Source organism: Gossypium raimondii, chromosome 6, assembly GCF_025698545.1.
Source record: "Gossypium raimondii isolate GPD5lz chromosome 6, ASM2569854v1, whole genome shotgun sequence".
NCBI lineage: Eukaryota > Viridiplantae > Streptophyta > Magnoliopsida > Malvales > Malvaceae > Gossypium > Gossypium raimondii.
In genome coordinates this window covers 5,489,644-5,632,989 of record NC_068570.1, presented here as the reverse complement: position 1 = coordinate 5,632,989, position 143,346 = coordinate 5,489,644, and the positions used below count along the sequence as shown (strand labels likewise).

The 143,346-nt window shown below is 33.1% G+C and overlaps 11 protein-coding genes, 1 long non-coding RNA gene and 1 other non-coding gene across 19 annotated transcripts in view; 5 read left to right on the top strand and 8 right to left on the bottom strand.

The window, feature by feature from the left end:
• Window positions 1-1,709, top strand: part of LOC105774192 (uncharacterized protein At4g08330, chloroplastic) — a 2,254-nt gene extending 545 nt beyond the window's left edge. The window contains exon 2 of the mRNA XM_012596586.2: window positions 1,047-1,709. Coding sequence (XP_012452040.1) covers window positions 1,047-1,443 — 397 coding nt within the window. The 3' untranslated portion in view covers window positions 1,444-1,709. The remainder of the gene's footprint in view (window positions 1-1,046) is intronic.
• A 757-nt stretch (window positions 1,710-2,466) lies between these two features.
• Window positions 2,467-7,617, bottom strand: LOC105773311 (long chain acyl-CoA synthetase 9, chloroplastic). Its single transcript, XM_012595084.2, has 12 exons — window positions 7,405-7,617; window positions 6,164-6,656; window positions 5,983-6,063; window positions 5,332-5,586; window positions 5,042-5,173; window positions 4,742-4,915; window positions 4,420-4,649; window positions 3,903-4,020; window positions 3,543-3,674; window positions 3,305-3,439; window positions 3,024-3,230; window positions 2,467-2,833 (listed from the first exon to the last, which is right to left on the bottom strand). Exons 2-12 carry the CDS (start codon window positions 6,608-6,610, stop codon window positions 2,669-2,671), a joined length of 2,076 nt encoding a protein of 691 aa, XP_012450538.1. The 5' UTR covers window positions 6,611-6,656; window positions 7,405-7,617; the 3' UTR covers window positions 2,467-2,668.
• A 16,381-nt stretch (window positions 7,618-23,998) lies between these two features.
• On the bottom strand, window positions 23,999-31,417 carry LOC105773601 (uncharacterized). Of its 2 annotated transcripts, none has more exons than XM_012595621.2 (10): window positions 31,113-31,411; window positions 29,884-30,140; window positions 28,993-29,026; window positions 28,714-28,850; window positions 27,363-27,429; window positions 26,524-26,623; window positions 25,637-25,800; window positions 24,985-25,031; window positions 24,865-24,915; window positions 23,999-24,594 (listed from the first exon to the last, which is right to left on the bottom strand). In XM_012595621.2, exons 1-10 carry the CDS (start codon window positions 31,183-31,185, stop codon window positions 24,211-24,213), a joined length of 1,314 nt encoding a protein of 437 aa, XP_012451075.1. In that variant the 5' UTR covers window positions 31,186-31,411; the 3' UTR covers window positions 23,999-24,210. The 2 variants fall into 2 exon arrangements, with proteins under 2 accessions (XP_012451075.1, XP_012451078.1); XM_012595624.2 differs by having other exon boundaries at window positions 24,316-24,611; window positions 31,113-31,417.
• A 691-nt stretch (window positions 31,418-32,108) lies between these two features.
• Window positions 32,109-34,028, top strand: LOC105773153 (uncharacterized). Of its 3 annotated transcripts, none has more exons than XR_001126989.2 (3): window positions 32,109-32,445; window positions 32,596-32,713; window positions 33,778-34,028. XR_001126989.2 is itself a non-coding variant. In XM_012594849.2 (2 exons), exons 1-2 carry the CDS (start codon window positions 32,148-32,150, stop codon window positions 32,643-32,645), a joined length of 348 nt encoding a protein of 115 aa, XP_012450303.1. In that variant the 5' UTR covers window positions 32,109-32,147; the 3' UTR covers window positions 32,646-33,442. The 3 variants fall into 3 exon arrangements, 1 of the variants encoding a protein (XP_012450303.1); XR_001126990.2 differs by lacking the exon at window positions 33,778-34,028 and adding an exon at window positions 32,788-33,442; XM_012594849.2 differs by lacking the exon at window positions 33,778-34,028 and having other exon boundaries at window positions 32,596-33,442.
• Window positions 34,029-38,686: 4,658 nt separating this feature from the next.
• Window positions 38,687-40,312, bottom strand: LOC105773152 (uncharacterized). Its single transcript, XM_012594846.2, has 3 exons — window positions 39,679-40,312; window positions 39,119-39,240; window positions 38,687-39,021 (listed from the first exon to the last, which is right to left on the bottom strand). Exons 1-3 carry the CDS (start codon window positions 40,081-40,083, stop codon window positions 38,871-38,873), a joined length of 678 nt encoding a protein of 225 aa, XP_012450300.1. The 5' UTR covers window positions 40,084-40,312; the 3' UTR covers window positions 38,687-38,870.
• A 9,091-nt stretch (window positions 40,313-49,403) lies between these two features.
• Window positions 49,404-59,116, bottom strand: LOC105773572 (hypothetical protein). The gene is made up of 16 exons (XM_012595574.2): window positions 58,705-59,116; window positions 58,489-58,614; window positions 57,436-57,603; window positions 57,005-57,298; window positions 56,616-56,668; window positions 56,066-56,156; window positions 55,744-55,959; window positions 55,199-55,258; window positions 53,910-53,989; window positions 53,461-53,783; window positions 53,271-53,362; window positions 53,057-53,186; window positions 50,935-52,094; window positions 50,540-50,847; window positions 50,018-50,185; window positions 49,404-49,904 (listed from the first exon to the last, which is right to left on the bottom strand). Exons 1-16 carry the CDS (start codon window positions 58,972-58,974, stop codon window positions 49,793-49,795), a joined length of 3,651 nt encoding a protein of 1,216 aa, XP_012451028.1. The 5' UTR covers window positions 58,975-59,116; the 3' UTR covers window positions 49,404-49,792.
• Window positions 59,117-67,078: 7,962 nt separating this feature from the next.
• Window positions 67,079-69,771, top strand: LOC105773758 (lysM domain-containing GPI-anchored protein 1). The gene is made up of 5 exons (XM_012595859.2): window positions 67,079-68,251; window positions 68,486-68,603; window positions 68,709-68,870; window positions 68,978-69,009; window positions 69,313-69,771. Exons 1-5 carry the CDS (start codon window positions 67,582-67,584, stop codon window positions 69,591-69,593), a joined length of 1,263 nt encoding a protein of 420 aa, XP_012451313.1. The 5' UTR covers window positions 67,079-67,581; the 3' UTR covers window positions 69,594-69,771.
• Window positions 69,772-82,483: 12,712 nt separating this feature from the next.
• LOC105773861 (uncharacterized) lies at window positions 82,484-88,160 on the top strand. 3 transcript variants are annotated; one of them, XM_012596025.2, is made up of 9 exons: window positions 82,484-82,786; window positions 82,998-83,103; window positions 85,035-85,324; window positions 85,476-85,581; window positions 85,681-86,094; window positions 86,202-86,263; window positions 86,365-86,489; window positions 87,066-87,305; window positions 87,793-88,160. In XM_012596025.2, exons 1-9 carry the CDS (start codon window positions 82,659-82,661, stop codon window positions 87,813-87,815), a joined length of 1,494 nt encoding a protein of 497 aa, XP_012451479.1. In that variant the 5' UTR covers window positions 82,484-82,658; the 3' UTR covers window positions 87,816-88,160. The 3 variants fall into 3 exon arrangements, with proteins under 3 accessions (XP_012451479.1, XP_012451477.1, XP_012451480.1); XM_012596023.2 differs by having other exon boundaries at window positions 82,488-82,786; window positions 86,202-86,278; XM_012596026.2 differs by lacking the exon at window positions 82,484-82,786 and adding an exon at window positions 84,715-84,891 and having other exon boundaries at window positions 82,815-83,103; window positions 86,202-86,278.
• A 498-nt stretch (window positions 88,161-88,658) lies between these two features.
• Window positions 88,659-91,281, bottom strand: LOC105771567 (WAT1-related protein At1g21890). Its single transcript, XM_052632763.1, has 7 exons — window positions 90,977-91,281; window positions 90,825-90,887; window positions 90,510-90,626; window positions 89,630-89,867; window positions 89,383-89,541; window positions 89,145-89,296; window positions 88,659-89,050 (listed from the first exon to the last, which is right to left on the bottom strand). Exons 1-7 carry the CDS (start codon window positions 91,171-91,173, stop codon window positions 88,843-88,845), a joined length of 1,134 nt encoding a protein of 377 aa, XP_052488723.1. The 5' UTR covers window positions 91,174-91,281; the 3' UTR covers window positions 88,659-88,842.
• A 9,947-nt stretch (window positions 91,282-101,228) lies between these two features.
• On the top strand, window positions 101,229-101,498 carry LOC128041861 (uncharacterized). The gene is made up of 2 exons (XR_008196792.1): window positions 101,229-101,321; window positions 101,396-101,498. It is a non-coding gene; the product is annotated as an uncharacterized LOC128041861 (long non-coding RNA).
• A 9,930-nt stretch (window positions 101,499-111,428) lies between these two features.
• On the bottom strand, window positions 111,429-116,433 carry LOC105773070 (gamma-glutamylcyclotransferase 2-3). 2 transcript variants are annotated; one of them, XM_012594695.2, is made up of 8 exons: window positions 116,156-116,425; window positions 115,967-116,043; window positions 115,287-115,340; window positions 113,734-113,790; window positions 113,603-113,643; window positions 113,445-113,516; window positions 112,011-112,090; window positions 111,429-111,886 (listed from the first exon to the last, which is right to left on the bottom strand). In XM_012594695.2, exons 1-8 carry the CDS (start codon window positions 116,391-116,393, stop codon window positions 111,807-111,809), a joined length of 699 nt encoding a protein of 232 aa, XP_012450149.1. In that variant the 5' UTR covers window positions 116,394-116,425; the 3' UTR covers window positions 111,429-111,806. The 2 variants fall into 2 exon arrangements, with proteins under 2 accessions (XP_012450149.1, XP_012450151.1); XM_012594697.2 differs by lacking the exons at window positions 111,429-111,886; window positions 112,011-112,090 and adding an exon at window positions 112,097-112,671 and having other exon boundaries at window positions 116,156-116,433.
• A 2,941-nt stretch (window positions 116,434-119,374) lies between these two features.
• On the bottom strand, window positions 119,375-119,456 carry TRNAS-AGA (transfer RNA serine (anticodon AGA)). Its single transcript has one exon. It is a non-coding gene; the product is annotated as a tRNA-Ser (tRNA).
• Window positions 119,457-135,867: 16,411 nt separating this feature from the next.
• Window positions 135,868-138,246, bottom strand: LOC105773069 (WAT1-related protein At4g08300). Its single transcript, XM_012594694.2, has 7 exons — window positions 138,003-138,246; window positions 137,842-137,904; window positions 137,428-137,544; window positions 137,078-137,315; window positions 136,838-136,996; window positions 136,489-136,640; window positions 135,868-136,300 (listed from the first exon to the last, which is right to left on the bottom strand). The coding sequence occupies exons 1-7, from the start codon at window positions 138,203-138,205 to the stop codon at window positions 136,078-136,080; spliced, it is 1,155 nt and encodes a 384-aa protein (XP_012450148.1). The 5' UTR covers window positions 138,206-138,246; the 3' UTR covers window positions 135,868-136,077.
• Window positions 138,247-143,346: the final 5,100 nt, after the last annotated feature.

Here is a 143,346-nt window from a genome sequence, read left to right as displayed (position 1 = left end):
TGTGTCTAATTGTGTTAAATAGTGTAAAGTTTCTGTTTTTAACTGTGTCTATTGATTGTAAAGCTGGGGACAGATTTAGATTAATTAAGAGTTAAATTAAAAGCTTGAATGGAGTACAAGACTGAATTTTCAGTGAGATTTTGATTAGAAGAAAATCTTCAATATTGTGACCACTTTGGGTAGCAAATGGTGAAATTGAAATCTCCCAGGATCATATCCAAAAACTACCTTGTTTTACGATGAAAATGATTTTTTATCATAATGAAATTGGCTTAGTCAGTGGTATTTCCTTGCAAAACCAGTTGATTTGACTAGTATCTTGGTGAATGCTAATCTATCTGTATTAGCAGCCTACTTGATCAATTTTAAAAATTATGGATTCGGGTGGTCGGATTAGACAAGCTTCTCTATATTTTGCCTTTCTTGGGAGAGTAGTCTGGTTGTTATTGGCTGATAGTATTTATTGTAGGACTTATATGCATGTTAGCATGTTAGGGAAAATATTATGTATGTTATTCTGTATATACAGTAACTTAACTCCTTCACACACTGACATTCTGGCATTCATCTAAAGTTGCAATTTTTATGGTTTGCTGGGTTGGGATTTGATTTCTATACCTTTGGTAGTACTAAGTACTTGACCTTCTGTAATTCATCTGCTCAGTCGGATCTAGATTACTAAAGGAAGGCGATGAACTCGGAGGAACCTTTTAGGGCTGAAATAGTTTCACTTTCCCATTACTTTCTCATTTGAGTATTTCAGAATGAGATTTGAGATTTAAAAGTTCTAGGACTACCATTTATATGGTAGTGAAGAACTGTTAATTTTGAATTTCTTTTTGAAACTGAAATGACTAATTCGATACTACCAATAGTACAAGGGATGATCCCTTCTGCAGTAAACCTACTGCTGTCCTAATGTGTTGAAACAAACTATGGAATATATATGGTATAGGATGATTCATGCTCGCAATGCCTCATAAGTTTCAAACACTCTTCATCCTAGCGTACTCCAATAAAATGATAGAAACAATTCTTTCTTGCAGCTGTGGTTCTTGTGGGTATGAGCTAAACCTAAGTTCCTCTAGTAGAAACACCGCAACAATCGGCTCTAAATATGGAAAATTGATTAAGCGAGGGATGATATCATTCTTCAATATAGACGAGACAAGATTTACGCAGGTCGATGAATTCCAATGCAGACCCTACTTTTCGAAGCACTCGTGGGGTTTATTCCGCCATAGAACCAAACTACTTTGTCGCAAGTGTGGGAACCACATTGGCGATGCTTATGATGATAAATCTTCTGGCTACCCTCATGTCTTAGATGGTTCTGATTCATCCTCCGGCACTGAACCTTCTAACCATAGAAAATATGATGTTAGAATCCGTGCCCTACAGCCTTCGACTGCTGAAGGACTCGGCTCTCCACTTTTTGCGTGATTTCCTGCAGTGCATCATTGATGGTCTTCGGTTTGAATTATCAACTACTGACTGAGCGTTTTCGTATGGGATTATTGCTGTCTATTAGTTGGTTTGAGTCTTCCATTTTATGCTGTCTTTGCTGTGTTTCTGTTAAGTGTATATATGAAAGGTAAGTAATGTGGAGCTTTAAAATGAGGTTGAGCACAGTAATGTCATTACCCAAATTTAAATGTAATATCTGTTTGAGTTGAATTAAATCGAGTATTTTTCTTTTGGCCTTTGAACTGATCATCTGCTTATTGTTGTTCCTTATCTAATTATTTTAAGTTTTCTTATTTTTTATATTTTATATAAAATCAATAAAAATTCAATCATGATAAAATTTAAACCCATGAAATAATAAATTTTAAACTTTTAAATTTACCATTGCTGAGTAAATTAATGCTAAAGTGGTAATTTTTTCATTTTACCGATTTACGTCCCCAATCCAAAAATAAAGCATTGAAGGAAAAAGATCTCAGGGGCATATTTATAATCCAAGAATAAAAGGTTTTTAATGATAATTTTTACACTACACATTTTTTATATACATTATAATTTACTTATTTGTTTTGATATATTTCTTAAAATTTTTAATTTGGTGCCGAAATAATTTTTGTTAAAAGGGTATTTTTTAAATAGAATAATTTTAAGAACTTATTTTTGAAGTACTTACTAGAGCATTTATTAAATAAATTAAAATTTGTAATTAACATCTTTCTCACTACATCCTACCCTACTTAAATAAAAACTAATCAAAGGATTAAGGTTAGTTAGAATTTAAGAATTAAGGAGTAAGATTATAGCAGAATTTTAGGGTTAGGATTTAGGTTTAGAATAGGGTTCCAACACTTACTGGCTGTGCAAACTCGTACAAAAAATTATTTGCTCAGCATTGAACCCAGATAACCTTCACTAGAAAATACCAACAATTTCCTATATCAATTTAATGCGAGCAGAAGGCTAAAAAATCAAGGTTATAATAGGTGAAAAGGGTATGAATTAAAATTAAACTGGGAGAGCACTGAATTGCAATGATAAAAATTAAAATAAAGAACAACCAGTGCTTGTTTCTATAGAATAGAAAACCTGAACTGCAAGTACAAAGGTACAAAAGAAGGAATGTATAATCAGATGATCGTCAAGCAGTCTTCATTCATCAGCAAAGTCCCATGTAAAAACAAGCAAAATCCTCTTGAAACTATTATGTATATAACTTAGCCAGGTCTTCAGAGAAAGCTTTCCTGATGGCCTCTCTCTTGATCTTTAGAGCTGCAGTGACAAGCCCGGATTCTGGAGTCCATGGAGTTGAAAGCAATTTGATTTTAGCCGGAATCTCAAACTTCTCCAGTCGTGCCTTCTTGCCGATCTGCAAATAAAAGCAGTATTCAAAATGAAAGATTGGGGTGGGATAATCGGTGAAAAAATGTACATCCAGGCACCCTCCTAAAAGCTTATGTCTTTTCTTTTTAAAATTTATTCGGTAAATTCAAAGATCCTCCTACAACTAAGATAAGTTTTAAATCAATGGAATGTTATTCTAGAGAGTAGAGATATACCTGAACGAGAGACGAGAGTACTTCCTTGATAGTTTCTTCTTTCTCACACAACTCCGCAAAATCAGTAAAAGCAACTCCTTGCTTAGAAGCCCAATCTTCCACTGCATGCTGGGAAGCCACGACAAGAGCCACACAGTAACTATGGAACGGATCAGCATGCAACATAATATTGTCGACATAGGGACTGATGCTGAGAGCAGCCTCAACCTGTAGAAGATAAAATTAGCTACCATGGAACATCCAAAGAACATCCTTGTTTGATTAGAAACATTGATTCATACCTTTCCCAAAGAAACATATTCCCCATGCTGAAGCTTGACAATGTCCTTTTTACGGTCAATTATCTCGAGGCAACCATCAGCGTGAAACTGTCCTACATCACCAGTATAGAACCACCTCATTCCTCTCTCATCAACCTTCTCCGCATCAAAAAGATCAAAATAATCAGTTTACTAAGAGATAATCTTAAGAACAAAGAGAAAGAAAAGGAATGCGGATTTTGAGAGTTCTAATGCCTACCTTGTACACTTCTTTTGTTTTCTCTTCATTTTTGAAGTATCCAAGTGTTACACTGGGACCACCGACAACTATTTCTCCACGAGGCATTGGTGAATCACTAATTAAATACCCACCTTCAGGCCAATCTACTAACTGAAAGAAACAAAACATAATGCAATATGATGAAAGTCAGAAATGAATCCACCAACTAGAATCGACAACCCCGCAACATAGATCATATAGTGAGAGAATAACAAGGAGAAAATGAAGCTTTGACCAGACATTCTAAATAGAGTTCCTTAGAACATTGAAGTAAAGAATGTGAGCAGGTCAAAAGTCATACTGTGCAAACTAGTGAAATTAATCACAACTATCTCTTACCTTGACAAAGGAGCAAGGAAGTGGAGAACCAACACGACCAATGGATGTATCATCGACCTCAGAAAAGGTGGCACCGGCACAAGTCTCAGTTAAACCATACCCTTGGCCAATTGGAGCACTGAAAAATGAAATCCGATGAGAGTATGCTACTTAAAATATTAAATGGAAACCACTTAGTAGAATGTTTTCAATGTAAAAAAATGCTTAGTAGTTAAATTTATTGCATTCAGAGATTTTATATCATTTGATAAAATTACACCGGTCTTTTTCTTTCTAACTCTTTATTACATGTAAAATCACTATAAGTCATATAGTATATTCTATAAACCAGTATATAAAATATAGGGATTCATTAAACAACACCTTGATTATATTCAGAACAACAATTGTTATAGTACAGAAATGTGCTTGTGTGTTGACTGCAAGCTTATGTGCCAGGGAATGGAAGAGCAGCACCATAGGATCCATATATTTACTTTATATAATGATCAACTCAAATTGCAATAAACATACTAACCCAAGGCAGATGTTGATAAATCTCTGAGTATCTGCAGATAGAGGAGCACCACCAGATAACAAAAATCGAATGCGACCACCGAGAACTGCTCGGACCTTTTTAAAGACAAGAAAGTCCCATAGGAACTTTTCCAGGCCCCAGGCACCAAACCAACTACCATTGATTGCAGATAATCTACGGGAATAAGCCAAGTCAAACAATTTCTTTGCTAGTCCACCCTTTGCATCTACCTAAAGTTCACAAACCAAGAAAGAAATGAGTTTACTCACAGTATATATGCATATAAAGTAGTTGCATGTTTGTAGCATTGAAAGTTTCTAACCTTCTTTCGCACTCCATCACGAACACGATCAAGAATTGCTGGGACGGCTGCCATCACAGTTGGACTTAAAACAGTGGCATCCCCCTTTGTTCCCCTTTTTATCTTGTTGGATGTATCGGTGAGAGTCAAAGGGGTTCCATATCCTATGATACCTCCAACAGCAGGAATTAAATTCTACAATAGCAAAAAGAAAGTTAAAAATGTTTATCACTCTGCAGGTATACAAATTTGGAATATAATCAAAGATCAAAACCAAGTTGCTGTTAATCTTTATAATCCAATCCAAGACAACATACATACCTCAGCCGCTAATTCAAGAATATGAGCAAGCGGCAGATAAGCAAGATAAACATCCTTGCTCCCTAGTCCGGGAACGATTGTCATAACTGCAGAAACCGTAGCTAGTACATTGCCATGTGTCATCATCACACCCTGTACAAATTTGATGTATTTCAATAGGGTTAACAATATGGATGCCTAATCTTAACCATTTTGCAAGACTCAAAAGATAACATCATGCTTACCACCTATTTGCTAACATAAATCAATAAGAGAACAAAAGAACTGGAACAAAAATAGACGCTTCTAACCTTAGGCAATCCGGTACTTCCACTAGTATACATTATAACTGCAACATCAGCTGAAAGAGGTAAATCGGCATCCAAGGGACTTGCACGGCCGACACTTTTGACATCAGCAAAAGAAGAGATTGTCCATCTACTAGTTGCACTGGATGCAAATTCATCGTCCATACAGATCACACGTGTGACAGTGTCTAGTTGCCCGCTAATGTTGACAAGTTTTTTTAGTTCTTTGTTACCACAAATCACAGTCGTAACTTCAGTCTGTAAGAGCAAAGATTGTATACTTAAATAAATATGAGTAATGAATGTGGAAACCATAAAAACCTTTAATAGAATTAACCCTGTGAATCTTCACTTTTTCCACTTGGTTGCACATTATAAGATGCAGGGAATACTATTATGATTCGGTAACCTCATTAACCTTGGGAAAGTGCATTACCAACTTAGCAACTTAACCATATATATAGAAATGTATATGTAACCTTTAATAAGCTTCCTGATATGATATTTTTCACTTCAATAAAAAGAAAATTAGCAAATCGTTGAAAAGTTATTAACTACCAACAGACCCTTTGCACTAGAACTGGTAGCAATGGAAGAAAGAAAATCTATAAAAATGCAAATATGTTCGCAGAGAGAGAAAGAGAGAGATGGAACCTCATTTAATGAGTGACATAAGGCCTCCTCTCCTAAAGATGCATATATGGTCACCACAGTCACATTGAGCCTAAAGCAGGACTGAAAGAAGTATCCATATTAGTTGTATTCTCTAATCTGTGGAAAGGAAAGCATGTTACACCTCAGTTACAACTTAAAATTAACAAGCTTTGTATAAGACCTGCAATGCAATGAACCATTCTTCTCTGGTATCAGCAAAGATTGCCACACGCTCTTCCCTTTTGTGACCAAGTTGAACCAATCCAGAAGCAAAATCGCACACAGTTTCAAATGTTTTCCCATAAGTCAACCATTCATAATCTCCCAAATGAACCTTCTCAAAGGATCTTCCATCTTCAGTTACTTCAACCTCCCTCAAAATCATTTTCCTAGTTCCAAGCAATGGTTTATCTGCGTGTTGCTTACATGCCTGCTCAAAAAGTTCTGCAAGAGTAGATATACCTTCCCATGATGTTTCAACAGGGGAAGGGAATCGACTGTTTCGGATTGTATACCCTGGTTCCCCACCAACATCGACTGGCACCCCTCGCTTCTTCACCTTCTTTGAACTCCGAAGGAGAAGGGTAAAAACAATAGGAACAAGCGCACCAACGATATAACCAGTCATATTTATAGGATTTTGTGCCCCCAGAGGAATATATCTTTCAGTTCTCCTGAAAACAGAATCACATCCAATCACTATCACTAACCAAAAATGTATGAGAAAACTTTGGCCAGCTGCCAGCCAAACCATGCATGACAAAGTGCACATGCAGCTGCATAGGTAGATACAGAGACATCACTTTCTTCTAACAAGATGGATTCGACAAAGAAACCGGTTAACAGGTAACCCAGGCATTGACACGGAACAAAATCCATGTTCCTATTAATTTTTATTAACTTCATAGAACAGCATTTTTTAACCAATTAAACAGAATCCTAATTTTGATATATCCACAACCAATATATACAAGTATTATACTTCAAAGGAAGTTTCCTGGGTGCTTTTAGATGTTACCACAGTGTCTTTAAAATCTTTTATTTTTCCTGATTTTAAGAAACCAATCATCAAAGAAAGAGAAAAATGAGGGGTAAACAAGTGTTACCAAAAATTCCACCCTCAAAACATCAAAATTCAAATGGTGTGTGACTAAGTCAAAAGCAAATTTTCAATTAAATGAATTTCCCTCAAAAGGAAGTTTCTTGGGTTAAGGAAACCCAACCATAAAAAAAACCACAAAAACGGTAAAAAAAAATATAATAAAAAAATCCACCCTGAAAATATCAAGTCAAGAGCAAATCAACAATGAAATAAAGGAAAGCTAAAACTTTGAAGCCGTCATATTTAGATCAAAACAAAGGGTAATATCAAAAAAACAAAAACAAAAACAAAAGGTGAAACAAGCAAAAACCCAAAAATACCTTCAAATCTCCAAGCTGAAATACGTAAGAAAGCAAAGGGATGCAGTTCAAGCAATCAGCATTACCCCAAAAGCAGCAGAAAAATGGGGAGGGGGTATTGAAGTAAAACAGAAGGTGGGGGGTGTGATTTGTTTAGAGTAAAGAGATCAAATATAGAACGTTGGAGGGACAGGGTAGCAGATTAACGGCGGAAAGATCGAGACTGAATCAAGTTGGTGTTGCAGAAGTAGTTTATGACTCTGAAAAAGGGTATACTTCCTTGGCGTTTATATTAAGTTTTTTTTTTAAATTTTTTTATTCGTGGGTTAATTACATAAAATGTCCCTAGGTATCGACTATCAAATTATAAAAAAAAAAATATTATTAGAAATTTCAAAGTATGAATATATATTATTAATTATATAATTGTTGTTTAGTTAATTGATATTTGGAGTTGAAATGATTTAGAGACGTACTGTAGAATTAACCTGGTTGTATGGGGTTTGTGGCGTAAAAGGGCAGAACAGATTCGGTCAGGGGAAATGACAGAGAGAGGACTAAACAGATGGCAATTGAGGTTCAGATGTTTCAAGTTGAAGTGTTAAAAGTGAAAGTGTGGTGGATGTGGTCATAGTTGTGTGGCCCAGCAGCCATCTGCAATCGAAGAACCCTCCTCTCCTCCTTTTCTTTCAATCTTCAGTTTCTTAATTCTTACCCACCCCATATGTATATTTCAGAGTAAGGACAAATAAAACTCGATTTTGATTCGAAAAAATTTAAAAAAAATTAAATTTTAAGTTAATTAAATTGAGTTATTCTCGAATAAATAATATGAATTTTGAGTTTGAATCAAGTTAAATGTTACAATTTGAATAACTTGAATCATTTGAATAATGATTAGTGTAAATATATTTTTTATCGTGTTATTTTGAAAATGAGCAAATTAGTCTTCCTCAACAAAATTACAAAAGAAATTCAAAATAATTTTAAATTTCAAAATATTTATAAAAATTCAAAAGTTTATGTTTTTTTAAATTATAATAATTTTAAAAATTCTAAATTAAAATTTTTAAAATAATAATTTTGAGGACTTAAATAAGTTAATTAATTGCTTAATTTTATCATATTAAAGTATCTTTATTATTATTATTATTTTGTTTTGAAAAAGTTTTCAAAAATCTATATAGTTTCAAATTTATGTGCTCTAATATAGAATTAGTTATACTATAATAATATTTTAAATCTACATGTTTAATTTTTTAATTTAACTCAAACAATTTCACTCGAGTTAAGATGATAAAATAGGATTCGTCAACTTGATTAATTCGAAATTTTTTCATTCGATTCGACTTGATTTAATCGGACGCTCACCCCTATTTTCAATTGCTTATACGCAATGGTAATTTGTATGTTCATTTTTAGAAAGATGGTTTTTGCATGTGATTTTAGTTTTTTAATAATATATTTTGTAGTTTTAAAAATATATTTGCTAATTGAATAAGAATTAGCCTGGTTTATAATAAAATTTTATTAATTTTGAAAAATAATTAAGAGAATAAAATGTATTTTAAAAGTAATGAAAAAATGATAGTAAAATATTGAGAGATTAGATAAAATAGTTTGTCATGAGTCAAAAATTCACCTAAATTATTATTTTAATATTTCATTGTCTTTGATGTAATATTTTACAACACAATGGTATATAATATTCATAATTACGTAAATATTATTAAAAATAAATAATAGTAAAACTATCTAATATCAAATAATAATAAAATCATATATTTCAAACAAAATATATTACATAATACTAAAATATTATTTTTTCCAATAATTATTTAGATGTAATTTTGAACGAAAATGCCTTACTAATGCATATATTTAATAGTACTAAATATTAGCTTTAATTGGTATATAATTGTTATACTAAATAAGTAAAAAGTAATCTAAAATGATAATATAATTAAATATGGATCCAAATTTTAATTAAATGGTATTAACTATTACATTCATAATGAAAACAGTGTTAGTAAATAAATGTATATATATAGTGTTTGATATAATGAAAAGTAATACTTTTTTAGCAATTTAATATTTTTAGTACTTTTGAATCCAATTTCTCCTTGAGAATATTTATATTTTAAAAGATTTAATATTTAATTCACAAAATAAAATATTTGACATTTAATATTATTAAAATATTACATCAATAAAGGATCAATGTGATAATCGGCAAAAGCTCCATCAACTAATTTTAATAAATTGGAAATATATCATAATAGTACTGGAATCAATATTAGAGAAATGAAAAATTAATGCTTTGTTTTTGAAATATGACCTTCCCCATCCAATACATCAACTTCCCAATTTAGTTCTAAAAAATATTCAATCTATTAACCTAAATTTGTCCTTATTCGGCCCGATTCGAAGGTCCGATAGGAAAGTGAGAAGGTTTGGACAAATAAATAAAACTCATTTTCTAAACGAACTGGGTCTCGGGTAGGCTTTTTTGGCCCCGACCCAAATTTATAAAAAAATTGTTACTATTTTTTACTGTTTTGCCATTGTTTTTTCATTATTTTACTATCATTTCGCTATTATATTACTATTATTTTGTTGTTATTATTTAGATATAGTATAACTCTTATTTTATTATTAATTTTGCTACTATTTTAGAGGTATTTGCTTGCTAAGTTGCACTTATCTTAGTGTTATTGAATTTTTTTTAATTTTTTTCCATTTGCTGGAAAACATTTATTTTAATATTTTCAGTGTATTTGATATATTTTATTTTTAAAATTTATTTGTATATAAAAATAATAATATAAAAAAATTTAATGCAGGCCAATTCAGGATCGGGTTTTAGTATTTTTATCTGAGTTGGGTTTAGACAAAGTTTTAGGCCAATTTTTCAGGTCAAATTGGGCTCGGGCATAGAACACAGGCCTAAATGTTTTACTTGGCCCAATCCAAACTCGACCCAACCCGACTCATGAACAAGTCTAGATCAACTTTACAATTCAATTCTAGAAAATGATTGAATAAATCAACCTTTCTAATTCAATTCTAAAAAATGATTGAACTGATGAACCTTACAATTCACTTCTAGAAAATAATTGATCACCTAAAAACTTAAACGTGAAGGCACAAATGGGTGGAAAATTATTTGAGAAAAAGAAAATATGAAAGAAAAGGTAGAGTTTCTCATTTCATACACCATCTTAAAGAAACAAATGACTAATTCAGAAACATAAAGCCCATTGAATAAGTTTAAAATGACAAAGTGGAAAGTAGAGTCATTCGATTATAGCAAGGGTACATGACTTTAACTCCATTATATGAATTTTGCAATGGTCTTGGATGAAGATGTTGATGATTCCGTTGGTGGTAATTTCGACAGTGGCAACACTATGGAGGTGTTGCACTGGAAAGCATTTTAGCATATGGGAATTTCAAAATCTTGATTGGGGAAATCTAGACTCATTTATGGTTTTGCGAATCAATCGATTGAAGTTAAAGGATTAGTTGTCCTACTAGTGACCATGGGAGATGGAGAACACATAGTCATGGTTAATGCATAGTTCCTGGTGGTATATTAGCTTTCAACATACAACGCCATATTCGGGCGACCTTAATAGGGAAGACAAAATTGATTTTGGCCACCTTCAGCCTAACGGTCAAGTTCTCAACTCTTTAGAGAACCGGTTATATAAAGGTCAACCAGCAGACAGCAAGACATTATCACATTTTATCACTGCAAATGTCACAAAAGGGCCCCTTGGAAAACAAGGCTAAAAGAAAAGAGGATACGGTAAGGCCCGTCCAGATGAATATAGACAACCAGGTGAATCTCTTGGATAAAACCACTTTAAGTTTGAAAAGTTTAGACATGGAGCTAGAACTGAGTCTATACAAGGTAGAATTAGCTGAGCAAATCGAAGCCTTCTCCCTTTTTGAAGGTAAGGTAGATAAAGGAACTAAGATTGCAGCAAGTCTTCGTAATTTGGAGAGAAGGGTCTTAATGCAACTGTTAAGAAGTAATGCCGACATCTTTGCATAGACCGTTGTAGATATGCCACGTACCAATCCCTCGATGATCGTCCACTCTCTCAATGCAGATAGTTCGGCAAAATTAGTCAAACAAAAAAAAAGGAATTTTTCGATTGAAAAAAATCCAATGAGCCAGAAGAGAGGTAAGTAAGCTCCTCCTTATTGGTTTCATCCAAGAGGTGGTTTATCCAGCTTGGTATAAAATGTGATAATGGTCAAGAAGCCCAACGAAAATTAGAGAATGTGTATAGATTTTACCAACCTCAACAAGTCATGCCCAAAGGAAAGCTTTCCTCCCTCATCTATTGACAAGTTAGTAGATTCCAATGATCAGGGAAAAAACTTCTTTTATACAAAAGATAGCCTTTTATGTTATAAGGTGATGTAATTCAAGTTGAAGAACATAGAAGCCACATACCAAAGGATGGTAAATAAGGTTTTCAAAGCATGGAGGTTTATGTTAACTACATGATGGTCAAAAGCACTATCATGGACCAACATCTAAAAGATTTACAAGACGTGTTTCAAGTGTTGCATTCCTATAACATGAGGTTGAATCTTGCGAAGTGTTCCTTTGGAGTAGGAGAATTTCTTGGGTTTCTTATTCTTTAGTAAGGGTATAGAAGCCAATCTAGAGAAAATAACAACCATTTTAGAAATAAACCCCCTTCAAATAGTCAAAGAGGTGCAGAGGTTAACAGGAAGGATAATGACCCTCAATAGATTTGTTTCAAAGATGGCTGAAAAATGCCTTCCGTTATTCAAAACTCTCCATACGACACCATTCCAGTAGACCCTAGAGTGTCATAGATCATTTGTAGAGCTGAAATAATGCTTATGCTCACCTCTCCAAAGCTAGAGGATAAGTTACATGTGTACTTTTAGTGTATTATGTCAGTTGTATCCTCTAAAATGGTGAAGTTAACTATGCAGAGATTGAGAATATTGTGTTCATTTTGGTTATAGTTGTTAGGAAGTCGAGATAGTACTTCCAAGCCTATTTGATCTTAGTGTTATCTGATCAACCGTTGAAAGAAGTACTACAAAGAATAGAGTTCTCGGGAAGAATGTTTAGGTGAAGCATTGAGCTCATCGTATTTGTATTAGATTTTCTCTCACGAAAGGCCATCAAAGCTCAAGTATTAGCAAAATTTATTATTGAATGCTCCTTTCTTCATCACAAGAAAACAAGGATTAGGATATGGCAGAGAATTAACCAATACAGGCAACCTTTAGATAGACAAAAGAGTCAAAACATGTGAATTGGGTAAGCCCCTTGCTTGAAGCTTGATGGACCCTATTTGTAGATGTTTCAATCGGTAAGGATGAAGCTGTTCCTAGAGTCTTGCTCATAGACCCACAACGCAATGAGTAGTGTTGGAACATTTTCAAATATTTATAGTATCCCAATAACTATAAATGAATGTGTGTAATTAATCAAAAGATAAATCTTTTGGTCATTGGTCAAAAGTTATATCATTTGATTTTTTTAAAAAGAATTATAACTATTCAAAAAATATTATTTGAATAGTTACAAAATTAAATGAATTATTATTATTATTATTTATTCATAAAACCCTATTGAAATATGTCTCTATGAAGAGACATGAAAATTCCTATAAATAGGAATGGGATTTCATTTGGAAATATATCAACAAATTCTAATATTCTTTCTTTTCTTCCTTCATTTTCTAATATTATTAGATTATTCTATAAAGTATTACTGCAGAAATCCTTTGTAGAAATTGAGTTTTTTGTTATACATTGCTCAGTGCATAGTGGACTATTCTCGTCAGTGCAAAGAGCAAATAGTCATTGGCTTCATTGTATCCTCGAGGTTAATTTTCTTGGAACTCATTTGCACACCGAAGATAAGTGGAGGCGAATATAACCTTAAAGATAATGGCTTGATACACGCCTTGGAGCCTTGTCCTATTTCTTTTTTTTCTTTTCGAGTTCCGATCGTGTGTTCGAGATTTTCCTTACCGGAGTTTTGTTCTAACGATTTTAAGGTTATATTTCATGATGACTACAACAACGCATGAAAGTGGAACACTAAGGGAGTTGGCTTCCAACTTTGTTAAACTTGATCGTTTTGATGGTGGCAATTTTCGACGATGGCAGAAAAAGATGCACTTCTTATTATCAACTTTGAAGATTGCTTATGTTCTGGATACTCCAAAACCTGAAGAGAATGAAAACGAATCTGTTGCTGCAACCCGAGAAAGACAAAAATGGGACAATGCTGACTACATGTGCATGGGCCACATATTAAATGGTTTATCTGATGGTTTGTTCGACACCTACCAAAACGAGGTCACCGCTAAAGAATTATGGGACAAATTAGAGGCAAGATACATGACCGAAGATGTTACAAGTAAGAAATTTCTTGTCAGTCGTTCCAATAATTATCAAATGGTTGATGGTCGTTTTGTTATGGAACAATTTCATGATATTGAAAAGATGCTGAATCAATTTAAGCAATATGATATGAAAATGGATGAAATAATTGTGGTATCCTCCATAATAGACAAACTTCCTCCATCTTGGAAAGACTTTAAAAGAAGTCTAAAACATAAGAAAGAGGAAATATCTCTTGAGGCTTTGGGAAATCATCTTCGTATTAAAGAAGAGTATCGAAAACAAGATCAGAACCTAAATTCTGAAAATGCCAAAGTACATGTTACGGGGGAAGTACAGACTACTAAACCATTCAAGAGAAAGTTTAATCAGACTGATAGAGCACCTAAGTTTAAAAAGAAACAAAAGGGACCATGCTATCATTGTGGAAAGCCGGGACATTTCAAGAATGAATGTCTATTTTTAAAGAAGAAATCATCTTCTAAGGCTGATAATAACGAAAAGTTCGTTGCAATGATATCTAAAATTAATATGGCACAAGATGATAATACATGGTGGATTGATACTGGAGCAACCAAACATGTGTGCAAAGACAAAAGCATGTTCACAAAGTTCACACAATGTGAAAATGACAATGTCTTGTACATGGGAAATTCTTCCACCGCAGCAATCAAAGGCAAAGGGTCTGTTGAACTACAATTCACTTCTAGAAATGTTTTAACCTTAAATTATGTATATTATATACCAGAAGTTAGGAAGAATTTAGTGTCTAGAAGTCTATTGAATAAGTTTGGTTTCAAACTTATTTTTGAGGCAGATAAGTTTATTTTGTCTAAGGGAGGAATTTTTGTGGGGAAATGATATATGTATGAGAGCATGTTCAAACTCAATATTATTAATAAGAATAAAAATACTATTTCGCTTATATGGTTGAATCTTTTGTTTGTGGCATTATAGATTAGGTCATTTGAATTATAGAAAATTGAATGACATGTATAAATTAGATCTAATTCCTATTTTTAATAATAATATTGAAAAATGCAATGCATGTATGTTGACTAAAATTACAAGAAACCATTTCCCTAAGGTTAAAAGGAAAACAAAATTGCTTGATTTGATACATAGTGATTTATGTGACATGCATAATACTCCTACATTAGGTGGAAAGAAATATTTTGTTACTTTTATTGATGATTGTTCTAGATATTGTTATGTATATTTATTGCATTCAAAAGATGAAGCGCTTGATAAATTTAAAGTTTATAAATCTGAAGTTGAACTTCATTGTGAATCATTTATCAAGTGCTTAAGATCGGATAGAGGTGGAGAATACTATAATCCAAGTTATTTTGAACTCACTGGAATTGTCCATCAAGTTTCAGCCCCTTACACACCACAACAAAATGGTGTAGCTGAAAGAAAAAATAGAGTCTTGACTGAAATGGTAAATTCAATGTTATCGTATTCAGGTCTTGGACAAGGTTTTTAGGGAGAAGCTGTTCTAACAGCTTGTCATATATTGAATAAAGTTCCTAATAAGGAAACTAAAATAACCCCTTATGAACAATGGAAGAAAAGGAAACCAAACCTTAATTATTTGAAGGTTTGGGGTTGTAGAGCTATTGTAAAAGTTCCAACACCTAAACATAAAAAGTTAGGTGAAAGAGGAATTGAATGCATATTTATAGGTTATGCACATAATAGCAAGACATATAGGTTCATGGTAATTAAACCAAATGATTCAATTTCAATTAATACTGTTATTAAATCAAGAGATGCTATTTTGATGAAAATAGATTTAATTCTATATCAAGACAATTACAACCACAACAATTGATTCATTCTTCAAATGAGAATGAGATTCCATTGAAACAAATTGATAATAATGATGAATCTTGTCAAGAATTAAGAAGAAGTAAGAGGATTAAAAGGTCAAAGATTTTGGACCGATTTCATTATGTTTCTTGTAGAAGGAAAAGGTGAAAGTATATGCAATAAGATACCTTATTGTTATAATAATGAATCGATCCTATTACATTTGAAGAGGCAGTGAAATCTCAAGACTCTGCTTTTTGGAAAGAAGCAATAAATGATGAGATGGATTCGATAATGGGAAATCAAACTTGGATATTAGTTAATCTTCCACCAGGTTCCAAACCAATAGGTTGTAAATGGATCTTCAAAAAGAAAATGAAGGTCGATGGAACCATTGATAAATTTAAAGCAAGGTTGGTAGCAAAAGGCTTTACACAAAGACAATGTATTGATTACTTTGATACCTATGCTCCAGTAGCAAGAATTGCTACAATTAGACTCTTAATATCACTTACCTCTATATATAATTTGGTTGTTCACCAAATAGATGTTAAAACTGCATTTTTAAATGGTGAATTGGAAGAGGAAGTGTACATGGAGCAACCGGAAGGATTTGTTGTTCCAGGACAAGAGCATAAGGTATGTAAGCTTGTCAAATCTTTATATGGGCTTAAACAATCACCAAAACAATGGCACCAAAAGTTTGACAAGGTTGTTTTAGCTAATGGCTATAAAATAAATGAATTCGATAAGTGCATATATAGCAAATTTGAAAATGGAAAAGGTGTCATAATTTGCTTATATGTAGATGACATGCTTATTTTTGGCACGGATTTGGAACAAATAGAAAACACAAAGAAATTCTTGTCAAACAACTTTGCTATGAAGGATATGGGTATAGCAGATGTTATTCTTGGGATTAAAATAACCCGAGATGAAAGCACTATAGCTTTATCACAATCACGTTACATTGAAAATGTGCTTAAAAAGTTTGATCTTTTCAACTGTATACCAGCATCTACACCCATGGATCCTCAATTAAAATTAGTAACTAATGCTGGTAGGAAAATTGATCAATTGAAATATGCAAGTCTAATTGGTTGTCTTATGTATATAATGACTTGTACAAGACTAGATATTGCATAAGCTGTTGGAAAATTGAGTAGGTACACAAGAAATTCAAGTAGTTTGCATTGGCAAGCTTTGAATAGAGTACTTAGGTACTTAAAGAAAACTATTAACTATGGATTATGCTATAATGGATATCCTCTAATTTTAGAAGGGTATTCGGATGCTAGTTGGATTACAAGTTTGGAAGATCATGCATCTACTAGTGGATGGATCTTCATTCTTGGTGGAGGAGTCATTTCTTGGGGTTCCAATAAACAAACATGTATTACTAATTCCACCATGACAGCAGAATTTATTGCATTAGCCGCTGCATCTAAAGAAGCAGAATGGTTAAGAAATTTGCTTTATGATGTACCTTTATGGCCTAAGCCAATTTCACCTATTTCTATCTGTTGTGATAGTGAGGCTACTCTAGCAAAGGCATATAGCCAAATATATAATGGAAAGTCTAAACACATTAGATTAAGACATAGTTATGTCCGACAATTAATCTCTGATGGAGTGATCACTATTAATTATGTGAGGTCAAGTGAAAATTTGGCAGATCCTTTGACAAAAAGTTTTGCTAGAGATGCAGTAAAAATGACCTCAAAAGGGATGGGACTCAAGCCTATTAATTAGAGTCACCCATGATGGAAACTCAACTCAACGCTTGGTATAACGTCAAGTCTTGAGTTCAATGAGACAAAGTACATCATTAGTATGTGACTGTTAGCACTATAAATAAATTCATCCTAAGATTAAAGTGCTAGGTACCCGCAATGATAAGGGAAGGATGAGTAATGTACTCTTAATGGACCCATAACATAAATATGTTAGAGTGTTATAATTACGGGAACACTTTTGATGGGATCTACCTAGGTGAGTGGAAGTGTGGCCGCTTCTAGGAGCTTAAGGGCTTGGCTCTGACAGTACTCATGAAAAGAGGACATAGACACATGGCCATAATAGTGTCCCCAGATACTATGAATTGATTGATGTTGAAATCATTGTGTGAGATGTGTTCAGTTAATCAAATGGAATAGTTGGTTCAAAGTTTAGTCTACCATGCAATTTCGATTAACTTTAACATGTTTTCACTAAGTGAAGGTTCAATCGTAAGACACCTTTATTTATGCAAATTGATTTCCAAGAATATCAAAATCTAAATATTTTGAAAATGAGGGGAGATTGTTGGAACATTTTCAAATATTTATAGTATCCCAATAACTATAAATGAATGGGTGTAATTAATCAAAAGATAAATCTTTTGGTCATTGGTCAAAAGTTATATCATTTGATTTTTTAAAAAGAATTATAACTATTCAAAAATATTATTTAGATAGTTACAAAATTAAATGAATTATTATTATTTATTTATTCATAAAGACACCTATTGAAATATGTCTCTATGAAGAGACATGAAAATTCCTATAAATAGGAATGAGATTTCATTTGGAAATATATCAACAAATTCTAATATTCTTTCTTTTCTTCCTTCATTTTCTAATATTATTAGATTATTCTATAAAGTATTACTGCAGAAATCCTTTGTAGAAATTGAGTTTTTGTTATACATTGCTCGATGCATAGTGGACTATTCTCGTCGATGCAAAAGCAAATAGTCATTGGCTTCATTGTATCCTCGAGGTTAATTTGCTTGGAACTCATTTGCACATCGAAGATAAGTGGGGGCGAATGTAACCTTAAAGATAGTGGCTTGATACACGCCTTAAAGCCTTGTCCTATTTCTTTTTTTTCTTTTCGAGTTCCGATCATGTGTTCGAGATTTTCCTTACCGGAGTTTTGTTCTAACAAGTAGCAATATGGCTTATCTTTTTAGTTTAGTATCTCTAACAATGTGGCAGAGTATGATGCATTGATGGCAAGACTTGAACTAATAGCCCGACTTAGGGCCAAAAAATACAAGTATATATAAATTCTCAGTTAGTGGCCAACCAGGTAACTGGGGAAACGAGGTTAAAGAGCCTACCCTCGCCAAATATCATCAGTAGGTTACAAGCTTTTTTTAAGGTTCCAGACCATGAACCTGTAACAAATAACCCACAATGAGAATTCATGAGTAGATGTATTATCCAAACTCACAACTACAATCTAGGTTCAACAGAGGGGTAAGATATTACTCTAACATCATGTCCATCCAAGCTATGTCCAACGGCAAGTGTACTATATTGATGAATGACGCAATTGGATGACACTAATCATGAAATTCTTAACAGATGAAAGAAGCCATTGAATTCTAAGAACAGGTGAAATTGAGAAACAAAGTTATGAGGTACATACTTATTAATGGCGTATTGTACAAGAAGAGTTTCTCTTAGCCCCTACTTTGGTGCCTAGGCCCCAATAAGGCAGATTATGTTCCACAAGAAGTTCACTAGGGCATTTGTGGACATCAAATGGGTAAAAGGTCACTTGCCCAAAATATTTTAAGGCAAGATTATTATTGGCCAACTATTCACAAGGGCACCTTAGACTTAGTGGTAAGATGTGAGCCTTGCCGAAATTTACCCGCATCCCTTGTACTCCAATTAAATCCCTACAGGCGATTTCTAATCACTAGTCGTTGCTACCTAGGGGATGGATATCCTTGGCCCTTTTCTAGAAGCCATAGGAAGAAAGAAGTTCATTATGGTCTCTGTGGAGTACTTCACAAAGTGGATGGAGGCAGAACCACTAGCCACTATCACAAATAGGCAAATTGAAAACTTCATGTGGAAGGTGATCATATATAGGTATAGTCATCCCCATGTTATTATCACCGATAATGGCATGCAGTTCCAAGGAAAACTTGAAGACTTATGTCAAAATTTGAAAATTATGACAGCGAAAAGTTCAGTGAGGACACCTCAACGAACAGTCAATCCGAGGCCACCAACAAAAAGATTTTGGCATCTCTAAAGAAAAAGGTTGGTAAAGCGAAGGCAGCATGGCTAAAGGAGTTGCCCAAATACTATAGGCCCACTGGACCAATTCACATACAAGAACAAGAGAAGCCCCTTTCAACCTAATGTTTGGGATAGAGGTTGTTATCCCTGCAGAAACTGGTATAAGCTCCTTCAAGACTACATATTTTGACCCTAGCCACAACGACGAGATGCTCCAAGCTAACCTGGATCTGATGGAGGAAAAGAAAAAGGAATCTAAAATCAAGTTGGTGGCCTGAAATTAGCAAGTGGCCAACTATTACAATGCCAGAGTCAAGTAAACAATTTTAGGTAAGGGACCTAGTAATGAAAAACATGTCAGCTAGTTATACTTTTACACAAAAAGGAAAAATGACCCCAACTAGAAAGGCCCTTACACGGTCATCAAAAAGTTAGGCTTCAATGCCTATAAACTAGTAGATATGAGAGGCAAAATAGTTCTCAAAATGTAGAACATCAGATATTTAAAGAAATTTTATGTATGAACACTCCCAATAGCAGAGCCATTACTAGCCTTCTACGGCATTTAGCTAAATTTCATTAAAACACCACACACCTTTTGAGGGTACTGCTAACTAAGGGTCAGTTCTTCATTGCTTAAAAAAAAGCACTTCTGACTCCAAAAGCACTTTTGAAAGAAAAGCTGTGAAGAAATAGTGGGATTTCAAAGAAATGGGATACATTTTTTAAGCTTTTTATTACCCGCAGGAGTCCCACTACCCTTAGCACCTTTTTTAGTACTCCTTGAGCTAATCTCTTATTGTTTTCGCGCATTAAGAAAGTTTTAGCTTTTCAGAAGTGCTTTTGAAAAGCACTTCTGAAAAGGGGCTGAAAATGAGAAGCTAAAAATTTTAGCTTTTTCTCTCCCAAAAGCACTTTTGGTGCTTAATTACTTTTTCACCCATCCAATAACATAGTATTTTTCTTTTTTTTCTTGGTGCTTAATTACAATTGTGTTAAAATCATTAATTAAAAATAAAAAATATTTTTTAAAATACTAATTACAAATATTTAATGGTTATATTTAAATATTTAAAATATAGTTTATATATTCTAATTAAATTTTATAAATAATTAATATTTATTGCTTAAAATATTTACAATTTATATTTCATATATTAAAATATTAACAACAAGATATAATATTTTTATATTATTACTAAAATATAATAATATTAATTAATTTAAATATTATTTAAATACATATTTGTTACTTGATAATAACATGTCTAAAATAGACATTTTATTTCTCAAAAGCAATTTTTGACAGTAATGCTAAACACTTAAATTTTAAATCAAACTTTTCAAAAGCACTTCTCAAAAGTACTTTTGTGCTTTTCCACAGCACTTTTCAAAAGCAATGAAGAACTGGCCCTAAGTTAATAGCAGAGCCAATACTATCCTTTTAAGGCACTTAGACAAACCTGTTAAGGCACTTAGACAAATTTCGTTAACACATGCACCCTTCGAGGGCACTGCTAGCTAAGCTAATAGCAAAGCCACTACTATAAGGCACTAAGCCAAATTTCATTAAAACAACACACACCCTTCGCGGATATTGCTAGCTAAGTCAATAGCAGGGCCATTGCTAGCCTTCAAAGGCATTTAGCCAAATTTCATTAAGTTAAAACGACACACACCCTTCGAGGGTACTACTAGCTAAGTCAATAGCAGAGCCATTGCTAGCATTTTAAGTCACAACCAAATTTCATTTATCCAAACATGCATACTCTTTAAAGGTATAACGAAATAACAAAACAGTTCCTACAATGAAACCTTTCCAAACTACTAGAATCCATATGCAATAGTCCAAAACAAAAGCAAAGTAGTAAATGATAAACTCAGCAAATATGAACAAGGGGCAATTTCATTAAAATAATTAAGAAAAATTTACAAGCAAAGCTATATCTACTCCTCGGCAAGAGAATAAACTGTTATATTCGGGGAGTCGAAGGAAGACACACCAACAGGAGTGGTAACAGTGGCAGGGGGCTTGGTCACAGCAAATGGGTCTTCAACTTAGGTCTAACTCCCAATGTCGTCCTCTAAAAGCGCTTCATAACCCTTCACTAATGATCCCTCAACTTGGGAAGTACCTGGAGGTGACAATACTTTATCGCGCATCATGGCCTTGAAGCTGGGCCACTCTTCCCTCGAAGGGTTCATCGCATAAAAAACTAGTCCCCCTTTAGCAACAGCCTAGTGGGCATTCCAATCCATATTACCGAAGTTTAAGGTTCTGTAAAGCACCTGCACAGCACCAACGATGCTATTTCTCAATGCGGGATCGAAAGAATCGTAAGCAGCCAACCTACCTTTCAACCTCCTAGCTGTCGTTGCACCTTTGTAGCTCTTTATCCTTTGAGATCAATTGCTTGCTACAAATTTTTGCTTCCTCCTCTCAAGCAGCGAACTGCTACTTCAACTTCTACTCGCTCCCTTTCTTTCTCCTTGAACTCGAGAAGTATCTTTAAAATGTCTCTTATCGAATTCCTTTCTTTGCTTCAGCCACACCCTCGACCTTTTGAAGAGCCATTTGCAGCCTCTTTTTGTCAAACTCCAAGTTTTGCAACTCCTGGCACATAGAGAACCAAGCTTCACGCGCTTGAGAAAGGTGGATCCCTAGTTCCACAAAACTGGGATGACGAATCCCATAAAAACTGCCAGCAGTGGTGCTTACCCTCAAAAGGGGCATAAAGACAGGTGTACCTATGAACAAAATAATGGAAAAGGCATCAGAAAGTCTACAGTTCTTAAGAATAAAGCCAAAAACCATAACAAAGAACGAACACAAACCTAAGCTAAAAGAGACAGTAGGCATTGCATAAGACAGGCTGGGGCTGTGCAGCATGGGAGGTACCAACCATCATAATGGTCCTGGAAGGTGTACCAAGCACTCTTTTGATAAAAGCACTCTCAGCGTAAGCACTAAAAGGTGCAACAGATGGAACTGAAATAGCTAGATTTGCATTAGAAACAGGATGTGGAGGAAGACCATATACACCGGTGCTGCTCCGAGAATGGGCACTCATCAATTTGGGAGCTCTTTTGGCGAGTCCCGGCATTCATACTATTTAGTAGTGCCTACTCAACTTCAACCTCATCATTTCTCGGGGTGTTAGCCATTATACATGCACACCACAAAAGCATAATAATGGATTCTAAAAAAATAACAATAAAATAACTCTCGAAAGAGCCTAAACAATATTACGAGGCAGGAGAATCTTAGGGTGATCATTCATAAACTTATTGAACCACTCCCGCCTCTCGTGAACATGCCTTTGCAATGTCAACACATCTACAGCTACATTTACAAGGAATATCTAACCAACATTTTATAAATTTTCATAATTAATGGCTGAAAAAAATTATTAATAATTGGATTACTAGTTTAAAAAAAAACATTTCAAAACGATAAACATCCAGAACACTAAAAGAGCCAGCATTAGTGAGGCTGACAACTTGGGTATTTCATTAATAAGATCATGACAAATAGAAATTGAGACTTCGAAATAGTTGCAAGCAACTAGGTTAGCAATCCATTGAGTTTTGGTAGAATTGTGAAATTGTAATTATCGGTTGATTTTTTTGTATTTTTTGAATTAAATATATATTAATTTTCATTTATAATTTTTTATTATTTATTACTATTTTAGTTTTATATATTTTAAAAAATCATATGATGACGGCCAAGTATTATAATCTCAAAATGTCATGAGTCTTAAATTTAATGGTGTTATAAAATTACCGAAATGGTTGACTAAAAAATTGGGTACCAAATTGGTAGAAAGTGTGAAAGTTGAGAGGCTAAATAAGTATTCAAGTCATTACAATATTATTAATAAGTATTGAGATATTAATAAGGAAGGGATTTATTTACCTCTTCTATTAATTTTCTATATCTTTTGTATTGAATTTATAAATATTTTGTGCTTCTTTTATTAATAATTTAATAAGTATTTTGAAGAAAAAATATCTAAACTTAATAGAGAATTATCCTACTTTTAAACTTAAAAGTTTAATAACAATTATATATTATAAACATCACTAATATGTTTTAGAATGTACAAAAACTTCTTATCAATCTACATTAATAGTATGTGCAAACTTTTAAATTCATATATATTTATTCTATTATGTATTAATTTAATATCATCTTTTCCGTAAATTAATTAAATGGCGGAAACTTTTTATAACAAATTTTATTAAAAAGTCAAATCTAAAATTTTATAATCTAATGACATAATTGTTAGTTAACCAACTATTTTTAAAGGGTCAGTTGATAATACTGAGGATTTCTGTTTCTGTTTACTGCGTCAAAAAGAATATGGTAGGGACTAAAACATAAATTGTTCGGATTAAAAAGTTCAAATGATTGTATCATTGCCACGTGTCACATCAACTCTAATTTTTAAAAAGAAAATCAAACTTTAAGTTATGAGTTTAAGTTCGAGGGCTTGAATAGATTAAACTCTAGTTCAAAGGGAATGGACAGAAAACCTTTGTTATATACATACTTATTTCTGTAGTGTAGTGCAATTATTTAGTTGGAAGCTGATCTTCCATTTGTGTCCGGAGTGTTGTTTCCATGGGGTGATGTCCCTGAGAACATGCCCATCATAGATCTGAAGGCTCCAGTTAACTCCTCCGGCATGTTCATTTGCCCGCCGAAATTCAAGTTGGTGTTCCCCCCACCCATTCTTATTCCGGCTTCTTCTGATCCATTCACGTTCGTGTCTTCCCCTTGCCGGTTTTGAGATGGTTGTCCCTGATATGCACTTCCAGCCATATTTATAAACATGTTCGCAATATTGGTGGGAAGGGCACTGATATCGAAAGGCATCGAAAATGGAGGTGATGCACCGTGACTTCTTGATCCAGTTGAATGGTTATTAGATCCTTGATTATTATGGCTGGAACTAGCACTCTGCAAGACAATGAAATCTATTGTTTTTTTAAAAAAAAAAAAAGGTAAGTGATTTATATGCAGAAAAACACCCAAAAAAATATTTTTAAATAAAATTCAAATAGCAAAGACAAATTTAAAGGGGAACAGGTTTGAGATAGTCATACCATCTAGCTTTAGTGGCAAATTGTGGTAATGGTAATTATATTGTGTTAATTACGATGGACTAATCTTTCAGTTATTAAACAACTATAATCACGTTTCAATAAAATGGTAAATGTTCATATTTACCCGATCCCAGTCTGCCCTCTGCGGCCCATCTTTCAATTTCTGCTCAGCTACCTGTTAACACAATCAGTATGTCAAGACAACACCATATGACAATGTAAGAGAAGGAACACGGAAACATACCCGAATATTTTCTATAACAGATTGATTGTTTGGATCCAATCGCAAGGCTGCACAAGTTAAATGTAAAGGAGTTCGGAACTACATTTTTTTTACAGCATCAAGAATCCATGGACATCAATTTGTTATTGATATGGTTGAAGGAAATACAGGCCTTGAGCAAATGTGGGAATTTTCTATGACTGAATGTATGATAATCCACACAAAAAGACATCAAAGAAATGCTATTAAATAATATCCTAGATCAGGATGTGTCTTTTATTAAAGATAAAAGATTAACACAATAAACCGAAGCCTCGCTAATAGAGAACTATATAAAATAGCTACAACCTTTTGCATGGATCAAATAGCTTCTAAAACATACGATTCAAAGTCAATTGACTATATTCTCAAGCATAAAATAATCACAGAAACGGGTCAGTGTATTCAGGTACTTTATAATAAGGCCAACTGCATCTCATCATGGACAGACGGAGATTAAATTTGCAAAGTATGTAAATAGATAAGACTGCGGACTCGCAAAAGTCAGATAGAATAATAAAGAGTACCACATTAGCTGAAAAATACAAGGATAGAGAACAAAATTTGATAATGCCACCCGCATTTCTCAGTTAACAGTAACATCATGTATAGCTCAGAAATAATTTCAACCAACCTTTCTTAAATCCTTTCTCAATTGCATCAGCATAGTTGCCTTGAGCATAATATGCTAAACCAAGACGACTGTACGCCTTGCAGTAATTATGATCGATTTCAATGGATTTAAGACAGTCTTTAATGGCTTCATTGTACTTGCAAATTTGAGTATAAGCAGCAGCCCTGATGAGCATACATCATAATTCAATAACACAACAATTTCATGGAACAAATATCGGAAAATGTAGAAACTCGCTACAATCAAATAAAATAAATCTCTTGAAATTACTAGATCTGATATTATCAAGAGAAGATGAACATAAGACAAGTTTACCATTTCTAAAAGTCAAAGGCTAAAAGCTTTTACAGTGCTCAATGACACTGGTAGGATGACCTAATAGCGCGTGAATAATGTGGCATAACAAGATCAGGGATTTTTAGCGTTCAATGTCACTGGTAGGATGATCTAAATATGGTATTATCATGAGATGATGAATATAAAAGGTAGGTCTACCAGTTCTAAACTAAAAGTCGAAGACTAAAAGCTTTTACAGTGTTCAATGACACTGGTAGGATGACCTAATAGCACATGAATAATGTGGCATAACAGGCTTAGGGATTTTTGCGGTGTTCAATGACACTGCTAGGATGATCTAAATCTGATATTATCAAGAGATGATGAACATAAAAGACAGGTTTACCAGTTCTAAAAGTCAAAGACTAAAAGCTTTTACAGCAGTAGTATGGCCAAATAACTCAAAAAGAAATGTGGCAAAACAGGATTAAGGACTTTCACATCCTTATAAAGTTTATTTAACACTAAACCAATAAATATGGTAAACTGCATGCACAAATTTATAAAATTTATATACATCAACCAATCAGCATGGACAAATAATACTGCACCTATTACAATAATAAACTGCATGATCATCGCAAAGAGAAACAGCAAGAGAATATAATTCTATCGCATCAGAGTATAGCTTTGACTGCATGGCCCTATTACCTGAAAGCAAAGACATGCAGTCAGTTTGAGTCTGCTTTTCTCAGCCTCTTCTTCATGACTATTAACAAAACAACTGATAAACACACACAAATTAGTATTTAAAAAAACAGACCAAACCAGCCGGTTGAACCAGGAATTGGTGGTCCACCCAGCCCGATATATAATATCCAACTGAGAATCTTTCAAATTGGCTAAGAACCAGCTAGACAAGTAAAAACCAGTAAAGAACCGGAAAATCCATAAAAGTCGTTTTTAAACTCATTTTTTAATTTTCTTTTTCTTTTTGGTACATATAACAAATTGGGGGAAGGGATGACAACAACAGGGTTGAACCCTGGTCTTTGAGATGCCAACAAGGGGATTAACCACTGCTCTTTTGTACTGTTGGCTTTTAATTTTCTTTTAATGAGAAAGTTATTGTAAGTGATGAAATTTGGACATTTAACCCCTGAAGTTTATATTGAAGTCAGACCCATGTAGTAAAATAGAGATTCTTATTAAATACTTTCAATATTTAATACCTACTGTTTAAATTCATTTTTCTGGTTCAACCGGTCTAACTAGTTGAACTGATAACCGGATGTCTCACCACTTTGATCTTCAGTCCGGTTATTTAAACATTACAACTTAGGAAAAAAAAACTTTCCTGGACTCTACAAATAATATGTGAAAGTAAAGGTTACACATTTAAAGCAATAATTTTCAACAAAATGAAAAAGGCACACAAATAATTTATTACCTTGACATTTGAATGTCTCAGCCAGATTTCTACAGTCAAATGCCTGACATCCAGATCTTTCCATCTCCTGATGTAGCAGAATTAAGGTATCAATAAAGGCACAACAGAAGGTAACTGGCATATTTATAAAGAATAAGTAAAAAAGATATGACACTAAACGTAATTAGCAAAAAATTATCTAAACTGGATGAGAATACGATGAAGAAGATCAAATCCAAAACTGTCTTGATTTAATGATGTAAAAGCAATATGGATTTTGATATCCCCAATTCTAAACTAGTTCAAAGCACTAAAATGAAAAGTTATTGAGAATCAAACCAACAAAAAATCCCTCCTAATGTTTTCTACACAGGAAAACCACAAAGGCACATGCTTACATCAGCTAGATAGAATGCAACTGACAACATTTCCACCTTAACTTTCTACCTTCCTCTGAGTCATTACTGGCTAACCTGCAAACTCTCCTTTCCGTCTAAATACTGGAAGCAACTTGGTCAAGGATGCTTATTTCACAGAAGTTCAACCTTTAGCAACTGACTTTCAGATTCACAAGCCACATACCTATATGATGCTAAGATATATGCATTTATAGAGTTCTATATAAGGGATAACATAAGGTGGAGCTTGTCATGTGTCATGTAAGGCTTCAAAGGTTGGCCAATTGAAAGGAAGAAGTTTCATCAATCAACTAGAGGAAATAAAGATGCCATTCTCTGCTGAGCCAGATCAACTGGCAATTTAAGAAAGAAATGAAAATACTTTGCATAATTCTCCAAGGTCAATGATTAGGCAGGACATGATTGGTTCTGATTACATAATCAGAAGACACCCACCAGAGATCCGAATAGTAAATAGCTATATTTAGGAAAAAGATCATTACTGATGAATAAAATCATAAATCCATGCCCTTCTGAAACATTCATGACCCCCCATATCCTTGGCTATCCTTTGATGCTAGAACTTACTTCCCTGGACATTGACTTTCAGTCAAGTCTCTGGAAAGACACAGGATAAATATTATTGTTTACTGCCTTTAAACCCAGTAATTTAGCTATTTAATTTCAGTGCACCTTCTGAATGTCCTACAGTAAAGATACTAAACATGAGGACTAAAAGATCATCTTAGATGGCCTGTCCCATGTGATTCAGCCAATTTATTTAGTGGGTTAAAAATGGAATTGAAGCTCGGAATACACAGAAACTAATTCAAATGGAACGTGGACAATGTGACATTAAACTAGAATCCATATGGCAAACTAGAAGATACCTCAATAAGAACAATCACTTTGGAATAATTAAATTAAGAAACAACCAACTCGTCATTTATAACATATAAAAGAGCAAAACATACATGTAAAGCATCTTCAAATAAACAAGTGGCTTTATCCAGTTGGGCAGGATCATCATTCCCATCAGGCATGGACCTAAAAAAGTGAATTTTCTCCAGTGCAGCAAAGAATTGCCCAAAGAGTTCATCCTTAGAGACTCCTGCAAGTTACATTGGTATCAAATTTAATTATTCTGTATAAACTAAAGCATTGAAATAGATGAGACAAATGTAAAACCATTTCAACTCCAAAACTAAAAAATAAAAAAAGTGAAATTATCCAGACAAATAGCATGGTCATACCAGAAGACTGAGTTTCTCTAGTCCAGTTATCCCCCTGATTCAGCAAAACCAACAAACAAATCGCATTAGGAAGAAATCATAAAAAAAAATATTGTCCAAGTACTCAGAAAGGAACACAAGTACTACAAGAGATGCATACCGCAATAATATAATGCCTCTAAAATGTCATGTGAATTTTAATAGCTTGTAGACGCATATTGTAATAATTCAATGCTATCATAAGAGCATAAGAACTTTAATTATGTTCTTAGACAATGCAGAATAAAAGTATGCGTCAATATTTATATGAAGCAATTGATTTGAACATTTTCTCCCTTCATTGTTCTTCAGTTGCTCATAGAATAAAATGCTAATCACAAAGATAAGAGGCCAATTGGAGAATTAGAACAGAAAAATTAGTGCAAATCTAATTCAGAAAGCAAATTGGTCAGCCTCTATAATGCCTAGAGGTTTAACATTACATAGTCAGAGAATAAACAAAACTGAGTACTTACTTACTTCTGCAAGACAAAAACTCTAAATGCAATTTGTTATCATAGCAGTTGACACAGCAAGATGGTAACAAACGATTAATAATAGTCCCTTCATGAAATGACTATATCCATGCTACACTACACAGTCCCTTCCACCCAACCAGATCCCCCTTTAACTTTATCAAACATCAAGTCACATAGAACAGTTCGCATCCAGAATTGGACATGAGACTGTATCCCACTATTTCCAATAAAAATGTTACTGAAAGTTAGTTACCTCGACAACAACATGCATTTAATCAGAAAGAAAGGTATTCATTTCCAGAGAAAATTTTTCCACACTAAATTTTGCCTAATTTAAAACCTAAAGCCCAGAATGCTTTAATAAATTTCCAAAACAAGAAGACAGACAAAATACCAGTTTTGCTGCCTCCACAGAATTAGCACTTCTTACATCACAGGCAGACGACGAACAGGGGTCATTATCAGAAGTTCCCCTGTGACTGAGATCAGATTTAATATTCTTATCCTCACTTGCTTCCAATGAACTGAATATGTCAACTAAACTATCAGATTTCACATCATTTATAGAAGCTGAGTCAAGTTTAAACACCTCCGTCAAACATTCCCTGGCAACTTCAAGGCCTTCAAAATCAACCCCTGGGGCAGGTTCAACTATTTAACAGAAAACACACCTATTAGTAGAAATGTTTTAACAGGTTGAGTAAACACAGTAAATCAAGTAGAAAATAATCAAATACGATTAAACCACAACAAGGAGATATAATAGTGACACACAAGCTAAACAAAATAAGATCAAGAAACAAATTCATCTTATGCTTGAGGCAAACCTCAAATCAACCCACTTCACAACCCCTAAGCCCTCCATCGCCCTAACCCCGCAAACAATAAATAAAGAGAGGTGGAAGAAAAGGAGAAACTTTATATAATCTCAGTGCCAGAAACCATCATTATCTGACGACATCTATGATCTCAAAAGTCTTGTAACTTAACAGACATGATACCAATCACGCATTTCAAAAGTACCCTTCCACAATTATTCTCAAAGAAGTTGCCCACGAATACCAATCCACTTGCTTCCTTCCAACCTATTGAGGTTGCATCCTAAGACAATTTAACTAGTTAACAAATAGCACCATCAGCTCATGGTTACAGAAACTCCAGTTGCTGCTCCAAGGAAAAAATTTCAAATGTTATAACTTTTTTTTCCAGATAATTTAAAGATCAATGACCAACCAAATCCTATATCACCGATGCCACACCATTGACGCACTATCATTTTCACATTCATCAAATCGAAACAAGCACTTAATCCGATTATATATTTCTACCTAAACAGCACTCGTTATTCATACAAGTCTTCTTTTTTAATTTTCGACTAATCACATTTCATGAAACTAAGCAAGTTTTCACTTCAACTCGGACTTTAAATTTCATAGATTATACACAACCTACTTCCCAACAATAACTGCCTAATTTTGCTTTCTCAAAAGCCAAAATCAATCGAAGCATAGCAAAATAAAGAAACAAAAAAGGAATTAGTGAGAAACGCTAAGCTAAGCTAATTGAATGACAAAATATGAGAAAATTACAGGATAAAAAAATGAGAGATGAGAGAGACAGTACCGGAGTTGAGGAAATCTAAGAAGGAACGAACGATGCGACGAGAGAGGGGAGAATCAGTCTTCAAATTACCCATCCAAAATGTGCAAACAGAATATTTGGGGACTTCAATTCACTTCAGTTCTAATTTAGCAACAGAAGAAGAAGAAGAAGAAAAGGAAGCTAAACAATTCAATTATACTATGTTTGGATGCTGGGTTAACACTATTCTGTTCTTTACTTTGCTTACAAGAACCAAGTTGGGCACCCACGAATTTTCTTCCCCTGTTGTTTCTTGTTTGGAAGTGGAGTAAGCGTATCTATCTTTCTATTAGGAATTTGTTCTACTCGTCTATAAAGTAAGCCCTGTTCGATAAATTGATTTTTTTCACGATAAATTTATTCTTTTTATAAAAAATAATAAATAGATAAGCACATACAATAAAATTAATTGTTTTTTATTTCATTTCATTTAAATTTAAATTATTATTTATTAAATAATTTAATTATAATCAATATTTAATTTTAAATAATACTCTAAATAGATTTATAACTTAAATTTAATATTTAATTTTTATACACTTATTAAGTGAATTAACACATATCATCATGACCAAAGAGTTTACCAATGACCATACTTTAAATTAAGCTAAAACATTATTTATAAATCATATCATACAATAAATATAAAATATATTCATTAAATTGCTCTAAATTTTAGTATCATATTTTAATAAAAAAGCTTAATTTAATAGATAATTTAACAACTATTATTAAATTAGTATTTAAATTTTAAAATTCAAAAATTATATAGATTAAAAATAATCAAATTAAAATATAAACAATAAGGATTAACATAGAATTTAAGCTTAAAAAATAAAAACTTGGAAAAGAAAATTTTGATGTGAGATCCTACGAGATGGAGATATTTATAGCTCAGGCCCAAGACCAAGCCCAAGCCCAAGCCCAGCCCCGTTTTTGTGAAACTTGTCCTTGCTTCTTTTTCATGGAAAATTTAAAATCTCTGGAAGTTGGAAAACCCCAAAACCCAAAAGGGAAATGGAGTTTGCTAACAAATTGGTGGGGCTAGCAAGCAGAGCAGCCAACAACAACGTGGTGATCGATGTGTGCTTGGTTACATCATTTGCGGTATTAGGCATTCGATCTCTGAACCAGCAAAATGTTATTGAATCCTTGGAAGCCGAGAAAGATTCCTTGACCAAATCTAACAAAGCCCTCAAAAAGGTTATGTGGGATTGGAAGCAGCAGCTCTTCGCCGAAGCGTCCTCCCCTTCTCCTCTTGTCCCTCTCGATTCCCTCAAAGCTATCTACGGCGAATCCCCAACCCCTCCAACCGGTAACTTCCTTTCCTCTACGGTTTATTAGGGTTTATTTGGGTTTATGTTTCAATTGAAAAATATCTCATGGATCTGCACTAATCATTAATATGAAGCACTTTAAATGCATTTTGTTGACCTTTTTGTGTTTTTTTTTCTTTTTTTGCCAGGAGATGCTGCAAAAGGTGTAAAATCACCACCAGCAAAGTTCGTTGTTTGAACTCTGAATTGGATTTTAGTAATCTTTGCGAGGAAGCTAGAACTTTTGGGTATTTGCGTAGTTGAGAGGTGAATATTTTCTTCTTTGAGATCAAATTTCTGATAATAATACAGTTCTGTGATCAACTGCAGTAATTTTGTAGAATCAAATCAACCAATCAACAGATTTAGAGAAGAGTGGAATTTTCCTGCCTTAGCCTCTTAAAAATCGAAGCAATAAATGTTGTAGTATTCATATATACTGAAAGCTTGAAAGTACTGTCTTTGTCGTAAAGAAATAAAGAGTCGAAGAGCTTGTGTTCTTGATAAAGCAAACAAATGAAGACTAAAGCATCTATAAAAATTCCCATGGGGAAGATAAACTGTAGCAGGAAAAGACTTCATGTCTTGTAAAGCAAAAGCAAGGAAGTAAAAAGAGAACATGGGTTTAAAAGAGTAGAATAGTAAACTAGGAGACCCAAGAGAGTTAGCAAGGTAAGGAGAACAAGAACAAGAATCAGAGGTCTTTTGGGTTGGGGGTATAACATGAAGTAAAGTAAGCAAATCACCCTTGTTAGCCACATGAGTGAGTGCCCAAATCATTGCTTGCTTAGAATGTGAGCTCTCTTCCTTAACACCAACCCATTATCAACCCCATTGCCATACATGTTAGGCCCTTCCATCTGAGTTTAAACTTGTCTCAAACCCACGACAACTGTTCCCACCAACGTTGTTATACTTGCTGTCCCCTCCTCCCCACCTCCAAGATTTTGATTCCCAACCTTCATGCCACTTAATTGCCTCAAAAAAGACCCTAAATTTGGTTGCCAAAAACACTTACTACACTAACTAGAAACCAAGGGAAAGAGAAAGAGGATAGAAGAGAGAGAAAAAAGAAATGGAGGGTTATGTTGAGGCCTTGGTGGGGGTGCTTCTGGGAAGTCGTGAGGCTTTACTATTAAGAGAAGACTGATACTGTAGTAACAGGCCAACGGGGGCCAAAAATGAACTGAATACTCAAAAAAAAAAAAAGGGGGGATAGAGGGAGACAAAAAGAATGATAGATGGGAGGAGGGAGGGAGGGGTTAAAGTGAGGGGTGTTGGGAGGCAACCTTAATGATGCAAAACCATGATAATTTTTATCTTTGTTGCAGGTGAAAGTCACGGGAATCGCTGGATATTTCGTGGCCTTTTTGTTCTAAAAAAATAATTTGCTAATGTCAGGTTCATGATGCTGAAAAACAGATTTCTTTAGTTATATTATATGTTTATTTATATGGTCTAATTCGTAATTATGCCGTCAGTCTATGTATTCTTTGAAATTTAGTCCTTATTTGATTTAAGGTTAAAATCTGTCACTCTTCATAAATTTAGAATTTAGTCCCTTTACTTTTATTTTTAAGAATTTAGTCCTACTTTTAGATTTCAAAGTTCAATTTCAATTGTTATTATTGTTAGAATTATTTTGTTAAATTCAAGTTGATCACAATATTATTTTTAGTTACATGATTACCAAGTGAAATTTTTTAAAATATCACATTAACAAATTTAACAAAAAATTTTAAACACTCAATTTGAATTATGAAATCTGAAAAGTACATAGGTTAAATTTTGGAAATAAAAGTATAAGGATTAAATTTCAAATTGTGAAGAGTAAGGACGCATAACATATTTTAACCTTGATTTAATATTATTTTTAACTAATTTTTATTAAATTTGAAATGTAATATAGATTTCTAATTTTTAAATCAGACCTTTAAATTTAAAATTGTTGTATATTCAATTTTAATTTAATTTAAATTTCTTCAAATGTGTCTTTTCTTTGGGGAGGGGCATCTACGTCGTGGCTTGGAGCTTCGTTGCCGATGATGAGTTGTGTGAGAGGGAGGTAGTGACAGGGACTTCCATGAACCTTTTCCTTCAGATTTCACTGCCCTTCTCTGTTTTTAAGCTCAAATTTTCCATTTATTCATCTCTAAACACCCAATTTTCAAGCCTTCTTTCTACATTGACTCTTTTTAATTTATTTATTTAAAGCCAAATCAAAATTTTAAAGGGAAAAAATGGGGTTTTTTTTTAAAAAAAAGGAAGAGCAATAATAATAAAAATTATAATTTGGAGAGCTTTCAAAAATCCAGCAATTTGAAATTTTGACTTTGAATCAATTAGATCATGCAATATATTACACATTTCAACCAACATTTGATAGTTTTGCGTCAAATTCCAAGAGGAACTTGAAAAGGAAAGTGGGCTTAGTTTTGAAAATGGATCCATTTGTTTTTTCTCGTTTGTTGTTGGATTGAATTCTGATCTTGTGCAACTACTTTGAAGTTCTCTCTCTTTTTTTAAAGCATTTTGGGGTTTTTTTAGTGTTCTTCATCTGTTTGAGATCAATTCCTTGTTTAAACTCCATGCTTGAGATAAAAAAAATTTATTGAATTTTTTATTAATAATAATTATTGGTAACTTAGTCTTAAATCCTTAAACTTTAAGTCAAACTCAAAGTCAACGAATATACTTAAGTCATCCCATGATTGATCCATGTATAATAGAATTAAACTTCATATACCAAATGGTTAAAAATTAGATTGGTTGATAAAATTAAACTTTTATGTACTAAATTAAACATTTTAACAATAAAGATAGGACATTAGAATAAACTCTAAAATAGCACTCATGCCATTCCCTATTTTTTAAAAAAGATAATTGAATGACAATGTTTGCCAAATTCAGACACCTTCCAATTAATATCATGCAAGCCCACCTCTTATGAGCCTAAGAGAACAGGTAAAAAGAGAGCCCGAATTCACCTGAGCACGAATACTACATTGGAATTTAAAGGGAAACATTCTTGAAGCTAGACTTGGTGTTTGGAATTTCTTTAGTCACATTTCTAGAATCAATGAGGAACTTGAGAACTTAGGGTTTACTTGGTACAAAGGAAAGAAAATTGGAAAGATGGAAAATTAAAAGGGGTGAAAAATATAATTTTTTTTTTCATAGGTGCTTTAAGTAGGAAAGATATAAATTTTGAACTAACCTACATTTCTCTTCTATTCTCTCTTCTCTCATCTTTCCAATTTGGAAGGATTGGTTTTTATAAATTAGGATGGCAAATAATCACTGTTCTTCTTTTCTTTCTTATCACTTTTCTTCCCAACCAAGCATACTCAAAATTTATTTTCTTTCCACTTTTCTACCCAACCAAACACGCCCTTAATACTCCACAATTCTAAAGTGTAAGACGAGTTTAAGATAATTAAGTTGAAATTTTTATGAAAAGGAAAAACAAGAAAATCAGCCAATCTTATCCTAATTTGAAGCTTTTAGAGAAATTGTTAGTTTTATTTAATCAACGGTAAAGGAAAGAAGCTGTTCCAAAATTTGAACTCATGATTCGATGTCAACAAGAACTTAAATAACACAGCAATAAGTAATTAATGAGAAAGAGTAAATATTGCACATTTACACCAACTAGTTTGATAAGGAAAGTCTGTAAAGGAGCCACCTATCAAGTCATTGATATCAAAGATGGGGAAGTTGAATCTATCTATGTCCCTTCTATGTTGGTATTATAGTTACTAACTGCCACCTCATAGCATCGGGAATAAAAAGCAGTTATTGTTGTTGGAGCCATATTTAAGGCTATCGACACCCATTCATGGAGATAGCAACAACACATAGATTTAATATATTATCGGGCTTTTGAACCTTTGAATTGGGTTTTGGGCTTTGACCCCTGAATTTGCTTTCAATTTTAATCTCAAATGAAAATGAAAATTAATATTAATTCGATTGGTATGGATATTGTTGTCAATGCAGGAGAACATGGATTCGAGTGCATTGAAATACATTATTATCCTATTTATGGGTTGGGAAGGGATTATGGGTAGTTCTAGGCCTCCAATTGATTCTACCATAGAGGCCAAGGATTGGCAAAAACTCCCCCCCTCCCCCCTTCTGATTTTCCTTCCTTTTGCCGCATTTCACTCAAAGGGTTGAAGGGAGATAATGCATCAAGCTATTTGCAAGCGTCAACTTGATCCTCTTCCCCAGGAATCCTAAATAGGGGAGCTGCTAACTCCAACTACCGTCTATGTGCAATCTATACTAGATCTGACCAATCGCTCATCCTATCATTTCTACGTTCTTGACAGTCCATCTTTGTCTCAATAGACTCTTTCAATAGTATGTTTCGATCCTCTTTCCCATTACTTAGTACTTTCGAAACCCTCGATTTTAGTACTTTTGGATTTTATACTTACCGGTGAATCTTAATAGTTTTTTTGGATATCACACTCGTAGGAAGCAGATTTTGTCTGAAAAATGTTTCTCAACAGCTTTGTGGGAACAAGCTGGAAATTATTACCCTTGCAAATCATGATATGTTAAACATGTGTCATAATAATTATCCGATTATTAGTAATTTCTTTTGTTAACTCAATTATTTGACTTTTTTTCTTTTTCGGAGTTAGAGGTAGTAACTTTTAAAATTGGCATAATAGCAACTTTAACTCTCAACATTTATACATTATATTAATTTAGTTTTGATCCTAAAAATCTAACTCTCAACATTTACACTAATTTGGGCTTTTTGCAGTTTTGATTTTCTTTGTAACCTTTTCATCTAAAAAGCTAAAAATAAATTTAACAGCTAAATTTGATTGAAAATATAAAAATAGAAACACCTAAAATCCAAAATAACAATTTTCGTCTTTTCTCATTCTTTTAAAATTAACTCCTAATATCACAAAGAAAAATAAAAGCGCAAAAAAAATGGCCAAATTACAAAATGTGTAAATGTTGAGGGTTAAAGTACTATTATGTCAATTTTAAAAGTTGTCACCATTAGCTTATTGGTGACTAAAAAAGACAAAATTGAATAATTGGTGATCATTTTACAACTTCTCATAATTGGATGATCGAAAAAAATTACTAATAATTGAATGATAACTAGTGTAGTTTACTAATAATTGGGTAACTAATAGTATGCTCAATTGGCAAAAGTAAAGGTTCTAGGTCCTGAGTACCTTTGATTCGAAACTTATTATGGGCAATGATATGCGTAAGTCTCTTAGTCACATCATGTGTGATTACCATTTGTGGACTTTGGTTTGGGCTTTACTAGTTTTTAGGGTTAATTCTCCATTGTTGTTGGATTGAAAAGTGTTCTAATTCGAAACTTATTATGGGCAATGATATACATAGGTCTTCTAGTCACATCACGTGTGATTATCATTTGTGGACTTTGGTTTGGACTTTACTAGTTTTTAGGGCTAATTCTCCATTGTTGTTGCGATTAAAAAGTGTTATTAAAAAAAATGTTATTGAAAATTGTAGTAGAGAAGTGCTATTAAAAATGTAGTTAATTTTTAGTATTCCCATTGCTACAAAATATTGAAATTGAAAGTTAAAATGTCTTTTTCGAACATGATAATAGAAAGTTAAAATTAATTAAATTATATGACATTTAAATAATTTAATATAATATGAATTTTAATACCTTTTTATGTAATAAATATAAATTGTTTGTAAAGCAAACCGTACATAACATATTTTAAAAACTTAAATATAATTTATTTAAATAATTTAATATAATTATTCATAAAATATAAATTAATTTAAATTTTATATACTTTATAAGGTTATTGTGATAATTACAAAACTTTAAAATCAAAAACACATTTTTACTTTCTAGAACCCAAATGCAACGAAGAAAAAAACACTTCTAGAATCCTAAATGCAAACACTTCTAGAACTCCAAATGCAATGAAGAAAAAACACTTTTAGAATCCGAAGTGCAATGGTATATTGTAATAATTTGAACGTGTATTTATATATTTTTCTACAACTAGAGAAAGAGTGAATCTACAGGTTGCTTACAACATGTCACCCTCAAAAAAGTAAAAGAAATTGTGATGTCCAGAGTTGCTGGCTTTTGGAAGTTGGGATAATGAAACATTAGTTGGAAGAAATTTAACATTTTATATTTTCCTCTCTCCAAAACAGCAAATTTATGAATTTAAAGCTCATCTCTTGTATTTATTGCATGAACATGAAACATTCAATCAAAGGAAGTCATAGATTTTTATATCAATGGAGATCAACTACAGTAATAATTTTATATCAGGGGAATAGTAAATCTAAGATCAGCAAGCTAATAATATTATTACAGCATGCACATGATGATATTAGACATGTCTTAACTATAAGGACCATATAATTAGTTGCCTAAAGGAAAATTAAGCTAAGCTAAGAGCCAGAAGTTCTTCTGCCATCTGGTGCTGATAAGATAGCCCCCCACGCCTTTGCTTTGCCTCTTAACCCCAATGGTTAAACAATCTGCATTGTTGATGCACCGCTCCACGAACTCCTCTGTGCTGCTGCTCCCACAAACACTGCCATTCAAAGCATGCGTTGAACCAGTTAGATATATCACAATGTAGGGAGGGAGATGAAGATCTAAGTAGTGGAAGAAGAGTTAAAAGTAGTCACCAGCTTAGAAATGGAGAATGCCTTTTTTGACCCAGTACCAACACTGAAACCTCAAGCTTCTTCACTTGGCTCATCACTGTCCCCAGCTTTGGCCCCTGGATTACCAGTGCTTCCACTTCAACCTGTGCACATGCAAGTAAAACACACCAGCCCAGATTAAATTTGCAAACAAACATGATTTATGGCAATAGTGCGATGGCAACTTAAAGAAAACAAACGAAGACTAAACATCTGTAAAAATTCCCAGGGGGAAGACAAACTGTAGCAGGAAAATACTTCATGTCTTGTAAAGCAAAAGCAAGGAAGTAGATAGAGAAAATGGGTTAAAAAGAGTAAAGTAGAAAACTATGACACCCAAGAATAACTTGAAAATTGCCCTCTCAACCAAAAGGTGCTCAAAGGAGGGGAAAAAGGAAGATCAAATCAAGTGGGATCTTTCAAACACAAAGACAAGATTACTTTATTCTCCAGCTCTTAACTCCTAACCTATTGGATCCATCAATCAAACAACCCCCCCCCCCCAAAAAAAATAAAGACAATTGAAATTTTCATGTTATTACCTCAGGTTTACAAGCCTTGCAAAGTGACCCAAGAGAGTTAGCAAGGTAAGGAGAAAAAGAAGAAGAAGAAGAATAAGAAGTCTTTTGGGTTGGGGGAATAACATGAAGTAAAGTAAGCAAATCACCCTTGTTAGCCACATGAGTGAGTGCCCAAATCATTGCATGCTTAGAATGCGAGCTCTCATCCACTACAACCATCACTCTCTTCCTTAACACCAACCCATTATCAACCCCATTGCCATACATGTTAAGCCCTTCCATCTGAGTCAAACTTGTCTCAAACCCACCACAACTGTTCCCACCAACATTGTTATACTTGCTGTTCCCTCCTCCCCACCTCCAAGATGTTGATTTCCAACCTTCTTTTCCACTTAACTGCCTCAAAAATGACCCTGAACTTGGCATTTTCCTTCCACCTAAATTTGGCTGCCAAAGACACTACACTAACTAGAAACCAAGGGAAAGAGAAAGAGGATAGAAGAGAGAGAAAAAAGAAATGGAGGGTTATGTTGAGGGCCTTGGTGGGGGTGCTTCTGGGAAGGTGTGGGGATTTAATATTGAGAGAAAACTGATACTGTAGTAACAGGCCAACGGGGGCCAAAAATGAACTGAATACTGAAAAAAAAAAGGAGAGAGAGAGAGAGAGAGAGACAAAAAAGAGTAATGGATGGGAGGAGGGAGGGGTTAAAGTGGGGGGTGTTTGGAGGCAACCGTGATGATGCAAAACCATGATAATTTTTATCTTTGCTGCAGGTTAAGGTCACGGGAATCACTGGCTATTTCGTGGCCTTTTTGTTCTAAAAAAATAATTTGCCAATGTCAGGTTCATGCTGCTGAAAAACAGGTTTCTTTAGTTATTTATTTGGTCTAATTCATAATTATGCCCTCAGTCTATATACTCTTTGAAATTTAGTCCCTTTACTTTTATTTTTAGGAATTTAATCTTACTTTTAGATTTCAAAAATCAATTCTAATTATTAATACTGATAGAATTATTTCTATTAAATTTAAGTTCATCACAATATTTTTTAGTTACATGCTTACCAAGTAAATATTTTTTTAAATGTTACATTTATAAATTTAACAAAAAAATTAACAAAGGCAACACTGGATTTGAATTTGAAAATTTGAAAAGTATAGAGGTTAAATTCTTAAAAATAAAAGTGCAAGGATTAAATTTTAAATTCATAAATTGTGAAAATAAAGGGCTTATAACATATTTTAACCTTGATTAAATATTATTTTAAATAATTTTATTAAATTCGAAATGTAATATTGATTGAATTCTAATCTTTAAATCAGACCTTTAAATATTCAAATTTAATGAGAATCCATAGCAAGAGTTATGAATTGAATTTTAATTTTCAAAAGGCACTAAATGTTAAAAGAACCAAAAAGTAAAGGGATTAAGGGCAGAATTAAACCTATCTCTTTTTTGTACTGTGAAATTCTATTATTACAGATTCTCTTCTGAGTACAGTACTTTTTCTTTTCATTTAATTTAGTTTCTGACAAAGTAAATGAAATGGCAATATAATTTAATAAATTTGCCCATTGTCTTTCTAAGATGAACAGTGATTTTCATGCCAGCAAAAATAGGGTCCATTTTATATTAAGATTGGGGCCAACTTATAAATTGCAACATACCATTTATGTTTGCATACTCTTTTTCTCGTGACCAGAAATGGATTTATGGACCCCCTCTTCTACTTTATAGCCTATGCCCCCTCAACACTGTTCTTTTGGTCGGTTTTTTATTCATGGCTTGAATTATGTTGTTTCCCTATGCCTTTTCTTATCACCTAATTCAATATTCTTTGAGAAAAAAATAATAGTTTAAGTGATTGAATTTCAGTTCGATTAATATGGGTATTGTTGTTTATGCAAGAAGATGTAGTTCCAGTCTGCTGAATTGCATTATCCTTCTATTTATATAGCGGTTCTAGGCATTGTATTAAAAATAACAGATATAATCCGATTAGAACTTTTTATACACATTTTCATGTGAAAAGTTAAAACATCGTAACTTTTAGACTCAAAATAAGCTATTATTATCTTCTAATTTGTACTTGAGCAAGTCTTTATTTCATGTGAAAAGTTGATTTATGTTAAGAAGATGTAAATTCTTATTAGAGTACATTATGGACCTTTTGAGCACGCTCTAAAATTTTAATTTTTATTAACAAATAATTGGATAGATTTAAATTTTAAAAACAATATTTTTAACCTTTTATATTATACATAATTTCAGAAGAGTTTGAAAGACAGATGCATAAGATTTAGATTCTTACTGAAATGTCATGTCAAAGCTCAAAATCAAACTAATATTCAAAAGTTTAATTATTGTTTTTTGCATTTACCTAAACTCTAGAGATGAATTTTAATGGGAAATTTTGCCTTATCATCATTATTAATTGGTACGTTAGCAACAGTACGAATTCCTGCTCTGACACAAATCCTATAATGACATCCATTTTTAAAATTATTTTGAAGAAAATTAAATTAATTAAGATAGGAAAAAGCAACGTCAGTAAAAAGGAGGAGTCCCCTCGTGAATTGCGATTATTTTGGATTTTTCCTTTTTTGTTTTCTCCTTACTCCCTCACTTCCAAATTATTGCTCCCGGGTAACCCGCCCTTAACTGCTTCTTTTTTACTCTCTAAATTACATTTATACCCTTTTTTACTTTTTTTCTCAAATCAACTTAATCATTTTTACATTTATTTATATTATTTTTGAGTTTTTTATTAAGTTGATGACATTAATTTTATTAAAATTTATAAAAATATTTTTCGTATTTAAAATAATTTATACTATTTGAAAAATTTTACTCTTTTATTTAAGAAATATATGCATATGAAAAGATTAGAACCCATACTAATTGAATTGATAAATCCTTAAATTTACCATTTAATCAAAACTTTTTTTTATACATTTTAATTTTAATATGCACATTTTCAGTATTATATATTACCAATTTAAGTCTTAAGATCGACATAATACTTTCCAATTTAGCGATCTCACCATTGTACAAAGAGTAAATCACTCTCGCACTAAACTTCTCCCTCGAAAGCTTAGTTTTGAGATACAATAGACTATTTTGATTGCTTGCAAAAACAATGCATACATAAAGCATTCCTAACTTGCACAAATTTGTGCTCTCTCAATCTCTCGGTATCTTTTAACCTAGGTAAAATTTAAGTTTCACTTACATAAGAGTCATAATCTCACTATTTTCTATAAAATAAAACTAAAAAATCAACATAGGATAATCATGACATAATTCCATAAGAATCTCGATGTAATCCAATGTCTTCAAATATAGAAAGTGATTTCTTCAATTTTAACTCAACTAGTCTTTATGTTTTAGGCTCTAGCTCATCCAAATATCTTCACAGTAGATAAAACAGTACATTAATTTGTGGTCGTCGTTTAAGCCATAGGTTTTTCTTTACCTTCAAATGTGTCAACTTGTAATAAACTCAAAAGAGAAGAAAGATAAAACTAACAATAACTATAACATTTGAAGATGGTCACATTGATTAAACCATTGAAAATTGTATCCTCAACCGCCATTATTAGACCAACTTGATGATGATAGTCAACCAATAAACTATTGTCAAGAGCCCTAAGAGACCCACCGAATCAATAATGCATAAAAGACCTTCCGAAAATGATTCAAAAAATATTGTGTCACTCTTACCTTAATAAATCTTATATTTATGCGAGAACACGACTAATAATAACCATTAATTTAAAAATGATGTAAAACGTGAATCCTTATATCATAATTTTATGTGAAGTGATATACTTATATGCATGTAAATGTAAATGTAAATTAATTTTGAAATTTATATAGTTAGATAACAGAATTGGGAAGTTAAAATCTATCATTAACTGCATTGTTTCTAAGAATTTAGAATTAAAAGTTAAATTTAATTGTTAATATTGTCATATTTTGTATAAAAATTATGATTCAATTTAAAATCCAAAGAGTAATGCAATTTATTTGTATAATTGCACTTAAAAGTTAATATTTATTTATTTCTTTAAATTTTAGTATTACAATCTTGTTTATACTAAAAGCCATTTTTTTGTCAATCACGTTAAGTGATAATTTTGTGTGGATTTCAAGCTAATTCAGGGTTTGATCCTTATATTTATAAAAATTCTTCCTTTTTTATTATAATGTAATTATTCACTTATATATATAAATGATATTTTAAATAAAGCATATAAAGTTTAGTTGCTTATATATATCATTTTATAGAGCTTAATATTTTAATATATTTTTATATTTTATTTGAAAAATAAATAAATTGATCTCAGTATGTTACAAAAACTAACAAAATACTCTTTTTGTTGAAATTGTGTCATTATTATTATTATTGTATACTTAATAAACTTAGCCCTCAACTTTTATACCTCTATTCAATTTAGACTCTACTTTTTTTTTATTTGGAGCAAACTGACTTTCAACCTTTCACTAATGATGTGACATTATTTTATTTTATATGTTAAGGTAATAAATAATTTAATTTTAAAATAAAATATCTAAAAATTTAAAATTCATAAATAAAATTTATATTTTCAAAATCACAGGAAAAAGTCTTCAATTTTTAAAAATATAAAAGTACAAAATATTTAAAACATTCAAAATTTCAATAATTTTAAAAACTAAATTTTGAAATGGAAAATATTTAAAAATAAAAAACCCAAAATTTATGAAAGAAGTACAATTTTTTCATATTTCATATTGCATAAGTTTTTAAAATATGAAATAAAAATTTGCTTTTATAATCTTTATGTTTGTTTGTTTTTCCATTTTACTTTTATTGAATTTCAAAGATTTTTAATTCTTTCATACTTTTGGATTTTTTAAAAAATTTGAAAACCTGTTAGATATTTTAGAACCTTTAATGTATTTTTTTATATAAGTTTGACGAGTTTTTATTTTCTTAACATTTTGGAAAATTTTATAAAGATTTTAATTTTAGTATATTTATAAATTATTTTTAATGTAACATATAGAATAAAGTAGTTCTACATCAACAAGAAATACACGTAGACTATCATATAAATTGTGACATAGCATCTGATCCAACTTCTAACAGAACATTAGATTATAGTTGAATTTATTCATTTGGATTCACAATAAAAGGTTGAGCATCAATTTAGGGTGGGTTTGGATGGGCAGTGCGTTTACATACGGTTAGTGTAAAAACAGCGGTGGTGGTGAGATCATATACTGTAACGTGAGATAAAAAATAAGCTAAACGCACCGCACTCCACTATCCATCCAAATCCACCCTTAAGCAGGTAGAATTGAACGGGTCAAATTGAATAAAGGGTTAAAAATTTAGAGCTAAAACTTTTATTATACTTACATATAAAACTACAAAATAAATATTTAACGATACAATCAGAGTGAAAAAAAAATTTAATGTACAAAATATAAATTATAAATAAAAGGAATAAAAAGCAATTCAAAGTGGACATACTTTAGGAATAGAGATTTTATGTACTTGAAAATAAGAGTTCAAATTTGGTTGTGGCTTTGGATTTGGTGTTTTTAGAACACGATACACTGATTTTCGACAAGAATTGAAAAATTAATTATTTTTTTAAGACAAAACTCATATCTAGGTAGTCATGAGTTTAAACATGGAGGATTTCCATTGTTCAAATTTGGACTATTTTATTAAATTAAAACATATTTTTATAATAAAAGATTTTAATTTTATTATGTTATTTATTTCTACCCGATTTTTAGACCGACTCTTAACTCAATCAACAAATTATGGTTCACCACCATATAATACAGACGGATCTCTCTCCAAGAAAATACGCGTACGAGAATGTATTTAATTTTAATACAACACAAATTTAATGAAAATCTATTCCGTGATAAGAAAAAGGTCAAATGTCATTTTCCGAATGATGATTCAACAGAGGGGGGTTGAGTGACGAATCTTAGACCCTAAATCTAAACCATCACGGTATCATCACCTGCCCCTGCCATTGCCCTGCCACCCTTTATTTTATTTTATTAATGGCACAGATTGCATGGGAATATGGGCAAAGCTAAAGCAATGGGTGCCATTCTCATACCAAGTTTTATTAAAATGGTAATCTAATAATGCTTATGGATATAATTCAGTCTTCGTGATTGATGAGTTCATGAAAGTATTCACCACCAATACAGCATATCTTTACATTTTTCTTAAGGCAGTTGCCAAATTAGAAAAAAAAATTAAGGTTAAATTGTAATTGTAATTTTTACGATATAAACTTTAAAATATTAAATTAAAATTTTATTATTTTTAAAGAATTTAAAAGTATAATTTTACTTTTATCAATTTTTAAAAGGTCTAAATAAAAAAAAAATCATTTTAGGGGATCAAGCTCTTGCTAGCTCCCTTAGCTATGCTCTAGTTCTTTTTGGCATTTTCTATTTTCCACTTCAGTGTGTCAATTGAATATTTGCTCGATTGGTGAGAACATAAGTTTAAGTATGTTGAAGTGTATTATCCTCCTATTCATGAATTGATGTGGGATTATGTGTAATTTTAAGCCTTATATAAAAAAAATACGATCTCGAGAATTGTGGAATATCATGCATGCATCAATACATACATACGACATAATATAAGATAAACATTACATAACAAAGTCGTTATGGTCGGTGGTGTTTTAAAACAACCAAGAATGACACCCTGTTGGGAGTTTGGAGTTTGGAATTTGGACCATACCTTTTTTATCTGTTGAATGTTTGACCCTATTCTTAATTTATATTATAATCATCATATAGTATAATGAATCTGCCATCACCAACCACATTCTATCTACTTTTTTCTATTATAGTTATAGCTTTGAGTTGGAGTGAATATTCAGTTCCTTTTTTATTGCTTTCATCGGTTTTCTTTGTACATAAACCAAGGCCTCCCGAATAATGCAGTCATCAAAAGAAAATTCCAATATTTAGATAACCCCACTCATGTGCCTTCTTAATAGCACAAGTAATGGACTTGGCCTCGACAGATGGAGCATCAAAAGCGCCCTCGATCTAGAAAAATCCACAAGCACCAAATCCTTGTGGTCTCCAAAGATCGCACCACAAATAGAACTCCTAGCATCCTTGTTCCATGCGACATCAACATTGGTTTTTATGAATTCACTAATCGATGAGCACCATTTAGCAATAACTAGTTGCCTAATAAGAAGAGGTGCAAACAACATGTTAAGGATTCGAAAGTATCTGTCAGTAGAATTATTCCGAATCACCACATCCTAAGGGGTCAAGTCTCTGTGAGTATTGTTGCCGAATGAGAACAATCAGGCTTGTGAAAGCCTCTTTGTCTATCTTTCGCATAGCAAATTTCAACCGGTCAATTGCTCAAGAAAAATATAGAAGATCATTATTGATACCGCATATAGTCAAAACATCCTCCTTGAGAGCACCATAATGGAAGCAACTAGAATCGACAGAAAAGGAAAATGGGGTACATTTCTCTATAGTAGGAAGGATGTCATGACCCACTCTCCTACTGAAGATGTTTTTTTAAGGTACAATTACAAGTAATACATTCGCATATCTATAATTAGAATCAATCATTACAACGCATAAACGAAATTATAATTACAATCAATACATATGTATAACTATGACCAAAATTAAACTATTACAATGCACGAATAGACAAACTAATAATCAAAATATATCTTAACTTAGTTTAAAATAAATTTAAATTGGATTTACACGTGATAAGACTTGAAACCATAATAAAATTTGAACAAATAACTCAAATAGTAAAATTTAAACATAGACACATAACTTGCCGTGCATGTGGGATTGAATGATTTGAATCATAAGGATGGTTAGGTAGAAAAAAGAAAAATCAACAAACTACTTGTTCATTGATGATAAATTGTGTAAAGGCAAGTTCTATTGACATGAAGTTTAACGCTTCTATTTTTCCTCTAAATGTAGTGAATTGATTGTATACAAAAGTGAAATAAATGAAGAAAAGGAAATGGATTTTCTTTTCCTTCTAATTTTACTATATATATTTTTTAATATGAATCAATGAACATGTTGTTTTTAATTCTATTTCTCCCGATATGCAACAGGGTCATTACTCTTATACTAAATTTATTCTGGGTAAAAGTGTTTTTTTTTGCCGATTGAGTTTTAACTCAATCAACATGAGTGTTGTTGTCAATGTAAAAGGATATGGGTTTGAGTGTGCTAAAGTATACTATTCTCCTGTTTATGGGTTGGGAGGGGCTACGAGTAGTTTTAGATATTGTGTAAAAAAAATATCCAGATATAATCAGAACATATAATGAGATTATTCATGAAAAAAAATGTGTTTTTCTTAGACAAGATGAGTGTCCTTGTTTACCCAAAAATGGTTTCAAAATAAAATAACTGCACCTTCATAGCAGCTATGCTAGAAATTTGAAATTGTTGGTAGAAAGCAATACTATTAATAAGCTTATGAATGGAGAAGCTCACTTTTTAACCACTACAACTATAATTTTAACCTGATCCCACAAGAATTAATCCCAAATTCAACATAGTTCATACCTATATATTATAATTGAGTATTTTATTTTATCGATCTTATTTTATATTTATATATATTATTATGTTAATAATTCATATTATAATAAAATTTTGGTATTGTATCATATTGGTATTATATTATATTTAATTATGTTTTTAATATTATGTTGGTATCTATAATCATGTCGTATTTGATATTGTAACCATATAAATTAGAAAATTAAAAAGGGTATTTGAGTAATCGTAAACACTAAGTTACCATTATATTGATTACGTTGGTAATAAGATTACGGAATGTAACTTAACATATTCTTCAATATGTTACATTGTTTTATTTGGTTCATCTACTTAAAATGTAAGATTTTGTTATTTGATTAATAAAATTTAAGTTACCTAAAATCTCAATTTTACTAAATTATTTTAGTATAAAACTTGTTTTCTTAACGAGTTTAATTCTTCCAACATTAATCTTTCTCGAAAGATATTGATACCAAAGTTCATGAAGCCCTTGCATTGAATTTTCATATTCTCATTTTTGTTATAAAACTTATATAATACATTTATCATAATATTATTATAATTACTATTGTTGTAAATAAATAAAATAAATTATAAATACATAAAATTTGATATAATATAAAAATATTATTTCATATGAAAACTTTATATAATACTTTTTATATCAAAATATAGCATACGAGAATATAAAAAATTCTAAAATGTAATTTTGGAACTTGAATGAAATATTGGGTAATTTAATCATTTAAATATTACCAAAAATATCGTTTAAATAATAGCGTAAATTTGTAAATTTCTAAAATCTAGCAAAGCATACATCAATTTTACTTTGAATCGAAATCCAGTATATCTTGATTAAATTTCTTAGCTAATAATGCATAAATCAAAGTTGTCTTTTAACTATAGCACTTGAATTTATTTAGATATTATTTTTGTAAGTTTTGGTTGGGCAATCCTGGTTGTGGGATTTTTCTAGAAACAAACAGTACATTTTTTTTGGACACCAGACACTCAGAAGTTTGATAACTCTAATTTTCAACAACAATAATTGGCAGAAATTCAAGGAGCAGAAGAGTTGAGCAATGATTTTTAAGCATATATGAAGAACAGGGAATTCTCTTCTAAGATGGCTGACTAATTGAAGGGGAAAAAAAACTGCATTATATATCTTATTTAAATATGACTTGATGTTTATTATTATTATCAGTAATATCACTACAGAACTGTTATTACTATATCTATATGCTTAACAATGAGGAGAACGGATGGAATCGCATTCAAGATTAAAATATATCTACTTTACCTCTAGTACCATGTTGAGCATGTTAGGAATTATGGGCCAAAATGACATCTGTTGCAGACATTCCTTTTCAATACTACCATTCAACACTTAATATCTGCTGAATGGCATTCTGTTTTTCTCGGCAGCTGGGTTTTTGACTCTCCCCCCTCGGGCATTGTGTGGTTTACAAGCTTACTGTGCCTATTTTGTTATTTTTTCTCAATCATGGTTTTCTGAAACTAGCATCAGTTGTTGGATGATAACTTCCCATTGAAGTTATATTGTTCCAACAATGAAATGTCTTCAGGAGATAACATTAGTACACCAGTACTCAAGTAATGCCGAGATCGTCGTGTCCTGTGTGAAAACAAGTTGAAATTAAACAGAAGTACCGCAAGGGATATGTGGTGATGACTAATCAAATACTAACACATTTGCAGGGCAGTAATTTGAAGTAAAAGTTCGTATACCTGCATCTTTTAGTCAAGCTTGTGCCTACTGATAAGCGGGAAGCTTCTGATTTTGATATATACCCCAAGGAAGAAACATATTCATGAAATGCATCACCCTTCAGCGCCAAGCAAAATCTTGATGGCACCATGGAGCTAATGATGTCGAATAAACATGACTTCACATCCCTATATTGCATATTCAAAAACCAATTTAGATAAGTAAAATGGCAGTGCCAATAATGAAGTTCTAAATCGAACAACTTGAGCAGCAAGAAAACATGCTTTTTCTCCCTAGCAAGATGAATGTACCAAAACTTTTTCCAGACACAGCACACTAGATAAATGCCTAAATCATGCATCTATAGAGGTTCTACTTATCCAATGAAATACTTCATTCCATCCAAGCAACCCAAAACAAAAATTGTAAACGATCAATAATAAGCATGAAATTTGACGTGATTTGCCAATGTAAAAATGGTCAACTCATATGCAAGTAATATATATCCCAGGGTGGCATCAAGGAAAATGACAACTCTGGACCTTTTCACTGCCAGCTCATGTTTTGATGGGGTCATGTCCAAACCCTTTCCATCAACTGAAGTCCTGCTTGCACTAGCATCATGTCTAAGCAATCTACCAAGTGCCATTGTGCTAGTTGAGGAAGACAGAATCTCTTGGCTCAAATCCACCCTATGCTCAAAACCCATTTTCAATCTTAAAGTATCAATTTCTTTAGCATACAAGCAAAATCCATGTTGTGAAATTGTGTTTGCCATCTGCAGCTGCTCGTCACGCCAGACAAATGCATCTGAATTCTCGGAAGGGATCATTAACATCTCCAAAGAATCCTGCACAACTGGCTAGTTAGCATCAAAGATAACAGGCAAACTCAATAAGGGTCTCTGAATAAACAACCAATAATATTCCTAACTTACTTGCATCTGGCACTTGGAAAGTAATTGGTCAGCTTGTGAAATTAGGTCACTCATTCTAGAAGTAAGCTTTAAGATATTCAGAGCATCTTTTGGCTCTGAGTCAACATACTGTTTTAGATCAGCATGATTGTTACGAAGTTTTTTCCATGATTCTTGTACTAAATCAGTGGCCACCTGGTTTCTAAATTTCCCCATGGAAAAAGATTTTTTGTTGAAATTCATGCGACTGCATTCATCCATTAGTTCAAGCCCACTTGATACAGCCTCATACTGATTTTGCGAATTCTCCACCACCTCTTCATGAGATGCTTCTGCTATTATATTGCATGTGCCAACTGAAATATCTGAAGTTTTAATCAACATATGCATAAATTTACCGGGGTCATTTGCTTCAGCTGGCAACAGGCCTTCTCCAAACTCGCAACTAACTGAAACTTCTGTTGTTTCAGAAACATTAGCACAAGACAGAGTTCTAGAAGAGAGCTCCATTCCATTAACAATTTCAGTCTCAGGAACATATGATACATCCAAAGATTCACATGTTTCCATTTTTAAATTATTTTCAGTTTCTGAGTATTGGAAACCCCTTCCCTCACATTTATCTACTTCAGAATTAAGTAGCTCATCTGTTAATGGCCTGTTGGGACAATGGGAAAGGTGTACATAATCTTCTTCGATGAATAATTCACGGTTGACATTCGAGTCTGAAACTAAAGAACGGTGTTTATTGAAGTCCTCATCTTCAGAATCAGAAGACAAAACAACATCAAGTTTCCTCCTACTTGTTCTCCGAGAGAAAGAAACCGGGGTGCCTGAGGAATTGTAAAAGTCATGTGAAGTATAAGAAGGGTTTATCGATTCATAGCAATCATGAATAGAGAAATTCCGGTGTGACATTACTTCCTTCTTTGCCTCTATACTGTCTATTTCATTATTATGCATCTCCAACCCATTTGCCATGTTGTTATGTTCAAGTTCTTCCTCCATCACCTCCATTAAAGTTGGATTTTCTCCCATCAGAGACAATTTCTCAGCAATTTCCTTCTCAACTAACTCTGATAACTGAGATGGGAAGCCCCAAGGGATTACAGTTGGTAATACCAAATGACCAGCTTCTATATCAAATAGCAGTAACCCATAAGTCTTCTGCGATTTGCCACCTGGATCATCAATGGGCGTTAAAGCAAAGTGCAAATATATGATACAAAGAATTTTTCTTCATGAGACACTAAAAACTGGCAAGGAGCTCAAAAACAAACATTAAACATAGAAATCACACCCTTGAAAAGACCTCTTGTGATTGTCTCAAGCACAAAACAAGTATTTGAAATTGTACGAGCAAAAAGGCATCCAGTTGGCCCTGACAGCACCATAATAACTTCCAAAAAGCCACTACTAAATGATAACAGAAATCCTTTTAGAAAAAGTATTAAGTATCGAAACCTAGACTGAAACCAGCTCTTTCTTCCATTAGGTTTCTTCCCCAGATACATAGCTCATATAGCTGTAACTACAATGCATACTTATTATTCATAAATTTAATCATCATTAACAAAATGAATCTGCAAATAAAATTCACAGCAAGATGGTAAGGGTCACTAAACCTTAAGTCCATAACTACAAAGGCTGTTATAAGTTTTCTAGTGAATCCATCAATCAAAACTTTTGACATTAACACTTGAATTAAACTACTCTATACATCAGCATACACCAAAAAGAAACTGTTAATATAGTTTCCATCCATTCATGTATCAGGGAACAATTGAGATTACCCAAATCAAACTGAATATGTATTTGTAGATGGTTAATGTTTAATTCAAATGATACTTGGATTTATGCAAAGGCTCAAACATTTCCCGAAATTTTATTTTAAAACCGATTCTTCATGTTTTCTTACATAGCGATTTATTAAGATTTCCAATAATTTGGAAGATTAAACTATCGCCAAAAAAGGTTGATAGAATATTAGAGCTCTTTGATTATCTGACATTTTTCAAGGTCTGTTCTCAAAGCATTGTACCCAGCTGTGATGTCAGGGGAAACCAGTATACTAATCATACCATGTAAATTTCAGAAACAGAATAAATGTACTGCACAAACAAGGCTGTGTCCTGTTATTAACCTTTTTGATATTTTTTGCTCTGGCACCAAAATTGGAGATGCATAATGGTTTTCCGGATATCACCCTGACAACATTTAATTAATTGCTCTAGTAAATACGGTTGAATGATGGCTTTCTCAGCTGCACAGACCTGTCGCATAAAGATAAGATAAACATGAATAGATAAAGAACTTTGCTAGGTGAAAGAGTTCAAAGAAAGCACTGAAGTTTATACCATATTAAGATGGTTAAGCAGCTCTTCTCGTGATGGCATGGTGAAACATAACTCTAGCCTGTCCAAGTTGTCTGGCAGAACAAGATTGTTACCTGAGAATTACCACCAAAACATGGAGTTAAAAGGAAATACATCCAAGTTATAAAGAGTCAAGAAATATCAAATTGTTTCAACCATAAAGCCATCTTACTATTACTAGTCAGTATCACAGGCCCTCTTGCTTTTTCAGCAATTTTTTGTATAGCAGCAAGAAAACCACGATCTTCAGGAAAACTGATATCCACATCCTCAAAGAGAATCAAAGACCCAACTTTATCTTGACCAAATCCGGTTTCACGATCATTACAGACATGTTTTCCAGATGCACCATGAGGCCCTGATGAATCTTCCTCATCTGATATTGGTATAAATTCCACCTCCTTATCAAATTCTTTCACTGCTTCACCTTTAGATAAAGGTCCTGCAGATTTCATCACATGCTTGCTAGGTGAATCTACAAGATTTTCTATTGACCTGCAACAAGTATACAGTTTAGGACAGAATTACATTAGTAAAGCTTTTCTGCTAGATGCTTCAATGGGCAATAGAATCATCATAAGAAGGAAGTGTAAGAGCGATGCTGAAGACAGAGTCACCAACCCTGTAAGGAAATGTGATTCTAAAGCCTCTCCAAATTTTTGCTTCACCACAGCCCCATTTCGACAGTCTGATGCATTGGACTAACAAAACAATAGATCAGAAGCATTCAACTTTTACACAATGAATTGTTATATTATTAAATTACAAACACTAAAGATTGACTGAATTAATATTAATTTGAATGACTGCATTAATGATGCCTTGTAATTACAAAGGAATGTAACTAAACTATACTGGAATGGAAAGGACAGTAATTTTATCATCTTTCTACCTTTTAAGATGAATAATGATACAAAGAAAGAGAAAAACAGAAGAAACTTGCATAGTTCTCCAACTGACAGAAAATTTCAGTATTCAGTCTTATGCAAATTATTCTTTAGAAGTGGCAAATACAAGCCTTAGAATAAAGTCGATATCAAAAGCAACATATATTTACTTGCAGCATGTTTTGAAGGTACTGGACACGTAAACTGGTTTATAATCATGAACCTATATCACTTCTGGTCGAAATCCTCCAAAACACTCAAAGTACAAATATAAGTCCAAAGCAAAAAGCAGGGGCATATAATACAGCTAAGACATGACAAGAGAATTGCTTTAAAAAGTAATACATAAATATGGCATGACAGCAATAAAAAATATTTTTATATCATAATATACAATAAAAATGTAAATTTGATAATTTTCAATAAATATTACATGCAAATACACTTTTATTTCTTTTTTAATTTTTTTTTAATTTAAAAACTTGAACCTTAGGAAACCATTGGAACCAAATCACTCATTCTTGATTCCATATTGGGTAGAAAAATGCAAAAGAAAAAAACCATCACATGTCTGAGTGTCTTTGACTGTTTCCAATTTTATTTTTATTTTTATTTTTATATTTTTGAAGTGACCCGGCATGTATTCACTGTGTCGGAGCATGTCCGGCACTTTGATATTCCCCTGATAGAAGTGTTTGATGGGTTCAAAAGCTCACCTAGATTTCCAATGATTTAGAAATAATGGAGAGATGAATCTTTGCTTTCAGTTGCAAGACACGTCTTAACAACTACTAGCACTTAGACTAGCAAACTTTATGAACTCAACCTAGAACCTTAACTTCATAACAAGCGGAGCTCATTTACTTCAGATATAACTCCTAATACTCTACCAGGAAAACTTAATGCTTATATGCATTTTCATGCCAGGATAAACACCATTGGGATATTGGTTGGCCACAACTAATGCTGGAGGATAAAAAAATGTAAATCTTTCCAACAAGAATCTAAAAGTTCAGTGGCAACCTCCAGAATTTTAAATCCTTGTTCCTCCGCACAAGCATGGATAGCTGCAGACTTCCCACTCTGCAACAAAAGGAAAAAATACCTTTAACTAACAATAGAAACCAAACACATATGTACCTAACATATTTTGAAAAAAGAAAATACAGAACACTCTCCAACAAAGCAACCCTTTTAGAAAAAGAATAAGTATAAGCAAGAGATTTCCCATAAACCTTATACAATCACAAGGCTGAAATCTTTGCAGATCTAACTACAATTACTGTTGTGAGTGAATCAACTTAATGTTAAGTTCCTAGTTCCATTTTCAGGAAAAGAAAAATACCAGTGAACCTTGAAAGCAAGAAACACACAATAAAGGCTAGCAAGAATTCAACTACCAATACGAGGAAAAAAATTATCAACCCAAACATGAAGTGAAACATGATAGAGATAATAATTCATACAAACCCAAGCATGATGGTTCATTATGTGAATTGCAAAAACAGAGACACAAAGGTTAACTTTAAAATAAGAATGTGCTAACTTTAGTCAAAAAAATTATATACCCCAATTGGTCCAGTAACTAAGAGAACATTCTTCAGGCTATCCTCTTCATCCATGTTTTCTGAATCAGAACCACTTGCACAAAAATCATCATCAGAATCTTCTTGAAAGCTTTGTTTATCAATGTTATTAGAGGCTTTGATGGCTCGAAAACTTCTCTTACGCCACAAAAACAACCAGTCACTCATAAACTTCACTGATTCAATATTACCACAAACCTGAAAAGCAGCAATAGCAGAGGAAAAAGAAAAAGAAAATAAGAAGTATGATATTACATCTCCTCCACCTTTTAAGGTCATTGTAGTTCAGAACAAACAATATCACCTCTGTGGCACTTTTTGGCTGGTACTTATCAGTCCATAAGCTATTATCAGATTCAGGCAGGATACTGCAATCATGATAACATGGAACCATTCTGCAACCAGGAACATAATGAAAAGGAACTTGCTTAGCAGAATAACAGACTGACATAAACAGAGGCAGAATCCATTCACTAGCAAGTACCAACTTTTCTGTATACACTAGATTATTTTTAGTAACGATAACCTTTTCAGAAGTTTGCACAACTAAGTTTGACCATAACACCAAGACTTTAACAAGTTTGTGGAACCAACTGCCTGTTTTCATTTGATTAGCAAATACCATCATTGTTAAGATGCAAATCCTATTTCTAAATACCATCTCCATCCTGCATACTTTGAATTCAAGAGTGTCTGAAACTAAAAAAACACACCAGATTCTCATATTGAGCAAAATATTGCGCAAAAACGCAAAATATTCCTAATAACAAACATATTAAGGTAAACACAAGCTAGCATATAACAGATGAAGTTTAAAGAAAGGGCAGAAGAGTTTTAATATGCAAAATTTCAACCTTTCTTGAAGAAGTCTACTTTGTTCAAGCTCTGAATTTTCTACATTATCAACCTGCATAGAAAAAGGACACCAAGTTCATCAACTTGGCCATCCTGGCAATAACAAAATTCTAGTGAAATAAATCAAAGAACATTCAAGTTCCATGAATAACAGATAAGCCTTTGGTTCACTGGCAGGTAGCGCTTCTTTAAAAGCATGGGTAAAGGAAGTACACATTAGATTCCACATTAAGTAATCACTTAAATGGGGTTTAGGAATATGCAGGGTGGAAGCTGATTGTCTAAGACTACTATTGTCTAGGAGAAAAAGCTAATAGAACAAGAAAAGAAAATATTGAAAATAAATTTCAAGAAAAAAAGGCAATGAAAATAAAATTACAACACATACCCATTCTGAGCTCTTCAACAGCTGATAGCTTTCCAATTGCTCATCTACTATTACAGCAGGTATTGCAGGTGGTTTTCCCAGTAAGTCATTATCTTCGATAATGCACTGATCTGACAGCTTGCTTTGAACAAATGATGCATTAGAGAAATGTGAAACATCAGGAAAGTTGTCAATACACAATGCCTCGACATAACTTTCAAAAACTGATTTAAATAGGCCTTCAGGATTGCAAAAAGTGTCAAAGGAGGTTTTCTCAAAAAATGACCAATCTTTCCAATCAAGAACTAGATCATCCTGCATGAAAAAGATTGGGTGTCATCCCAGAAAAAAGATCATTTAAATAAGTTCAATTAAGAAGAAAAAAAACCCAAAAACAACAATACAAAGGAAAAACAGTACATTTAAACATGGTTGAGTCAATAATGCCATACCTGAGTTCTTTCAAATACATGAATAGGACCAATGTTAATGCGTTCGTTACTTAAGTCAAGCAAGGTGCCATCTTTCCCTACTTCAGCAGTCTCCTGGCTTCTCTTTCCTGCTTTCCATGATGTGAAAAATGGATGAATTTGCCTTCCTGCAAACATTTGTGAATTTTCCTGATCAAGCATAAAAAAACCTTTTAGTTACAACTTACATGCCAAATATTGTATTTCATGTTGCTAGTTAAATTAACTTCACCTAAACTAAGGTACCGTTTGCTAGTAGTAAGAACTGATGTACAGACAGCCAAATATGTGAACACCATACCGCAGCACTCATTACAAGGAAAACCAGGGAGAAGGGGGTAGTGAAGGTGAAATGTTGCATAAAAAGAGGAGAAAGACAGAAAATGGAACAAAGAGGTTTCCTGTGTTGCAAGGAAAACCCTAACAGTCTTCAAATTAAACATTATCCAGAAAATTGGGAGGTAGTAAACTCTTCACTATAGCTTTGAAGGTCGATTATCATTCTTCCTATTCTCTTAATTAGACACATTCCTGCCCAATGACATTATGCAGGGCACTACTTAAGCTCCAAAGGCTTCATCATATCAATGGTCTCCAACCAAGCAGCACAAAGCCTACATCACCTATGAATACCTTCAGCATCCTCGTTACAGTAAATTAGAATCAAGTAAATATCAGCTACCAAGTTCAATTATTTTCTCTCTCTAGAACCCTGATTTTTTACCTTCGTCGTCATTCATGTCATCCCTATGTCGCTAAGAAAAGCTAAATTCCACCGCAGACCTATCTTTTTCTACTTGAAACTATTTTTATATTACTGCATTACAGCAAAAATTTTCAGCATTAGAACTTGATATTTGCTCTTCAACATCTAAAACAACATTCTCAATCAACACCAAACCGAGGGGGGGGGGAGAGAATTAGCCAAAAAACTGCTAATGCAAACTATCCATAGTGTAATGGTGAACAAAAAGCGTGTTAAAACTTCCAAAAATTTAAAGGAGAGATCAGAATAATGCTAAGACAGTCACTAACCTCAGCTGTCAATTTTGCCTCCAATCTTAAATTAGGGATTTGTGGCGTTAATATATCTTCGCTCTCCATCAAATTGTTCATCCCATTCTTCTTCGGTGTAGTCTTCACGGGCGATTTGCTCTTTGCCTGCCCATAGAAAACCACGTTAAAATTCTAAAGGAAAACTATCAAACAGCTTCTCCCCTTATTTAATAGGTTAAACTAACTCAACTAAACCTTTTTAGAAGCTCGATTCTGAGGAGTCATTTTCCCTTTCCTTCTTCTTCCCTTCTTTCCCTGACTGCCGCAGAAGTCTTCATCTTCGCCGTCTTTATCATCATCCTCACCTTCCTTAGCCTTCTGATCAACCTTCGGTTCAATTTCTGGTGATTTTTGCGGGAACAATGTTGACTGGACCAATCTCCGGCGGACACTCCTCCCTTCCGGGCGGTCGGTGCCATTGACTATCGCCACCTCCGGCCCTTTCTTCTCATCTGAATCGTCCATAGAATCTCTCAATTTAGGACTTTAGGGTTTTTGAGAGATTCAAAGATTTGGGTTTTTTTCTTTTTGCTTTTGGATTTTCGAACGTGATCCAGCGAGTGTGATAGAAAGAGAAAGTTGGAGGGAACAAGGATTCTCTTCCCGCGCCATGTGGTCAAAGAAAAATAAAATTACCGCCATGTTTACAAGTATAGAGGTGGTAAAAGGTTACTTGATTCTAATTTACTTGCAATCAAATAATATTTTGCCTAATAAAATTAACTAAAATTGATTTAATCTTAAGTTTTAAAATTTTGCGCTCCCGCGTTTCTTCCGATTTTTCCTTCTAGCCGTTAACGTCAATTAATAGTAGACTTGTAATTTGTCATGTTACTTTTAGGGCAAATAACATCCAAGATCATTAAATTATTTGTAAATTTACGTTTTGATCATCTAACTTTAAAAAGTTATAAAATAGTCACTGAATTATTCAAAAGTCTTTATTTAAGTTACTAAACTGTTTTAATATTTTTTTAAGTCACTTGACTATTATTTTTTTTCTTTTTTAAAGTTTAACTAGCAAGCTTTAAGTAAAGATTTGATAATCGGTACAATGGATCACTACCTAACGACAAGTAAAATAACATATCTTATGTCCAAGTTGACCTAATGGTCAATATCGAAGATCAAAGAAGAAAGATGTTTGAATTTTTTAAATGTTTGGGTTTTGATCCAAGTAAAGTTTACTTTTCATTATTGTTTTTCCTTTGTCCACATAGCCAATGCCTCATTTGTCTGGTTCTCACCTTCCAACGGCAAGAATTTTATCTAACTTACCACTGCTAACATTGAATTTCTCAAGCATCAGTTTAGTTGTTGTCAACTCTTTTTGAGTCTTCATTGGATTGTCCAACTTTTTAACAAGTAAGGATTCATTGGCTTCTATCTATTTGACCAACCTCGAGATTTCATCCTTTAGTTGATTATTTTCTTGTAACAATCTGACATTCAAATTACACACTTGTTCTCATTTTTCAATCATGGTCTTGTAGGTATTCAAAAACTCTTCTTCAGATCCCCCATCTGGCTCTCTGTTTGTGTTCACATCTAATCCTTAAACAACACTTGTTGTGAAGGTCACATAATTTTTTTCAATAATCCTCATCAAAATTAAAGCTACTGGAGGAACCTTCATCACTCCAAGCCACGGACAGTGACTTCTTTTTCTTATTCAGAGTGTTAGCACACTCATCTTAGATATGACTATAGCCATGACACTCATGACTTTGAGTTTATTTTTTCACTCATGACTTTAAGTTCATTTTTTATTATCTTTTCCAGTCTCTTATTTGATAACAACTCATTTGTTTTTGGTTTTCGGGTTGTTTTTGGAAGCCTCAATCTTCTTGAATCTTATTGACTACTTCTTAAAAGCTTTTATCAAAGTTCTATGTGAGCAAATCAATTTCTTCTTGAAGTTTTTCAATCGTAATGGTGTTGGAAGTAGGCACTTCATCTACCACTTGTAATGCAATACTTCTTTCACATTGGTCTTACTTCTCTTGGTTTCATCTATGCAAATTCGTCAGTTTGTAATTTTATTTTTTGAGGGTAGGTCTAGATTCCATAATCTATTGTGAAACAACTTGTAATTAGGATGAATATTGGTAGCCATAGGAGTTTGTAAATCTTGTAGAAGTAACTTGTGTCCACTACGAACTGAGTCCTCATCTGTAGCCTCTCCATGCCAAACAATGTGATCTTCATGCGAATTGCACAACATAGGTATACATAGGACTCTATTAGCATCTACTTTATTAAAGGTGTCCTTTATCAACTTTATTTTTCACAATCTAGTACTAGGATAAATAAGTTCTACTACATTGTTCAAATTTGAATTATTGCCAATATTTTAAACTTTGAAATCCCCATTTCCAAGCATCCTCCTAAACTGAGACGTTCATACCATCTTCAATCTGCCGACCGAGCCATTTTTAAAATGACCCTTTACATCCCACAAACTTTTCCAAGTAAAAGAAGGTAGATTACCTAATTTTGAGTTTAAAAAATCCTCCTTCTTAAAATACTTGGCTTTTAACATGCACTCAAGTAAAGAATTTAGATTGCGTATCAAACGCCACCATTGCTTAGCTAACAATGACACATTAAACTTTAATAAACTCCTAAAACCCGTACCCCATCTTATTCGAGAATGCACAACTTCCTCCATTTGCACCAATGAATCCCCCTTTTACCCTGACTTTTTTGCCACTAGAATTTTCCTATGATGTTTTTTGATTCCATACATAAGATTTTGACATTAAGAAACAAAGCATCATATACGTTTGAACTGCTTGTAAAACATACTTGATAAAAACCTCATTTCCTCATTGTTAAAGGTGTCTGCTATTCCAACTACTGATTTTGTTCTTCATCCTATCCTTCAACCCTTGAAACACCAATCTCCTACCTCTACCCACCATATTTGATAAACCCAAATATTTCCCTGGATTTCTAGAGCATCTAACATTAAGAATTTCAGATGCGATCGATGATTTTATTCAATTCTATCATATTAGAGCTAAATAAAACAGTGGACTTCTCAAAATTAACACATTGGCTAAAATAAACTTTATATTCTCGGAGAATAATTTTGATTACATTAACCTATCTCTTTTCGTGGTCTCACAAAAAAGGATGCAATCGTAAACGAATGTAAGGTGTGAAATTGTGGAGCACTCCGACATATTTTTGCACCTTCTAACAGGCACTATTGCCTATCTAATCTCATAAGAGCAGATAAACTTTCTCCGCACAATAAAAATAAATAAGGGCTTAAAGGATCACCTTGTCGAAATCCTCTAGAAGGTTTAAAGTTCATTCCTTATTCACCGTTAATAATAATAGAATACGACACCGAACTAATGCAATGTAGTATAAATTCAACAAAAGAACTTGCAAATCCAATTTTCAACATTATGCCTTTTAAGAAAGGTCATTCTACCCGATCGTAGGCTTTACTCATGTCTAATTTCAAATACAAAAAGCCATTTCTCCCTGTTATTTTGTGTTTGTATGCATTGAGCACCTCATACACAAGCAACACATTATCAATAATAAGCATACCCCGCACAAAAGTGTTTGACGCTTCATCAATGCATAAGTCAAGTACCATTTGGAAACGATTAGCAATAATTTTAACAATTATCTTGTAAATCACCATGAAAAGACTTATAGGACAAAAATTCTTAAGATTGGTAGGATTAGAAATTTTTGGGATTAAAACAATATTAATTTTATTAAGCTCTTCCAAAGAATTACCTCTATTAAGAATGTTGAGGTAGAACAAGCAGGTATTTTTACCAACGATGTGACAAAATTTCTGGTAAAAAAGCATTGGAAAATCATTTGCCTTCGAAGCTTTTGTAGGCTTCATCTCTTTCAATGCCTTCATAATTTCTTCAGTTTTATATTCAGCAGTCAATCCTTGATTCATTCTGTTCGATATGCATCTTATTACCCCCAATAGCATATAATCAAGGTTTTTAGTCCTCATTGTCATGAACAAATCCATGAACACCTTCCATCTCTGCAGTCCCCATGTACAATTCGTGCGTCATCACTGAGACGCATAATGTGGAAAAAGATGTGTTTTTGTCTTCCATCTTCAACCAATTCACTCTAACCCGTTGCTCTCAATATATTTCCTACTTCTCTATCTCCCTATTAAGTTGTAGTTTAATATCTATCGGCTCGGCCAATGTCTCATTCGATCTATCATGACCATCCAACTCCTCAAGTTCCTAGTTAATACCTTTATATTTTTACTCATTTTCATTTTGGTATTTTCAATCCAAACTTGCATGCCAAAGGTAAGTGTCGAAAGTCGATCCATAAAACCTCCTGAACTCTCTTCCCATAATTGGCTTATTTCCCCCCTCACACTAATCCTCTAAAGCCCACCACGCTTCAAAACGAAATCGTCTTTTTTTTCTTTCTAAATCATCATGCACCATTTGAATAAATAAGAGGCAATGATCAGAGAATGAGTATAATAAATGACGCAATGAAAAATCTAGGAAGAGTTGTATCCAGTTTGATGTTGCTATGCCTTTGTCAATTCTTTCTCTGATATTTCTTTCCGTCACATTACTCGTCTCCCACATAAACCAAGGTCCTGAATAACATATATCCTCTAATTGGCAGTCCTCCAATACCCTATGAAACTCTTCCTTATACCTTCATCTCTCGGTAATCCTCCACTAACCAACCATGGTACATCACTACACCTTCCCAGGGTTCGTAATAAATTCCACGTTTCAACTTCGTCCCTTACATTAGGTGCCCCATAAAAACCTGTAAACATCCATAGTGATTTCTTTCACTCATAAATTTTAATATCAATGTGATTCTTAGAAAAGCTTCTAAGCGTGACCAACTACCCGTCATTCCACCCGAGACTCGACCCTCTACGAGTACCATCAGCAGTAACCTCAAAGCTATTATGAAAACCACATCTCCTTTGAACTTTCTCCATACAACCAACATTAAGCTTTGTATCCATAAAGAAGACAAATTGGGGACGATATATTTTCAGCATATGCTAAAGTCTCCATATTGCCCGTAGGCTCCCCAAACCACAAACATTCCAACATAGAATTTTCATTTCATTTGGTTAACATGCCCACTAGCAATAGTCGATATCTATTGAATATGAGTTGTAACACGCTCATTAGTGGCCTCTAATAATCATGAGCATTAGAAATATTGGAAATCGATGTATCAAAACAATTTCTCTTTTTTTCCTTCAACATTCTCAATCGGGTTATCTTCCAATTCAAATTCCATAAACACTCAACCCGACCAATTGGAGGAGCCCACCTCATTAGAAATTTTTTTATTTGAAAAGCCCTCCAAATTAATCCCCAATATAGAATTAATATTTGACAATGATTCTTTCCTTTGATTCATCCTTGAATTTTTCCCAAACATTTGTCTGCCACAATTATTTTAAAAAGAAACCGCATCTCCTTCCTCCCTTAGTTAGATATTGCTCACGGTTGTAGCTTTTCTCAATTGAGCACTTAATGACAAATCTCATCCCAACTCCATCTCATTTATTTCGTGATTTAATCGTATTGGGCAAAAAGTATCACTGTGGCCTAAGCAACCACACAATAAACAAAAAAAGGTTAATCTTTTATATAGGATTTTTGCATGTATAAAATTTGATGAAGAGATCGTTATTTTCTTCCTAAGTTTCAACGGCTTTCAAATATCTAACTGAACTCGAATACGTAGAAAAATTTTAAACCCTCGAGTTATTTGCTTTGTTTCATACTCCAATAACTTTCCAATAAAATTGCCAAAATGGCTTGCCATTGATACTGTGAAAAAACCCGGTAGTAAGTCGTGCACCTGTACCCAAAAATTAGAAAATACCAGCGATATTTGTATTATATCTTCATCTTCCTTTAGTTGATGAATAACCAAGAGATGGTTATTAAAGGTCTAAGGAGCTCCAGTAATCATTCGGCTAATATCTAAATCATTAAAAAAACTTGAAAAAAAATTAGTTTTCCCCTAGATCTAATATCTGGACCCCCTCGAGAGGGTGCCATAAATTAGCCATCGTGTTTCTCATGGTCAGAAAATGAACCACACTTGTCGTAAAAAAAGCATCCTACCAAACAAAAAATATATGTTGATTTCTGAGACTCAACCTCACCAAGTAGAAGCCATGCCTCTTCTTCTCCATCCTTTATACTCATATCCGCTATTCCCCTTTCCATTTCTTACCTATAACATTGAAACAACAACCCACATAAGCCACCATCGTAAGAACGATAGGAAAATCAATGAAGAGAGTGACTTATGACAATCTAGAACAAAAGACAACTGACAAGCCAAACAATATAAGAAAATTCAAAACAAGAAAATCAAGATAAAGATATGCCAAAAGGCAGATAAAACCGTGCTACAGAGAGCAGACACTAATAAATAATTAATATGTAATTTTCTCTTAAACTTGTCTAAAAATATTTAGATGATATTTAAACTTCGTTCTAGTTTAACGTTAGAATTGAATAACATGGTGATTTTCAGTTTTCACTGTTTGGTACCTTTCTTGAAATCAAATCTTATGGGTTTAGTTATAATTTTACATGTTATGTTCAAGTTGTCAAGTTCTTTATATGCAGTTGCTTTCTTATATATTATGTAAATGGTCTTTTACTGTTTGGATAGAGGTTAAACTGAATGATTTTTGCGCTTAAATGGTATGATGTTGTATTGGTGCAATTCATGTACTTTGGTTGCCTTTTTTTATTATGCTATGATGTTGATTTTGAAGATTATCAAAAGATTAACCTATGTGTATGCAATTTTTAAATGTTCATGCAAATATTATAGATTTCCATGAACGCAAAATATGCATAATTTCAATAAGGAACAATTGTGTATAATACAATGTATTTTTGCATGTCTTGAATAAAAAAGCCCAAGGAAATTTTATGGGGAAAGGATGATTGAAAGTTGTTATGAATTAAATAGTTCGAGGAACCCTTAATAAGTTCATCGATGGAAGACATAGTAAGCTTTATTGTTCCTAAGGAAGGAGGTTGTACTACAGCATGCAAAATAGGTTTTTAGAGGCGTTTGAACAAAAAAAACGCCGCAAAAGATCAAGTATTAGCATCGTAAGCATTGATGCTATCTTCGCACAAGAAGCCATAGGGTTTGCGAAGGAATTGAGTATATGTTTTGATGGCATCAATACATGAACAATAGTCATAATTTTTAAATTTATTGGAACGAAATATTGTAGTTTTTTCCATTGAGCTATTTGTACTGAAATAATGGTGATGGGGTAAATGCAAAATCATGATTTAATGTTGTGATGAATGGTGTTTTTATATTTCCATTGATCCATTATGAATAATAGTACTGTAGTTGTACAATTTAAGATTGAACTAAGATAAATATTGTAATAATACAACTGTAGGCTTATGAGTGACTTTCTTTTTAATGTATATAACTTAAAAACAACAATAAAGGGTTACTAATTTAAATAAATATTTTTATTAAATTAATATATTTTATAAAAATATTAAAAGGTATATTAATCATTTGGGAATATTTAAGATTTTGGGTTTTATAGTTTGGTATGAGCATTGATGTTAATGCAAGAGAACGTGGGTTCGAGTGTGCTGTACATTATCCTCTTAGTTATAGGATGGGAAGTGCTTTGGATAGTTTTAAGTATTGTCTATAAAAAAATAAAAAGAAAGCATCAGAATTCATAATAAAATTATTTAAATTTTTTTAAATTTTAAACTTTTAAAAGTTAATAGTAATAAATTATAAATTATAAATTAAAAGTATGTTAATTATTATAATATGTATTCATCGTAATCAAATCAAAGAATATTATTACAATAATATTCCATCTATTCAAACTATTGTTAGAACTATTCCATTGCAAGTTATTACATTACAGCCTATTGGGTTCCAGTAAACCAAAGACATTGTTGGTGTTTTACATATTTCATTATTAGTATTCATATTACGAAATGCGGGAGACGCGCCGACTTGAAGCGTGGGAGAGGGAGCGATGGTGGTATAGTGGTATGTAATGTCTGAAACCGCAACATTGAAGGAAAAAGGAAAAAGGGAAAACCAGAAGCAGAAATTCTTTGCCTTTGGTCCACCCACGCCCCTGGAAAGGCTACCCCCGGGTAGTGTTGTCTTGTAGGGCAGCCCGGGCAGGCAGATTTATGCGCTCCAAAATCTCAAAAGCCACATAACTGAATTTCCCAAATACACCCTAATCTCAAAGCCTAATACCACCCACTCTTGAGTTAGAAATGATAATTTTAATTAAATTGTATTATTATGAAATTATCAAAACATTTTTTTATTGCTAAATTATTAAAAGAGTACAAAACAACAAATAATTGAAGCTCTGTGATAACAATGTAAGGTTTACAATTCAAGCTTGGGCATGTTCTAAACAGGGGGAAACATACAAAAAAGAACAAGGGCAGATTAGTCTTGACACAAAAAATGTAATAATGCTTTGAAGACACTAATATCGAGAATCTGACGTGTCTCTTCACTTTATGCAAGAAAAAACACATTGCTTTCCCTTCCTCACCTCCCCCATCCTCTGTTCTTTCTTCTTCTTTGCTGCTTTAGTCCATTTTTTTCTGAAAAAAATAAAAGAGAAGAAAACAATAAGCCCAAACCCTAAACACTGAACATTTCCCAGCTTGAGAGCAGCCATATTTATGCTGTTGAAGTTTCAACATTATAGTGAAAGTGAAGGAGCAAAGCCAGCTGATAAACCTTAGAAACCTTCAATGGCCGCTACATTTGTCCATTAGTTTGAACCATAATAAGCAAAGAAGAAAAGGGTTCTTTTTTTTTTTTGTTTGTTTGTTTAATCTTGACTCTTTTTTTTTAGTCCATTCTCTCTAACACCCAAAACCCTTACTAAAGCAAAGAACCCAAAGCTCTTTTTGTCATATTCTTCCCCCCCCCCCCACATTTTTTTTTTGTTTTTCCCTGCCTTTAACTGAAGCGAAACAAGCAAAAAATAATCCCATATTCCTCAAGCCCCTGAACCTAACAATGCCAAACCCAAAACCCAATTTCCTTTCCTTTTACAAACTCCTTTGCTTCCTGCTTCTCACCGATGTAGCTTTGGTAGCTTCAAAATCAACAATCGAGCCTTGTTCCAACTCTGATTCATGCAATGCTTTGTTGGGGTACACTCTCTACACCGACCTGAAAGTCGCCGAGGTTGCTTCCCTCTTCCAGGTTGACCCCATTTCGGTCCTCACGGCCAATGCCATCGATATCTCTTACCCGGATGTCGAAAACCACATCCTTCCTTCCCAACTCTTCGTCAAGATCCCCATTCTATGTTCTTGTGTTGATGGGATTCGGAAATCGGTTTCCACTCACTACAAGACCCGACCCCAAGACACGCTTTCGTCGATTGCGGATTCTATTTACGCTGGTTTGGTGTCAGCTGACCAGATTAGGGAGGCTAACTCGATTGATGATCCTTCGGTTCTCGATGTTGGGCAAAACCTTGTTGTTCCTTTGCCGTGTACTTGTTTTAATGGGACTGATAATGGACTCCCTGCTATTTACCTTTCATATGTGGTGAAGCCAGTGGATACTTTAGCTGGAATTGCAGCGAGTTACTCCACTACCATAACAGATTTGATGAATGTTAATGCTATGGGGGGTACTTCTATTACGCCTGGCGACATTTTAGCTGTTCCTTTGTCAGGTAGTTGAGTGTTTGTCTTGCTTTTGTGGTAGGATTAGGCTTTATATTACTACTACAAAGTCCTTTGCTTTAAGATTTTCAGCGATTTAGCATTGTTAGTTCAAGCTAAGGCAGTGGTTGTGTGTTTCTATATTTAGCTTTGGGGAATTGAGTTGTGTTTTTATGTATCTACTTTGTTTATGTCTGTTTCATGAGCAGTGGAGGTTTAGTGTTGTTTTCTTTTGGTACTTGCAGCTTGTGCTTCGAATTTTCCTAAATATGCCTCGGATCATGGATTGATTGTGCCAAACGGGAGCTATGCTATTACTGCTAGCCATTGTGTTCAGTGCAGCTGTGGACCGGGGAGTCGCAAGTAATTGGGCTGTTTCATTTTTGTTTATTAGTTTTCGATTATAGTTGTCTTTACTGCTTGAGATTCATTCCCGTAAATATTACCTTTATCGATTGTTTCGTACAGTTTGTACTGCATGCCTGCTTCTTTGGCTGTTTCTTGTTCAAGCATGCAATGTAAAAGCAGCAATCTCATGCTAGGGAACGTTACAGTGCAGCAAAGTAGTGCTGGATGCAATGTCACTTCTTGTGCTTATAGTGGTTATGCAAACGGCACCATTATCACTTCGTAAGCTACAACTTTTAGCCACTTTTGTTGACGGTTATGCGAAAAGTGGTTCATATGTTTGAGTTTTCTCCAATAAATGAACCTATCAACTTGTCCTTGTTCTGCAGGTTGTCATCATCTCTCCAACCTCGATGTCCAGGTAAGAAGTTTATACAATCACTGTTCTTATAGGTTATGATTCCAAAACACATAAATACTAGAAATTGTTTTACTTTAGGGGATTGGGGACTTCCCTAATTGAATACAATAGATATGAATCCATTTGTTACCTTCACCGGTGCATATTGTTGACTTCCGGTGCTGCTTCTTTCAAACAAATAAAAGTTTCCGCTACAGGGACAAGACTTGTGATACTTTTTAGAATTTACAAATATTTCTATATAGTCATAGAAAGCTTCTTGACCGATCTAAATTTTGAACTGCATTTCGCAAAATAATGCAGGACCACAGCAATTTCCTCCCCTTGTAGCCCCACCTACATACGTAACGCGGGATTCAGTTTTTGCCCCAGCACCTGCACCCCAGTCAGATGGTGCCACCACCGCAACAGTGCCCAAGACTTCTACAGTGCCATCTACTGGGTCTCTTCCTGGATTTCCCCCAGCAGGTGCCCCTTTCGGAAGCTTATCTAATGCTTCGACATTGATGAATTCAGCTGCCGCCCTTCCTGCTGCACTTATGATGTACTTGCTTGCCAAATTAATCTCACCCTTGTCATTGTAATTTTGCTTGTAAGTTGTGGTGGCTATTTGGTTTGTAATGTTGCTTAGTTTTTGACCTGTCCCGCCTCTTTGTTCGTTCTATGTAACTTTGTTCAAGACTGTATTTACATTTTCCGGGTGGGTTCTCAAAACTCACTAGTGAAGCTAATTTGCTTGATTGATCATGGCAGTTTTCGACATGCCTTGCGTTTCTGTTTATTGAATCCTATGTTATTTAGGGCGTCAAATATGGGTATATAAGAGTCACGGGGGTATGGTTAGAATTTTTTAATTTTTCATATTTTTGGAGGTTTATTTCTGGACCTGCTTATCAGACTAGGTACTAGGAGTAAAAAACACATGACTATAATCAGTATCGTTAATAATTTTAACAACAATTTCAGCATCAACTTCAATTTTCAATCTAGGTAGGATGAGTTGATGAGCAAGAATAAGACCATCTTTGAGTGCTCAAAGCTCAACTTCGACACTCCTACAAGAGGGGATGTGTATGTGCGATCCTATAATCCATTTCCTGTTCTCGTCTCTTAGGATTGTATCAGCCCCTCCTTTCCCAGGGTTCTCAATGGAAGACCCATCAGTATTTAATTTAGCATAACCCGCTAATGGTGGCTGCCACTTGACTGGTATAAAGCGAGGATAAGGCTTTTTTTTTTTTTTTTCCGGCAAGCGCAAAGTACTCTCCCGCTTTGCAGATAGCTCTCTTGGGGATTCCTCAATTCTGGAAGTGTTCCTAGAGATTTTTACATTCCTGTGCAGCCATATTTCCCACAAAAGAAAAGAAAAAAACCAGTGTTGTTTGAACCAGCTGGTTGGACCGGGAACCGATTGGGGCACCGGTCCGGAGAGTGACTTTGAATTGGTTAGACCAGGCACCGGTTGAACCAATTTTTTTATTTTTTTTATAATTTTTAATTGGATTGGTCGAACCGACAAACCAGTGACCTGATCGGTTCAATCACTGATCCGGTTTAAAAAACATTAGAAAAAGACACATTCATGGGTATCCTATGTTTTATGTGGAAGGCTCGAGTAACCACATTATGTTTAGGCCATTCCGCCCAACTAAGAGCTTCAACAGATTGAGACGGGGGAGCACCAGTAGCATCCATCATTCAGGCAGTCATGGGTTTCATGATAGTGCCTTAATAAATGGTGGATAGTTTCAGGGTAAATCGAGCAAAGAGGGCAGTTATCCGCTACCTCCATTCCTCTTTTCCTAAGGAAAACTGAGGTTGGAATCACTTCGTGGACACATTCCCATATAAAAAACTTCAGTTTAGGAGGCAAATTTGCTTTCCATAGCCAGTTCCAATTCATGTCAGCCGAACCGGCAGTGTATCTAAGAGTCCCAACAATTTGGTGGCAAGCACTACTTACTGAGATATCCCCATTTTGGTGATGATCTTGTGCAAAGTATTGTAAAGGCTTATAGGACGAAATTGGGACACAATCATAAGGTTAGTGATTTTAGGGATAAATGTGATGAGAGTATCATTAATGCCATCAAGAATCTTACAGGTTTTGATCACATCAATAACCATATCACACACTTTTTCCTTCACCGTTTCCCAACATTTTTGGAAAAAGAAGGGATGAAGTCCATCCAGTCCCGAGGCTTTATAAGGGTTAGAGGAGAAAACTACTCTATTAATCTCTTCCTCTCTAATAGGTTCATTCGAAGTTCTTCTATCCACCCCCGATAACAAGACCCAACCAAAAGTCGTAGACTCAAACAAGGATGAGATTTGCATTTTATTGGTCTTATAAAGATTTTAAAAGAAAGATAATAATGTTACAAATTTTCATTCCCTCCGTCACCCACTCCCCCTTAGCATAGTTGATGCCCTCAATTCTATTAAAACTTCTAAGCGTAAGAGTGGTAGTTAACCTTAGAATTCATTACTCAAAGATCTTCCTCCCGTTTAAGCACATCTTGATATTCGGACATATGTTGTCCTTGAAGATTAACTAGAAAATCATGAGGGTCAAGTTTAAAAGCTTTCTCAATTTTATTGAATCAGGCTAAAAGTTTCTTCTTTTTTAAGAAGACATTTTCAAAACACGTACAGTTCTAATCATTGATGGGGTCGAATCCACCAATATAAACCTACGCCTTAGTTTGCAAATTATGCAGTATAGGGAGTAGGGTCGATCCCTCAGAGACTGGTTTATTGTAAATTGTTACTCGCTTGACCAGATTTATGTCGGGGCAGCTGTCGTGCCCAAGATGTTCGGGGGGAATAAAAATTTAAGAACCTGAAATTAACAGAAAAATAACGTCAAAAGTAAAAGTTGAAAACAGAATAATAAAAACCGTGAAATAAATATTAAGAAAAATTAATTAGAATGAGCTCAGCTTTAGGCGCGAATTTTCCTCGTCTTTGAACCGATCCTCGAAATTGGATGAACTCTTCTTTTCCAATAAGCTAGTTATAGCTACCAAGGACGCCTCGGACGCCAACTCTTCCTTGTGTAAATTAGTTATGGAACGTCCAATAACTAACTCTTACCGATCGAACAACCACGAAACGTTCGTGATTTAGAACTCCAGCAGCTTTGCGTTCTAGAAGAGCCTAGCTCGAACCAATGCCCTCAACCGCCTGGGACATTTAAATCTGGTTACTCCTTCCCTTGATAGAACCAAACAACAATCTCCACTTGGCACGCCAATGTGTTCACAGAAAACCGATTAGAAACGTTCCTTTCGGAATTCCAACTGTACGTCTAATCACACTAAATCAAACGACGTCTTTTTTGACTTAGTGTTGATCTGACTTTATGAGCTGACAAATTCGTACTCTTAATCCGGAGAAGTAATAAGTACTGAAATTTTAGGAGTTAAATGGCTCGGGTTCGTAACTCACGGGTTTTGACAAGGCTAATTTCGGCCTAAAGCTGAAAATAGGTTTAGTTGGCTAAAATTTGGGACATGTTGGTATTTGATAAATTAATTTAGGTAAATGGGTGAAAAGGTGGGTGATGTGATTGAGTATGGGGGTTGGAATATATTAAAGTGGGGTGGTTGACTATTTGGAAAAAAATTGAAAAAAGAATTGCAAATGGCTTGATTTGGTGATTAGCTACTAGAAATAAAAAATTGAAGGAAAGGAAACTAAAGAAACAACAATGCTACGTGAGAAAAGAGAGAATGTATTGAAAGACAAGAACTTAATATTTTTGATTGATTAATAAATGAACAATACATGCTCTATTTATACTAGATGATTTACTAAATTAGGAGCCAACTAGTCATAGAAAATTAAGGAAAAAAAATATTCCATGACAAAAAATATCCCAAAATAATCTCCCCCACTAAGTCAACAAAATTTTCAGCTAATTAATATTGGAAAAATTCTACTTTGGCCCTCCTTCTTTGCTTCTTTCTTTAATTTGGTCCAATTGTTTCCTTTTTCTTCTATTTAGCCCCAAATTGCATTCTTGCACAAAATGCAATAAATATGGCAAAATTAGTGGTGCATTCTCCTAAATTAACCAATTTAATTACATTAAATATGTAACTTTAGCATTTAATCAAATCTCCCCTACTTAGCTTATGCTAGTCCTCGAGCATTTTGTATGTTTCTGCAAAAGGAAAAATTTCCTCCAAAATAGGACTTGACCCTCATAGATTGCACAATTCAACAATTTAATCATAGCACATTAACATCTCATATAACCTAGCCTAATAAGTAAGTAAATATATTTCAGAATTTATGAGAGCTTGATAGGCTTACCTTTCATTTTATTATTTTTGTACTTAGGGCATTTTCGAATTTTTTGACGCGAGACATGATGACAACCCAAGCACCATGTTCTGGTTACTCGATTCGGACGTCTCTAAGCGGGTTATTTCGCCCTACTCATGATAACTTGTTAGCGGAGTGAGTGCAAAGAAATTTGGCAGCCACACGAACCTTTTTACGCGAGATGTAATGACAACCCAAGCACTACGTTCCGGTTACTCAGCCCGATGTACAACCCCAATTTTTCACTCTTAACATTTGTATCAGAGGAGTATTATTATTCATTTTTTTTCTCTTTTTTTTTTCAAATATTTGACATATGATAAAAGGTAGGCAATCAAGCAAAGTCATAATTCCCAAAAATTTCTTACCTACTAAGTCTAGGTTATTGAAAAGTTTCATGTGTTAGAGAATTAAATAGCTAAATAGGTCAAGCCATAAGTGTAACATCAAAAGAAAAATTTTACCTTTTACCGAAAACATGCAAAAACAGCGACAACAGATAAGCAAATTAGAACAAATTTATATTTCCCTCCCCCTACTTATTTTACATTGTCCCAATATAATTTAAAGAATAAAAGTAAAGATAAGTAGGAGAAAGAGAGAAAAAGAAACTCCCCATGTATTTCAACGTCGTGGAGGGTGATCTCATAGGTAGAGTGGGCCTTGGCTGAAATAAAAAGAATTTTGTGGGTTGACATGTGGAATTTAATTTTGTCTTGGAATGTTTTCTTGCAAAAATAAAAATGAAAATAAAATAAAATAAAATAAAATAGTAAAAATAAATAATAACAATAATAGGAAAATTAAAAAATTTTATTTTTTCAAATTTAATAGCTAAGTAATAATCTCAAGAAATAAATTTTTTAAAAAAATCAAGATTACGAGATTCAGTAAAATAGTCGTGAAAAATGCACCAAGTAAGTTCCCAGGAAAGAGAGGTGAGTTACAATGGACATACTTAAGTACCAAGTCTTTCATTAGACAGAACTAATCATCGACATGCATTTTCATTTTCCATTTAACTAAAAATTTATTTGCATAAAGGAAAAGAAAGTTTGGGTTGCCTCCCAACAGCGCTCTATTTAACGTCGTTAGCTCGACGACCTGTTATTCAAATTCTGGGCTCCTCGAGAACAATTTCCTCAACCGTTTGTGTTTGGAAATTCTCGTAGAAGGGTTTCAGTCGTTGACCATTCACCTTAAAGAACTTCCGGGTTTCTTCGCTTTGAATTTTCACTGCACCATTCGAGAATAAATTAGTAATAGTAAATGGACCTATCCATTTGGATCGAAGCTTACCAGCGAAAATTTTTAAGGTGGAGTCGTATAGGAGAACTTTTTGTCCTATTAAAAATTGCTTCCTAGTGATCATCTTATCGTGGAATGCCTTCGTCTTTTCTTTATAAACTCGAGCATTTTCGTATGCATCGTTTCTAATTTCCTCGAGTTCCTGGATGTCCAACTTTCGAGCCCTTCTTGTGGTCTCCATCTCCATATTACACTGCTTAACTGCCCAAAATGCTTTGTGCTCTAATTCGACCGGGAGATGGCACGGTTTACCAAAAACAAGTCGATAAGGTGACATGCCTATTGGTCCCTTGTAAGTCATCCTATAAGCCCACAAGTCGTCATTTAATCTCAAGCTCCAATCCTTTCAGTTAGGTTTAACAGTCTTCTCCAAGATGGACTTGATTTCACGGTTTGACACTTCAGCTTGCCCGTTTGTTTGTGGATGGTAAGCAGTAGAAATTCGTTGAGTTACTCCATACTTCTCCATAAGTGCACTTACGAGCTTATTGCAGAAATGAGTTCCTCTGTCGCTGATTAATGCTCGTGGGGTGCCATACCTGGAAAAGATAGAACTTTTAAGAAAGTCAACCACAGTCTTAGCATTATCATTACGAGTAGCCTTTGCCTCTATCCACTTAGAAACGTAATCAATAGCTAAAAGTATATAGAAATTTCTGAAAGAAAAAATAAAAGGACCCATAAAATTGATGCCCCACACATCAAAAATTTCACAAATATGGATGGGAGTAAGGGGCATCTCATTTCGACGGCCAAGATTACCGACTTTTTGGCATTTTTCACAGGTTTTACAGAATAAGAAGGCGTCATGAAATGTACTTGGCCAAAATAGTCCATACTCAAGAATTTTATGTTCGGTGCGTTTAGGTCCAAAGTGTCCTCCACATGCATAAGAATGACAAAGTTAAGATAGACTGTACCTCTGTTTCTGCTACACACCGTCGAATTACCTGATCGGAGCAATGCTTCCATAGGTAAAGATCGTCCCAAATGTAATATCGAGCATCCTTTTTAATCTTATCTTTTCTGGACCTTGGTAATTCTGAAGGTATAATACCTGTAACGAGATAATTTTCTATGTCTGCGTACCAAGGATGAACCGCATTTGCTGAAAATAGGTTTTCATCTGAGAAGTTGTCTTTCAATGATGTGTCATCTGTTGGAATCGGTAATCGACTCAGATGGTCAGCTACTAAGTTTTCGTATCCCTTCTTATCCCGGATTTCAAAATCAAATTCTTGCAGAAGTAGAATCCACCTAATTAGTCGAGGTTTTGCCTCCTTCTTGCCTATCAAATATTTCAAAGCTGCATGATCAGAAAAATAATCACTTTAGTTCCCAACAGGTAAGATCTAAGTTTATCTAAAGCAAACACAACAACTAATAATTCTTTCTCAGTGGTTGTGTAATTGCTTTGGGCAGCATCTAGTGTCTTCAAAGCATAGTAGATAACATGAGGCTCTTTCCCTATTCTTTGCCCAAGAACAGCTCCCACACTTCGATCACTTGTATCACACATGATTTCAAACGGGAAGTTCTAATTCGGTGGTTGCACTATGGGGGCTGAGGCCAATTTCTAGTTTAGTACGTCAAATGCATCTTTACAAGTCTAGTCAAATTTAAATTCTTTATCCTTCTGTAACAGACTGCAAAGCGGTTGTGCGATCTTCGAGAAGTCTTTTATGAATCGTCTGTAAAATCCTGCATGGCCAAGAAATGAACGAATTTCCTTCACAGATGTGGGGTAAGGTAATGAGTTGATAATATCCGTTTTTGCTTTATCGACCTTAATACCTTCTGAGGAAACTATATGACCCAAAATTAACACTTTGTCAACCATGAAGTGGCATTTTTCATAATTTAAAACAAGATTAAATTCTAGGCATCTTTGTAATATCTTAGCAAGGTTATCGAGACATTCGTTAAAATAGTTACCGTACACCGTGAAATCATCCATGAAGACTTCAATGATTTTCTCGACATAATCGAAGAATATGCTCACCATACATCTCTGAAAAGTGGCCGGAGCATTACAGAGTCCAAATGGCATTCGTCTATATGCAAACGTTCCAAAGGGGCACGTGAAAGTTGTTTTATCTTGATCCTCTGGGGCCACCGGAATTTGGAAAAATCCTGAATATCCATCGAGACAACAATAATGAGTCTTACCAGCTATTCGCTCGAGCATTTGATCGATGAAAGATAGTGGAAAATGGTCCTTCCGGGTAGCTGCATTTAACTTTCTGTAATCGATGCAAACCCTCCATCCATTCTGGACTCGGGTAGGAACTAGCTCTCTAGACGAATTTTTCACCACTGTCACGCCAGTTTTCTTGGGCACGATATGAACCGGGCTAACCCAATCACTGTCGGAGATCAGGTATATCATTCCAGCATCCAACAATTTCTAGATTTCCTTCTTCACTACCTCCATCATGGGTGGATTAAGGCGCCTCTGAGCATCTCTTTTTGGTTTCGTGTTATCTTCGATGGAAATTCTGTGCATACAGGTGGATGGACTTAGCCCTTTTATGTCGGCTATTGTCCAACCAATAGCCTCTTTATAATCTCTCAGAACTCGAACTAGACTTTCCTCCTCGTCTTTGGTTAGTTTGTTTGACACTATTACCGGCAATGTGTCTTTCTCTCCCAAAAAGACGTACTTGTGGTGGTCCGGTAATGCTTTAAGATCCAAGGTTAGTGGCTGCAAAATCGAAGGCAACATTTTAGTTTAGGAAGGTAATAGTTCAAATTGGTTACCTTGATTTGTCAACGATGGTTGCGTCTCCAAGTGTTTGACAATTTCGCGCAACGGATCTTCTATAACTGCTAACTCCTTGAGACGACTTAAAACATCTATGTCAATGCTTCTGTAAAAGACAGTTTCCAATTCATCAAAGTCATGATATTCAGAATAATTTTGAGTTAAACAATCTATACTATCGATACTGGAAATATTTGATAACGAGTTAGGATGACTCATGGCTTCGTAGACATTGAATTTCACGATGTCGCCATCAAACTCCATTGTCAACGTTCCACTCTGAACATCAATTTTTGCACTTGCGGTGCTTAGGAACGGTCTTCCAAGTAAGATGTCAGACGAATTAGTTGTGTTATCATCCTCTATATTAATAATGTAGAAATCTGCAGGGAAAACTAATTCGTTAACTTTAACAAGGATGTCTTCAAGCAACCCTTCGGGATAAATGACTGACCTGTCCGCCAACTGGATAATTACTCCTGTCTTTTTCAAAGGACTCGCGTTAATCATCTTATATATAGGATAAGACATAACATTAATGGAAGCCCCTAAATCACACATGGCTTTCTTAATTCCTACATTACCTATCTCACAAGAAATAGTAAACATACATTGATCCTTGTATTTGGGCGGAACTTTCTTTTGCAGTACTGCGGAGACATTTTCTCCTACATTTACTCTTTCGTTACCTAGTAACCTCCTCTTGCTAGTACACAATTCTTTGAGAAATTTTGCATAGTGAGGGATTTGTTTGATAGCGTCGAGCAAAGGGATATTTACCTCTACCTTCCTGAACGTTTCGTAGATTACTTTTTCCTCATTTTCTTTCTTATCGTTCGCGAGTCTCCCTGGAAAAGGAGGTGGCACCATAACTGGTTTCTGAATTTCTGATTCTGGTTTGGCTTTTCGATCAGGGATCTACTTTTCTCGTTCCTTGTCTTGCCCAAGACTTTTGTCTGGAACTGGTTCCAGAATTTTTCCGCTACGAAGAGTTATTGCACTTGCATTCTGCCGATGATTCAGCTCTGTCTGGGAAGGTAATTTACCTTGAGACTCTAAACGATTAACTGCCTTCGAGAGTTTACTAACTTGATTAGTTAACTCTTGTATTGATGCGTCTGTCCTTTGTTGGTATTTTGCAGCATCGACAGCAAGTCTCTCCATAATAGCTTTTAGAGATGTGCTCGGCTTGGGTGGCAGTTACGGTGGTTGCAAAGGTCTCAGTTGGTATAACGGATTATATCGGGGATTAGCTCCGTAATTCAAGTTAGGATGATCCTTCCACCCGGGATTGTAGGTGTTGGAGAAAGGATCATAGCGTCTTTGCGGAGGTCCCGGGAAGCCTCCGACAGCGTCAACATGTGCCGTTGAATTTTCGTTAAGGATTGGACACAAATCTGTCGGATGTTCAGATGTAGTACAAATTCCACACAGTTGGGTCAGATTCTTCTTTTCTGTAAGCATAGATTGAACAATATTAGTGAGCTTATCCAATTTATCTTCTAAGGATGAAACGTTTACCCTATTAACCCTTCTCGTGGGTTCTAAATTTGGCCGATACTGTTGAGAATTTGCCATCATGGTGGATATTAGTTCTCTTGTCCTTTGAGGAGTCATATTGACTAGCGCCCCTCCACTAGCAGCGTCAATCATCTTCATTTCCATAGGGAGCAAACCCTCGTAGAAATATTGAAGAAGTGATTGTTCAGTCAAATCGTGTTGAGGACAACTTGCATACAGTTTTTTATATCGCTCCCAATAGTCGTAGAGCGATTCACTCTCCAATTGTCGAATTCCCACTATGTCTCTCCTAAGTTCAGCTGCTCGTGATGCTGGGAAAAACCTGTCAAGAAAAACACGAGATAAGTCATCCCACGTTGTAATATAACCGGGAGGTAAGTAAAATAACCATTCTCTTACTGTATCAACTAAAGAAAAAGGAAATGCCCGAAGTTTGATTTCATCTTCGGTTTCTTCCTGTGGTTTCATGCTTGAGCAGACCATGTGAAATTCTCTCAAGTGGGTATGTGGATTCTCATTCTTCAAGCCTCGAAAAGTGGGCAAAAGGTGAATCAGGCCTGACTTCAACTCGAACGGGGTTTCTCCGGCTGGATAGTTGATGCATAACGGTGTTTGCTCATTAGGAGCAGCGGCTAGCTGACGAATGGTTCGGTTCGCCATCCTTTCTGGTTCACCCAGGTTGTCTTCCGCCTCTTTTGTTTCACAAAGTGGTTTGGTCTCTGGTTCAACCACTTCAACTTGTTTTCCACGTTCAATTGCTTCTACACGTCTAAGAACTTCCATCTCTTTACGTAGCGCTCGTGCTGATTTTTCGATCTCTGGGTCGTATTCGAGATCTCCGGATGAAGATCTGGTCATAAAGATGATTTAAACAATTTGTAAGTGTTGCCAGTCCCCGACAACGGTGCCAAAACTGATGGGTGTCGAATCCACCAATATAAACCTACGCCTTAGTTTGCAAATTATGTAGTACAGGGAGTACGGTCAATCCCTCAGAGACTGGTTTACTGTAAATTGTTGCTCGCTTGACCAGATTTATGTCGGGGCAGCTGTCGTGCCCAAGACGTTCGGGGGGGATAAAAATTTAAGAACCTAAAATTAACAGAAAATAACGTCAAAAGTAAAAGTTGAAAACAGAATAATAAAAATCGTGAAATAAATATTAAGAAAAATTAATTAGAATGAGCTCAGCTTTAGGCGCGAATTTTCCTCGTCTTTGAACCGATCCTCGAAATTGGATGAACTCCTCTTTTCCAATAAGCTAGTTATAGCTACCAAGGACGCCTCGGACACCAACTCTTCCTTGTGTAAATTAGTTATGGAACGTCCAATAACTAACTCTTATCGATCGAACAACCACGAAACGTTCGTGATTTAGAACTCCGGCAGCTTTGCGTTCTAGAAGAGCCTAGCTCGAACCAATGCCCTCAACCGCGTGGGACATTTAAATCCGGTTACTCCTTCCCTTGACAGAACCAAACAACAATCTCCACTTGGCACACCAATGTGTTCACAGAAAACCGATTAGAAACGTTCCTTTCGGAATTCCAACTGTACGTCTAATCACACTAAATCAAACGACGTCTTTTTTGACTTAGTCTTGATCGACTTTATGAGTGACAAATTGTACTCTTAATCCGGAGAAGTAATAAGTACTGAAATTTTAGGAGTTAAATGGCTCGGGTTCGTAAATCACGGGTTTTGACAAGGCTAATTTCAGCCTAAAGCTGAAAATGGGTTTAGTTGGCTAAGGTTTGGGACATGTTGGTATTTGATAAATTAATTTAGGTAAATGGGTGAAAAGGTGGGTGATGTGGTTGAGTATGGAGGTTGGAATATATTAAAGTGGGGTGGTTGACTATTTGGAAAAAAATTGAAAAAGGAATTGCAAATGGCTTGATTTGGTGATTAGCTACTGGAAATTAAAAATTGAAGGAAAGGAAACTAAAGAAACAACAATGCTACGTGAGAAAAGAGAGAATGTATTGAAAGACAAGAACTTAATATTTTTGATTGATGAATAAATGAACAATACATGCTCTATTTATACTAGAGGATTTACTAAATTAGGAGCCAACTAGTCATAGAAAATTAAAAAAAAATATTCCATGACAAAAAATATCCCAAAATAATCTCCCCCACTAAGTCAACAAAATTTTCAGCTAATTAATATTGGAAAAATTCTACTTTGGCCCTCCTTCTTTGCTTCTTTCTTTAAGTTGGTCCAATTGTTTCATTTTTCTTCTATTTAGCCCCAAATTGCATTCCTGCACAAAATTCAATAAATATGGCAAAATTAGTGGTGCATTCTCATAAATTAACCAATTTAATTACATTAAATATATAACTTTAGCATTTAATCAATAATCAAACACTTTATTGAGATTATCAATGATTTGGGGAAGATCATTATTACCAGCATTCCAAGTGGTGTTAAAGGAGAATACGAAACTTTGGATGATCTAACCACATATTTTGAAATATAAAGAGTTTTTGAGGAGCTCTAAAATGTTTCCCACACAAATTATTATGATTTATTTTTTATTTTTTGTTGTTTGTGATTTGGTTAGTTTGCGCAGAATAAAAATAGGCCTCTATAGAGTTAGTATGAAGTAACAGTTCAAGTAGCCGTAAAACTCTTTAACTTTAGTGGGGAGATTGGTCTTCCACCTTTCTTATCTTAACTCGATAAAAGTTTATTGAAGTCAAACTCCACATCAACTAGAATAAGTTATGGTTATGAGCAACACATTTTAAATTATCCCAAAGTAATTTTCTAAAATAATAAATAAGGTTAGTATAGATAGGAAAAAAAAACTAACGAATACCAGAGCCCCGTACCTTAACAAGAACTTGGATCTCTTGTTCAGTGTTGCAAAGCTCCTCAATCGTGACCGTAGCTGAGTTCCACAGAAGCCGCAAGCCACCCTTCAGCCCAATGGTATTGGTGTCCTTCCAAGAATCAAAAGGAAGCTGATCAAGACATTTCTGAAATCCGAACCTTAGTTTCCGCAATAATCATCACATGGGGCGATGAATAGCAACCGAATCTTTAGCAGTTTGGACAAAACCCCAGCTCCTTGCACCCCTACAGTTCCATCCTACATCTGATTTGTCATGGTTGGGTAATAGCATGGACAACCCCTCTATTCTCATATCCATGTCTCGAAACTATATATAAATATATGTTTTAAAATAACATATAATAAATAATAAAACATATAGTTTGAAGTTAAGTAAATATAATAATATTAAAATAAAAATTAAATTAAATTATGAGTAAAATAAAATTTAAATATTTAAATACATCTTATAAACAATACTACGTACACTATAATTATTTATCATGATTATGTCATATATCAAGTTTGCTTGTCATATTAACTTAATTAATAATTTAAATAATTATTAAAAATATAATAAAAAATCAAATTAAAAATATTAATAGTATATTAATAAAAACTGATCATGGTCGTAGACAAAATATAGTTAATCCGCCGCTCTTTAATCTGCTACACATTCTTCAGACATCAGGATCGAGGATATATAAATTTGAAAAATTTTCACTCGAGAAGTGGCATGCTGGCTTTTTATTGTCCTACACTCGCCCACAGCGTGTGACTTCCTTCTCCCCCCTTTTTTTCATCTTCACCGTGTGTTAAGGTTTAGCAACACTCTCTTCCTCTCTCTAAACACGTATCAGTGAAACCTCCTCCCCTACCAAATGGCAAAGGAGGCGCACGGTAGCCTCGCCTCCGACGCCGACGCCATAGAAGCGACGGCGGAAGATATCGAGTCACGTATTACCACCGCCATGCACTCTCGCGTTGGCCACTTCAAGGAACAAGCCGAGTACACTCATTCTCTCTCTCTCTCTCTCTCTCTCGCTGTTTACTTTTTACAGTCTCGAGAACTAGGTTTTGAGTTTCGGATTCATGGTTTGTGAAATTGCCTTTACCGAGTTGAATTCTAAGGATTGTCATACAGGAATGTGTAATTTAGTTTTAAGTGTGAATCGCTTGATAGTTTAGTTTAATTTGATTTTTGGTTGTTTGTTGGTAAGTTCGTTGACCTTCGAGGGAGTTCGGAGATTGTTAGAGAAAGACTTGGGGTTAGAGACCTTTGCTTTGGATGTTCAGAAGAGATTCGTCAAGCAATGCCTGCTAAAGGTACCTTTTTTTTCTTCTCAATGTTGGGAAGCATCTTAGTCACTATCTCATTTGATAATTATTAATTAACGTGTGCTTTCTTGTTTTATTTTCGTTTTATTTTTTGTTTTCCCTCTATTTTGCTGCTGAATGAAAGCTTAAATGTGTAATTGGATAGAAAAAGCATGATTTTGCTTTTATATGAAAGAAGTGTTAGGATTGATGTTTCATTGACTTTAGTTATTTGTCTTCCAGTTGATCATGTTTTTGCTTTCCATATTTCCCTTTTCTTTATAGCAACTGCTAAAGAACAAGAGATAACTTGCAAGAACATGTAGCAGAAACAATTTATTCGTTCCCTTTTCCAGAAAGTAGCAAGTACTGGTAATGCTTGCCCATGATTGGATCTGACCTACTATTGTAATTGGTTTATTATTATTTCCCTTTTCTTTATAGTTTTTCTCTATTGAAGTGGGGATAACATAAATCTAGTGACGACAACGGGGCAGGGCAGGTCGGATTTTTGCCCGCCTGGCTCCAACACGATACTCTACCACCATGCCCCGACCCCGACCTCGAAAATTAATTGTATATCGACCTGACCCAAGCTCTAACTTTTTAATTTGAAATTGTGATTAACTAAATTCAAAAATATTTTAAAAAAATGCTTGGGATGGCAAAGTAAACAAATATAAATTACATCATAGAAAAAAAATAAGGAACGAAAATGAGATGGAGACTTGGAAAAATAAATTAAAATGAGAGGGGGAAAGAAACTAGTTTGAAATGAGAGTAAAGGTGGTAAAATGATGTTGGTAGTGATAAAGTTTAAGGATTTTTTAACCTAATTAATATTTTAAAAAATATAAAGGTAATTTTGTAAATATCTTGGGGCGGGTTGGGGTGGTTTCATGTCAAACCCGACCCGACCATTCTCTAAAGCTAACCTGACCTGACCCGACCCGAAACCTGATTTCAAGAAAAAAACCCGACCCTATTGGGTCAGATTGGCTCGGGACCCATTGATTTCGGGTTTTTCCTGCTACCCCTACATAAATCACATAGCTGTTATGTGTAAGGCAACCTAGGGCACATCAATATAACAAGGGCCACTCAACATATTTTGAATCAATTTCCAATTAGATGCCCATTCTATAATTTAATATGGTATCATAATAGACACTATCCATGTCCATTGTGCTCTCTGTTTTAGGTTTGTTATACCTAGATTGAGATGTTCAGACCAATATGATAGGCTGTTATGTCTACTCATGAAGTTCATGCCCTGTATAGGTTTGTTGTCCTTGCATGTGAGGGAGAGTATTAAAATGGAGATCGAATACATCTCACATCTGTTAAATTAGGGGCAACCTAGGCACATAAATATAACAGGGGTCTGCTCTACCTATTGCAATTGGGTTTAGATTGGATTGCAATTCTAAAATTATCAATTTCCATACAGTAAAAAAATCCAGTTTGCCTATGCATAATACAAAATTTAAAGTTTGATATCCGTTTGTTGTCTGTACTGTTCTTTACTTGATTGTTGATAAAAATTGCTGCAGTTTCGATCCTTTGTTTTATGAAACAATGATATCTGTGGTTTTAATTTTTCTCTCTCTGGACTTTTAGGCCCGTCTTAGAGGGGAAAAAAAAGATGAACTGACCTACTAGTTTGGAATAGAGCTCTAATTTACTTTTAGTAACATGAACATCAAAAGCCTTGTTGCTGCTGGAACTTTTGGATGTTAACAATGTCATTTAATGAAGGAATGGATGCATTGTGGAATGTCAAGACTTACTGGAAAGGTGTTATTTGACTTTTTTCATTTTCTCATTTCACTTCTTTGTAATAATGTACAAAGAAGGAATGGATGCTTTAGAATGTGAAGACTTACTGGAAATGTGTTATTTTGTTCGCTTGTTTCACTTTTACCTATTCTTTATTACAGTGTTTAGATGGTGCAAATGAGGATGGCTCCAAGAGTTCTTGTGAAACAGTGGAGAAAAATGTAAGTACAACCACTGAAGGAACAGAATCACCCGAAGAACGAGAACCTAAGAAAGAAGTAAAGGAACCTTGCTCTGAAGATGAGGAGAAATTAGATGGCTCTCCAGTTTTGGGCCTTCTGGCTGGACATAAAACTACGAAAGTTAAGAATAAAGAAACTAAAAAAGTTTCTGAGAGTACAATACAGAAAGCTATCAGGAAAAGGGCTTCATATCTTGAAGCTAATTCAGAGTAAGTTGCTAAATTGTTTGATTGGTTGCTGCCATTCTCACTATAATTGCTTGTTCATCATGTTACATCAGGTTGCTTTGTATGCTACCCTTTTTCCAGTTCCTTTGTATACTGAGGTCTAACATTGAACAATTGGTCTTTGATGTTTCAGTAAAGTCACAATGGCTGGACTTCGTCGGCTTTTGGAGGAAGATCTTACACTCGATAAATTTACACTCGATCCGTACAAGAAGTTTATATCTGGAAAATTAGATGAGGTGGGCATATTCTTTTGATGAGAAGTCAATTCAGCTTCCAAAAATATCATTTGCATCATAACTTTCTTATGATTCTTTCTGTTAATTATCACTTATCAGGTATTAAAGTCTCGCGAAGTTTCTGCAGCTGCAAGTGAGGTTAAGAAAAAAAAACTCAATAAAAAATCTCTGATCAAACCTTCTAAAAAGGTCAACAAGAAAATGAATTCTGCTTCATCTGGAAGTGAGAATGATGAGGAGGAAGACGATGAAGTAGAACAAGAGGAAGGGAAAGAGGAAGAGGAAGAGGAAGACGAAGAAGTGAAGCCCAAAAAAAAGATCACTCCTAAAGGGAAGACTAAGAACTCTGAAGGGCTTAAAAAGCGGAAAATACCTAAAATAGAGGCAGAGATGCCTAGCAAGAAGAGAAGCAAACACACAGAATCAAATTCAGATGATAATAGCGATGAAGAAGACAGTGGGAGTGTCTCTGATAATGGTTGCTCTCGATCTTCTGCTGCGAAGGCTGTCAAGGTCTTAATTTTAGTTCATTTTCTTTCCAAAATTTATATTCTGATATGTTAAGCGTCTTTTAATTTGATTTAAATTAAGCATCTTTTAGTCTTATTATTAATATGCAGAGAAAAGAAACTTCTGCTCCAGTACATGGGAAACGTGTGGAACTTCTAAAGTCGGTTATCAAGTTATGTGGGATGAGGTTTCACTTTGACCGACTCTTTTATGAACTTTGATTTCCATTGAAGTTGACCATGAGTTTATTCTTATTACTTATTTTATTTACAGTGTTCCTCCCTCAATCTACAAGAGAGTCAAACAGGTGCCTGAGAATAAACGTGAAGCCCAATTAATAAAGGAACTAGAGGATATTCTTTCTAAAGAAGGGTTGTCTGCAAATCCTTCAGAAAAAGGTCAGGATTCTAGCCTGCGGACTACTGTTTTACCATTCATTTATGGAGTTGACCTTGTTTCAGAAAGCTCTTTGTTAGTGATAAAAGTGGGATTAAAGAAGCTCTTTAATGCTTTGAAAATCTTTGGGAAAGGGAGAAATTTTATTAACTAATTTTGTCATCTCATAGATGCCTTCACCATCCATGAGCAGGGATGATGATAAAACTTTCCATTAACTGAGAATTAATACCTATGTAAGAATAAAGCATGTCCCTTCCTGATCATACTATCTTATCTTTCATGTGGGACAAACTTAGTTTTGCTGGGTTGAAAACTTCTGTCTGTACTAGGAAGGCTTGATGATAGTTACTTCTGATGTATTTGGAAAGTTCAATGATAGGCAGCCATCATATATCTGGATGATTGTTTCTGTTTTAATATTAGGTAGAGAAATCTATAAAATTCACATGGGATTGCAGAGACTTCCATACCCAGTATACTACAAGCTGAATGTATTATGATCCACAACTTCATTATGTTCTACTTAATCTTATCTTTCAATTCTAGTAATGTATAGGAATATTTTAAATTCTCAGAAGTCAAGGATGTGAGGAAGAGGAAAGAGAGAGCAAAAGAACTAGAAGGAATTGACACGGGTAATATCGTGATAAGTTCACGTAGAAGGCCTACAACCAGTTTTACTCCTCCCCCAAAGCCCAAAATACCAGATGTTAGTAGTGATGATGAAAGTGAAGAAAGTGACGAGGATGATGGTGATGATGATGATGAAGACGCTGGTGATGATGGCAACAGCCAAAGTGAAGAATCAGATGAAGGTGAGTATCAGGATTTGTTTGCATGTTTGTTACAACAATTTATTGACTATCTTTATGAACTATCAAATATGGGTCACCTTGATTTAGGAAAACATAGTGGTTGTGATTGGTGCATGTGCTTTGGGATCTTATTAGATTCTTTGTCCCCATGGACAGGAGTATGTTAATAGTTCATTAGCATTCTAATGATCAATAAATTTCACTCTTAGCCAAAGAAGGGATTATATAGCACTTTGTGAACCTATGATTTCAGAATTGGGTATGGGAAGTGTTTGTGATACTTATCAGAAAATCCGTGGAATGCAAAATGGAACCATTAGCTATAAAGTAGTTTTTCTCAGTTCTGATTCTCATTCAAGTATCTCCAAGTGAAACCCAAACATGCTGTAAACAAAGATTTTTGAACTACTTTTAAGTTGGAAAGTTGGTTGCTTGTTCTAAGCTATTGTGTCAGATTTCTTATATGATTGGTGCATATGTTTTGCAGAAGAAGATGAAGACAGTGATTGAATCCATACAAGGTGATTACTGGCCCATCAACTGTTCGATTATGGTTCTGTATTATGTATTTTAAATTTTTATTTCTCACTAAGGTTTTCTTGTTACATAGTTGGTGTGGGAGTCAGTAGTCCTTGATAGAAAAAGGAAATGGCTTTTTAATGTTTTGATTAGGATGTTTGTATTATGAACGAGTACTGTGACTTAGGGTTTTCATTTTAGGCCATAGAATTTTGTCTGTTAATGCTACGTTTGGTTTTAAATGTGGGGAAGGGTTTATTGCCTGATTTAGGCTTATCCCTCCGTTATGAAAAGGAATTTAGGTTGATATATATATAATATTTCTTTTTCTTCTTATTAAGATTCTCATCTATGCTCTACACCAGCTTTGTTAAACAAGTCCTAGTAGTTTATCTTACATCTAAATAAAATGGAGAAGTATTGAAAGTTGAAATTGGATAGAGCAAGTGTGGCAAATGTCAAGCATAACCGGTTGCAAATGAATTTAACTCCTTTCTCTTAAAAACTTTACCAACTTGAATCCGAGAGAATATAAGTTAGAACATTAAAAGCGGTATTATTTGACTGGACGCATATTTATGGTGCAGTTTTTCCTTTTTTTCTTTTTCTTTTTAGTTTTTGTTTAAAATAGAAAAAGGATCAAGATAGGCTGAGATTGTGGGATTAAGTTGAGGAATGCGTGCAGTAGGCTAGACTTACATGAATGAATTCATAGTGAGTTGCTGGGATTATGGGATTGAGTTTGCTGTCTCCATTGGGATGAGTGATTAATTAATCTGGTTTTCAAAAACTAGTACAGTGAAGAAACATTCAAACTAAAAAAACACTTGGGTATTTTAACAGGCTAAAATCCCGTCCATTGTTTATTCTTAAACGAAAACACTCCCATAGTGGGAGAGATCAGGCTGAAACCATTACATACGTACATACATATATATAATATAATATAAATCACTTTACAGCTTAAAAATCTCCACTGCAAAATGCAAATATAAAAAATTACTTGTTACATGTTCTCTCATGCTTCTCCAGTATTCTCAGCTGGGATCTTCAAAATCCTAGCAGCTCCATCGGTACTATCTTCCAAGTTGATTGATTTACCACTGTCCGAGATTGGCAACTGTATGTCTTTACCACCTTCCTCTGTGTTTGAGCTTTTTCGGTCTTTGCTTTTACCCCACAGTACAGTGTAGAGTCCAAAGATTATAAGAACAGTCCCTATTATGCTGTAATTCATACATCGATATTAGAAATCAATAAATTTATTTTAAAGTTATGAAAAAGGAAGATTTGAGGGTGGAAAAATCTTTGTAAGAATACCTTCCTAGGTGTATTTTCTCAGCTAATATCATTGATCCTAAAACTGCAGTGATGATCATACAAAGGGGACTAAAAGCTGTAACAAAAACTGGACCTTGTTCTCTTATCACAACCCCTTGTGCATAATATGCTATTCCTGAACATACCACTCCCTGATTTTCATCACAAAAGTTTTAGAAAAATGTCATGTTGTTAGATGAATGTTAAAATATATATATATTGTTTTTTTGGCACTTACGGAGTATACGGCAGCTAACAGGCTTGAATCCCAGCCAATTTTCCAGGCATTCAAGTCTCTTTCCATTGCAAATGAGACTGCTGCACCTCCTATGGTCCCAATAAAGCATATCAAAGCTGTAAGAGATAGCTCTGCTGGGTACATCTTTAATGTGAATGACTGAACTCAAAATTATCCAAAACCCAAGTTAGTAGGAGAATAGTTCATCATGAATATATGTATATTATATGTATATGTAAATGCTGACCTGCAATATGTAAAAGCCTGACCAGCCCCAGCATCTGCCCAGGAGCATTAATGTCCCAACAACCCAATGCTTAGCCTCAGCTACATTGGTTGCAGTTTGATGAGCTCCTCCTCCAAACTTTGTGAAACTGATTGAAGGACCTTTGTACAGTGTCATGATAACTGCACCAGGGACCATGATTGTTGTTCCAATTATCTTGGCTATACTATGGACCTTCTTCAAGTTTACTTTCTCCAACCTAATCCACAAATTAAGTTAATACCAAACAAAACAAAATCCAATATTAGTTTTGGTTATATCCACACATTCGGATATATGTCTTTAAACCCTTTAAAGGTCTTCCACGTACGTGAAAACTTATTTGAAGAATTTAAACATATTATGTCAAATACTTATCTGTATCTAACCCTCAATTCCGCAAAAGAACCTAAATCTCGATTGTATTTTTATGGTTAAGAATTAGATAAATATCATTGAAATTGGTGTAGCATATGAAATAGTAAAGTGCAGAAAGTCCTTTCAAAAAAGTTTGTGATGAATATTCCATAAGATGCATATATGAGAAAGATTGCATAAACCCAAATAACAGGAAGAAATGGAATATATATCATGATGATGCCAACTTCCAACTTAGGTTTTTTATAGGTTTGGTGTAATGTGGGAGCTTATATGCTTTTCAATCCTACTTGTGTATTAATACCAACACCAACACGAGGATCTTACTTATAGAATTAAAAAAAATTCGTATTAAATAATAATTTTAATTCTAATATGGAAATAATACCTGAATATTCACATTTGCACATGCAACTTATTATTTTATTTTGTGTTGCCCACATTTGCACGCTTATTATAGATGTGAAGGGTAACCGTATAGTACCTGAAAATCAATGCCAATACGAATGTAATTGCAGGAATGACATTAACAGTGGCAGAAGCAAGCGTTGCCGTGGTGTATTTCATCCCCAGATAGTACAGATTTTGGTCTATCACTGGCCTGTTTCATCATCATAACTTATGTAAATGGTTTTTCTTATAGTGTCTTTCATGGACTAAAAGAGACATGCATATATATGAAAGTTGATTCTTTCTTCAGGTTTTTAAGAAAAAAAATAATGCTTTCATTTGCATGCAACATGTTTCCACGTTCCATGAAGTGCAAATTTGCATAAAAATAAAATGGTCGGATCATTACTCTAGGAAACCAAGGACCAAGATTCTCAGGAAAATGGGGACAGTAAGCTTAGGCCTTATTTTCCTGCAAAAAAAGAGTAAAATCAGGATTTCAGAGTTAGCCAAAGAGGTTTGAATCCAAAAGGCTGAAGATTGAAAGAGAAGATGGAGGACCTTTCGAGAACTAAAGCAAAGGGTGCAATAACAATGGTGGCAACTAAATGACGATAAACAGCAAGAACATAATGGTTCATCCCATGTTGCAAAGAAACCATGGTGATAACATACATCCCTGCAAACCCAAACTGGAGGGACGTCATTGTCAAGTATGGCTTGGCCTTGTTTAACCCTACTGGCAACTTCATCTCCATTTTGAAATAATTTAGTCTCTCAAAGTGAAGGATTATCCTTTTTTTTTCTTCTTCTTCTTTCTTTTTTCCTTATCAACTACTGCAACTAGCTGGATTGAAATTGGGATGGTAGCAAATGGAACGAGAGATGGATTTATATAGGATGGTAAAAAGGTGAAGGGGAGGGGTCTCCAATGGGTGACATGTTAAAGATGTCGACTGCTCGAGCTCACAATGGATAGAGAAAAAGAAATACATATCAAGATCGTGACAAATTAGCTGCTCTAATCCAAATTGATTTTTTTTTTTTTGGGGGATCAAGGTAAGATTAGGTAACCATACAACCATTCAATTGAATAGGATTATATTTAAACAGTAAAACAAAAAATTATGTTTCTACATTCTTTAACGTTATGATATATGATTTTAGTATATATACACACACACAAATGTAAAACAAATACATAAAATATTCGCACGGGGAGAAGTAATCTATAATTTATATCTATTTATGAGTCCGAATTTATCAATGTACCTATTGTTGATTATATTATTCTATATTTTTATTATAGAATCATTGAGTTTTAACATTTCACAAGCAGATTGAGAGTTTAACAATTGTATTATCGGTATGGTAAAAACAACAAATGTGATCACAACTTGCTTGTCGTATTTCTATTATTCATAAGATTTGTTAAATTTATAAATAAGAATTTTAATTTATTAAAGTATTTGGTTAAATAAATAGAAAATTTATCAATTGTGATTCTATTAAAAGACTTTTATTAAAATAAATTTATATAATAATAAATAAAAAGTTAAATTTTATATTTATATTTTCTATTAATAAAAAGTAAAAAGTAAAAATTATAATAATTTAGTTTTAAATGGAAAATTTTAATTATTTATGTAATAATTAATTTTATATTTCATATATAAATTTTCATAAACAATACTTTTATATAATCTAGAATATTATAATTATATTTAGGAAGAAGAATTGATGCAGTGTATACGTTTTATATATGCCCTATTAGTTAATAATAGGATGACACATCGTCATTGGTATAAAATAAAAAAATTAAAGAGTTTTAAAATAAATATAAATAAATTTTAAATATAATTATTAAACATAAATAAATACAAAAAATTTAATCCAAAACCCAAAATTTAAAATTCAAAATTCAAAATCGAAACCTAAATTCTAACACCAAACTCAAAACTCAACATGCAAAAGAAAAATAAAATAAAATAAAATAAAATAAAATAAATATTTAATTATGCTTAAATAAAATAAATAATATTTATTTTAAATCCTTCAATATATTCTTATTTTACACCGTGATGATGTTCAACAACTTAAATAACTAACATTGCTTTATATTAATTACAATAATGAAAAATACATTATTTAAAAAATATATCAATAAAAAATTAATATATAAAACCATGTGAAATGCATGTCACATTAAAACTAATTATTTAAAAGATTTGATTGTGATTGAGCTAACAAGTATTCCTAATTTTTTATTATAAACATGAAATTTGATTTAATGTAATGTGATATATAATTTTAATTTTGTATAATGCTATTCAAATATATTCTATAAGCTTCTGGACTAGTTATCGTCTGCCTTTTTCTCCCTCCCACTAATCCTTTCTTTTTCTCATTCACTCCACATGTATCTTTATTGTCTTCACAAGTTGTGATGGATAGATGACGGTGCTTGTTGTTCGCTAAAACTCCATCGACCACCAGTAGTTTTTTTAGGAAAGTGGGTGGCTCTTCATCAGTTTTTGTTTTGAGAGTATTTTAGAATAATAAATGATTTCCCTGGTCAAATTGAACCTGTATTGTCTTTAAGTTTTATATATTTTTTGTTTGTTTCTCATTGTTTAATAAGTTTCATTTTTAGAAAATGTTATCTATTCTTGTAGCACATTTTTCAGTCTTACTTATGCATGTAATCTTCCTTTTGTAAGTGATTTTTGGGATGGTTTTATTATCGTCCTCTCTAGTTTGGCGAATGCTTGATTCTGTTATTGATATTTGCTCTTACTTATCGTATGAAGTGCTTGAAATCGCTTCAAATATGTTGTGCTTGAGTTGTGATAAGATCAATTATCAACGTGTCATAATGTCCTATTGATACTGAAACTAAAACCATAAGGTTTAACTTTCACCATCTACCACGAGCATTATTATTATTTCCTGAATTGTATAATTCTATTTATTAAATGAAATAATGAATTTAGGTGTATATATTATGAAAAATAGGCAAAGGAATCCTATCCCAGAAAATAGGGAGATTTTTAAATTCCGTACACCCAATAAAATTTTCAAATTCCATATGTACCCTTACTCGAAATTCCAGATTCTGTTATTCACCTGGAAAAAGCTTGCTCTACAAAACCATATCTGCTGAAAAAATAAAGCAAAAGAAGTTCTCAAAATTTATTTATTTTTGACTAAGTTAAACATCATCATCATTTATGTATAGATAAATAAAATTCTACTAATAAAAAAGGATGAAAATAAATGATTAATTATTGGTAATTTGAGGGTAAGTGGGAGTTGTGAAATGGTGATAAGCTTTAGTGGTGCTGAAATGTGGGGTTTGTTAAAGAGTGGCCACCATTCTCCATTCTCCTTATCTAAACTAATTCAACAGTTTTGATTTGCGAAGCTCAAAGATATCCATATCCTAACAGGTTTTCTATAATTTATTCCCACAAATTAGTTCCACTTCCATAACCATTAAAAGAATACAAGAGAAGTTTTCCTGCTAAGCCATGGAAAAGGCGTGTGAATTTTATGTTGACTCCTTTCTTTTTTTCTTTTTTACAATATAGGTACAAATGTATACATTTATTCAATATAAAACATAATAGGTAAAGAATCCAGCAAAATTCATATATAGCACTCTTGAACCTTTGCTCTGCTCATATGGATCGGTTTAAAGCAAGTTTCTAAAACTTGGTATGAAAAGCTTTTTAAATTTTTAATTGACAAAGATTTGGTGGAGACAAAGTAAATACCACATTGTTTTTTAAAATTAGAGGCAAATAATGTATTTTAGTAGTGTAAATTTATGTTGACAATATTATTTTTGATGTTATTAATGAATTATTTTGTCAAGAATCTTTTAAGATTTTACAATGTGAATTTGAGATGAGTATGGTAGGAGAGCTCAACTTCTTTTTGGCACTACACCAAATCTGGTTTTTAGCGGCGTTTATACAAAAAACGCCGGTAAAAATCGAGCATTAGCGGCGCTTAAACGAAATCGCCTCTAAAGACTGAGCATTAGTGGCGTTTTTTAAAAAACGCCGCCAAAAATAAGCATTAGCGGCGTTTCCAGGAAAAATACCGCAAAAAATAAAATACAACGGCGTCGTTTAGTGGCCTTCGGTGGCCTTAGTGGCGTTTTTGGTCTAGCGCCGCTAATGGTCTGTGTTTTTAGCAAAATACAACGGCATCGTTTAGTGGCCTTCGGTGGCCTTAGTGGCGTTTTTTGTCTAACGCCGCTAATGGTCTCTGTTTTTAGCAAAATACAACGGCGTCATTTAGTGGCCTTCGGTGGCCTTAGTGGCGTTTTTTGTCTAGCACCGCTAATGGTCTGTGTTTTTAGCGGCATTTTAAAAAAAAACGCCGCAAAAAATAAAATACAACGGCGTCGTTTAGTGGCCTTCGGTGGCCTTAGTGGCGTTTTTGGTCTAGCGCCACTAGTGCTCTGTGTTTTTAGCAAAATACAACGACGTCGTTTAGTGGCCTTCGGTGGCCTTAGTGGCGTTTTTTGTCTTGCGCCGCTAATGGTCTGTGTTTTTAGCGGCGTTTTCAGAAAAAACGCCGCAAAAAATAAAATACAACGGCGTCGTTTAGTGGCCTTCGGTGGCCTTAGTGGCGTTTTTGGTCTAGCGCCGCTAATGGTCTGTGTTTTTAGCAGTATTTTTAGGAAGAACGCCGCAAAAAATAAAATACAACGGCGTCGTTTAGTGGCTACGGTGGCGTTAGTGGCGTTTTTGGTCTGGCGCCGCTAATGGTCTGTGTTTTTAGCAGCGTTTTCAGGATAAACGCCGCAAAAAATAAAATACAACGGCGTCGTTTAGTGGCCTTAGGTGGCCCTAGTGGCGTTTTTGGTATAGCGCCGCTAATGGTCTTTAAAAAACGCCGCAAAAAATAAAATACGTCGTTTAGTGGCCTTCGATGGCCTTTTACCTTAATTGGGTTATTATTTATAATAATTATTTAAAATTGAACTTATTTCTAATTGATTATTTAAATTCTTCCAAAAAAATAACACGTACAAATAATTTGAAATAAAACACTTGGAAAAATGAAAAGACTATTATTTAAAATAATTTTAAAATTATTTAGGTACATGATTAGTAAGTGTTTTTTTAATTTATATTTAAAAAATTTATTATATAATCGTAAAAGAGATTTCTTAATTTTAAAATGTTGAATTAATTATCACTATAGTTTAGGGTTTTCAGTTTAGGGTATATGAGTTAGGGGTTATATATGAGTTAGGGATTTGGGGTCGGGTTTACGAATTCAGGGGTCGGGTTAGGGTAGTTTTGGGTTTAGATTATTAATTTTTATTTATATTTTAAATATGTTATTATGTAGTTGTAAAAGATAATAATAAAATTGTTTACAATTTTTAATTACTTTATGATATATGAGAAATTTAAGAATTAAGGCCGGTTTAGGAGTTCATATAATTTTAAGGTTTAGGGAGTACTATATATATATGGATTTATGTATGGATTATAGATTAGGGGTTTTGCTTAATTAAGGGTTGGCCGGGATTTAAGGTTTAGGGGTTAGGGGTTAGATGTTAGTGGTTAAGACTTAGGGATTTTGTGTTTAGGGTTTGTGGGTCAAGTTACTGCTTTTGGTTTAGATTAATTTTTTATTTATATTTTAAATATGTTATTATGTAATTGTAAAATATGTATAATTTAGGGTTTAATTAATTATGCCTTGAGAGAGATATATATAATAGATAGAGTACTTAAATATTTATATCCCTTCAATGGTTAATTTAGGCGTGTTTAATAAGATTAAGGTTTAACTGAGATTTTAAATTTTATACAATTAATTAATGCTTTTTAATGTTTAGGAGTACTATATATATATGGATTTAGGGATTATAGATTATGGATTATTCTTAATTAAGGGTTGGTGAGATTTAAGATTTAGGGGTTTAGGGGTTAGATGTTAGTGGTTAAGACTTAGGAATTTAGGGTTTAGGAGAGGACCAAATTAACAAAAGGAATTAAATTAAAATAAAAAAATAAAAATGAAATAAAACGCTAAAATTCATAATTTTATGTAAAATTTATAAATTTTAGTTAAAACACTAAAAATTATAATTTTTAGTACTATATTATAAGTATTACTTAACAAAACCATGGAATAGAAAAACGGAGCTGTTTCAGTAGAAAATTTGATGTAATAGTGGCGTTTTCACTAAAAACGCCGCAATAAACGAGTCATTGGCGGCGTTTTTATTCCAAACGCCGGAAAAAATTCTTAAATTTTTTACAAAACGGCGTAGCTTTGTGCGATTTTAATGGCTTTAGCGGCACTAGATGAAAACGCCACTAAAGGTGGGTGCGCATTAGCAGCGCATTGATAAAAATGCCGCAAATTTTGGCCTTTGGTTTAAACAAAACGTACCGTTTTATCAGGGCATTCGTGGCGCTAGGCTGAAAACGCCGCAAAGTTTGAATCTGTTGTAATTAATACGCCGTCATTTTTTAATCCCTCGCAATTAATTTTTATTTACCTTAAATACAAATAATAAAAAATTTAATCTAATTAATTAATAAATAAGATTAAAATAGAAATATAAAATGAAATTAAAACACTAAAACTGTTAATTTTATCTAATTTATTATAAATATTACTTAAATGAAACTAATAAATAAGTTAAAAAATTAATATATAACATTTTAGTTTTTAGGAGAGTACCAAATTAACAAATGGAATTAAATTAAAATAAAAAATTAAAAAATAAATAAAAACACTAAAATTTAAAAATATTAGTGAAAACACTAAAATTTATAATTATTAGTACTATATATTATAAATATTACTTAACAAAACTAAGGAATATCAAAACGGCGCCGTTTTTAAGAAAATTTGATTTGATAGTGGCGTTTTCATTAAAAACGCCGCAAAAAACGAGACATTAGCGGCGTTTCTGTTACAAATGCCGCACAAATTGTTAATGTTGTAGCCAAAACGGCGTAGCTGCAAATTATTGGCCTCTGGTTTATACAGAACGGCACCGTTTTTTCAGGCCATTACTGGCGCTATTCTAAATCGCCGCAAATCTTCAATCTCTTGTAATTAAGACGCCGTCGTTTTTGTAACTTGCAAATTTATTTCTGCTTCCAAATTTCCTCATACTCGAAAACCTTGATTCAAATCTCATTCCCCTCCCTATTTTCCCCAAAATTCCCCCAAATCAAGAACCCTAGCCTGCTGCCGTCGACGACCCGAACCTTTCCCAAATCTGTTGCATTGTCGTCGACCGTCTCTTCTGCCGGCGCTCATCTACCGTCGCACTTGTGGACTGTCGTAGGGCTCTACCGTCGCACTCCTCTGCCGTCGGAAAAATCGGTAAGATTATTCTATTTTGCTAAGAAATCATCCGGTTGTATTGAGCAATGTTTTTATACCCGTTTATTTCTCAGCAGTCTTTTCTTGAGCAATGTATTGAATTAATATAGTTAGATCGACTAATTGGGTAAAAAGAAAAAGAGCCGTGTTGAATGAGTTAATCGACTAATTGCACAAACATGTTCGCAATGGTTATATAATGGGAAGAAGTTCTCTTACATGGGGCACCGTCGGTGGTTACCAAAAAATCATAGATTTAGATTTCATAGTTCGGCATTTGACGGTACTGAAGAGTTCAGAGAAGCTCCCTCGCAGACAAGTGGATGTGAAATCTTGTTAATGTTGGAAGATATGAATTTTAGTAATGGGAAGATGAACCAACCGGCAAACACGTAAAGAAATAAAAGATCAAATGATGAAGCTGATGATGACTCCGATGAAGAGGATAATCCGTACGAGGCGGACTTGTGGAAAAAAAGAAGTATTTTTTTTGAGTTGCCTTATTGGTAGCACCATCTATTACGACACATTCTTGATGTTATGCATATTGAGAAAAATGTCTGCGAGAACATTGTCGGTACAATTTTGAATGTAGACGGAAAATCAAAAGACAATCTTCAGAGTCGACTTGATTTAGTTCAGATGGGAATTCGACCTGATCTTCATCCGAATCCACTTCCGAATGGGAAATATCGGTTGTCGCCTTCTATTTTCTCAATGTCCAAGACGGAGAAAGAACTGTTTTGCATGGTGTTGAAGGATATAAAGGTTCTAGATGCGTATGCATCAAACATATCTCGATGTGTTAGTGTTAAAGATCGAAGATTATATTCGCTAAAATCACATGACTATCACATCTTGATGCAAGATTTACTGCCAGTCGCTCTATGATGTTGTATGTCCAAGAAGGTGACGTCTTGTATAATTGAACTATCCAATATAATGAAAGCCATTTGTGGCAAAGTTTTGGATGTTCAAGAACTTCAGAAGGTACAGGATCGAGCCGCTTTGACTTTATGCAACATGGAGAAAATCTTTCCACCTTCCTTTTTCATCATTATGGTTCACTTAATAATCCATCTCCCGCACGAAGCAATTCTTGGCGGACCCGTTTTCTATCGATGGATGTATCCCATAGAAAGGTGTTAATTAAAATTTTTAAAATTTTCCTTCATTCACCTCTATGCCCTTTAGTTACAACTTTTGATAATGTTGTATAACGTGTTTAGGTTCCTATCCAAATTAAAGTCTTACTGCCGCAACAAGCGATATCCAGAAGGATCGATTGCTGAAGGCTACTTGGCAGAGGAATGTATGACCTTCTGCTCAAGATATTTGGAAGATGTTGAAACAATGTTGAACAGACCAAATAGGAATGCTGGACTCACGGACCATAACTTAGCCGATACTTATTTGTTCCAAAGTTTTGGAGAACCAATCGGCAAAGTTGAAATTGCAGAATTAGATAATTTATCGTGGGTACAAGCACATCGATATGTTCTGTTTCACCACGAATCAATGGAACCTTTACGGAAGTAAGTTCTACAAATTTGATAAATATTTATCAAACTAAAAATTGTTTATCTTCTAACAAAGTGAACATTTTTTTAACATAGTGAGTACAAACAAATATTGAGATCTCATTCGCGCTCCCGAAGAACACAACATCGAGATATCAATAAGTTGTTTACAGAATCTTTTTATGAATGGTTAAGCCAAACGGTATGCAGTTGGAGCTTCCGCTTACAAATAATAATGTTTTCTCATAACATTTTTAATTACTCAGTTTACTTTCCATTCAATAGGTTTGGAGTGGGAAGAACGTAAACGACGAAGTTAAATGGCTCTCCCAAGGTCTAAATCGAGTGGTTAAAAGATATAGTGCGTTCCTCATCAACGGATTCAGATTTCATACAAAATATCGGTAGAGGTTGAGGAGAACGCAAAATTGTGGAATAGTTGTTAATTCTGCAATTACAAGTTATGCTAGTGCTAGGGACAATAATCCTGTCGAGGGAAATGTGGAATATTTCGGACATCTTACTGACATAATTGAGTTGGATTACTACGGCAAATAGAAAGTCGTCTTATTTCGAGGTGATTGGGCCGATGTTAATACATCTCGTGGAATTAAGCAAGATCAATTTGGTTTTACAATGGTGAACTTTGACCGATTGATTCACATAGGACAACAACTGATAGATGAGCCGTATGTATTCTCATCTCAAGTCAAATAAGTTTTTTACTCAAAAGATCCAACTGATGAGGGTTGGTACGTTGTACTCCGTAACGTCCCTAAAGACTTGTTTGACATGGGCAGTGGAAGTAGAGATAACATCGACAACAGATCAGAAACTTTGCCCTTTCCAGAACAAAACTTAAACGATAATATCCCTAGTACTAGTGCACAATTTCAATGGGTTCGTCAGGATACGGATGAAGATATTTACGAATAATGATGTAGTAAGATTTTACGATTGTTTAATTATATGTAATATCATAATTTAAATCTTGGTCTTATTATATATTTCAACTATTTTATATGTGCTGTTGTTGTTGTTGTAATTAGTTATTAAGTTTTCAACTATTTTATGTGTATTGCAGATAAAATGCCTAGAAAAAAATTCTAAGGGGAAGCATTGTTCAAAATGATCCAAACTCGACAGAAACAAATAGTACTGAACAACAGACAACAATTGGATCTTCGAATGTTCCGATTACACCTGAGGATCCTACAGAAGTTCAGAGTAATTTTACATTTAATTTACATGCGTGTTGACTTATAATTGATTTATTTTTCAAATTCTTATATTATAATATACCATTTGTAGCTGAAAATGGTGGGACGCGCAGAGGTCGATGACGTACGCTACTTAGAGAGTTATACGAGTTAGATCTAGTCGAGCGTGTCAAAGTTGGACGAAACAGTTTTGGTCAGCCTGTTGGATCAGAAGCTCGACTTTTAGCAGGATACATGGGCATTTTAGCACGAAATGCGAATATGTTGCTTATCAACTACGAGTCATGGCATCAAATGCCCGATAGCAACAAAAACCAAGCCCTTGATAATATTAAGGGAACGCGCTACTTAATGTCATCTGTAATGCTTGGGAAATAGTTTCATTTATATTTACTTTATTAACTTGTGTTTTTTGTAGGCGAGGTTTGCTTTAGAGGTCTCGGATGCTTATGTAAAGAAGGTATTGGGAAAAAGATGGAGAGAAAATAAAAATACTTTGAAGAAAAATTATTATAAGACAAAAACAACCCTCGATGATAAATTGCAAAATGTCCCGCCGGGTATGTTGAGGTACCAATGGGAAGATGCGGTTAGATTTTGGCATTCGAAGAAAGGCAAGGTATGCCGTACTTCCAAACTATTGTAATTATTTTGGTTTATAGTATTTACTATTTACGTACTAAAAATTTCATAACGTATGATCGTGAACAAGTTGGAAAAAGCAGCAGGCAGAAACAAAAATTCACTCACACAGCCGGGTTGAGAAGTTTTGCATGTGTAGCTGAGGCGGAGGTATTTTTAATTTTTTAATATTTTCAAATATGTATAACTTTCCATTAAATAATATTTTTACTACTATATTGTAGGAACTGTCGTCCGGTCAAAAAGTTGGACGCCTTCAACTTTTTGAAATTACACATAGGAAGAAAGATGGATCTCCCATGACTCCTGAAGCTGGTGAAATAATGGTACGTTTATTTAATACGATTTGACTTGTTTTAGTTATTTATAGTGTTTATTTTCTAATGGTTTAATTCATTGCTTGTAATGCGACTATTGTTATGTTGCATATGTTTTTTAATATATATTGCGTTCCTAACTATGTGATTTATTTATTAGGAAAAACTAAAGGATAAAAAGGCGGAGTACGAAGCGATTGCTTCTAGTGATAGTTTTGTTCATCTTGAAGACATTGATAACCGGATTATGACTGAAGTTTTAGGTCCTAAAAGGTATGGTCGGGTTCGATTTCAAGGATCTTTTATTAGCCCAACCCAATATTTTGGATTCAGCTCGCAGCAATACATGGCTTCGGGGAGTCAGGCTCAAGCTGAAGTTCAGAGGTTAAAAGACTAGATGGCTCAGATGCAAGCGACCACAGTTGAAGTTCAAAGGAAATATGAAGAACTCCAGCTACAACTTAAAGTAGAGGCGGCAGCGAGGGAAGCAGCGGCTGCAGCGAGAGAAGCAGAGCAGAGCAAAAAGTACGACGAACTCTAACAGCAGCTTTAGACTATGATGAAGATGTTTCAGTCGCAACTTCCGCCGTCATAGTGTATTGCATAAATATTTATATCATTTTAAAACATTGAACATTTTTGCAAAAATAATATGAATTCACTTTTATTTATTGATATTAATATTATTTTATTCGTTTAATTTGAAATATTATATAAATTTATTGCTTTTGGCTGATTTAGATCTGGTTGCTTTTGATTTGTTGCTACAGGAGGGCTGAAAAAATAAAAAATTTAATATAAAAAAAATCCCAAAAATAGTGGCGTTTTCTTTAGTGGCGCTTAGAAAAAAATGCTGCTAAAGATAATGTTCTTTAGCGGCGCTTAGAAAAAAATGCCGCTAAAGACCATGTTCTTTAGTGGCGCTTAGAAAGAAACGCCGCTAAAGACCATGTTCTTTAGCGGCGCTTAGAAAAAAACGCCGCTAAAGACCATGTTCTTTAGAGCGCTAGAAAAACGCCGTTCTAAAGACCATGTTCTTTAGCGGTAGCTTAAAAACGCCGCTAAAGACCATGTTCTTTAGCGTTTTTCTCTACCGCTAAAGAACATGGTCTTTAGCGTTTTTAAGCACCGCTAAAGAACATGGTCTTTAGCGGCGTTTTTGTTTGTAAACGCTGCAAAAGTTTGCGACGTTTTCGTTAGCGGCCTTTTTTGCGACGCTTGTGGAAGCGCCGCAAATACCTTTAGTGGCGTTAAAAAGCGCCGCTAAAGGCCTAAAAAAACGCCGCTAAAGACCTGTTTTGGTGTAGTGTGGGACTTTAAATAAAGCAAACAAATGATGACATCTCCATCAATTGTACAAAGTATACAAAGGAAATACTCAAGAAATTCAAAATGAAGGACATGAAGCCTCAATCTACTCCAACAGGCATTTCAACAAAGCTTGATAAGTATAAAGGACGTAACTAGTAAGTTGTTGTCACTAATCTATATAGGTCTATTATTGGTTCATTGCTATCTTACGGCTAATAGACCTGATTTTATGTTTAGTGTTTATCATTCTTCTCTTCCAAAATTACACTTGCAAACTATTAAATCATTTAAGTACACTACAAAAATATTACTATCAATATATACAACCTTACACCTATTAGATTCAAATATTATGACTAATATTAAGGAAGTTAGACATGAGACGATGGACATAAGTGTGAAAATGTATAATAAAAAAGCTCATATGTTTTATATTTATTTTTGAATAATTATTTGGTTGAAAATATTATTTAAAATTGAAGTAGGGTGCATTGAGTGATAAGAAAAAGCATGAAAAGTGTAGAACGATAATAGATTTGATAATAATTTGTCTTGCCCCACTACATTTTCATCCATAGCAAATTAATCATATGGTGGCTTAAAACTATGACAAATGGCCACTCTATTCGATTGACACATCATCTATAATAACATAATCCCATGGTTAATGACCAACATTTTTAATTTCTTTACAAATAATTTAATTTGATAAATTTATACAGTAACACTCTTTTGTCAACATGTTAAATGTTGAGGTTCATTCAATATGGCAACATTGAAAATTGTAATTATTTGATTTTATTATTTATTTATCTCCAAATATCAACATGTATTAGCAAAATTTTAAATATTAACATATAAAATAAAATAAAAACAGAAAATGTACATGCAATGTAAATATGAAATTGAAGGAAATAAGAATGAATGTGTCCACTAAATTCAATTATTACTTTCAATTTAAAATTTTACATAATAATGTAATTAAAATTATTTATCACAGATATTGTTTAATAGTAATGAAATTAAAAATACCTAAACTATTTTATAAATAGTTATGCACACATTTAATTTCAGAATCAAAATAAATATCAAATTTATAATATTATTGATAATATGCTCAATGTATGAAATATAAGATAACAATATTTACTTCTAATATATTCATTTATTATTATGAATACCAGACAATATATTAAATTTAATTTGCAATAACCTTAAATCTGAGTCAATCCTTCAAGATACCAAAATTTTCTGATCATATCTGCTCTTTTTGACACGATGCCTAGTACTATTCATAGCTCCTTCCCAACCCATAAATAGGATGGTTATGTGCTCAGGGCCTTGACTCCCAACCCCAAAATAACTTTTTTTTCATTTAGACCTTTTAAAATTTTTAAAATTTTAAATTAATAAAGGTGATTTTCCACTTTGACCTTTTAAAATATTTTTTTGGTTTCGCCCCTGAATGCGCTTTAACACACTCGAACCTACGCACTCCTGCATTTCCATACCAATTGAGCTAAGGCTCAATCGACTTAATTTAAGTGTTTTTATTACTAAAGTTTCATTATAAATTATTTTTGAACTTTTAATAGACATTTATATACAAATTGTCTTATACAAAATGCTTGCAAACATGTTAACTAATATAACTTATTAGTTTTTGAACATTTTATTTAATTTTTATTTTAAAATTATCCTATTTATTTATCAATAATAAATACAACCGTATGTATCGAACAAATCCCATTTTTCACTTCTTATTCTACTTTATATTGTTAGATTTTCCTAAATAAAAAATAAAATAAAAATTAAAACTTGAACATTCTAAAAAAAGTTGTTTGAATGTGAGTATATTTTGAATTTGGTGGAAGTTGATAGTTTAAATAGTAAGATCAAAGTTTCCATGACTGAATCAACAATGATGCAGATTCTTTTGATCAGTGGCTGAAAACCTAAATTCGAAAATGGCCTACTAGAGAAAATAGGGAATCAATTTGAGCTTAGGATAGCATTAGAGATGAGTGAAATATGACCTTAACTGAGATATGTGATTAGTAATAGGATTAAGGTGGAGGAGAATCAGAACTAATTCAAGCGAGGTTATGCTTATTGAATCTTGTCTTGTACTGTTTGTACAATTTGCACTTCTAATCTCGATCTCCTAATCATTGTTTGTGCCTTCACCCTAGTTTTGCATTTAATCCAATTGCATGCCCTTTATGTTTTTCCTTTTTTGGAGGAGGGAAAATAGTTATAAACTTGATGTCAATCAGCATATAAGTTATTTGTATCCACTAATGCTGGTAATGTAATTCGAGTTTAAAAATTAACTAAGAATGTATTGGTTAAAATTTTGGGTTACATTTTAGTCATTTATGTTTGAAATGTTACGTTTTAGTCACTTACGTTATCGTTTTGTTACAAAGTGGTCACTCTACTGTTAAATTCCATTACCTCCCTAACGACAGTTCTACATGGCAGATCAAATGAGTTTTAAATGCCAACTTGGATATCCAGTTACTGGGATGAAAATAAGTTTTTAATTAAATAAATTTAATTTGGACTGCCATGTAGGACATCTAAGTTGGCATTTAAAACCCATTTGGACTACCACGTAGGACCGCAATGGAGCTTAATGGTAGAGTGACAACTTCGTAATAAAACGATAATGTAAATGACCAAAACGTAACAATTCAAATATAAATAACTAAAATGTAATTTAAGACAAACAAAAATTACTATTTTTATAGTTTACTTGAAATTTTTCCACCACTAAATGTCCCATTCCTATATTTTATGACAAAACCTAAAAAAAAATATTGCTTGACATTGTTTAAAATTTAAAATAAAGTATGATCATTAGTATGCCAATCAAATGCCAAAATTCATGCTTCCCTACCATTTTTGTAATACACTTTTTAAGTAGTAAATGTTAGAGAAAGGAGGTTTGAATTTGTGTTATTTAGACAGAAAATTTTAATTATTGTGTTTGCCCTACAATTTGTAATCTATACTAATAAGCAATAAAAACAGTAAATTCATCCTCACAAATTGTAACTTTTGCTTGAAACTTACGATATTAATAAGAATTTTAAATAGCCAATGAAGGTCTTGGTTATGTCAACAATGATTAAAAATAGAAACTTTGAGTGTTTAGGTTCGAGTCTCACCTTAAAAAAATATTAGTCCAAATTTCATTTGGAAATTTTCTCTGTTTGTGGACTCACAAGAAATTATAATCACTTAGTTCTACTAAAGTAGCCACAAAGGTGATTAAACTCATTGAAGATCATATCTTCATTTTGAGGAAAGTTTAAAAAGAAAATTATCCAATTACAGATGGGAAAATATTAAATCAATATAGGAACACTTTAGATGATAGATCATTCAGTCTAACACTCAAAACAAATTCTATTTTAAAAGAAGCTAACTTAATGGGTTCAATTGAATATGAAACCAGTTTCCAAATGAATAGTCGACAGGTCATAAGAACAAACGAAATCAATTGTTCAAGGTGGTGTTTTAGTGATTGGATTCCAACGATCGACAGCAACAAAAATTAAAAAGTTGGTGGAATCTTGCGGTGGAATCCTACCTTACTAATGGCCACATATTATATATAAACCCCTTCATTATTTTCCATGCCTACCCATCATGTCAAATGACAACTTATATCAACATTTAAAACATATCCATCACTTCATAAAATAATATTGGGATAGGATAATATAATTTTATTTTATTTTTAAATTTATAAAATTTTCAGTCAAAATAATAAAATCATATTTTTATAGGTTTTTTTCTTTATAAAAAATGACATTATTATTGTGAAAATTTTAAGTCAATGATAGAAACATAATCAACCCATGAATCCTAACACATGGTATTTTAAAGTTACTTGATATAATTTTTTTCGTCAATGGAACATTCGCTCTTGTCTAGAATTACTTATTATCCCTTTAGTGAATTCGAACTCACGTTTTTTATATTGATAATAATATCCATACCAGTCGGGTTAAGACTCAATTAACTATTATTAGTTAATAAATAATTTTCATAACTCGAAACCCTTTAAACCTTTAATAAAGTTCAAATTAAATTTATAATCGTATTAGGTGGATGCAAAATTTACACGTGACATATAATTTCTTTTTATGATAAGGGTGGCCTTTCCATTATCCAGTTTTTATTCTATAGTTTTAACCTCGATTAAGACGTTACCGTATCTAAATAAATATTTCACCAACTTAGATTATAAAAATAAAACCCTAGATGTTAATTGAAGAAACGCCACATGCAATTTACTATAAAATTATGGAAATTTTATTCCAATACGAAGTGTTGGGTAGAATACCTAATAACAACTGCATGCATGCGTACGTTATAGTCAAATTAATAGTGACATCAAGTGCAAGTGGGTAAGTCAAATTTGATTCGATTCGAAAAATTTAATAGAAAATTTAAATTTTTAATTAAATAATTTGAGTTATTTGGATCAATTTAACTCAAATATGAATTTCACAATTAGAGTTATCCGAAAATTCGAATAAAAAGGGGCAAAATTACGTCGTTTTGATACATGTTTATCTTTTCTAAAGTTAAAAGTCAAAACAATTAAATTAAAAGGCAAAACTACGTCGTTTGATAAATGTTTACCCATCAACTTATTTATATAGTTAAATAATCTTATACTTTGTCTACTAGTTAAATAATCAATTCATGTAAACACAACAATGAGTATAAATAATATGATTCGTTAATTCAACTCGAAATTTTTTTACTTGATTCAAAAAAATTTCAAATTGAGTTCGGTTGCTAAAATAGGATCCGTCAACTCGACTAGCTCAAAATTTTTTGACTCAATTCAACTCGACCCGATCGAATGCTCACCCTAAGTGAATAGCAAAAGAGACTTGTCTATTTTATAAGCACCCCTTTTATCCTTTGACCAAATGCATCATCCAAATTAGGTTTATCAAAGTGACTGAGGGCAGTTTTCACCTAATCACACGATTAGGAGAGGAATGTTAGATCCAAGAATTAACACGAAACCATAATAAAAATCAAACTATGGATATTTATCTTTTTCCCCTTGATTTGGTATATGATTTTATTAGAAATGACCTCATCATTTCTTGTCATTAGATTGAAGCAATCTCTTCTTTTAAACACACATGGTCATAAGTTTGACCAATTAGCCTACATACAAGGGTGAATTTAAAAATTTCTTTTTAGAGGGGCCGAAAATTAATTATAAACTTTTGAGAGGTCAAAACATAATTTTATCATTTATTAATTTATAATTTAATTATTTTTAAGGGATTAATTTTTTTATTTTTATTTTTTGGGGGGCTAAAGTGAAATTTCATTATATATGGTGGGGCTTATAATTTATTTTCACAAATAATGATTTGTATGGTAGCTACCAGTTTTAAACAAAGTGAGTAGACATCACCATTTTTGATTCTGTTTCTTTTGGAATCTGCAAGTTGGATCCACATTCACCATTGGGATCTTATTTTGGTACTCAAGTAGGCAAAGTTGGCAAGTTCTTTTACTGTATATATATATTCACACTAGTATTGCATACACGTAGATAATTTAGCTTTATATGATCTCATAACTTTTTGCACGATTTTCTTTGTCTAATTTGATTGTTTGTATATATATATACCTTATATATTTGAGATGGCATAGTGATAGACATGGGCGGCGCAAGGGCATGGCGGGGGTCACATTGTAAAATTGTAGTTTAATCCTTCTAAAACTGTACATTATATTTTGAACCCCAAAACTTATGATGGAATTTTGGCCATCCAAAAAGATTTCTGACCTGGGATACAAGTTTTGGTAAGTGTGATGTTCTTCTTTGTTCACACTTACCTATTTATTAGTTCATACGAAATCTGGAGTTCGAGTTTCCAATCAAAAGTTGATTGTTTTTCATTGGGACTTGGCAATCTCTTTGAATTTGCTTACTGCTGGGACCAAGGTATTTGCATTGCGGATAAGAACAGAAAACAACAAATGAAAATCTTGGAAAAAGGGTAGGTGTCGGCAATAAAAGTTTTGCTGCAATTGCCTTTACACTTCAATCAACGAGTTAAGGAATTGTTAATCCGAAACTGGTAGGACTTTACTTCTATTATTCTTCGAGGATATCCCTTTGAAACTATTCATCCATTTAACTTTAGTATGGATAATATTCATTAATCGTTATTTTTGATATTACTTATTGTTAGAGTTGTGTGACCCAAATTCTAAGAGATTACTTGCGAGTTAAGTTAAATAAAATATATTTTCTTCCTAGAAGATTTAATATTTATTAGTATAATATATTTAGCATTTATTAGCATAGTTTATTTGACTTACTAATTAGAAAATACACCCATTAGAACACATTTAGAGAATTTTGTGTTTACGTTTTGAGGGTTCTCTATTTTCGGGCTTTAGTTTTTATCTCCATATTTTGTACTCTTCGTTCTTTTGCCATTATAGTAAAATTATCTTCGCCCGTAGTTTTTTATCCACGTTAAATTTGTGTGTTCAATTTCTCAATTTATTCCGCTATTTTTTTGTACTTGTTGCTTAATCGGGTCGATCCTAACACTTCTCATGTCCATTTGAAATCATTGAAAATATATCTAATTGTCACCCTATTTAAATTTGTAATGACAAACCACTTGATCGCTTACCTCCGACACACTAATGGAGGCTCAACATGCTGCACCTTAATACCCCAATTAAGAGTATAAAAACCCATTGCCTTCTCTCTCTCTCTACATTGAATCTTCTCTCTTCCAATTCTAATCTCATTTCCCTCATCTCTTGACATCGTCTCTAGTGACTCTCTGTCTTGCTTTGAAAGAAGTGAACTATTTATTTCTACCTGCTTCACCTTGTTAGGTATGGACATTAATAAATTCAATTGATTAATGCAATTAATTGTAAGTATTGATGATAATGGAATAAGATCAACTTCCACCTCATTGTTGAATGATATTGCGAACAAACTTATGTGATATTTTTAGTTCATGATTTTTAAATTTGATATTGTTTTTAAATATATGTACTATAATTTATTGGCAAACGAAAAATTTTATATATTTACATCAAATTTTTATTGTGTTTGGTGTGACTAAATCAAGTCACACTAATTGAGAATTTATTAATTTTAAAAAATTATAAATAATATTATTTATATAATTTTTCCCATTGTGATATAATCTAATATAATATTAATATATATTTAGTATATATATATATATATATCTAAAAACATAAAAATATTTAAAAGTTAAAATAGTAATTTAAAAAATTGTGACGAGTGAAGCAAACAAAGCATGTATTTATCATAATTGCTCTTCTCCACCGCCACACAAAGTGTATCATCTTTTTAAATTACCTGCATTTTAGAGCAAACCGGTGAAAAATTCACAAAGGGTATCATGTTATTATCCGTGTATTTTTTTAAGTAAATAAATTATTGGTAAATTTATGTGTTATTCATTTAACTTTAAAAAGTTATAAAATGGTGACTAAATTATTTGAAAGTTTACATTTAAGTATTTGAACTATTTAAAATTTTTTATTATTAAGTCACTGGATTGTTAATTTTTTTTTAAATCTGGTTGGTGAGCTCCAAGTAATGATTTGACGATCGATATTGTGGATCAATACCTCTTGGCAAGTAGAAGAACAGACATTAGATCCAAGTCGATCTGACAGTTAGCGTCAGAGATTGGATAAGAGAGTTGTTTGGATTTTGGTTCGCGGGCTTGTGACATTTAAAATTGTTTCATAAAAAACCAAAATGTAGAGCAGAAGAGGAAGGAGAGCATTCGATTGGTGTAGGCTGTGTGAACAGAGAAGCCCATACAACAGTGAGTTTAACAACTTAAATAAAAACTTTTGAATAGTTTAGTGACATTTTGTAACTTTTTTAAGTTGAAAGATCAAAATGTAAACAATATAATATTTTAATGACATTGGGTGTAGTTTACTTTATTATTATTATTATTATTATTATTATTATTATTAAAAGGTAGGAATTATCAAGCCCCACTAAATACTTAAATATGAATCTTTTATCAATTCATCTTTATGTAATAATTAGTAGACATGTGATTTGTAATATAATGAAAAACACTATTTATGTATAAATAAAATTGGTGAGTGCCACCTTTCCAGAACCACTTGAAAGACATATGATCAAACAGCCATGCATTTTTGATGAGGTCATATAGGATTCACTATGCTCCAACTTAAATAATAATGGATTTTCCTTTCACTGCAATGGAAAGAGATTAAACAATGTTGGAAGCTCCATTATTTCAGATATTTCATTGCAAAAAAATTGTATATAAAAGGAATACACAAGTTGCTGTAAAGTGGCGGAAAATGGCAACAAATTGAACCAAGGGATCACAATCTAAATTTAGTATAATTAGTGACCCTGGAAAATTTCACAATGGTGACGATCAATTTGCTGTTCAACAGTTGCAAGCACCTGATAGTTTTTTTCTCTTCTTTCTTTTCTTATTTTTAATGACAAGTTCCCGCTGTTGTGGATGACTCAACCAGGCATAAACCAGAAGCCGTTGATCATGGTGGACTACACCAAGACTTGCTTACATATTTAATTAACTTTTTCATAAACAAATCCATCATCATAGTGGGACAACAATGAATCAAACGTTAACATAGCTTTCGTCATCGAAGAACAATCAGGTTTAATAGGGAAAAATACCGGAATTAGAAACGAAGGAAAAAAATATGGAAAACACCCACTTTCAGAAACTGTTTGCTTGTGGGGATGAAGTTATTGTTTGTAGAATTGGGGTGACTGTGTCCCACACTATAAGAAACTACGTTTCGGTGTGTGTCCCGGTCCAGAGCAAACATGGAGGAACATGCAATTTCCATGAAGTGCTGCTGATGCCATTCATGCTTTTTCCTAGGTTTGTGATTTATTCTCTCATTTTTCTTTTCCAACAAATTTGCATCATGATGCAGTATGCTCGGATTCTGAAAGAATGCGCCTTGCTTCGTTTGCAAGATCCATTAAATGTTTATCTTTACAACCTGACCAGGAAGAAAGAAATGGCAAAGTGTAATATTGGTTGGAAATCATATTAAGCAAAGAGGAGTGGAACATATGATTGAGGTGGAAGAAAACAAATTCAGAGGGTAGTGAAAAGAAGCTCACCAATCTGAAGAAGAGCCTTTTCTAGTTGGAAAAGATATTCTCTGTTTGGTCCCGAGGGGCCTTCCGCACGAACAATTTGCCTGTACATAGGAGGAAATAATGAATCAAAACTGGGTATTACTGCTAGAATTGACAGCTATATATCTAAATGATTCACAGTATGATGATGAAGCAGATTATCAATGATAAACCACTGCAGAAAACTCATTATGGGGCCTTTGATTTTTCAGTAGCACATCTGTGGGGGAGAAGTCTTCTATTTGGAAGAAGATTTGGCCACAAATTTAAGCAGTGATTTTAGGACCTGATAACATAAAAATGTCAATTCTAGTTTTGAATTATTTAAAACTTGATTAGAAACCTAACAATGAGTCTATTGGCCACAAAGTGTTGGCTCTAACTCCTCATTTCAGCACCAGAATTAGAGGGTTGAATTCATTCAATAAATACCGCACTTGCAGTACCTGGAGGCTGGACACAATTGAACGTAACCAGAAGAAAGCTGATAGACACAGGATCATTTGATTAAACACACTCTCCACTGTTGTATTCAATAAGCAAAATTGGCCACGACTGTAGAAACACTATGAAATTCTGCATGTGGGAATACTAGGCATTATGAGGTTTTTGGGCCAAAACTGGCTTGGAAGGCGGGGCTGAGCTAAAAAAGACAATCCAGAAATCGAAAATCAATCAGAACATTGGTATTTAGACGGTTTAGGTTCATAAGTTAAAAGCTTGCAATTACTCGAACCGAACCGAACCAAACCAAACCAAACCGAGCTGAACTGAATTTTATTTTATATTTAATTTATAATTAATTTGATTTTTTTATGATGCAAAAGATAAATATTTTATATTTAAAATAATGAAAGTAATTCTGAAATACTATATAAAAACTAATTTTAAAAAATATATTTATGAAAAAGACTTTGAATTTTTAGCAAGTAATGTCCAAAAGGCATAAAACAAACTTATTTTATCGTAATAAAATCCAAATACCCAAAACCTGAAATTGTTTAGAAAAACTGAAAAATGAACCGAATCGAATTATCATGGATGGTTCAAAAAATTCCAAAAACAAAAACAAAGAAAAAGAGGATCGAACTGAAGCTAGCCTTATTGGAAGGTAAATCCCTTTTTAGCTACTATCCTTAAACTTGGACAGAATGCTTTCATCAATGACATGTAGAAACAAAAGGGTATTTGGAAAGCAGCGTGGCACTAGTGCTTAGATTTTGCATTTCGTTCCATAGCATTCAACAATTCTGCAGAAAATTCTGTTAATGGTTTTTTTTTTGTCCAAATGGGGATCTTGGAGAGAAAATGTTTGATTAATTTGTTTGCTTTTACCCCATCCTTTTGTAGGTTTGGTGGTTTAAACATTGATTATATCATAGTTGGAGAGAAAATGCATAGATTGAAATAACATACTTGGCGATGTCTTCTATAGAAGCAGGCCCCAAGTAGTTCGGATTAAGCTTCTTGTCAGGAGATGCTATGTACCTGAAGATTTTGGTGTCAAAATATAGAATTTCATTATCTTCAATGATAATAATGTAAGAAAAGAATGCCATTCAGAAAACACTTACACCATTACTCCAGAAATGGCTGGAGTTGTAGCTAAGGGATCCTGAGACGAAGTTCAATAGAAATACATGAACATAAAAAGCTTACATTATACTAGCGTTTCTTAACAAATGTATCGACATTCAAAACTCACGGTGAAGAGATCAACATAAGCTTTCTTGTCATACTGCTTCTCCCTCACTTCTAAATACTGCGTACAATCAAAAAAGACAAAAAAAAAAAAAAAAAGGAAAGTAATGATCACAAATGAATAAAACATTTTAGGCTGGTAAGTAAATCACAGGCAAGCCAACACAAACAAAAAGCTGAATTATACGAATGGAAAAGAAAGACTTGAATGCTTTGTAACAGCTAACAAGCCCTAAATAACAACAATCGGCAAACAAGGAGTAAGAATATTTAAGAACAATATAAGAAGGCAAAAATGGCCCATTTCAATAAAAGAAGAGTAAAGATGGAAAAATCCAAAGGAGATTTTTTCTTCAAAACAATTTTTTTAGTACAATAATGCTAATAGGAGGAGAAAGATGCTTGTAGCTAGATAAACTTGGTTAACTATATATGTACCAATAACAACATAGCATTTCTCTATTGTGAGTCTGTTAGACGTCAATTAGTATCTTGGTATTGAAGACGTTAATTGTTATTTTTATTAGAGATTTTCTTTAATTAAAAGTATATGGTATTTGGAGTCTTTCTTTATTTAGAGTTTCTTAGCTTATATGTCTTTTATTCAAATAAGTAAACTTATATAACCTCTATTAAAGAGGCAGATTGGTAGTAATAAAATTAAGTCAGAATTTATTCCAATATTTCAGAGGTTTAAGACTATCTTTTAACAAGTCTAAGGTCTGGAATTCCTTTCAATGAGTTCTACTTGTTCATCATAAGTCATTCAATCAAGGAAAGAGCCCTGCTAAGGCAGACAACTTGCTTACGAATCGTCCTGTGACAAGATCCATCAGTCGGGATTGTAGAAAAATGCCATTGTCAAAGTTTAGGCTGCTCGAATTTTGCCACCGTTACCACAAGAATTGCCTCTCTTTTCATTTTAATCTGCCTACTAATTCACCAGGTCATTTCTTATTCAGAAATCTCTGGATCTAAAGTTTTCTTCAACTTCCAGATAAGTCCTAGGATGTTAACAAAATAAAATTGCACTACAGGAGTGACATTAAGCAGGAAGGTATATACACAGTGTAAACTTACACATCTACTGAGATATTTAGGGTCAATGCCATTCAGAAAAGGAAATATATTAGGCTATAATTATCTTCAAATTTAACCTTGTTATTGATATTCAATCATCCAACTCTAAACTTTGTATTTACCAACCTATTCAGAAAGTGCAATACCATTGGTAATTTTGGGGTGAGATCATTTCCCTTCCAAATCAATTCAGTATAACAGCAACCCAAAGTCCCCAACTAATCCTCTAAAATCGCAGTATCAACGTGCTATTGTAAAAAAGATGTCTTTGTGAATGATAAGAAACTAAAATTAATAACTTCCTTTTCCATTTTTATAAGGAGCAACTAAGGAAGCACCATGAACATGATAGCAGTACTTTAATCAGAGCTTAAGCAGTAAAAGGAAAGAATGATGGATGACACTAATGGATAAACATTTCGAGAAAGCTATATGTCATATGAATACAATTTAAGAAAGTCACTCTCAGGAGCATACCGTTATTGCAGCTTCTTTATCTTCCTCCTTGGATATCTTGTAAGCAGCTCCCCACTAGGACCTCACAAGATTGAAAAAAGCTATTTAGTTCAAATACTAGCTCATTCAATAAGTTCACATAGACCACTAAACAAAATATGTTGAAATCCACAATCAAGGCAAAAGAACTTGCATACCAAAAACATCAATTAATAGTTCTCACAGAAATGCACAATAGAAATGTTGTTTATCCTTTAAATAAGAGAAGAAAGAAGTACACAAATTTGCAGTGCATTCAAAGGTGTATTTGATAAATGAAATTCTAGAGATGAGCATCCCACATATCATACAGCACTCTTATCAAATAGAAATGAGTTTCTATAAATAAGCAACTACTTTGATGATGCATTTTAGTTAACATTGCATTACTAAACAACTTTGCAGTGCATTAACAAGTGTATTTGACAAATGAAATTCTAGAGGCAAACATCTCACATCACTCTCCTCAAATAGAAATGAATTTCTCTGAATAAATGCATTATTAACAAGCTTAAAAAAATTTAAAAAATGTTTTCCATTAGTAAAGACCATAATTTATTATTCTCATGATTGAGTGACCAATTATACATATAATAGTTGACAATTCACCATAAACTAAACAAGCACAATGATGAATAATTTGGAAATAAAAAGTAACTTACACAGACTTCCCCAGGAGCAGGCTCCAATGTGACAGTTCTCCCAGGATACTCAGGCGTCCCTCTGTGATCAGTACTCCCTGTTTTGACAAAAAACTCACTATCATTTCTTTCAAATATTCAATAAAAATTATAACTATTTATATTAAAAAAGTATAGTAAAAGCAAACAAATTATACATAAAGAGAGGACCTTGATAGAATACACGGCGATAGTCCTTGATGAAACCAACAAGACGATCATCATAGTTAAACCCAGCTTTCCAAATAAGAGAACCGTATCCAAAGACCCACATCGCCATTTTTATTATGTGGTTCGAGTTTCGAGAACTCCCACAGCAAAGGAACTTGGTTAGACAATATTGCGAGAGAGAAAAAGGGAGACGGAACTGAGTCAGAAAGAAAAGTGAGCAGATAAAAGAAGACAACATCCAATGAGAGACGATCAAAAGCGTTTAAACCAAAAGCGGAACAGTGCCAAAGTGGCTGATCGTGTAATGGTGTGATTGGTACTTATGCACGGTCAAGATTTATTTGGAGTTAAAGATCTTGGGTTTTTAGTGAATCATTAATTCTGTCCATGGGCTTCTCCTCGTAATAATAAAAATATTTATAAAAATATATAGAATCAAAGACGGCCGTTAGACTTGTCCAAAGTTCAGGTAGTCCGCCCGGCCTGTTAGGCTCGGCCCGATTTTGGTCTGAATTTATTACCTTCCTACGCCTTGGAACACATGGCATGTTTTTTCAACAATGACGTTGTCTATAAATGAAAGCTTAGTCGATTAAATAATGCCCAATTAACCTCATTACTGGGTCAAGATCATATTGAGCCCCACAATTACAATAATAGGCTACATCTTTCAGGGTAATTGTCACTTCATTATAAAGAAAGTGGAAGCTAAGAGTCTCCTGTTTTTACCTTTTGATCATGGTTGTAAGCAATGACAGCCACATTACTTTAGCTATCTTCAAAAAGCTCGCTAACTCCAAATGTGCTTTTTAGTCCAGCATGTTGTTCATTTGGAATCAAAGAAGATATTTTTTTTTTGTTGAATCCAAAGATTTTGTTCTATATGCAAACAAAAATAATCAATATTTTATATTCAACATAATAAAATCAAATATTAACAACAAATAATATTAGCTTAAATAATAAGTTAATAAAAATTAGGGCATATTATAAAATTGGTCACCCAATTATTATAAGTTTTCCTTTTAGGCACTAAAAAAATAAAATTTTTTATTTTAGGCATTGTCGTTAAAAGTCATTTTCATTTTAGGTGCTACCGTTAAAAACATTTTCATTTTGGTCACCCGCTGTTAATTCAATGCTATTTTACACTCATTTTAGGCACCCAACTTTAATAAGTTTTCATTTTGGTCACTAATTTCATTTTAAAAAATAATTTTATTTAAAAAAGAATAAAAAAGCATTTTTACATGGGATTGAGTTATTCAGATACAAAGATGAAACTAATTTTTTCTTGTAACTCAATTTCCTATAAAATCAGGGTTTTCCAAGTGATTGAAAAACTAAAATTAACTTTAAAAGGGAGAAGAAATTAAAGAGATAAAATGTTTTTTTTTTTGTAAAACCCAATGTTTTCCAAAAAACCTAGGTAATTCCTGCAAAACTCAAAATTTTCCTTCTACTAGGAATAAAATTAAAATTAATTTTGAAAAGGAAAAAATTTCCATGAAACGAAAAAGATAAAATGATTTTTTCTACAAAAGTCAAGTAATTCCCTATAAAACACCTAGATCTTTCCTATGGAAAACTAAAATTAATTCTAACAAAGGCAAAAGTAAAATAAAATAAAAAATAAAATGATTTTTTACCTAAAACATAAGTTTTTCCATGTACAGAAACCAAGTTTTCTCTTATAAAATTAACGTTTTTTTATTTTACTTAACAAAAAGAAATTCTAAAAATAATAAAAGAAATTAAAAGATAAAATACATGATCAAAATGAAAACTTATTAAATTTGAGCGATTAAAATGAATGTTGGGTGACCGAATAAAACAATTTATAACGACAGTGCCTAAAATAAAAAATAATTTTTAATGATAATGACTAAATTGAAAATTTAATTTTTGGATGCCCAAATAAAAACTTATGAAAGTTAGATTACGTGCTTTACCCTAAAAACTACTATATCTAGAACTGCTAGAGTAATATGATTCCCTAGATCCTTAGGGTTTAAAAAAACAAATTTAAATTAAAAAGAAAGGATTTGGAAAGGGTTTTGGCTTAAAAACTCAATGAACTCAATGATGATAAGAGACAAAAAGGGAGAGAGGTTTTATGGGCATAATAAAAACGAAAATGAAGAACTCAACATTCATTACAGTTGAGTTCCATTTAATGCATTTATTAGGATTAAGATAACTCCAAATGGTGAATTTTGAAATAAAGGAGGTGTCCATTCAATGCATTTATTAGGTTAGGCTTTCCAAAGGTCTTCTTGTATTTATTAGGGTTTAACTCCTCATTGGTCATCACTAAATGCAAATGCATTGATTCATTCATAAGTGTCAAGGCATTTGAATATGTACTATAAACATTCTTTGTACTTGAAAGATGACGCTACTTATAGAAAACTTGATACCCATAATTGTCGAAATAATATTTGAAGAAATACATTCTAATAAATAATTAAAAAGTTTACAATACTCAAGTAAAAAAACCATGTAATAAGAAAGAAGATGCAAGGTGAATCGTAAGTTTTAGAAGTCTCTTATACCTTTCATGCCTAAAGTCTTTTTAGTCTAATAGTTGAGTTCATTTTAATTATCATTTGCTCAATTCGACGGTCTATAATGAAATGAGTTTTCAATCTTTGATTGACAACTTATTTTCCATGGATATATGTATTAAATTCAACTTTCTCGTTATTCATTAGCAATTAAGGATTCAAAGAAATTGTGTTAAAATTATTTATATTGTAAAAGATAAAATGTAGGAGTTGTGTAGAGATTAAATCTGAAACTGATGTCAATTGAAGACTTGAATTTAAATCTTTTGTCATTCGCTTCAATCATTAAAAATTATGTTAGAACATTGTTAGGAAGACTTTACTTGAATATCATCTCGATTTAAACATGACTATACTTAAATCGTAAAATGGATGATGATATATATAATTATAAAAAAAAAATAAAAAAATTGGTTTGGAGTTGAGAATGAAAAATGGATTTGAAAAAGTCAATATCTAAGATCCCACTCCTTGGGTTATATAGTCATAGACAAGCTATTGGGACACAACTCACAACAAAATTCTCATAGTAAAGAATTGGATCGCGCCGTCATCATCAGTATCACTGCTTATCAAGTATAACCTTAAAACGAAGGACATTTGATGGCCAAAAATTGAACGAAGAGCCATCAGTGCATGAAAAAAGAGATAACGTGAACAGCAGGATTCGAACCTGCGCGGGCAGAGCCCACATGATTTCTAGTCATGCCCGATAACCACTCCGGCATGTCCACACAGTTGAAACAATTTGGTATATATTACTAAATACGTTTCACTTTGTATGAAAATTATTATTTTTGCTAAGTACTAAAAGCTAAAATTCTTCCACTATTCAAAATGTAAGTTTATATTTTAATTTAGTTATTTTTAATTTTTATATGTTTCGAATTTTAAAATTTTAGTTCAATCATTTTAATTTTAAAATCTTATGTGCTAAACATAAGCCAAGCCAAATTGCCATTTCAACATAAAAATGTCTACAGTTTCATGTTATTTTAGTTAATAGATTTAATGGTTACCATTTGAATCAAGAGTAAAATTTCAAAATTCAAAAAGTATAGAGATTAAAATGATCGAATTGATGAATATAAACTAAATCTACAGCTCACATATAGTATGAGACTAAACGTACAATTAGGCTTAAGATATTTAATTACTACCATTTAGATCAAGATTAAAATTTCAAAAGTTAAAAATACAAATACTAAAATTAACCAAATTAAAATATAGAAAATAAGTGCACAACTTACACATAATATATAGACTAATAGTAGAAATTGGCTGCAACATTTAATTATGAATACTTTAAACAAAAGTTCGTCAATATTTAATTTAAATAAAAATTATCAATTGAGAAAATTAATATTTAAAATAGTGAATATATTATTAATTTAACTAATAATTAAAACAAATAATTTAGTAAATAATTCTGGGTTATCATCCTATACATTATAAATATATATATATTTTAATTTTACAAATGGGTTTTAAAAAACTATTTCAAATTTAATTTATTCATTAAATATCATTAAAAAATGTGATAATTTTGTGTTTTTTATGTTTAAAATTTCATTTAGAATGTAAATGATAATAATCTTATATATATACATTAGTTTTAAATATCATATGCATTGTACATAAAAGTGTTTATGGGTGGGTTAAGACGTAAGCATAATATTAACATACTTTTTGCTTGCTTAACCTTGACCCAACTTAAATTATGGATTTAAAATCTTACCTAAATTAGTTAATATTTGTAAATGGTTAACTTAATCTCATTTTAGGTTTGTCAATATTATTTTTAAAATTATTTTGAAAAATGTTTATATTAATTTTAATTCAATATTTAATAAATTTAAATAATTTTTTCATTTATTAAAATTTTTTATATAAACAATTTAACATTTTTAGTAATTTTACATTATAGTATTATTTATTACTATAGATTTAAATTTTATGTATTAGATATAATATAAACTTAGCAAATGAGCTTGGTCGGGCTGGGCTCAAGCCTTAAATGCTTAAGACCAAGACCAACTCATATTTTAAATGAGCCTAATTTTTAACTCAAACTCATTTTTCGAGATTAATGTTTTTGCTCGAACCCTCTCAAATTTGGGCGGGCCTTCGAGTTAGGGTGAATAGCCCGATCATGAACAAGTTTAGTTGTACGTGTCTTAAATTATTTATTTTTTTAATTCAATAAATTAAACAATATATTATTATTTCATGTAATTAATGTAAAATAATATTATTTAAATTGTTTAACATAATTAAAATATTACAAAAATAAACAACTTCAAACAATAATTAAAATCTAAGCAAATATAATAATGAAAATTGAACTTCTTTTTGAGTTTTTAAAAAAAAAAATAGTAATCGAATAAAAATAGCTAAATCTTAAATGTCAAGGCATCTATTTTGCAGTGTTTTTTAATTATTATTATCGATTTGGATAAAAACATAAAAAAAGGTTGCATTGGTTAGTAGGGAAAGCTACAAGTGTTCATATGGTTTGTTTTAAAGAAGTATCAACACCTTGAAGGACAGTTCTGGCAAGATATGGTAATCCTCTCTGCTCTGTGTGATTCCTTCCAATCGCTTGTAGAGTGTTTAGATTTCTCTGAACTTTTTACATGTTACTAATGATTGGATAGTATCCCTAATGGATGGATAAATCTTGTCTTCCTTGAGCATATGCTTTGAGTGATCATATATTTTACCCATAGTTGGCCGTGGTGGAGGTTAATGTCAGTATCCCTAATATGCATTTGATTCTGCAAGAAATTCCACTCCATCTAGGTAGGATCTCAGCTCCAACAGAGATGTTGTCATTGACATTCTAAGTCGTTCTGGCCTCATTTTATCATTGGAAATCTTCTACCAACACTTCCTCGGCCTATAAAATAGCAGCAACACTGATGAAGTTACATTACAAAAATGCAGAAAATGATTTATATTAATAGTTATTCTAAGTGGTTTATAGTCCATGGTGGTACTACAGCAAAAACTGTATACACTGACATTTCTCACGGCGTTTGTTCTAAATTACCACTGAGTATACAACTTTTGGCAGCACTTGTTGAAGATCGCCTTTGAATGTACAACTTTTAGTGGCGTTTTATCTAAGATGTGCAGCAACGTTTATTGTTAAAACGCCACTAACGCGAAAACTGTAAAAAAGAAAGAAAGAAAACTACATAGTTTTTTGGTGCGTTTAGTGGCGCTTTTAAGTACCAGACGTCGCTAAATATAATATATACAACCACAATCGTCTTCTCTTTTCATCCAATCTGCTCTCACCCTCATTCTCTTCATTCATCTGTGCCTCTATTCGGAAAAGAACAAGTCATCTGGTCATTAAGCATTCTTTTGTCTTGATTACTGTAATGGGCGGTGTTGCTTTGAGTGCACATGATGACCTTGTACGATCCGTTCCATTGCATTTGGCTTTGCTTTTGAGTTTTTCTAATCGGAGGACTTTGCTTTTCGATCATGCAAATTGAGATTAAGTTATAAGAAGGAAAATGTCAATACAATCTTAAAACCCTATTATGCAGAAATTCTAATTTAAATTAAACAGCCTAGGTAATTGTAAAGATTACTATCATAGGCATAAGCTATAAAATAGCTTAGGTAATTTATAAGGAAATTAAATTGAGAAAATCGTTAATTACAGTGTAAGGGTTAAATTGTAAAAATATAATTGTTATTAAATTTTAATTTAAAAAATGCTTGAAGATACGATTAGTAATTATGCAAAGGACTTAAATGGACTAAGTCTGAAACGAACTGTTATTAAACCATTGTTTTTATATGGACAGTGAAAAGTGGTGATCCTCCACCTAGGGGTGTGCATAATTCGGGTAAAACCCAAAAAATTCGGTTAATCGACCGAATTCGGTTAATCGGTCGGTTAACCGAATTTTTTCGGTCGGGGGTCGGTTAATTTTTTTATGATTTTTCGGTTAACGGTTAATTCGGTTCGAAACCGGTCGGTTAACCGAAAAAATTAATAAATAAAATTATCCAACCCAACCCAAACTCAATTACCCAACCCAATAAAACTAAAACTAAAGTTTACCCAATTACCCAATCCAATAAAACTAAAACTAAAAGACAACCCAATTTACTAAAGTCTAAAACCCAATTTACTTTAATAATTTATAAATTTTTTAAATTTTAAAAATAAAAAATAAAAAATTTTCGGGTAATTCGGGTATTTTTCGGTAATTCGGTTAATTCGGTTAATTCGGGTAATTCGGGTAATTCAGATAATTCGGGTAATTCGGGTAATTTTTAACCAAAAATAAAAAATACATAATTTTCGGTTAATTCGGTTAACCGACCTTATTAACCGAAAAAATTTCGGTTCGGTTAATTTTTTTAAAAAAAAATCGGTTCGGTTAACGGTTAAAATTTTTGGAAGGTCGGTTAATTCGGTTATAGTAATTTCGGGTCGGTTAACCGGTCGGTTAACCGAATGAACACCCCTACCTCCACCCACTTTTAATTAATAAAGATTAAATATTAGATTAAACATGTTTAAAGTTAAACTTTATATTAATTAAGCTTAGTTAAATAATTAATCAATATGTATATATAAATAAGTGGAAAATAGAAATTAAAAAGCCATTTTCCCTTCTAATTTGTGTCCTCCAAGTTTGTAAGAGAAGAAAAAACCTTCCTTATTCTCTTGAGTATCCAGTCCTCCAATTGAAGCTAGTAAGTGGATTTTTTAAAGATATTTTTATGGAATCTTGACCATCTAAGCTTAGTTCATCACACCCATGCCTTAGATTTTTCAGTTTTTAAGTGTACATCAAGTTACCATTGATGGAAGTTGATGAAATTAAGCTTGAAATTGGTGGATATCTAGTTGTTTAACTTAGATTTTACTAATATTACATTAGAAGATAGTGAAATTAGTTTAGAATTAAAGGCTTAGTTAACTTTGACATTAGGGATTAAATTGACTAAATTAAAAGCTATTAAGAAATTAAGCTTAGAAGTATAAGGTCCCTAATGAAAGAATATGAAATTAGATTTTGATGCGATATTAAATATAGAAAAATATGAGCATATTCAATGTAGGGACTAAAATGAATAAAAATGTAAGCTATGTTTAATTATGTGTTTTTCATGTGATTGGCTGAAAACCAATATTCTTTCTGTAATTGAATTATCATACATAGCTAGATGAATTCGGGCTGTCTTAAGATAAAGGAAAGGTGAGAGTCAGAGACTAATTATAGTTTTTTTTGCTTTAAATTCAATATATATATATATATATATTTATATGACTTGTTACAAAATAGAATGATTAAGGCAATGAACCTACTTGTCTCATGATTTGGTAAGTATTAAATAGTAGATAACTTGTGAAAAACATGATATATATATATATATATATATATATATGATGACATGAAATGATATGGAATTGAACTTGATATAAATTGGTTATGTATGAAACTATGATATGTTCACCATGTATATATGCTTGAAAACATTGGTTACCATATTAATGGTCATAGGCAGAGTCGAGTAGAATAGGTATGCCATATCATTAGTGTACGAGATTTTACTTTGGTTTATATCGATGAGGCGCGGAGTGCATATTATACTTCTGGCGTTTCGATGAGGTGCTAGACACATTTATATACTTCAGTTTATATCGAAGAGGCACGAAGAGCATATTATACTTCGAATGTTTCAATAAGGCACTAGGTGCCAGATATATTGGTGTGATAGTTGGATGATCTGTGTATCTGTTTTGAGTCTGTGTCCAGTTAATATGGATTATGAAAACATGTATCTTGCCTAGTGTTATTGGTCATTGAATTGTATATTGGTATCTTGATGTTTAAGCAATAAATGATGGCATGTGAAATGACACATGATTTGGTTAATACAAGCCTTGAGGGTTGATTGAGTTATATAATGAATCAATGGATTTGAGAATGGAAATAAAATGTGCTATAACCCTTGTGATATGCTATGCCATTCATGTAAATGAAATTTAATAGTAAAAAGATTGAATGATGGAATATAACATGTTAAATAGTTTTAAAGATTGGCGTTTTATATACATGATACAATAAATGAACTTGTGATTTAGATGATATTGGGTTCCATATTGAATGTTCTTTGTATTTCCTATATGTGATTGTTGATTTAAATCATGTTAGCACCACTGAGCTCTATTGCTCAACGTACAATTTGTTTATTTCCATGCATAGGTATCGTAGATATCAAAGCCTCCAAGTGATTCAGCAACATCCAGATTCAACTCTCGACTTAGCAAGTTTGTGTATTTTCAATATATTAATAGCAAGTGGCATGTACCTAATTTTGAGTTGGTCTTTAGTATCAAGTAGTCATTTTGGTACTATGTTTGGAAATGTTATACTTGAATATGACCATATAAGTTAATAGTAAATATATGTGCTAATCTAATGGTATAAAGATATGCTTGCTTATCCAAGTTATGTGATACTATGATTTGAATTTATAACGTTAATTGTATGCCAAGTAACTGATTATAATGCTCGAATCTAAAATGAATAGGTATATACTTGATATCATGCATTAATAGGTGATTGATATGTTGAGAATGATGAATTGACATTTGAATTAATGCCTAAGATGTAATGAGATGAGCTTTTAGGTCACTTAGACTATTTAGTATTGATGCTTGGCAGGTTTGAGGAAAATGATAAAAAATTTAAGGAACTGCCTTCATAGTCGCGACATCTCCCTGTTGGTGTCGTGACATTAAGTCTCTGTTCCCATGGTTGCGACTCTTCCCCTGTTGAGGTTGTGACACTAAACCTTCTGCCATCAATGTTGTGACATTCCACTGTTAAAGTCGCGATATCAAATTAATGTCTTCATGATTGTGACTCAACCCTATTGAATTTGCGACATAGAGCCACTACCCTAAGTGTTGCGGCACTAATTCTTTAATGTTGTGACAACATTCCTCTGTATTGATTATTTTTAGGTTTTAGTCCATCGTTTGTTACTGGAGTTTCTTGAGAGCTCTTGTAAGTTCCCTTATAACCCAGATTTGAATGAATAATGTGTTTTAGAAGTTTACAAACTCAATTGCTTACATGATTTGTCTTTTAGATATATTAATGGAATCGTAGTTGTTTTAGCAATAAATGTGGCATCTCACATATCGAATCCGACGATTGGGTTGGGAGTGGGGTGTTACAACACAAGTGTTGTTTATGCAATTCAGTTTCCCTACGCCTGCGGTGCTTAGCTCAGTGAAAAATATCCACTATTTTTAACACTTACAACAAGTGATCCTAATCTATCACACACCTATGACAATTTCCTCACCTTTTCACTTTAAAGAATGATACTCTCGTCACTAAATTTACCCCCATGAATTCAATAAGTAAAACCAAAACACAAAATGTTTTAAGATCAATACGCACTCATAAAATAAAATTCCCCACAAGGACAGATTAAGTGCTCAGTTCTTTCACTACAATAACTCATACAACTTTCTCAACTATATAAAATATTTTGAGACCTGCTAACATAAGAAGATCTATATCAATCCTTATTAAACAACAACAGAATAAGCTAAATACAATATAATAATAAAGTACAAGGTAAACACGGGCTCTTGGTAGCTAAACAATCAACTGTCCAACTCAATCCAATATCCACGACCCAACGGATTAAATAGGCGATCCGATTTGATCCAATTTCCTAAATATGTTTCCCAAATGATATGATCTTCATTGATGGGTTAGATATCATCTATATACTCGGCACAACCCATAAATATCGTTTAATAAATTGTCAACATCTCAAATATGAAAGTTGTATAAAATAACTTTAGTGGTAAGGGAGTGGGCACTCCCTTCACACTCAAATACCATTTCCATATTTTTCAATGGTAAGGAAGCTAGTATGGTTGGATTACCTTATTTAAAGAGATATGCAATCAAAGAAGTTCAATTGGTGAAGATCCCTATTTATATTATTCCATAATAAGGAATTTAATTAGGGGTGAAATTGCAGTGGTTTAATGCTATTGTATTAGCTTGGTTCATAAGTTTAAGGGATTCTATATAATCAAGACTTATTTACGGTTTAAAGTGTGTGATTAGAAATTTCAAATCAATTTAATATTAGGAACATTCATGAGTGTTTTTATGTTGCAAACTAAAAAAACCTTCAGTCCGCACTTGAAAAACAGTTACATTCTAACTACTGTTAGAACAAAAATGTTAAATGCAAAGTAATGCAAGGAGCAAAGTAAGGAGAGAACTAAAACACGATATTTGTTAACGTAATTTAGACACAATGGTCTTACATATGCGAAGCCTCGCCTAGTGAATGATATTATTCAACAATCGTCTGGATCACCTATTGGCTTAAACCCAATCTACCGTTACATAAAGAAGTAATTGCAACCCCAATATCGACCCCAATGGTTACAAATCACTCATCTAAATACCTCATAATACAATCAATAAAACTTTCCAAATAATACCTAAAAGAGTACCACATGAAATAGAAAAATAACACACAAGAAGTTGATCAAAGACACTCTAAAAGCACACCCTAAGTGATGCCACAAGCAACCTATTTATAGGCTGATACAAGAGTCCATCCAACAGAGTTTTGATAAGCTTTAAACTCATATTATCCTGATTATTTATCCAATAAAAATGTTCATAAATTAGTCTTCCAACTACTCCAAAACTCTCTCAAGAGATAAGGATAAGGATAAACATTGCCTTTACTTTAAACTTCTCAATATGACGAGTTAAAAAGCTGAAGAGTCCTAACTGAAAACCAACTATTATTTTGTCAAACATGCCAATCCTTAGTAGGTAAAAAACCGTCAAACATCCATGAAGCCGAAACATGAAACGAGCAGGTCAAACCCCCTCCTCCAACAATTTCCCCATTGGCATTTTTGACAAAACCCTGCAGTAAATGGTTAACCCACAATCCAAACAAGCCACATAGTAAGGGAAATAGAATTGTCCCCCGGGTAGAACCATGGTTGATCACACACTCCCTCCATCAATATGCTCGTTCATTATATAATCAATTAAGCATGCACCAAGGTCGTAAATGTGCAGTAACATATCAACATCATCTTTTTCTCTAGAAAAAATCAACATCATCTCTGCCATTGAAAAGAAAAATGTAGCAACCGTAACTAAGAACAAAACATTTCATTTGCTGCTACCATTTTCTCCCCTTTTTTGGCAAAGATGCCAGAAGGGTAACCATAAGTGAAAACAAAGTAGGCAAAATCACCAAACCAATATCATTAATCCTCCTTACTCTATTCATTCCCTATCAACTTTCTTTATGTTATTTAGAGGGGAGGAGATTGAATGTTACTTTATCCATAAGAGGAATTGTAGTTTGTGGAACAACTATTCTTTTCAACAAAACCTAGACGACGTTTTTCCAATGCTCGATAAATATTTAACAAGGTTATCATGAGTTGCAACCTCATGTTTCACACAAAAATTAATCAAATGCTGATCTTCAAAACTCAAATGTGTTCGATCGTTGCTTACCCAAATATGCCTATGTTGTGGCCTTCTTGTTCCACTCATTGTTCCAATAGGTTTTGTAGCTAAGTTGAATTTCTTTTAATCTCGTATCATTCTATAATAATGGGGTCTGATATGTCCAACTTTCCTACAATAACGGCATATCATCCTTATAAAATTTTTATTCCCTACCTCATCATGAAAAAAAAATCCCACATCTTTAGGTTTAACAAAAATTCTAAGAGCGATAGGTTTCTTATCTTTGTTGATGTAATCAAGTCCTCTGTGACCTGGTTCAATTCTTTTTGAAGCCAAAATTTCATCTAGCTTTTCACTTTGGCCTCCAAACTTCTTTAAGATAGTCTTTACATCATCTAGCTTGCTCTTGGTTGCTTTCAAAGCATCATCCTTTTCTTGGACCACAATTTCAAGTTATTCTTTGTTTTTCCTTCAAGGATAATAACTTCTTCCCTTAAGGACAATATTTTTGGTTTCATCTACTTTTGTGTCTTTAATGGCGAACCGTTTTGGCAAAAACCTTAACACTCCACTTACCAATTTATTATCAAAAAAACGCTTACCAAGACAAAAAGCATAATTAGACATCTCACATAATCTTGCATAAAACTCATAGATAGTTTCATTTTCAAGCATTTATAAATTTTTGAACCTTGTTGTTAAATTTGAAGCTTTAACATACGTATCACATCATTTCCTTCACGTTGGTTTTGCAAGATTTTCCATGCATCCTTAGCAGATTCATAGACATAAATGACTTTAAGTTGGTCCAAGTCAACTCTAATAAAAATGACATTTAAGGCTTGTGAATTTCCATAGGAAGCTTTTTTTTCTTGCATTAGTGTATTTGCTTCACTTTTTAGAGCATATGGTGCCATCAGCAGCAGTTACAGTGGGATGAGTCCATCCATCTTTAATAGCTTCTCAAGCTGCTTCGTTTACATACATAATGAAAGCCCTAATATAAGCCTTTTAATAAGCCTAGTTTGCTGAACCAAGTAGCAACAGGGGTTGAGTAATCAAACTACCTTCTTTTACGGATTCCATGGTTGCAAACCAAACAAAGGATCACCTTCAAACAACTCGTAAAGCCCGCTTTGATACCAATTGAAAAACCTTGAGTTCACACTTGGAAAACAATTTCATTCTAACTAACTTTAGAGCATAAACGGACATGAAATTTAAATGCAAAGTAATGCAAGAAGCAAAGTAAGGAGAGAGCTAACACACGATATTTGCTAACACAGTTCAGACACAACAATCCTACATCTGTAGAGCCTTGCCTAATGAATGATGTTATTGAACAATTGTTTGGATCACCTATTGGCTTAAGCCTAATCTACTCTTACATAAAAAAGTAATTGCAGCCCTAATACTGACTCCAATTATTACATATCACTCACCCAAATACCTTACAAAATAATCAGTAAAACTCTCCAAAGAATACCTAAAAGAGTGCCACACTGAATAGAAAAATAACACACAAGAAGCTATCAAAAAACACTCCAAAAGCACACCCTAAGTGACACCATAAGCAACTTATCTATATGCTGATACAAGAGTTCATCCAACAAAGTTTTGATAAGCTTTAAAAGTTGAAATTATTCCATTAATTATCTCAGTATTTATCAAATAAAAATATCCATAAATTAGTTTTCTAACTGCTCCAAAACTTTCTCAAAAGATAAGGATAAGGATAAACATTGTCTTCACTTTAAACTTCTCAATATGAGGAGTTAAAGAGCTGAAAAGTATTAGCCAAAAACTAATTGTTGTTTTGTCAAACATGCCATTCTTTAGTAGGTAAAAAAAGTCAAACACTTATGGGGACGAAACAAGCCACGGCCTAAGTAGAAAATTTGTTCTCGTTCTAACAGAATAATTTTCAGAGCAAGTAAAAAAAATCCCTACACAAACTATTTCATTAGTTTAGTCTTTTATAAAATAAAGAGATATAGAGAGAATAAAGAACAAAGAAAATATGAAAATAATAGAAAATGTAATTTATTGATTAAAAGGGATGATTACAATGCTTTATCAGAGTCTCTATTTATAGGTATAAGAAGTATAAAAGAAGTAGAGATCTAATTTTAATAACTACTAGAATTTAAAGTACATCAAAACTTTATCTTAATCATAATGGACATCCACTTATAAGATATTCATAACACTCCCCCTTGGATGTTTATTGGTAAATAATGTGCCTTGTTAAAACCTTATTTGGAAAAACTCTATGGGATAAAAACCTAATGAAGGAAAAAGAGTACACAATCTTCTATTACAGGTTGCCTCATTAAAAACCTTTACCAGGAAAATCCAATGGGACAAAACCTTGGTTAAAGGAAAAAAGTACAACTTATTTTTAAACTCCCCTTGATGGCAACATTACATTACATCTTTGAGTCGATGCAATCCAATCTTGTGTAGTAGTCTTTCAAATGTTGAAGTTGGCAATGCCTTAGTAAAAAAGATATGCTAAATTCTCACTAGAACGAATTTGTTGAACATTTATGTCACCTATTTTCTCAAGATCATGGGAGAAGAATAATTTTGGTGAAATATGTTTCGTTTTGTCACCTTTGATATAATCACCCTTCAATTGAGCTGTACATGTTGCATTATCTTCATATAAGGTAGTTGGTATCTTTTTTTGTAAAGGAAATTACATATCTTCTGGATATGTTGGGTCAATAACCTTAGCCAAACACACACTCGACTTGCCTCATGCATTGCAATTATTTCTACATGATTTGAAGAAATAGTAGCTAATGTTTGCTTTGTTGAACACCATGATATGGCAATACCCCCACATGTAAAAAAATATCCTGTTTGAGATCAACCTTTATGTAGATCTAATATGTATCCAACATCAGCATAGCCAACTAATAGGGATTTTGAATCATTTGAATGGAATAACCCCATATCAATAGTTCCTTTGAGATATCTAAATACATGTTTAATTCCATTCCAATGTCTACGTATTGGAGAAGAACTAAATCTTACTAACAAGTTTACAGAGCGAAAGTTATATTAGGTATTGTGTTGTTTGCAAGATACATCAATGCCCCTATAACAATCAAATATGGTACTTCAGGACCAAGAAACTCTTCATCATTCTCGCAAGGATGAAATTGATCTTTATTCACATCTAATGATCGTACAACCAGTGCTTTATCTATGTAAAATTTCTTTAATATCTTTTCCGTATAAGTTGATTGATGAACATGAATTCCATATTTTAAATGCTCGATTTGTAAGCCAAGATAAAACTTTATTTTTCCAAGATCTTTCATCTTAAATTCTTTCGTTAAACAATTTATGGTATTTTAAAGCTCTTCAGGAGTTCCAATAATATTTAGATCATCAACATAAACAACAATTATCACAAAATTTGATCCAAACCTTTTTATAAAGACACATGGCCAAAATGGATAGTTTTTATAACATTTTTTAACAAGTATTAATTAAGACGATTATACCACATACGTCCAGATTGTTTTAATCCATATAAACTTTTATTTAATCTGATCGAGCGATTTTCTCAAGAAACTTTATATCTTTTTGGGATTTTAAATCCTTTAGGGATTTTCATATAAATTTCACTATCAAGTGTACCATATAAATAGGATGTAACGACATCCATTAGATGCATGTCAAGTTTTTCACGTACTACTAGACTAATAAGATATCTAAATGTTATTGCATCGACCACATGAGAATATGTCTCTTCATAATCAATGTCGGGCCTTTGCGAAAATCCTTGTGCTACAAGTTGAGCTTTAAATCTTACGACTTTATCAATTTCATTTTGCTTTCACACAAATACCCATTTATATCCTACCAGCTTTACACATTTAGGTGTTTGGACTACAGGTCCAAAAACTTTACGTTTAGAAGGTGAATTCAGTTCTGCTTGAATTGCACCTTTCCATTTTGGCCAATCTTTTCTATTTTTACATTCCTCAATAGATTTAGGCCCAGGATTCTCATTTTCTTTTATTATTTCAATAGCAATATTATAAGCAAAATTGTTGTCGACAATTACATTTTTTTTCGGTTCCATCTTTTTCTCTTATTGACATAACTTATTGAGATCTCTTTATTTTCATCATTTTCATTTTCACTTTTAGGTACCTGAATCTCTTCTTGAGTTTTATAATTAGTTATGTCATGGGTCTCTTTAGGAACCCCCGCCTCCACTATATGACTATCTTGAATGTTTGCTCCTTTACTTTTACAAGGATTTTTATCTTTGGAACCGGCCGGTCTTCCATGCTTTAGGCATGTATTACTTTATTTTGCACTAATAGTTTGCCCTATTAGGACATCAACCCGTATTGGAGCATTTTCAGCTAGTATGTGAGATTTAATGAATTTGACAGTTGATTTGTAAAATAAATCATCTGTTGAACTTCTGGTTCACATTGCTTTATACGAGGATCTTAGAAATTGATAATTCATTTCAATTACTTTATTAATCTAAGTTTTTATCCTCACCCCCTAATGTTGAGAAAACTGACAACTCATGTCATAATTAAATATCAAATTAATAGCTCAAAAATATTATAAGGAGGTTCATATAAATATACATTCCCAATCTCTTATTATGACCCATATTTGTGCGTTGTGGTGGAGTAGTTGAAACATATACCGCATATCCAAAAATTGTAAGATGAGAAATATTTGGCTCTTGACCAAAAATCAATTGTAATGGGGAGTATTTATAATTTATTGGCTTAATGCGTATAACATGTAAATGCGTATAACATGTAAATCAATAGAATCTCATGCTGAAATAGAAAGTTTTGTTTTCATAAATAATGATTTAGTTATTAGTTGGAGACATTTGATAAACAATTCAACTAAATCATTTTGTGTGTGAACATGAGCTACAGGATGTTCAAGTTTTATCCCAATTGACATGAAATAATCATTGAAAACTTGGGATGTAAACTCACCAACATTACCAAGATGAATTGTTTTAATTGCATGATCTGAAATTAATCATTTAATCAAGCAATCTCGTAAACGACAGGTTGCGAGTTGATAACACATGTGATTATTTTATAGATGCATCTACTAAAATCATATAATATAAAAACCATACACATGGCAGATGAATGGGCCTATATTTATTTCAGAAATGCAAGACATTAAATCTCAACTTTAGCTAGTGAGTTTGTAAGAATAAATTTTCATTGAGAACAAGCAACAAATAAGAATTCTTTAAATTAAAGAATCTTTTGGTTCTTTAATGAATGTCCATATGAATTCTCAATTAATTTTCGCATAATATATGATCCAGATGATCTAATTGGTCACACCAAGTAGTAAATGCATTTGTATAAGTAAACTTTTGGTTTACTTTAACATGTGTTTCAATTGTACTAAATTGTAACAAATTGATAATTTTATTGTCATTCTTTTTATTTTGTATCCACATATAAATAGTATTGTGACATTTACTACTGTAAATGTTTAAATAAATGTGAAGTCTATAATGCCACTAAGTCAATAAATAAATATAATTTTCAAGCAATTATATGTAATATTTACTTCAGGGAATATGTCAAAATTGTCAAATATAAGGCATTTGGTCTAGTGGTATGATTCTCGCTTAGAGTGCGAGAGGTCCCGAGTTCGATTCAAAATATAAATAACCCAATCCTCTTTTGATTCATATGAAATGAAATCTTTTCCTCATTCACAATCTCAATATGAGATCCATTATGAACACCTTTTAAAACTAATGCATTAACCATCACAAATTTTGTGCTTTTTAGATATTGATATATTAGCTCTTCTAGAGCTTTCAACTAATTTTGTACTATCAAATATTAGAATATATTTGTTTATTTCAATACCAAATAAGATAAATATTTTCTATCTGTAATGATAAAATTCATTACTACATTCTCATATCATTCCTTAAAGAATATTATTAGAGACACAATATTTGGGCATATACCACATATGTGACCAATAATCTTTCATATCACATTGATAACATAAGTTATCTTTACCCTTTGAAAAGTTATCTTGAGAACTCTCATTGTTCTCTTATTTATTACTATATTCCCACTTTTAGTGGTCCTTGAGTATATCTTTTATTTTCTTTATGTTTACATTCACTTGAGGAATGCAACAAATCTAGTACGACGGACTTATAAACATCCAATAGATTTTTTTATTTCATAATCACCATCGCAAACATGCGTGAGATTTCAAATCAAAATCTATCTATTTATGTTGTCATGATTAGTCTCCAATTATAATAAACATGATATAATAAATAAAACATAGTAAAATATACCTGAAGATCTTTAACATTATCGTCATCACCTTGACTATTATCACGAGCACTATTACAAGTAGTAAAACAACTTTGTTTTCGTAATAATATTTACAATCTAATAGTAAAAATCATTTAATAAGTAATCAAATTTTTGTGTACGATGCTTGAAAATTATCTCGATACATATTGTGCCAAATTTCAGTACCACATATATGTTATAAAATCTTATCTTGCTCTAATAAAATATTTATAAGTTCAATTTAAAAGATATCATACAATCATTCAATATTAGCAAGTTAATAAAACTAAATAGATCCTATCAAATTTCCTCTTAATCAACAATGGTAGGTTAATAACACTTTCCACCATAATTTTAATAAAATTTCAAGAATAAATAACAAGAAAAATATTTTAAACATAAAATATTATGCACAATATAACTTAATTAAAAAATAGAAAAAAACATACCATATTAATAGCAAACATATCTAATCAATAATTATGTCTTTTACATAAAAAAATTAACTTAAAAGACAAAATCAAATATCATCAAAATGTGAAATTTATGTCAAATAAAAATTAATAGTAGTCATATCTTAATTGAAAAAGAAAATATGGTCGAAATATAAAAGTTTCTTACCGAATCTATACTTTACCCATGCTTGTACAATAAATCAAAGATTGAGAACAGGAACCATAATCTATTCTAAGATTGAATCTTTCAACATCCCGAAGATGAAGTTGTAAATGTGAAAATTTAAAGTGAAAAAGAATTTGATTTGTGGGATGACTTCGAAAGTTTTTGAAAAAATAGAAAATCATCGTGCTGATAATGTGTTATAAAATAAAGAGAGGTGGAGAGAATAAAAAACAAAGAAAATATGAAAGTAATAGAAAATGTACTTTATTGATTAAAAGGGATGATTACAATGCTTCATCAGAGTTTCTATTTATAGGCACAAGAAGTATAAAAGAAGTAGAGATCTAATTCTAATAACTATTAGAATTTAAAGTACATCAAAACTTTATATTGATCACGATGGACATTGACTTAATAAGATATTCATAACAAGTCCTAAAATTTCCCGGGATAATTGTTTGAGTTTGAATGAGTTGACTTTAAATCCTCATTTGTATTGTTAGAATTATAGTAGATAATTTTGTAAATAAATCCTCATACAAAAAAATGGATTGTAATTGCTAACCAATCGAGTGTGCTCTTTGTTTTATCTTTTTAGTTTTCAGTTGTTTTGCTACTCAAATAAAACTCAACCCTTCGAAACAACATAAGGAAATTGCTAGGGTTTTTTACTTCAAATCAAAATCCTCATAGTACAATCATAATTTGATACATATGACATAGATTACTTAGATGCAGCGAAGCTGTGTGTGAGAGAGAGATGGGATGGGATGGTTACATAATACTTTTTTTTATGCTTGTGGAAGGTCAACTTCGCTTGAAATTTATAAAGAATATTGGAAATTAAGGAAATGTTCTTATGTCCGTTGAGCGCTAAAGGGACTGTTTGAAGCTGGAACCCTAACAATTCTTGCAGCTCCATCAATGCTATCATTAACATTGATAGATTTAGCATTGTTTGTGATTGGCAATTCTTGCAGGCCTTTGCTTTTCTCATCACTTTCTAGGTTTTTCCCGTCTTTGCTTTTACCCCACACCACGGTGTAAAGCCCTGAGACTATGATAATGGCTCCAAGAATGCTGAAATCAACCACACACACACACAAAAAAAAAAAAAAAAAACCGAAGCAGTAATCAGAATCCACTAAATGAATAAGACGTGTAGATTATTTTAATGGTTATATTGTGCATTGTGTCACTATCTGGCAAAAGTAATTATCTTTAACACTTGATGGTGCACCATATTTTCATAATTGGTGTCAATATACCTTCCAAGGTGGACTTTTTCTGCTAAAACAAAGGTACCGAGAGCAGCAGTGATGATCATGCATAGAGGGCTGAATGATGTAAGGAATACTGGCCCTCGTTCCCGGATCACGACTCCTTGCACGTAATACGCAATCCCAGAGCAAACTATTCCCTACTCCAATCACAATATTGAAACATTAAAGTGTCAATCCACTTGTGTTTCGTGTGTTTGCTTATTTTTGTTTTTACAGAACTTTTCAAGTGCATCAATGGCTGGCCAAAAAAGGCTTGTAAAGCAATAAACAAAAGTTGGTAGCTCTAATTTTTGTTGATGTATTCATCTTATTTAGTTTTTATTGGGGCACTTACAGAGTAAGCTGCAGCAAGGAGCCTTGAATCCCAACCTAGTTTCCATGCACTTAGGCCTCGAACCATGATAAGGGACAATCCTGCATTTTCGACCGTTCCCATCAAACATATCCAAGCTGTAAGAGAGAGCTCGGCCGGGTACATCTTCAACGTGAAGGACTAAACCAGAAACCATAACCAATACAATTAGGTCGAGAATATGTATTTAGTTTAAACCAAACTTTGAATGTCTCCACTCACTTGCAAAATAAAGTAACTTGACCAGCTTAAGATACTTCCTAGAAGCATTATGGTTCCAGTAACCCAGTGTTTGTCTGCAGATTCAGTGGTGTTTCCATGGTGTGCCACGCCTCCTGATTTGATGAAATCAACAATTGGACCTTTGTACAATGTCATCACCATTGCCCCTACCACAGTGATTGCTGTTCCAATGATCTTCGCTACACTGTATATCTTCTTCAAATTGATCTTCTCTAACCTGATTGATATTCAGCAATGATTCAGCACATAGGTGTGTATATATATATATATATATATATATATATATATATATTAATAAATGATGGAATTAAATTGGTCTGAATTCTCACCTGAAAATCATTGCCAATATGAAAGTAACAGCAGGAAGCATGTTGACGAAAGCCGATGAATATGTTGCAGTTGTCTTCATCATTCCCAGGTAGTATAAGTTCTGGTCAAGCACTGGCCTGTAGAATACAATCAACAAAGACCCTTTACATTCTTTGATCAGCATGTATTGATAATTTCCCTTTCTTCTTATCGTGCTTATATATATATATATATATATCAAGAACAAGCATACATGCATGACCTCGTTGAGGATATATGCTAAGTTAAAGATGTACACTCGATTGTCATTTAAATTGCTACATATCCTCTATAGATGAATATGTTAAAGCTTTCAAGATCGAACAGGACCCTTAGAACATATTCATATCGGACATATATTCACAGTGGGTGTGTATATAAAAAAGAAGCATTACTCGAGGAAACCAAGAACCACAATCCTGAGGAAGATAGGAAGGGTCATCTTTGGCCGGATTTTCCTGCATAAAACAATGGAAAGGCAGAAAACAAGCTAAGGAATTGATCCATGAAATAACGTGGTCTATCTATTTTAGAAACTGGGTAAAGAAGAGGAAACCTTTCGAGAACAAAGGCAAAGGGAGAAATGACAATGGTGGCGACAACATGACGGTAGGTACAAAGGATGAAATTACTCATGCCCTGCTTTAAAGAAACCAAGGAGATGATATACATCCCTGCATATCCAAACTGCAAGGAGACGATTGCCAAGAATGGTTTCACTTTGTCCCACACATTAGACAAAGCTGATTGGTCTCCCATTGTTTCTCTCTCGCAAGCTCTGAGGTTGCCAACTTCTAAATGAGAAACGTCCCTTCTTATAGGGTTTCAAATGAATAAAGGCAACTGACATTGTTTTCCAATGAATGTAAGAGCTGAATAATGTGTTCAAGGCACTAACTCTTACTTTGATACGGATGTATTTTCTTTCTCATGCGTATATTGCAGTTGCGGATTGCGACAAAATACTCTCAACCAGTCGGGTTATGGCTTGTGGCGTACCGAGGGGCTGGCCAGGGCAACAGCTCCTTAAATTGTAACTTTTTTAATTTTTAAAATTTTAAATTAGTATTTTACATTAGATTTAATCTTTTAAAAATTATAAATATATAAACTATTAAAATAATAATAGTAAAAATTATAATTTAATTTTGTTCCCTAACAAATTTTATAACTTCCTTCTACCTCTAGGATTTTTTTTTTAAAGAAAAACATTGGATTCGAAATAGTTCCATTTTTTCATCAAAGTTTTAAAAGATGAATTTAAATAATATCTGTGATTTATATATTTATTAAGATAACCTCTTTTAATTTTATAATTATTTTTATATTTTTGGATTATGATTCTTATTTTTATAAAAAATCTTAAATATTACAACAAAGCTATAAGACAAACAATAAAATAAACTAAGTGACGGTAAAGCAATATTGCAAAAGTAAGTCTAAAGCAGCATATACATTGTTTCTTAAAAGACATTAAGTAAAATTAATACAAGGAAAACATGCAATCAAAGATGCAGTAGTTGGTGCCTTGGACTTATACAGCTGATACAACAAAGATGTACGGCATTGCATCTTTGCTTTTCCTTTTTTTTTCTTTTGACTCGGCTAGAAAATGGAAATTTTATATAGAAAAGAAAAGATGCACTAGTTGGTTGATAGCACTCCACAATGAAGATCAAACATAAATATCCATAAATAATATGAAAAATAAGACTGTCGGGTGGGATAAAAATAAATTTATGATAATTTAATGCTAGATTTCAAAGCGTGTAATTATGTCAATTTTTAAAATTTTATTTATTTTATTTGTATTTTATGTGTAAAAGAATTATTGGTAAATATATGTCGTTAATACAATGAAACTTAATGTTTCACTAACTGAAAGAGTTCACTAAATATTAGTAGCTTATAACAAGACTATCCATTTCTATAAAAACTTTTTATTGAATAATTTATGAATACAAAAAATTTTGGGAGAAAAAAACTTTTGACATTTAAAAGACATTTTTTTTTTTATTTGAAAGGAATTTTATTAATATTAAAGAAAAAACATACAATTAGGGTCAAGCCTTGAAACTAAGCATACCCAATTTGGGTAGGGAATCAACCAACCGGTTGGCTTCTCTTAATACATTTGAGAACTCCACATCTTTCATAACTAAAATAAGCCTATCAATAGCAGCAAAGAGATCCATAAACGCCAGGGATGCAATTCTTTTTTAATCACCTGAGACACTACTGTGGTTGAGCCTGATTCAATCACCAATTTTTTTTAACTCAGCGCCGCAAACAACCTCAGAGCAATATAAATAGCATGAATTTCAGCATCGGTTGATGGTAACGTGCCAAGAGGGACAGAGAATAATATACAAATGCAGCCATCAGAGTCTCTCAAAACACCACCACACCCACCCAGACTCGACTCCCCTTTAGCGGATCCACGCATTAAATTTTAACACGTCAGAATCAGGCGGTGACCATGAAATTCTAAACCTTGGGTATGAAGGTTGGATACTCGAATCAGCAAGGCGAGGCAAAATCCAACAAATAGCTTCTTTTTGTACTAGATCCTAACACTCTACCTTCAACATTTCCTTTTTGCACTTTCATTTTCTTTTTATTAATAAAATTGGTTTAGCTCAATTGCTTGTTTTGGTTTTGTTATGATGTCTGTAATATATTGGTATACTTTTGGTTTTATGTTTTGGAGCTTGTTTAGATGATTTTGTTGAAATTTCGATATTATGGAAGAAAGAATTGTAGAGAAGAAATGAGAAAAAATTTAGTAACAAAATTGTTTGTTAAGATTTTTATTATTTTTCACTCATCTATTTTTAACAATGTAACAAGGGTATTTATAATAAGAAAAACTCCTAAATATGGAAAGAAATAATAAAGATTTTTATACTAATAAATGTCAAATATAAATGCTAAATATATTATACTAATAAATACTAAATCTTTTAGAAAGAAAATATATTTTATTTAACTTGACTTGCAAGCAATCTCTTTAAATCCTATTCATATTTTTAGTCCATCAAAGTTGAACTGTTCGCCAACTTTGCATGAACGGTCATCTCGTAACACTCCTTGACCTTCATGTTGCGAACAACAATTTTATTCCTCAACTCTTCAAACCTCATCTTCCTAAGTGGTTTGGTTAGAATGTCTGCAAGTTTGCATCTTGCCCTGTTCGCAAGCTTGTACTTTAATGAGCTCGCATTTTGGTGTCCTCGCACTTTTGTAGCACGTATTTCATTCAATTTACAGTTTGCAGCTTGCACTTATCATAGCTCGCACATTTATCAACTCACACTTTTTTCGAGTTCGCAACTTGCATTTTGGTGAGCTCATAAGCTCACGCTTCATCCTGCTGCTTGCTACTGCATCAGTGGCCAATTTGCAACACTCTTTCTTACAAAAATTGCATGCTCCAATACTGCTAAGTCACATTTGTGATAAGTTTCAACAAAAAGATCATCAAAACCTTCATCTTCATCTTTATCTTCAACTTTAGTCATCTTCTCAATCAATTTTGACTTGTACACTTGACTAAGGGAATTATAGTTCACATGCCCTAGTCTTTTGTGCCAACTATATTATTTATCCATTGAATTAATATAGGCTCTTAAAGCCTCAAAGTTCCAATCCAATACAAAGCTTTTATTATTCATTGAGACTGTGACCACTTCCTGTCCCAATGAATAAAATATAGTGCAACATTTATCTTTGAAAACAACTGTGTATTTCTTCTCCACCAATTGACCAATGCTAAGGGGATTATGATCTATTGTAGGCATTAAAAAAAATCAAAAATTACTTTTGTACTTGTTGGCGAATTGATCACTATTTCGCCTCTCTCCTTAGCCTCTAAGAGTTCGTCGTTACCAATCCTCACTTTAAGACCACAACTTCGGTCTATCTTCCTGAATATGCTTTCGTTTAAGGTCATATGGTTGGTGCATCCACTATCGATCTGCCAACCCTTTGCAACTCTATTTTTTGATGTTGGACTTGTGGCTGCGAACATTTGCTCCTCTTGAATGTGATCTCCCTTAGTTGTCTAAGCCTGAACATTTTTTGAGGGGTTCACCCTTTGTTCTTGCATATTTTCTCCATGTGGCCAAATTGTTTACAACTTCTGTATTGAATATTTGGCCTAAACCAGCAATACCTTTCAGAGTGATTTGTCTTTTTGCAGTAAAAACATGGTGGGTTTTCTTCATTGCCACCATCTTTCAATCTATCTTCTTTCTTCTCTGTCCAACCTTTCTTACCCTTATGTTTCTAGGGGTCAGCATCATCAATACTCAAGGTTCGCAGTGCTTCTTCTTCTGCGCGCTTCCAATGCATTACTTCTTCTTCTACGTGCTTCCAATGCCTTGATGCTCTTCTTTGCTCTTGAGCATACATGAAATTTATTAATTTTGAAAGGGAGATCGCTGAGAGATCCCTTGAGTCTTCGAGTGAGGAAATCTTTGATTCATACCTCTCAAAAAGTGTTGTTATGACCTTCTCAACGACCTTGCTATCTGCGAACTGTTCCCTAAGCAACCTGATGTTATTCACTACCGCCATAATTCTGTCTACGTATTGCTTTATTGTTTCAGCCTCCTTCATTTTTAAATTCTCAATATCTTTTCTAAGATTAATGAGTTGTTGTTGTCTGGTCTGGTTTGAATCTTGAAACTCCTCCTTTAGCTTATCCCAAGCTTCATTTGGGGTTTCACAGGCCATAATGCGTGTGAAAATGACATCTGAGACTCCATTCTAAATACAGGACATTGTCTTGTATCTTTTAGCTCGCTCGTCACTATGGTGTTTGATTTGAGTGATTGTAGCGTTGTCCCTCAATGGTGGTAGCTCGACACCAATATTCACAACCTTCCACAAGTCATAAGCCTGTAGGTAGGTCTTTATCTTAACAATCCATATATGATAATTTTTGCCATTGAAAACGAACGGTGAATGTGGTGAAAAGCTTACGGAAGCCATGTGTAACTTAGAATGAATAATTATGGCCCTTAAAAAGATCGTCTACTAAGATTTTTATTATTTTTCACTCGACTATTTTGAACAATGTAACAAGGGTATTTATAACAAGAAAAACTCATAAATATGAAAAGAAATAATAAAGATTTTTATACTAATAAATGTCAAATATAAATGCTAAATATATTATACTAATAAATACTAAATCTTTTAGAAAGAAAATGTATTTTGTTTAACTTGACTTGTAAGCAATATATTTTGTTTAACTTGACTTGCAAGCAATCTCTTTAAATATTGTTCATAATTTTTAGTCCACCAAAGTTGAAGTGTTCGCCAACTTTGCATGAATGGTAATCTCGCAACAAATTTAGTGTCTTATTTTTCTGTAACCTTAGGCACAAGTCTCGAGACTAGATGAACAAGTTTCATGACTTGATTATTGTGGCTTAATTCTTACATTTCTAGGTTTAAGTCTCAAGACTGGTTGAACAAGTCTTGATATATGGTAATGAAGTCCCAAGCCCGAAGTATAGATACATTGACCTAGGTATCAAGATCTGATATATAAATTTTTAATAAATGCTAAAAGTAACATATTTTAACCTCATTTTTAATGTGTTTTTAGGTGATTATTTGTTGTTAATTTTGAATTTTATGCTCCTAATCCTTTAATTTCATGTTTTTATGCTTAATAGAACATTTGGGAGAAAAATGAGCAAAAAACGAGCGAAAACCCGAAAAATAGGAGCAAGCTATAGGAGCCACACGGGCTGACCCATTCCACACAGTCGTGTGACCCACAGGGCTACCACACGACTATGTGGTAGGTCGTGTCGATTACGCGGATTTGCACTCTGAATAGCAAAAAATCACCATTTTTAGGTTTTTCGAGCATTCTAAGACGTATA

Excerpts from the sequence above, each read along its gene's own strand:
- LOC105773311 (XM_012595084.2), bottom strand. The coding sequence starts at position 6,610 with ATGACTGGTTATATCGTTGGTGCGCTTGTTCCTATTGTTTTTACCCTT. Across the intron at positions 5,174-5,331 it reads GAAGTACCGGATTGCCTAAG|GGTGTGATGATGACACATGG; the intron begins GTTAGAAGCGTC and ends AAATTTGTACAG. Across the intron at positions 3,440-3,542 it reads AAACAAAAGAAGTGTACAAG|GTTGATGAGAGAGGAATGAG; the intron begins GTAGGCATTAGA and ends GATGCGGAGAAG.
- LOC105773152 (XM_012594846.2), bottom strand. The coding sequence starts at position 40,083 with ATGCCAAGTTCAGGGTCATTTTTGAGGCAGTTAAGTGGAAAAGAAGGT. Across the intron at positions 39,241-39,678 it reads GCAAGGCTTGTAAACCTGAG|GTTGAAGTGGAAGCACTGGT; the intron begins GTAATAACATGA and ends GCATGTGCACAG. Across the intron at positions 39,022-39,118 it reads CATTCTCCATTTCTAAGCTG|TGTTTGTGGGAGCAGCAGCA; the intron begins GTGACTACTTTT and ends TTTGAATGGCAG.
- LOC105773572 (XM_012595574.2), bottom strand. The coding sequence starts at position 58,974 with ATGGACGATTCAGATGAGAAGAAAGGGCCGGAGGTGGCGATAGTCAAT. Across the intron at positions 57,299-57,435 it reads ATGTATTTGAAAGAACTCAG|GATGATCTAGTTCTTGATTG; the intron begins GTATGGCATTAT and ends TTTTTCATGCAG. Across the intron at positions 55,960-56,065 it reads AGCCAAAAAGTGCCACAGAG|GTTTGTGGTAATATTGAATC; the intron begins GTGATATTGTTT and ends GCTGCTTTTCAG.
- LOC105773601 (XM_012595621.2), bottom strand. The coding sequence starts at position 31,185 with ATGGGTAATTTGAAGACTGATTCTCCCCTCTCTCGTCGCATCGTTCGT. Across the intron at positions 30,141-31,112 it reads CTTAGATTTCCTCAACTCCG|TTGAACCTGCCCCAGGGGTT; the intron begins GTACTGTCTCTC and ends TCTGTTAAATAG. Across the intron at positions 27,430-28,713 it reads TATTTGAAGATGCTTTACAT|GAGATGGAAAGATCTGGATG; the intron begins GTATGTTTTGCT and ends CTGCTACATCAG.
- LOC105773861 (XM_012596023.2), top strand. The coding sequence starts at position 82,659 with ATGGCAAAGGAGGCGCACGGTAGCCTCGCCTCCGACGCCGACGCCATA. Across the intron at positions 85,582-85,680 it reads TATCTGGAAAATTAGATGAG|GTATTAAAGTCTCGCGAAGT; the intron begins GTGGGCATATTC and ends ATCACTTATCAG. Across the intron at positions 86,279-86,364 it reads ATCAAGTTATGTGGGATGAG|TGTTCCTCCCTCAATCTACA; the intron begins GTTTCACTTTGA and ends TTTTATTTACAG.
- LOC105773153 (XM_012594849.2), top strand. The coding sequence starts at position 32,148 with ATGGAGTTTGCTAACAAATTGGTGGGGCTAGCAAGCAGAGCAGCCAAC. Across the intron at positions 32,446-32,595 it reads ATCCCCAACCCCTCCAACCG|GAGATGCTGCAAAAGGTGTA; the intron begins GTAACTTCCTTT and ends TTTTTTTGCCAG.
- LOC105773758 (XM_012595859.2), top strand. The coding sequence starts at position 67,582 with ATGCCAAACCCAAAACCCAATTTCCTTTCCTTTTACAAACTCCTTTGC. Across the intron at positions 68,604-68,708 it reads TGTGGACCGGGGAGTCGCAA|TTTGTACTGCATGCCTGCTT; the intron begins GTAATTGGGCTG and ends TGTTTCGTACAG. Across the intron at positions 69,010-69,312 it reads TCTCCAACCTCGATGTCCAG|GACCACAGCAATTTCCTCCC; the intron begins GTAAGAAGTTTA and ends AAAATAATGCAG.
- LOC105771567 (XM_052632763.1), bottom strand. The coding sequence starts at position 91,173 with ATGGAGATGAAGTTGCCAGTAGGGTTAAACAAGGCCAAGCCATACTTG. Across the intron at positions 90,627-90,824 it reads TTGGTCCTTGGTTTCCTAGA|GCCAGTGATAGACCAAAATC; the intron begins GTAATGATCCGA and ends ATGATGAAACAG. Across the intron at positions 89,297-89,382 it reads TGTTAGCTGCCGTATACTCC|GGAGTGGTATGTTCAGGAAT; the intron begins GTAAGTGCCAAA and ends GATGAAAATCAG.
- LOC105773069 (XM_012594694.2), bottom strand. The coding sequence starts at position 138,205 with ATGGGAGACCAATCAGCTTTGTCTAATGTGTGGGACAAAGTGAAACCA. Across the intron at positions 136,641-136,837 it reads TCCTTGCTGCAGCTTACTCT|GGAATAGTTTGCTCTGGGAT; the intron begins GTAAGTGCCCCA and ends TGATTGGAGTAG. Across the intron at positions 136,301-136,488 it reads GAAAAAGTCCACCTTGGAAG|CATTCTTGGAGCCATTATCA; the intron begins GTATATTGACAC and ends GGTTGATTTCAG.
- LOC105773070 (XM_012594695.2), bottom strand. The coding sequence starts at position 116,393 with ATGTTGTCTTCTTTTATCTGCTCACTTTTCTTTCTGACTCAGTTCCGT. Across the intron at positions 113,644-113,733 it reads CTTATGTTGATCTCTTCACC|GATCCCTTAGCTACAACTCC; the intron begins GTGAGTTTTGAA and ends ACTTCGTCTCAG. Across the intron at positions 112,091-113,444 it reads TCTATAGAAGACATCGCCAA|GCAAATTGTTCGTGCGGAAG; the intron begins GTATGTTATTTC and ends TCCTATGTACAG.